The sequence below is a fragment of the Rhipicephalus sanguineus genome, unplaced genomic scaffold (genome assembly GCF_013339695.2).
Source record: "Rhipicephalus sanguineus isolate Rsan-2018 unplaced genomic scaffold, BIME_Rsan_1.4 Seq573, whole genome shotgun sequence".
In the NCBI taxonomy this organism is placed as follows: domain Eukaryota; kingdom Metazoa; phylum Arthropoda; class Arachnida; order Ixodida; family Ixodidae; genus Rhipicephalus; species Rhipicephalus sanguineus.
In genome coordinates, this window is record NW_023615537.1 from 3,904 (window position 1) to 148,082 (window position 144,179).

At 47.0% G+C, this 144,179-nt stretch overlaps 1 non-coding gene across 1 annotated transcript; it reads left to right on the forward strand.

Moving 5' to 3' along the window:
* The first annotated feature begins 87,004 nt into the window (after positions 1-87,004).
* Positions 87,005-87,077, forward strand: Trnar-ucg (transfer RNA arginine (anticodon UCG)). Its single transcript has one exon. It is a non-coding gene; the product is annotated as a tRNA-Arg (tRNA).
* The last annotated feature ends 57,102 nt before the right edge of the window (positions 87,078-144,179 follow it).

Sequence of the window (144,179 nt, forward strand, 5' to 3'; positions counted from 1 at the left end):
GCTTATATGAACACTATTTAGCCTCAAGTTCGCTCCCGGGTGCAGTTAGAGACCGTTATTTATGTTGCCGCGCTACATTGACTGTTCGGAACTATGGGGTTCAACTTATAGTCCTCCAGTTAAACCAACTCCGGAAACAACCACTAGCAGCAGTGAAGTGGGACACGCCGGCGAGCATTCGCCGCCGTGCTGACATTGCGCGAGCGGTTGGCGATGGCGAAACACGTGGAGAGCCGTCAGCGGAAAGGAGCGTGAAGAACAAAACAAGCAAGAAAAATGTGATGTTTACGCAGCTTTCGTTTTGTTAATAATTTACTTTTAAAAGTGTTCACTGCAGTAGCCAGATATGTTTTTCTGGGGGAGGGGAGCCGTTCAACCATACCCTATGTTGTTCGTGCATGCGTTTCTAGTGTGCATGTATATACACATGAAAACTGAAAAGTCTCGGGGGCGGGGGTCGGTTGAACCCCCCCCCCCCCGGACCCCACCCCACCACACCCCACCTGGCCAATACGGGGAATCCCTCCCTTCTGGTCATTTAGCGATCTGGCTATCTGCTCCTGCTCTGCCCTTCTCAGTCATGCCGAAACGACACCCAGGAGTGTGTTGATTCGGCAGCGGACACTTGACTCACCGTGCAGAACACGGGAGAGACCATTTTCTGTGAACCGTGCGGGACAAAGCACATTTGCATGGCTATGTTCAACTAGTGGCGCCTTTGTGCCATCTTAAGCAATACATCATTGTTTTCCTGTCGTAAATAGAGGTCGCGCCCGTCTTCGTTTGAAATTATTTGCATATGTGAAAGTTTATCGTGCCTATATTACGACACTGGAGGCCTAAGACGTTGTTTTGCCTGCCTATTTTGGCGCCTAAAACGAGCTTTTTTAATGCCTAAAATCCGGCCTCTACTGATTACGCTTTCACAGTTAACTACGGCTACTACAAGGGTTTGTTTAATCATTTAACATGAACGTTAGTCGTCGGGATGGAGATGTACCACCAACCATCAAAGCGGGTGCATCCACGTTAAACGGTGCTATAGCTGCCACACATCAGTGTACATTGTGCAAACTCTCTTATATCAATGCCAGTAAACATTCAGTTACTTCTGTAAGGGCACGCATTACTTTCGCGTTGTTCCGATTCCTATGACGGAGGGATCAACTATCTTTTTCTCTTTTTCTTCTGCTTTACTTTTCTTGTGCCTTATATATATATTATATATATATATATATATATATATATATTATATATATATATATATCCGAGAAACGGCGGCGACGGCAAGCATCCGCCGAAAGTGTCCACATAATTGCAATAATATTAGTCCTGGTCTGGGGGATCGAACCATGGACTACGCATTTGCACCATTAGAGGTCATTGCAGGGCGAGGCTCTCAAGATAACGGCGCAATGTAAAAACACTAGCGAATACAAAGTGGAGACTGTATCGCGCCGTATTGGCTGCTGTTATGCCTGTATCACTTGTCTTATCTCGTGTAACATCCGTAAATACAAATACATGTTTTTGTGCAACGAACTGAATGGCTCAAACACTCCCTTATGTTCGTGTCGTTCGGCTGCAGGACGTAAACGGACATGAACCAAGCGCGACCACTGCCCCCGGCAGTCACCAGATCCATGGGGGCCGTGGCGCCCCGGCAGATGTGTTCGTGTTCCCGGAGTTGAGACAGTTTGACCCCAACTGCATTCGCCTTGTAACGAGGGCGCGACCCAGCCACCGCTGTCGCCTGTCTGCTCGGTTTCCTGAAGCTCGTTTGCGAGCACGATTATCAGAAGGTGCGCAAGATTTTTTTTCGTTAGGGTTTGGAGTATTAGCGCACTCCAAACCCTAACGCTAATATAATTAGCGTTAGGGTTTGGAGTGGAGTATTAGCACACTCCAAACCCTAACGCTAATATAATTAGCGTTAGGGTTTGGAGTGTAATACTCCACTCCCTAACGCTATATATATAATGTAACTTGTGCGACCGAATCCGTAGGAATCGAAGTACCAGATGTGAAGCGAATTGAATACTATTCAAATAGTATTCTATCAGCCGGCTGCAAAGTAGCCGGCAGAGTTTTCCTTGTATGTCTTTTTGTTGGCACTTCACAGCCGTTAACTCTCACAGTGATGCATTCCTTATCTCATTCGTTCTCTGAGCGTTGTTTGGCGCGCGAGCGGAGCTCGTCCGCAGTCGAGGCGGCACTCATGTAATGTGAGCGCCTGCAGCATGGAGCGGCCCGCTGCTCTGGGTTTGTCAATCGGCTAATGGCAAGACAAAGCTTACTGCACCATGACACCTCGCTGCGAATGTGTTGTTGCGGAGCTGCTACTTTGTGATTATTTCGCGTACAATTATTGTTAACAACTTTAACCGATTTTCAGCACATAAGAACGGCGCGGCCGCTAGGCTGACTTTGTCACATGTGACGCATTATAACTAGGGGTGTGCGAATATTCGAAAGTTTCGAATATTCGTCGAATATTACATTTGAAATATTCGTATTCGATTCGAAAATCGTGTATTCGAAAAGTTTCGAATATTCGATAACTTCGAATATTCGAAAATTCTAATATGCGATTCGATATCATGTATAAAATAACTCGTCTTCCACATTTCTGATGCGTTCGTATAGCTAAAAACGTTGCCAAGAGGAGCGATAAACATCGTAAATACACGGAGGCACGACATCTGCCTGCGACGAGCGCCCCAATACGTATGATTTATTGCTGGTGCATCTCCGACGTGCAGCACTGTTGGCGATCATGTAACCGTACATTTTCAATATATGCGGCCGTAACGTGCCGCACTACCACTCGTTCACTATGCGGACCACTTCTGAAGAAAGACAGTGACCCATGTGACTGGTGGCGGACTATAGACACCTTCAGATACCCCAGTCTGGCAAAGCTTTGCCCCATGTACCTCCCTATACCAGCCACTTCTGTTCCAAGCGAGCGTGCCTTTTCAGTGGAAGGGGGGGGGGTGTGTCTCTGTTAGAAGGGAGCGCCTGCTGCCTGATCATGTGGACAACTCATATTCTTCATGATAACATCTAGTCATTACTTTCATTGTGCCGTGATATTTGCTTGTTGTGAGTGCATTGTGCTAGCCTGGACATTGTTCTGGAGATAGCAGGGTATGTTGTGTGGCCAGTCAGGCTGTTAATGTTTTTTTTTTTTTTTCAAATAGCTACATGCTAATAAAATCGTTACTGTGGAGGCATTTTTCCTTTGATATTCGATATTCGATTCGATATTCGAAGGTGGATATTCGTATTCGATTCGTATTCGAAAAATTTGATATTCGCACACCCCTAATTATAACCTGTTAGCAACCAAAATAATGCAAAGTTGTTTTACTCAGAACAGTAATGACGTCATTGACTTCAATCAGATGAATTAAAAAAACCAAAAATTACCTTTTTGAGAAAGCTAATGAGGTGTATTTAAAAACATGAAGATTTATAACGCCAACCAACTAGGGCGATAACATTCGTGATGCATCAACCCAATAACAAAGGTGTCAGGACCTCACCTTGAGCGGCGCATCATGACCACGCACCAAAGCAGACTCAGCCGCCTAACACGCAAAGGTGATAGAGAACGTCCAATATTAACGCACCACCTCACTCTTGCATAAACATGCTTAAAGTGGCACATGTGAAAGTACACTAAGGCCAAAAGATCATGAACCCATAAGGAAGCAAGCGCCACCGAAACCAATCAAGCCATCTGAGACAGCCTACTGATGTAGGAAACGAGCAAACCCACCAATCAATCATTATGCCTATATGGTTAGGTAGCGCACTTTCGACGGGGACAAAAGAAACAGAAAGGACACGACACTCGCTTTTGTCCCCGTCGAAAGTGCGCTACCTAACCATATAGGCATAATGATCAGTCACCAACTAGCCCAGCTCTCAACCTTATTGAACCACCAATCAAAAAAACAGGCCAGAAAATATGGGAAAGTCCTAAAGAAAACACCAAAGACAAACTCAACCAAGAAGCCCCGTAAGTTAAAGAAAAAAACAATCTTGAAGACAGCACAAAAAAAGCTTGACCACCAAAGCGCCGCGTCAGGCAAAAAAAAAAGCTAACAAGTCAATAACAACCCTTAAACAACAAGGAGCTGCGTCAGTAAACAGTAAAAAAATTAGGGAGGGGCGAAGCATGTAGGGAAGGGTGTTTGAGCTCCACTAACGTGAAACCTGTGGAGGGGCGAAGCATGCAGTGTGCGCCGGTGTTTGCCATAGCAAAATCACTGCTAATGGGCAATGAGAGATAGAAGAGAGATTAGACACAGAGACCCGCAGTCCGCTTTTAGTTAACGTGCACGCTGCGAATCTTTATTGTTCAACTACGCACAAGAGAAATCTCCCACTGGGACTACATTGCAGGTCTAGATCCAGTGCCTATATACAGGGTGGCCGGTGAACGGTTGTGCAGCGCGAGCAGTCGGTTTTTTTCAATGAATCCGCTAGCAGCGTTGCCTGCGTCAGCGTTCTCTCGCGGACGAGGGCACGTTCTCGTTCCTTGCGAGCTGGTAGTTCAGCGTTCACTGCAGACAGAGCGTTTCCATAGTCAACGCGCGCCGTTCGCTCTCTCTCGCCACACGGCGAGCGCTGAGGTGGTGACTCTCTCTCTTGCGCTCAAGCAAATGGACCGTCACGACAGCAGTCTACGATGCACTCCGACACGCCGAGACCCTAAGGTGCTTCGCCCCTTAAACGTGATATAAACAAAAAGCCGTACCACCATGAGAAACAAAGCTACAAGCGCAACACTGTCATGCCAAGGAATGTAAACCTACAGATAGCCTTCTGCAGATTACCTTCCTGCGTAAAGGCTGCCCTAGATAAATCTTGTTGACATGAAAGGCAAAAAGGGCTTGAAATCCAGGTTTAGCGTCTAAAAGCAGCTAAGTACCCGCCTTCATCGGTCCACAGCGTGTGCGATACCCTTCTGCAGAAGCTCAAGCGCACTCGTAACACCAGCAATAGTGAAATTGAAAGACAGTCAACACTAGCTGTTCCTTATGTCCATTGCAGTTACCATAATCTGAAAAATGTTATATCTAAGTACAACGTGAATGGAGTGTTTCTGCCCCGTGCAAACTTTCGAAAATTTGCTCTCTCGCTTCTAATAGGAGTCGTACGCAGTGCACCAGGCGACATGCCTCTCAGTTTACGGTATGTGCGACCTACGTTGTGTACTGTGTCTCTTTCAGTTGTGATCTAGTGTACATTGGGCAAACAGGTAGATGCTTTAATGAAAGGGCGAGAGAACATAGTTTGACAATCAATAACGTTGGTGGCCACCTTTCTGTGCATTGTAAAAGGTGTGGGTGCATTCTGGAATTCGCGTGCACTGCTTTCCAGCGCTGCTTTCAAGCGCTGCTTTCCAGCACTGCTTTCTGTTCTATCCAGCGTTCACAGGATAGAACAAAAAGAGCAATTGTAGAAGCTTTTCATAATTTCAAGTCCGGTGATAAATGTACCTTCTATCACACTTTGTGACAAGGAAGTCGCTTTCTTAGAAGGTTATCTGTAGGTTTACATTCCTTGGAATGGCAGTATTGCGCTTCTAGCATTGTTTCTCATGGTGGTACGGTTTTTGTATATATCATGTTTTTAACACGAAAGTGTTTTATACCGGGGTCCACCACAGCTCCACTGATGTATTTCCGTCACGAATATGACGTTGTAAAATATAAAGAATAACATATGGCAAAGAAAAAAACTAGAAAAGCTTCCGTCACCGGGAGTCGAACTTACGACCCCTCGCTCCGCAGCGCGCGGCGCGATCGATTAGGCCACAGACGGCTCATTCTTCACCATGCTAACGGCGAGCTATTTCTATACACAATTTGCCGGTGGCAGTACTCAGAGATCGGTGGTACATCAGCGTGTTTTCGTATCACTAGGGAGATGGCGCGAAGGGCTCGAAGAGCGCGCTTGAAAGATCGACGCCCCACGCGTCGCGATGAGTGCGCGCCTCTACAGGGCGTGGTCGCTCGTGCGCGCACTTATCTCGTGATGACGGTGGTTTGTACGTCTTGTGCTCTCACCGCAAGTAGAGTGTACTACCGCAAGTTTGTGTTGAGAGCACGAAGGTCACTTCGCTCACTGCAGCGGCCGCTTTTGCGAAAGGAGCGCGCTGCTCACACAAAAATAAGTTACAACTGTGACAGTTCGCGCTCATCCTGTGTATGTTCGTTCCGTGCGTCCTTTCTGCTTGAGCAGCGCGTTGCAAGTTTCGAGCTGCTTGCCGTTCTTCGCGTGACAATACAATTTGTTGCTGTAGCATTCATTCCTTAGCCTTTGGGGCGAAAGAATGCACAACAAACGCTCAACTACGTCAGTGAAGACACGTTTCACTTGCGTGTTATACCGATTCCTATGACAGAGGGATCAGCCATGTTTTTTTTTTCCTCTTCCAACCATAGTCTCCAAGAAGCTGCTCATATTCGCACACCCTTGGATGCTTTATCATCTCTGGCCCTAACTCAAGTCAGCAGAGAATCGGGCATAACTTAATAAATAATAATATCTGGGGTTTCACGTCCCAAAACAACGATATGATTATGAGAGATGCCGTAGTGGAGGGCTCCGGAAATTTCGACCACCTGGGGTTCTTTAACGTGCACCTAAATCTAAGTGCACGGGTCTCAAAAGTTTTCGCCTTCCATTTCTTTCTTACTCGTTCTCATCACTCGATTTTTTTTTCTTCTCAGAAACATGGACCATTTCTTCATTTATTTGTAAGGTACCTACACCAAGCCGTAAGAAGATCAACAGTCACCATAGTGACAAGAGGTGTTCCTGAGCCCCGTCCGTCGGGACCAATAAAAATGTCTCATTGCAAACCTAAACGCTTTGACAGCATGTGTGGCGTCTTTCTGTGCATTGTGAACGTCGGAGCAAACAGCTAATCGCAATAATATGGACAAAACATCGATATAGTACATTATTGTAAATGTGAGATAAAAGTACTGTTGAAACTCGATCTAACGAAACCCGAAATTACGAATTTCTCGATCTAACAAGACAGTCCCAATCCCAGGGACGTACCCATAGCGTTCAGCGTTGTCATCAACTCGAATTACCGAAGTTAAGGCACCTAATCCAATTTAAATATGTTTTCCGGAAATAAATTATTTAAAAAATGCGGTGTTTTTCTTTCTAGTTTTGACAGACGGGTTTTCTTCGGGCACGTGCTCTAACGTTATCGCGCGAAAACTTCTAGCCGCTCGACCGATGACCCTAGTTTTATTTTGACGAGGCTTCACGCCGCGCCCACGCACGGAACAACGGACTTCACAGTCGGTAGCGCTTTCATGTACCAAATGGCGATACAGGGAGTGGAGGTTTGTTGTCCCTGTATTTGCTACCACAGGACCTGTGGTTGCTTTCGTTATTTGATGGCCTGCTAGCAACTTTCTTGCTCGGCCTGCTCGCGTGATCACTGCATACCTTCTCCCCACCTTTGAATATCGGCAGCATGTCGTATAGCTTCACGTGACCGTATTACCTAGCCTGCATCACCCGGACATGAGAGGCTGCATGTCCGGGCCGCCCTCGTGGACTTTTCACACGCGTAAGCACACGTTATCGCCAAATTCAATGCCGCGATAGCTTTTGGGTGTCACTACCTTACGATTTTAGATTTTCAAGGGTCGAAAAACCTATATTTTACGAAGTTCCCGATTAAACGATATAATTTGAACACTGTCATCACTTCGTTAATTCGTTTTCAACTGTATATGCAATCGCCGATTTCAGCAAATGAGATCGCAGCGGACCATCTTCTGGGTGCTGTCAGTTTATGCATTTGTCTGTGCGAAGTGTATACATGTAATGCATAATGCTGTGTTGAAAATCTAAATGTCGATCTTTGAGATACACATACTCATTGCCTGCGAGCGTTCGGAATGACGCGGGAATAAGAATCTCGTGCTCGCGGCTGACATCTCTCCTTCCTGACAGGTTCTGCGCGCCAGCGAGGAGGATGGGTTGCGGCTGGAGGATGCGTGTGAGCTGCGCGCTCCTACGCCAGCACCTGCGTGAGCTGATGACCACCGATGAGCCACATGCGACCATGGACGACTTCTACCTGCTACTCACTGTCATGCTGTGCAACCTGTCACGCGTGCGCGGGTCCAACCTGAATCGCGAGTGGTTCCAGAACCGAGCTAACGACCTGGTCGCGCTGTTCCCGACCGTTTCGGGGCCACCGCCAGTGCCGCTGTACTGCGAGGCGCAAGCAGACGCCATCCCAACTTTGGCGAGCAGTGGCCCTACACCAGGGCGGCACTCTGCAGCGCCATACTCAAGAACCACTTTGAAGTGCGTACCTTTGTACGGTAGTTAGCTGTATAGCCCGAATGCAGCTTCACAATGTGTCCCCCCCCCCCCCGAAATGTGGCTGCGACTCGAGACTACGCCTGCTGCATAATGCCTTATTCAAGGGTCAATAACTTAGATGTGCCCTACCTTATAATGTGTACTGGATGGTACTCTGGATGTTTACCAACCGGGAATTCCAACTCCGAAAAAACGAGTCGTCATGAAAAATGAGTGACACTTCATCCAAGTCAAATGCTGCACTGTGCATCTGCAAGTGCACTAATCCTAATGGTACCGCAATACCTTTTCATGCTATGAGAGCAAAAAATTTTGCGCTGACAAAACACTGTTTTGGTGAATGCTTCCGAACAAATGAAGAATGAGCAACGTGCGTGTCAGTCTCAAAACATAGACCATGCTCATTAGTGTATTTTGTGCAACGTAATTATTTATTTGCTGTAGTGCAAATAATCATCACTAATAATATCATCAGCACAGTGATAGCGGAAATGATAAATTACATTGCAGTGTAGCACACTGCCTGGGCCCTCTGCCTCATATTGAATTACGAATATCTAAACAATTTTTTGGTCCCTTCAGGATCGATATAAACAGGCTGAACTGTAATTTCACTCGACGAGACAGAAAGGTAGGATAGTAACTGTTCCCGAGTTTGTTGTTTTTTCCCCTTTCTCAATTATCAAGCAAGAGTGTACAGTCAGCTTGTGTCCGCTCTTCGCCGGGGACACCGGCGACACGATTTCCAATCTCTTGTGCGAGTCACAGAAGGACTCTTACTTTCGGAGGGGCGCGGGGGAGGATCAATACATCGACTGAATAAAAAGAATACGATGGCTTAACCATTCCATTAGTCTAAGGCGAATGCTTAAGAGACCCTGGAGTTTATTCCGCTCTTCAGTTGCGACTTCCACTAAATTTTTTTTCTTTGTTTCCAGTATTCGTAAGCGTCTCGGTCTTCGTCAGGTCTTGATTACATCTACAGTTAGCGTACTTCTTCGGCTTACTGGGAGCGCGGTACACACAACAGACGAAGGAAGAACCACAGAACACGAGCGCTCACTAACAACTGGTTAATTCACACATTAGAAGGACACATTTACACACCAAGGTGCGCATGTCAAAAAAGAAAAAGAATTACAGCACGAGCAGCGCGCGGCGCACTTTATCGAGGCACTTGTCTAAGAACAATCAATGTAGTTAAATTCACAGTCATGTAGTGATAATGAACACATTTCCAGGAACGCAGACCATGTATAAGCCATCCTTCATTATCACTACATGACTGTGAATTTAACTACATTGATTGTTCTTAGACTAGTGCCTCGATAAAGTGCGCCGCGCGCTGCTCGTGCTGTAATTCTTTTCTTTTTTGACATGCGCACCTTGGTGTATAAATGTGTCCTAATGTGTGAATAAACCAGTTGTTAGTGAGCACTAGTGTTCTGTGGTTCTTCCTTCGTCTGTTGTTGTACCGCGCTCCCAGTAAGCCGAAGAAGTATGAATTACCAACTAGCCCACCTTTCGATACTTTTACAGTTAGCGTGTCAGAACTAGGCTTGTTTTGCACACGACGGCTAGGAATTCTTTATTGTTTCACCAAATCCAAACCTATGACACCGGCACTCGGAACCAAATATTTTTATTTAGTTCAGATGTTTTCTCTGATACACATGCAACAGCACTACCTTGTGTGTATCTTTTACGTTTTTGTTGTGTGTGCGGGCGAGCTCTGGACGTTTTTGCTCTAGACAAATACGCCGGGAGGCCGTCGAAAATCCTCGGCACAGCGTCCGGCAAAAGTTTCGGAACATCGCGCTGCGTCGTCACACCACCACCTCCGACTAGCCTTGGTGCACGCGACAATGTCACTCTCTCTAAAGTGCTTTTCACAGACACGCACATGCGGGCAGTCAAATGTGAAACCACCGGTTTCTCGACGGGTATGGCGCGGTTCGGCATTTCTCGCCGTTCGCTGTCACTAGGCAGCCAGCACCAACACCTTTTCGTCATTTCCCTTGTATCCTGATCTAATCCTGGGTGCGCAGCAGGCACGCGGCATCCTTTCCGACCTTCAGGCACAACACAATAGGCACCATACAGGACATAAGGTGAAAACTGCGCGCTCACTCGCCAAGATATTTTGCACTGACATCGGCAGCCGCTTCGCTGCCGTCTGCCCGATGCCGATGGATGGATCCCTTTATAATGGGACGGTGTAAGTGTGCAATGTGACAAGACTGGACGCAGCGCCGCACCCGTCTGCCGCTTGCAGCGCACAAAGCTCCCCCATAGAGTTACGGCGAAGCTTCATGACCAGTAAAAGTATTGAAGGACTCTGGTTCTAGCGTGCTCAATAGAGAGAGAGAGAGAGAGAGAGTAATCATCAGGTGCCAATGTTAGTCTAGTGCGGAAGCTCTGTCCCTCAGGACTTGGAAATCGGAAGCATCAACATGGCAAGAACTGTCTTACTGCGCGTCTCAGTGCAGTGAAGCCGTGCGCGTTGCTTTCGCCACAAGACGCAAGACGACATGAATGTCGCTAAGGTGGCAATATCAGCTTGTTGGTCAGTCATGTTGAATTAAGTGGAACTATGGCATAACGGAAAGGGCGCGGACACTGGAAGGAAGGTACGCAGGAACTGATTCGTGCGTCTTCCATTCTTGATTCTGCGTCGCCTTGTTACACCACATTTAATCTCTATTCAATGAAATCACATAGGCAGTACTAAGAAGCCGGTTTTAAGGTAGAAGAGGAGCTGATTACAAGTGATCGAAATAGTCGCGCACGTATTGCTGAAACGTTGGTTTATGTTAACTCCCAAACGGCGAATAAGGCTGAATGAGAACTCTTAGAAGACCACAAAGCGGCTTGCGACCGTCTTGCTCCTGTGTGTCTTCTGGTGTCGCAGCAAACTAGGCCCTATGTTTTCTCCTCCATGAGCAGTGCCAGCGGGGCACACTCACCTATACCTGGTCTTCCCTTCCCAACACCACGCAGGGCCCCATGCAACAAGTGCGGAGTACGTGGCTTCGAGCTGGCGCTTCGCTGGAATGAAACACGTTCAGCTTATACTCGAGTTCCTCAGCGGCCGCAACTCTTGGGTGCTGGACATCATTCCAGAGCTGCGCGCCAAGGGCGACCGACTCCAGGTGTGTACACCAGTCGACAGATGCATGATGCAGTGCCACGTGTGATGTTACACCCCAAATTCAATGTACCAAAAATCCATGCAGCGAACTTCATGACTATAGCCTCCCTCTAGCGCGAGGGGGTACCTTGTCGCGGGTACCTCAATGAATACAATCGTAACATTGTTCAAGAAGTAAATATGACATATTATACGACATATTAAACCTCTTACAATATGCGGCCAGCCTGGGTTAGCGTTGTCTGGAGTCTTTTGCACGTGTTGTAAACTTGACGAACATAGTTTTTGCGGGTAATAACTGCCCTGGTCTGAGCATGCTACCGGATAGAACATAGTTACGATGAATCCCCAACTGAGCCTCATTTATACCGACGTCCAGCTAGTGCGCGCCGTCATCATTTTGTCGCATATAGCATATTATATATATATATAATATATATATATATATATATATATATATGCAATACAACTTCACTTATTAACTGAAAACAAGAGACTCCGTCTTGTTTCGACTTCTTCTTCTAGGTGTAGGCCGCTCGGCTTGCTTCATTCCCCCCAGCATGGTTTACATCCCTCCTGGGATGATACTTGAATATATTTCCAATGGCAGCGGATTCCACGGTGTCATTAGGACCCATGTACCATATGGTCTTCAAGTGTCCTTGTTGACTTGCCGTCTTTATAACGCCCTTGTAGGCGTTATAATGGGCCCTTGTAGGCCGCGTTGAGACTCGGTTCTCTTTCACCAGCACTAAGTCACCGACGTCGAGTTCTGGTAGTGCTGTATTTTGTCGCTTGTCGAAATTTTTTCATTCTTTCATTGTACCTTAATACACTTTTTTTGATCTTGCCGCTTCTTGGAGATGGATGTTCTTGTCTGCAGGCAGATATGTTGGTCTCCCAGTTGCAGCAAACAGAGGAGTACATCCCAGTCCGGTTGTGTATGAATGGTTGTGGTGAGCTACTGCCGCTTCCAGACAACATTTCCAACCACCTTTAAATGGGATACATACTAATGTACTGTTTAACGTCTCTAATCGCCCGTCAGCTAACCCATTTGCGGCAGGATGATAGGGCGCAGTGAACCACAACTTGATGTTACGCTTTTCAGCCCATTCCTGTAGCCGGCGACTTCGGAAGGCAGGTCGACTGTCTGAGACGATTACCTTTACGCTGTCCAACATCTTCCTGCTCAGAAAAGAAATCACGCTGTTAGCGTCTTCTTTGCCCGGTCTTGCTCGATCATCCTGGTGCACTCATCAATGCGCAAGAGGAAAGCTTGTGTCCTCTGAACTCCCTCAGACTTTTTCCGTAGTTCCACAAAGTACAGATGAACTACTTCAAATGACGTGTTAGAATGTGTTGGTATAGCCATTTGCTGCGTTGGTTGTTGAACTTTCACTTTGTAATCTGGCATTTGTGACAGGATGATACGTAATTATTTGTGTCTTGCTTCATGTGAGGCCATGTGAACCTCTTTGTCGATTTCAGGTTCTCCAAAAGCCATCGTGTCCGCCTGATTCGGGGCTGTCATGATACAATCCAGTTTTTTGGAACTAAGGAGTAGGCACGGCAAACTCTTCCATGTTCAGTTTGCTGCAAACCTCAGTTCCTTCCTATATCTTCACTGCATTAACTTCTTCGTCTGGGAGCACAATCGCTAATCGCGACATTGCATCCGCGTCGTTCATGGAGGCTCCGGGGTGTGAGTTACCTCAAAGTCAAATTGCTGAAGTTCACCCACCCAACGGGCAACCTTTCCTTTCAATTCAGCCATCTTTAATATATACGTTAGGGCTTCGTGGTCTGTATAAAGCTTGAACTCGCGCCTTCCAAATCACCTGAGTAGCGGACGCTTTTAAAAAGCCAAGAGTCTTTTTCTGTTGTCGTGTAGTTAATTCGGCTTGTTGAATGTGTAGCGTAGTATCCACTACGCGAAGCTGTTGTTGGTTTTGTGGTCGTGAGGAATCTAGATGATATATAAGACGGCCCCCCATTCCATAGTGAGACGCATCGGTGTTCATTCGAAGGGCAGCGAAAAGCTGGTAAGCACAGCACTGGATCAGAAGAAATTATGCGAACCAATTCTCTGTAGACATCGTCACTTCTTCTGTCAAACAAAGGGAACATCCTTCTGCGTCAATCTTGTGAGGCGGCGACTTTTCAGGGCATAATCTTGAATGAAGGCTCGAAAATGACCCGCCAACGAATACACGAAGGGAGTGACATCGTACAGCTTTGCTAGTTTTGTAATGCGAGTCAACGATTCTCCTTCGTGTTCTTCGTCGTTCCACCTAAACTCTGCCAGAAAGGTGACCTTGGTTTTGAAGAACTCACTCTTTTGAAATTAACTTTTAACTAGCATCAGATAATGCTGTCGTATATAGAGGTGTTCTTCATGGAGCTTTTCACTTTTAGAGAATGATGATGTCGTCTACATAGACGTTGCAAAAGCGTCCAATACTGCGTTCATCATTTTCTGAACCAGCTCGGTGAGTTTTTCCATCCAAAAGGAAGGCGGCATATTAATATATGCCAAATAATGTAATGCTGTGTATTTCTTGGTGTCTTCTTGTAGAGGCACCTGCCAAAGCCCTTGCACAGGTCTATGCGAGAGAAGCAGGTACAGCTCCCGTTTCATCCATGATGGTGTCGATCCTCAGCATTGGAAAGGAATCAGCAGTGTCTGGCTATTTACTGCTCTGTAGTCCGTGCACAGGCGCCAGCTACCGTCTTCCTTTCGAGCAATGGTAATAGGTGAGGCAAATGGAGACACTGACGGGCGAATTACATTGGCATCTAACATCTTTTGAAGTTTTTCCTTCAGCCATGCCTTCTTCTCTCGCATCAGTTATATGATTTTTTCTTCACAACTCTTTTGTCGTAAAGCTGAAAGGGATCCTCGAAATTTGTAGTCGCCGTGGTCCCCTCCAAGCAAACCAGTTCGGGGTTAGTTGGGAATTACACTGCTTTTGTTCGGTATCCGTAGGTGGTCCTCTTTGTGTGCCGGCTCCGCTTTGTCCGCTTCTTTTCAACAGACACTGTATCAACAGACATCTCACCGTCATATCTGGATGAGAATGAGAAAGTCATACGCCACTGCGTCTAAAACTAGTGCAACAACTTCTGCGATTTAGACTGGTACGTCACTTTCAGACGTACCCACTCACAATACTCTTTCTCGCTTCCATAGTTCCACGCACAAGAACAGACCTTCCCCGGAATACATCTTGATTATTAGCATTGCTCTTCTTAAGGATACATACAGACGCCCCCACTGTCTATCAGTGCGCGTATGCGTTGTCCATTGACCTCAGGTCTATATCCAACAAGCTTGGAGAAGTTAAACAAACAGTCTCTTTTGTGTCTTAGGGTCAGATGAGAACCTTCATTATTAGTTTTTTCTAATTTGCGAAAACGCCTTCAGTCATAGACTCCATCTCGGTGGTGTGCAACGACTCGCAGGACTTGCCGCTTGCGAAGACTTTGGTGGTGGGCGCACGAAACTCCCTGTTCCTGACGGTCCTGTCCCTGGAAATCTCGATGCGACTTTTCTGTCTCTCGTCCAATGACAGGCCATATTGGAGTGACTGCCGCAATGTCTCCAGAGTTTTCGGCGCTCTAGCTTGCACCTGTCGTTGCAATTCCCCGAGGTAAGCGTGTATGAGGGGCGTTATAAACGGAAGTCAGTAGAGGTCGGCTCGCAAGTAGGAGCAATCGACGCTTTTCAAAGAAATACTCGATCACGGGTCCAGACCTGTGCTAGCGGTAGAAAATGGCTAGCTAACATCTCAAGCGGGCTCCCACGGAATGATGAGATGAAGCTCTCCTTCCATGTGCTCCATGCATCACATTCATGTCCTATGATAAGCAACGTACACATTTTCGTGCGATGTCGCGTTAAAAACGGAGCATATGTTTCACTAGTGTTGTCGGTGTCCCAGCCGTTTGTTACAGGCGTATTCAAAGAAACTAATCCACGCTCGGATTGCCGACGCAATTCAAACGATTCAGGTTTCACAAGTCGTATGACGGCTTACTCTCAGGCTCAACGCCGATAAAGAGTTTGAATCAATTTTGCTGGGAAAACTTGTTTTCTTGAGCTTGAATCGCTGCAGAACAACGGAGAGGTCTGCATGGGAAGTTGGCTCCGATGCAGCTGGCTTCTCTAGTTTCGATGTCACAAGGCGGTTGAAAAGGGAACTTGAAGGTTTATTTTCACAGACTCTTTTTCCAAGAGTTCGTCGAGCGACATAGACGCCTTCTCGAGAACTATTGAGATGAGCTCACCTGTCGTCACGTCGACGGGAAGATCGACTGGCGGATCTCCAGGGAGCGCGTACTTCGTGAAGACCAGGCTGTCCGTGGCTGGCTGAACGAAAGGTAACCCACATCATGGATCGTCAAAGCCGACTGCGCCAAAATATGTAATAAAACTTCACTTATTAACTGAACACAAGGAACTTCATATTCTCTCGAACTTCTTTATTGTCTTCTCCCCCCTGCCCCTTGTCTCGTTGTCTTGTTTGGACATCTTCTTCTAGGTGTAGGCCGCTCGGCTTGCTTCATATATATAATATATATATGTGCCTGTGTGTGTATGTTTGTGTAATATACGCCGTGATTGCGGCAATGTCTTTATGAATAAGCGTCGGAAAACACCAAAAAGTTATTGCAGCCGCCCGACGCATGCACCAGTTCGGCCTCACGGTGGCGATCGTATCACGATAAGCATGTTCAGCCACCTGCTCGGCAGTGCGTGGGGCGTAAGACTGTTGTAAGCGTGCTGCACACATTTAATAATCAAGGCGACAACCTAAGCGCGCCACGCTGTCGTTCGGCGTACCTTCCTTGAGTGAGACCGCTTCCAGGTGTGCGTCAATTTGTAGAAACGAACGCAGCTTGCTGTTTTGATTTGGCTCAACAACGTCCGCGTCACAATTGCGCTCGATCAGGAGTGGTGCGGGCACCTAGAAACCTCGCTGCAGCGACACTACCACGGCAAACGCACGCGTGCTGTACAGCAAGTGCACGTGTACTGCACACTTGCAATATACGACTACCCAAAGATGTGGCTGCCTCCTTGAGCAGGACCGCTAGTGCAGCGCGTAATGCCCGTCGCATGCAGGAGATACGCCGCCGTCGTGTTTACCGAGGGTCCCTCACAGCCATACCCGTGAACGCTATGAGCAGAGCGACTACGAACACCACCCCCACGGCAAACGAGCGTATATAGGGCACAGCAACCGTACCGGCATTGACGGCATGAGCTTAGTAGGCTACGAGCACTGCAGTTTCTATATGGATAGAAATGCCACCATCTCCAAACTCATCCGCTCAGAGAGCGGGGTTGCACCAAAGTAAGAAAATTTCACCCCCAAATGCAACATCTTCACCAGGTTTTTTGCAATCACTTCAAAGAGTGCAACACCGGTTCAGGACGTATCGCGTTTCCCTATCGCCAAAGCCATCAAATAATGCATTAACGGTGACTACAGTGCCACTGAAATGAGTTCCAGTGACCTTTTGGTTGAAGCCCGTAACTAGCAGCAGAGCAACAGCATCAGATAACTAAATAAAATAGGCGACCATGAAGTATTTGTTACAACACACCGATCATTAAATCATGCCAAGGCCGTCATCTCTGATAACCATTTCCTAAAATGCGCCGATCAAGAAATAACCGAAGCCTTAGCTGATCAAGCAGTGATTTCTGCTCACAACAATCGTGATCAGACGAGAAAGAAAAGAGGTCAGCACAAGACATAGCACTAACGTTTGCGAGCACAACTCTTCCTTCTGCGGTACATGCCGCATACCTACACCTTAATGTCAGACCCTATGACCCGAAAACACCAAGGTGCTTCCGGTGCCAAAGGTACGGGCATGGGTCACAGGCATGCCGAGGAAAACCGACGTGCATGAAGTACGGTCTTACCGAGCACAACAATGAGGAGTGTGCAAATGACTTCCGTTGCATCCCACATGTCTCATATGTATCCTGTCTGGAAAAAAGAAAAACAAAACACATTGATGGCACAAGAGAATCTCATACATCGAAGCGAAAAAACGAGTGGAGTTTGCCGAGAAGGGCTCTTAGAGCCAGGCGTTAGAGAGGTGGGTACCGCAAATGGTGTCAGTGAGCACTCAGTTCCAACTACAGGATCTAGTGTCGGCACTACAGCCCTCACGTAGTGAGTCGGGAAGTGCACAAAGTGCAGCTTCCACTCGAGGCCTGGAAGCCTCTACTGCGGCTGGTACCAGCCAACGTAGCGCAGAGGCCACACTGACCTCACTAACGCTACTGAATGGAAGAATCCGTGCAAAAAAGCCAACACCCTCGCAAATCCTCTCCACCGGGGAGCGTCTTTGCGGTGCTGACTCAATGGAAGTGCGCCCTGCAGACACAGCTCAGTCCGTAGAGATTGACGCTAGCGGCAAGCCTTCCAAACAGCCTGTAGTGCCTCTGATTCTTCCTGGCAGGGCAAAAGGGGTCCGACATCCGGCCAGGAAAAGACACATGGCCAATTTTCGGGGCTTTCTTAGAACAGTAGCGCAAAGAATCACACGGACGGCGACAGGTAAAGACGGGACACAGCGCTGTCTCCCGTCTTTACCTGTCGCCATCGTGTGATTCTTTGCCCTACTGTTCTGAGTTATGCACTACCAACTAGCCCATCAGTCTGTCCTTTTGAGCTGGCTTGGAATGAACAAAAACGCACACAACCCTAATAACCCATCTGTTTTGGTTTTCTATCGTGACATTCATAATACGCTGGAATTATAGGGACCTCATACACAACTTTGGGGACAACAAAGATATTATACAGAACTTTTTACCAGTAGCACTTTCTCTAGAAGAAGCAAATCTACGCCCGAAAAAGAGCAATCTTCAAAGGATTTACGGTTATTCGAAGGGACCGCGAGAACGCCAGCTGACTATCAGGAGGAGTCGCCATAATCGTACAAGGCGGGACTCCTGCCCATGAATCAAATTAAACTACTGCTCTCGAAGATGCAGCTGTTACGGTCTTATCCCACAAAGCCATCTCCCTAGACGTCAGACTCAAGAGTTTTGCAATGTGCACGCCACTTTAGGAGCGAGAAGATGTTAGTGCAGAGTCCGACTTCCTTGCAAAGTTCGCTGTGGAACCAGGTCAACGAGTGAGTGCGAAACAGCGATTTAGCTTAATATTGTGTGTGGTTTGTGCATTTAACACTCGGAGAGAGAGCTGTGAATATCGCTCCGCTAGTCGGACGCGCGACCGTACCGCCGTGAAGTGCTGGTTCGATCACTCGACAGAACGATGGCGAAAACATAAGCAGACGCGATAACTCCGCGCACTACAAAGAATTACCAGTGGACGCTACGCTGCGTTGTGAATTGCCACGGACGTAAAGGGCTGAGTAACAACGTTCAGTTTTAGCGATTGCATCACGGTCGTGACGCAGAAAGGTGAGAGTGGTGGATACGGGCCGTTGAACGTGTTCGGTAAGCGAATTACTCGCATTCTCCACAGCCGGTCGCATGAGGAAATGTGACAGTGTAGCTCTGCTGTTTTTTTTGCGTTGCCCTGACGGACAACACTGGCAACCTTGACTATGAAGCTAAGCAGTCTCTGACTGCGGTGTGCGCGTGTAGGCAGACAGAGGCACGCGCGATAAATATCGAGCACGCCGCTACCTCCCACAATCTGAATTGGTAGTCACCACCACACAGCGCGCACGTACATTTTGAAGGCTCAATGTTCCGGTTTCAACTAGGAATTACTAACACGTGCATCGTATGCAGGTAAATCGCAAAATGCTGGTCGTCACCACCTCCAGGTTTGCTTTGCCTTCGGTTGTATACCCCGCGAAAGTGGACATGCGCGTATCCCTATTTGCAAGAGGACCGTTAACAGAACATTCGGCGATACCTAATAAACAGTCCAACGCACAGGAAGCGAGAGCTGAAAGGGGAATGCAACCGAAAAGGCAAAAATCGCCGGCGCCACTCGTCCCTGATAAAGCGAGCTTTCTGCTACTCATCGTGATACCTAACTAAATTGATTGTGTATGTACTCCATCGCTTTTACATTATGTATATCCCCCAATTTAACGGATTTAACCGCTAGAAAACGGAAGTCGGGGGGGGGGGGGATTGGGGTGGCTTGCCTCAAACTCGATGTCGCGCGATACTCGCTCGTGCTTGCGAGCTGTAGCACTCCGACATAACTGAAACTTCTTTGGCATTGTACCCGCAGATCACTTTGATGTGGTTCTTACTTTGCTGAAGCATGTATAGCCGGATGAAGCTTTCCAGGTCCTTGATTTTCAGGAAACCATGCCTCGACACACGCAAGAGGGGGTTCTATTGTGGCCTATATATATTCACTTGAGGACGGCTTTCTTTGCACTATCCAGTTTGGCGCCAAGGCTGCGATGAGGGCGCTAGTGGCAGTTTTTTTCACAGCGCTGCCTGGGCAAAGTCTGACGTCTATCTGTTCAGTTTATATTTCGCCTCATGAACATGTAATCCTTCGACAACTCGACGACTTAGCAGCACAGCTGACAGAACAGTTCCGTTTAGTCGTGAATGATATGCTCATTGTACACTCTGGGGCAGCGAGAAAACAAACAGAGGGCAACATTGAATATTTTATCCTATCAGCCAACATATGCCTTTTAAACTGGGGTTCAGATACGCATATTTCACGAACATCACGCAAGTTTAGTTGTCTTGATTTAGCTTTTTCCTCGTCATGTGTTTTAATGATTTTAATGGGAGGTCCTCGACCCTCATATGGAAGTGATCATTTCCTACCATCGCCAAACGCCATCCACCTTTCTTACCATAAGCTTTAAACCACGCCGCTGTAAGCTACAAAATTCGGATTGGCCTCTATTTAGTGAGAACACAAAACTCGAAGACGTGCGTGCATCCGAAATGAGCGTAGACAAAATGAACAAAAACCTCACAACAGTCCAATAGCAGCGGCACGAAAAGCTATACCATATCATCGAGCATTGTTTTAAACAATGTAAAACCCCTGGTGGACGCGAGTGCACACGAAGAAACGCAAAATAAGCATGGGGTATCGTGATAATATACCCTACCACTAACGTGATACACTCTAAACAAGCTAAGTGACAGCGCGATAGGTCCGGAGGCAGGGGGAAAGTCATGGCAAAAATATGTCCTCATTACTCAGTCACATCGAAAGTTACGGAGAAATTCAGGGAGATTATTCACCATATACTATTCCTTTACTCCAGCTCCAGGCCATACAGACAACACTATTAGAAAGGGCAGACATATCAGCTGAACACTCTAAGGCATTTCTAAAGTACAAACAGTCCACAGAGAAAGAGATTGCCTATCACAGGGTCATCACGTGAGCCCAACAATGCTCTAAAAACACTTCAAAGAAGCAGAGTACTTTCTTGTGACAAAAAAAAGACAGTTTGTCATGACCGAATTCATTGGTAAATGTTTTTCCACCTCTAATTTGCATCTAGAAAGCTCTACTGGAATTTGTCAACAAAATATGGAACCAAGGCATCCTACCCAATTCATTGGAAAACGCAATCATAATACTTTCTTAAAGTGGTTCCGAAAGCCACCTACATCTTCCGACAGCTACCGACACATCGCCCTCATAAGCTGTTTGGCGAAATCCTAAGAAAGTGTCGTAAATGCAAGGCTACTTCCACTCTTGAAACGTAAAATGTACTTGACATTTACCAATGTGGTTATATTCGCAATGCCCATAGACTGTCGCGCGCCAAGCGGAATTCAGGAGCGTCCTCTCGAGGAGGGTTAGTACGACAAAATGGCACACTACGCAGTCGCTCCCTTTTCGGCTGTGCTACCTCAGTATTAAGGCGTTGGCAAGAAAGGAACACTACGACTTTGCATGTTCCGTGCATCAGTGAACAAACCGGGCCCCCGTGACACGAGAAATCTGATTCGTTCTTGCGAGAAGCGAAGTTTTCGTGAAAATACGTGGCAACTCGCGCTTTCAATGCTAGCCCAAACGTACACATACATGAGCGTGCACACAGGGGGGCAGGGGGGGGGCGGCCGCCCCCCCCCCAATCACCGTAGAGGGGGGCGCAAATCTACCCCATACATTGGCCCTTCTAGTCACCTAAGAAAGGGGGGGGGGCGCAAAATCTGCCCCTACATTGACTTAGTAGGGTTGGGGGGGCGCTGCGATGAACCTTCTCCCCCTCCCCCTGATGGGGAACCCTGCGCACGCCTATGTACACATACTATCAGCTTCGCGAGCTTTCTGTAGCCACGTAGATTAGTTAAATGTTATCGTCTGATATATTCATTGAAGCTAACCCTGTTTTACTTTCATATAGCATTGGTCAGTGTTTCTTGTAGTGCAGTCCCATAACATTGTACGCGGGAGGTCGCCCGGGCTCGCGATGTGCTCTTGTATAACTGAGCGATCTCAAGTTGGGGATACATTAAAGGAGTCATGAAGCACCCCTTGGGCTTGTTGAAAAAAACACATCCTGCGGAAAGCTGACACGGCTATGACTGCCCTGCAAAATATTACAGTCGTGCGCGCCGCGTAAAGGCCACAAGCGGAGCGCGAAGTTGCCGTCCCCTCAGGCGCCCTCTTTTCAGACAGAGGCCGGTTCTCACTGTCGTCGGTGGCGGGGGCGTCTGCACGTTGTCGTCGCGGATCTGCAAGTTTACGTCGAGAGGCATAGCATGCTTATTGGCCGATAGTCATGAGATGCGCTTCTCGCCACGGGTGCCGCCACTTGCCCGCGCCGCACTCCTCGTCTGCTAACTTTACACGGTAGCCGCACTCGCGCATGCGAATCACAGCGGGAGAGCGATCGCGTTTCAGACGCGCGCTGACGTAACTGCTTACCCCCGTGCCATCCCTCCCTGTCTAGCTTCCAGTGCGCTCGTCGGCACGAGAAAAGAGAGAAAGCGCTGAGAGCGTGCGCCAAACCCCGTACTCCGCTCATTCTTGACGGATTCGAGAATTTTTGCGGCAATCGATTCGGGAGGCAGTAACCCCGTTACTGAGGTCATTAGATCATTACTTGGAAAAGTGGTTCATGACCCTTTAAAATAGCCGTCTATTCTTTGTCAGCAAAGCGCTGTTACGAATCGTGCGAGCGACGTTCAATCATTCGAGGACGCTGGTGCTCGACGCCTTTCGTGGAGCGAACGCTTTCCACGCCGTCCTTCGCCAGTGTGTTGCGTTTCATAGCCACCGCTGCGCCGCTTGTTTTTGTACGTTTGTTGATAGGTGGCAGCACACTGCAAGCGATTTGCTTGTTGACCGGTCTGAGAGCAAAATGCTCTCCGCGTCCAGACGTCTCTGGTGACGCGGAGTGGTGACGCGGAGTCATCGAAGTCGTTCGGCGGAGGAAATTCTTCAGATTGCTTTCAGTGGTGTTGGAAGAAACCATCTTGACGATGAGGATTTTTCACTGGACGTGTAAGACCGTGAAGGCACTTAGAGTGACAGCGACGATGAACCATCAGCTGCTAACTCACGAAGAGCGAGTTGCACTTCACGTCCCCTCGTGCGTTAATGTTCTTTCACGCTCGTAAGTCACTTTGATTGTATTTAATGTATAATATCCTTGAGCGAGATCAAAACAAAAGCATAGTACCTCTTGTGCATTGCATGTATCACAATTATTGTGGATATTATGGAGCGCCGCATGCCGCCAACACGCTCGAGTTCTACCAGCGAAGCGAAATGGCTAGAGCGATGGAACGTGCAGTCACGGCCACAATCCACGCCTCTCGGCTAACTTTTTCGACGTTGCGAAAAGCATACGTGTGCATTCTTTTCGATGTTCATGTTTCGATCGCGCTGATCGAACCTGCAACATGCGAGTGAAGTGAATTGCACACGGCTAGAGTCTCAGCATGGCAGTGACACAAGCGCTACTGAATGGGATGTTAAATGCTTTTGTTCCGTTGAAGACGTAACTCCGCGTTCCCGACCGCAAGTAATGACGACGGCGTATTATGTTCGCAAACCATCACCACGTTAAACGTGTGGTGCCGTGCAGCAGCGATGGTGCTGCTCGCTGGCGGCCTACTACTGCCGCAAATCCGTCAGGCAGGCTCGGTACGTACTACCTCGGAGTGCCGTTCAGCTCATACGTCAATTCTAGTTCATGAAGTTTTATGTAGCACACACGGGATTTCGCAAAGCATCGTTATGCACGGTAACGGAGCTGAAATATAACCTTTCACACCGCAGCAAATAATTAGGTGGCGAGTACTTAGCACTTTCTATGGTTTGGGAAATTATTTTAGTCTCATATTCATTTCAGCGCAGCTCATGACTTCATCCGGCAAAAGTGGCACGGGCCGTACGTCCGCACGTCCTACTGCTCCTATGCTAACAAACGAGTTGACCCGCCTCCTGGCGCCATCTTGAAAAGCACGGCGCGCCACCTATAGTTCGTGGGCATTGCGAATATAAAAAGAATTGTTCAACAGACCACCTTGTCCGACTAGAGAACGAAATACGAAATGCTATTCTATGTAAGCAACACTGCCGTAAGTCTTCTTTGACCTGGAAAAGGCATACGACACTACGTGGGTATTTGGCATATTAAGAGATTTGGCAGATTTAGGGATCCGTGAAAAACTGATCGTATGTCTAACCGACTTTGTGTCAAATCAAGCTTTCCCACTCTAGTAACAACGCTTTCGCGTAATTTTTCCTAGAAAGGTGTGTTACAGGGATGCATACTCAGCACAACTCTGTTCGTAGTGAAAACGAACTCGGCAAATAGAATAATACTACGTTCTCTCATGCATTCGTTATATGTCAATGATCTCCAAATCACGTGCCGAGGATCGAACATAGTAACCTGCGAATTACAAGTTCAAATCACAACAAATAAACTGACATAATGGGCAACCGAAAACGGCTTTCGTGCTTCTAGTGAAAAAACCGTTGCTGTGGTTTTAGATGCGAAGCATTCATGGCGGAGTTCAAACAGGTGGTATGTGGTGGTGTGCGGCGTGACCACCCTCACTGCGCATGCGCAAACCCTCTCCACACACCTCCTCTCCACTCCCCTCACTCCCCCCTCCCTCTCCCCGCTCCCCCTTTCTCCTCTCCCTATCCACTGCCCCTATCCACTCATCCTCTCCACTTCCCCCTCCCTCTCCACTCCCACTCTGAAACGCGGGCTCGACATGCTGAACGTTGCTTCGCATCGCCTCATGGTCCCCTTTAACGGGAGATGGTGTGATTTTTTTTTCAAAAAGGGGCTTATACCCGACCCTGTCCTAAGATGCACCAACCTGTCCTGTACCAGTCAAAAAGAACCCAAGTGTTCGGAGGTTATGTTTGACAAGAAGCTAATTTTTTAGCACACAAAAACACGTTGAAATAAAGCGAATAGGAATGTCACGGAACACTGGGGCCCTGACCAGAAAGTCTTCCACTATACCGATTCTTATACGCAGCAAATAGACTACGGTTGGTAGTATAGAATCAGCCACGCAGCCGTACCTTAGCATGCTATAGCCAGGACAGAGGCTACGCTTGGCAACTGGCGCCTACGAGCATCCCCTGCTCCGAGTCTGTACGCCGAAACAAATGAGCCATCCCTAGACAAAGAACACTACACATGGTGACTTACGTGTTCCGAGTTCGTTCATCCCGGGACATATATGCTATAACGTTGTCAAGTACTCTAAACCAAGAATACACTATGCAATTAAACCACAAGGTATCAAACCTCTTATACTTCGGTACGAAGAAAAGTGTCGCGAATGCAATGTCCCAAAAGGCACGTACTGCTGCAGAAAAGCCGTCTAGATTAGTTCCTTAGTGCGACTTCACATGTTTTCAAGATTTTCGACTGACACACCTAAAGAAACAAGATAGCCACACGAGCACATAGTACAAGAGTTCCGCTCATCACAAGGCATGAGCGCCCATAACGAGTTTTACACAGACAGTTCAAAGACGCATAATCGCTTGTGGTGAAGTGTCGCGTCAGGAACATGAGAACGAACTGTGAGAGGCCCTCTATTCGTTTCTGTTTTTACAACTGAATGTTATGCTCTGTTGATGGTGTAGAAAAAGTTGGAACGGGAAAACACAAAATCGGTTCATCTACACAAGCTCCCTAAGTGCTCTCAAACCCTCAACTTAAGATCTGAGCGAGAATCATCGGCGACATCCTATAAACACTTCCACGTGTAAATCTGAGCCACTAAATTTGTTTTTTCTGGGTTTGAAATCACGGTGGGATCCCGGGAACTTAAAAGGCAGACATATGTGCTGCTAAGGGCAGAAAATTATATTAAATATAAGGGTACCTTTCAGGGACGGGATTCAAGCTATTCGCAGAGCTCCGAGTAACAAGTGGCAGAGTCAGAGGAACAAGAACTATACTAAAATTGCACCTAATCACACCCGCACTATGTGAATGGACTCCTGCTATTACTAAGAACGCTTCATTGAGGTGGTATTAGCCAGACTTCGAATAAGGGACACACCTGACACACAATTGTCTACTCACAAAAGAAGCACAACCGATATGTGAAAAATGACACAATCTACTAACACTTATGGGGCGCTCGGCGGCTGTGAGCGCGTAGAAGACAACGATGATCGCATGTGCGCGCGTGTCAGTGGCAGCCGCTTGCAGCGGGCAGTTGCGGCCGAGGCTTGCACCAGTAAAGACGTGTTTCTTTGCGTCTCGGCCTCATGCCTAAGGGTTCAGGGCTGGTTGCAGCCGCAAAACCCTACATCTGGCTCCCAACGGGAAGGACCCCGCCCGGCATGTTCTGCCGGTCAACGTACGCTTTATCCCACCAGCTCCTGACTTCGGCCCCTGCACGGCGATATCGCCTTCGAAGAGCTATGGGCGCTGAAGCGGGCGTTTCTGGATATGGCCGCCTACCTGGTCCTCCTACATCAGCCGGTCGAGACGCTCAGGCGCCTCTGCCTTTCTGGAACAATGCTCCCATGAGCAACAGCGTGTCGTCATCGCCCTTGGCCACCTCGGTGCTTACTCGGCGTCCCGCTGCCCGCACAGGCCATGGAGGGGCCGCTCGTGCGGCGGGGTGCACCGCGGGACGACAAGCGACGCGGTGGCGACGCATCGTCTGCCAACGACGGCGCAGACACCAGGAATGGTGAGGCGATAACGGCGTTGGACGACGCGACTGTTGGGGACACGGCCGGTGACTGCGACGACTTGAAGCAGAGGTCAGAAATCCTGGGACGACGACGATGCGGCGGCTGTGAATAAAGGAAAGACTAGAAATAAGAGGAGTAAACCGGAAGCCAGAACACCGAGACTAACACCAGAAGAATCGAAGTCTGGCATCGACGTGGTCCGAGCTCGTGACCTTGAGAGGGACAAGGCTGCCCTTGAAGCTGAGGTAGATCGCCTCAAGCGCGAGCACGACGTCTACAAAGCCAAGGCAACCACCATAATTAACGAAAGGACCGCCACATTCTGACCTGATGGACAATGTCTGTACTGTCGAAAACAGCTCGAACAGCAGCTGGATGAGTCGCGCCAACATTTCGAAGCCAGACATCCTGTAGTGACAAATCCAGACCTTTGAAGTTCAATCTTCAACCTGAACCGAAAGGTGGCCGAGGACTCGCTGGAGTGCAGTCGCATGGCGAGGCTGCTTGCATGTTCAGCAGCGCCTCAAGGATCAGCAGCAGCAGCAGTGTGCCAAGTTCGCGGAGCAGTTGATGCAGAGGGACACGGAACTGGCAAACATGCGGCGCAGTCACGAAGAAGAGCTCCGCGGCACGCGCGCCTCCAGGACTCCCAGCTGGACGAACTACGGATGCAGGTGGCTGATCTCCGTGCGCAGCTCACCCAGGCCCGCAGAATCGCGACCTAGGGCCAGACAGCGCAGACATTAATTTGGAACTGCACCAGAAGGAGCAGAGTGCAAGAAGAACAGACAGGTCCATAGCTCGAGGAGGCCGATAAGCTTTGTTGGCAAAGGCTCCGAGCTAGAGAAGCAGCTCAGTCTGGCGTCGCACTCTGAGACAATCCTCAGCACAGTCTGAAGAACAGTGAGGCTGAACTTGAGATCATGCAGGAAGAGCTGCAAAGCCGAACCAGGTGCTGGCCTCGGCTGAGATCGAGAACAAGCGCCTGATGGAGGAGCTTGAGGCAAGACAGCAGCAAGCGGATAAACAACAATCCAGGCTGAAAGCGTTGACGCAGCTGCTGGAATCCCGGGAGAGGACGGCAGAACATGTGGATCCGCTCGAGGAGGAACCTGCCGCCCACGTGCGCAATTGCACCAGCGTGTCTGACCCGCAGCGCAACATCAGCGAGGGAGACGTGAGCGCCGGAGGCATATGCAGTCGGAGCTTCGTTGGGGACGTCGCGCTTCCGTGGCTGCCGAGGTCACCGGCTTCAAAGACTCCTACCTGCAGGAGTGGCCGCCACCCGTACGTGAATGGTCTGAAGAGATACAACGGCAACGACATACGACAACCACAACGGCTCATGACTCGCTGGGACCGGTGCTGCACCAGGAGCATCGGCGTTCCGTCATGCTCTCGACCGTGATCATGCTGACGACCGTGATCGTCAACCTGAACGAGTCCGGTGCGCCTCCGTGTTCGGGCGGCGGCAGAGTTGCCTCCGCTGCGTGCGTCAGCAGTTCCCGCGTCCGGCAGCCCTTGAGCGGGCTACCCTTGCGCGGGCTACTTGCACTTGCGCGGGCTACCCTTGTGAAGTGGCCCGCGTACTTCCCGCTCACTTTTTTTCCGAGGGGGCAGTATGGGGGCGCTCGGCGGCTGTGAGCGCGTAGAAGACAACGACGATCGCATGTGCGCTCGTGTCACGTGGCAGCCGCTGGCAGCGGGCAGTTGCGGCCGAGGCTTGCACCAGTAAAGACGTGTCTCTTTGGGTCTCGGCTTCATCTCTAAAGGGTTAGGACTAGATGCAGCTGTGGGCTAGATGCAGCGCTCAGAACCCTACACCTATTGCACATTCTAATTACATTCCCGCATATCGAAAAGCAGAGATAGAAACATGTCAACAAACTGTATATAAAACGCACATGCCTTTACACGCAGGCTTCCTTTCAGGGGCCGGTTAACTTACGGTTCTCGCAAATGTCAAGGATTTTTTAAGTGAAGTAGGCTATATCAAGAGACTTTAAATAATGCAGGTCTTGCGCCTTTACCTTTGACTCATCTAACGCCTTGCTTTTGGCGCAGCGTAGCACAAGTCGCTTTTGCGCCAATGAACCCAAACAAGCAAGCTGTGTGGCAGCAGGGAGTGAAGACGACATAGAGGTGTGCATGCAATTTGTGACATGTACACATCACATCGAAAGCTGTATCGTGCCATGTGTTTAGCATTTTAAGATGCGTATTATGCTCAGTGCGTCATTCCACTTCACGTGATGCATGTCCACAATATTGAGACGGCTGTTGTTTTATCAATTTGAAATCTTTGGCAATTTAATGAATCACTTTGTTGGTACTGAACAGGTACACGGACTCGCCACCTCACTGCGTTGAAAATCCGCTTCGCCGCTTTCACCGCTTCATCTTCGGTGTAAACGAGCCTTTAGCATCTGGAACGACCCAACGGAAGGCGCATCCCGCGATGACCAAGACGCCTGTATGGCATTTAACTTTCCCAAAGTCACAATTTTCCTGATGCGTACAACCGTCCATGTCGGCTTTGCTTCTTGGTCCTAGACAGCGCTTTTATTACACCACCACGAAATATTAAAACGAAGTCTTTGCAGAAAGTGTTCTCCTATTTTCATTCGTTTTGTACCACCGGTACAACGCATTCATATGGTTCGCATATATTTGCACTCTGCAAGCGTGGGCTTTTGGCCCAGTGGGTGAGACACTTTGCATCTCAGCGTGCGACTCTAGGATCTAAACTCGGCACCGCCAAGAAAACTGTTTTACGCCTCTATTTTTTATAGTGATTTGTCTTAAGTGACGAATGAATGGACAGGTTTTTCGTTGAGTCGGCACAGTAATGCTTACGCATAAAAACAGCCATAGGTGACTGCGTACTTATGAAGGCGTAAGCTTTCACGCCGAGCTTGTTACAACATATCATACTGTCGGGCTTGGATAAAGGAAGGTAATTTTGAGGGTTCGTTTCTTTGTTTGACACAGCCTTAATGCAAACTAGCACATAATGAAGCCAAGGAATATATAAGGGACGTTAATTGTGCTGTTTTAAATGTATTGTAGTAATTGAGATATAGATGCGAAGAAAGTAAAGTGGACGAAAAGACAACTTGCCGACAGCAGGGACCGAACGCAAATTTCGGATTACGCGCCCGATGGTCTTACCAATTGAGCTTCGGCGGCCGGCGGTTGTCCCCTCGTCCACTTATCGGGTATTTATGTGCATGCAAACCTGGGAGGGTTAGTCAGCGCCGCTCGTAGCCATGATGGCGAGTGTGGAACACTTTTTTTGCGAGAGGGCGTCGCGTAGCATGTTAACCTTCAACGAGGTTCGGTCCCTGCCGGCGGCAAGTTGTTTTTTCGTCCACTTTACTTGCTTCATATTTGTATCTCAATCACAATAATACACTTCAAACAACGTCCCCTATACCTTCCTTAGCTTCATTATCTGCTGGTTTTCATTAAGATTGCAGGGCTTGGGTGTTGCACATTCTACACACATGTACACACAGCTGTAACGAGAAGCTTCGACTGTTGAGTCAGTTGGTGCGTAATATATATGGAGCCACTAAGCGGACAACAGAGCAGGGAAAAACAGGACAAACGCTCACTTCTAACGGACAGGAGAAACGCACGCGCGCAACTGTTGAGAGTGTCTTTCGTGTCCACATCGTCTTTCCCTGCCCTCACTTCCGCTCAATTCTAGAGCGGCAACTGCTTGTGTGTCTGCGTTGCACTTGCGCCCTGTGTCTCTTCTTTACTGAACAAAATAGGAAAGCCTCTGTAACCCTTGAATAAGCGCTATATCCTACCTTCCTGGGATTCAGGAGTTTCTGCAGGCGTACCAGCGGTTGGGTGCGGACGGCCCCTACATGAAGCTATTGCACCATCCTGAGGCGGTGACAGCGCTGCGCAAGCCTTGGCCTGCACGTGGCAGCTGCATACACTAGCTGTGCTAGAAGATGAGACTGGCTGCAATACAGGGGTGGCCCCGTGACAAGCCGAGGGGAGATCTTCACCACGATAACTAATATCAGCGAATGGGCCTCAGCGCGCCCCAGAGAGAGCCGACCCAAGCAGCAGTGCTGCAGCGCTGTCGAACAGGACGTCTTCAAGGTCACCGTTGACTACGTGGGAGCGGGCGATGCCACCAGGTCCACAATGCCTTACACATTCGCAGCAGGCAAGTGAGGTTCCTCGAATTGGAGGCCTTATATAGGTCAACTTCTTGGCACAGAGCTTCAGTGAAACGCGATATCATGGGTTCTCAAACCGGTTTCCGCGAAACCCAGGGGTTCCGTGAAGGGAATTTTACGGTTCCGCGAGCGGAACCAATGCGACCGGCTCCTGTTTTACCCCCATTAGCACCTAATTTATTTACTTACACGAGAAAATTTGCATTACATATTGCAGTTAACGAAGTCATCGCACGCCGCATCCGCACATCGGGAGTATGCGGGTAGCGAAAGATCCACGTGGTAGCAGCACTAGACCCGTCGTCTAGTGCGTGCCATGAAACTTACGCAATTTGCGGGCCCGCGGTGACAGAGCTCGCGAAGCGCTGGTAATACATGCTCGTGAACGCAGTTCGTAACATGTGCACGGGAATCAATAAGCTAATCCTGCAAGTCAAGATAGAGATGATACTCATGACTGCCAGCGCGAACGGAGCGCGGACGAGAAAAAGAAACGACGACAACACAAGTGCTGTCTAACAACTGAATGTTTTTTAAAAAAACTTTTCCTCCACCAGACTCACTCGGACTCAAACTCATTATATTTTTTCTCAACCGGCTCACTAGGGCTCAGATTCACCAAAATATATTTGACTCGGACTCACGGCTCGATCTTAGTCTGAGCGACTCTGAGTGAGTCGACTCATGAGTCCGTTAGCCTATAATTAGCTTTTTGAACCATAGTGTCAATGCTCTTTAACGCCAATATCTCGCATAATCGGTGCTCTACTTAAAACATTTTGGTCTCGTACCTTCAAATACGAGTTATAAGAGTTTGTAGTTCAGTAAGGACATTTTTATTGAAAAAGATGACTCACACGCGATATTTTTATCAATAACTCGCCGTGAAAGAATTTGCGGAGGGAGGTCAAGGCACTTCAGCCCCCCCCCCCCGCCCCCCTGCCTGCACAACTCACGCCTCTGATCAATAAATATTGAGCTGAAGTATAAACGGTAGCACGTGCAAGTATGTGCGAGTAGACCGGAGTAAAACGTGAGCCGAAATAAGGCTGATAGTAATGCTGAAGGTGAGGTGATAGACCATAGGTGGGAAAAAAATTTGGAGCTTGAGTCATACTAACTCATGAAATTTACCTTGCCCGTAGGGCTTACTCGGACTCACTCACCAAACTTTTCCTCAACCGGACTCACTCGGACTCAGACTCACAAAAACATTACTCACTCGGACTCACTTAGACTCAGACTCAGACTCACGTCTCGACATGTGTCTGAGTGAATCGACTCATGAGCGAGTTTGCCGACCTATGGTCATCGCCAACCCCCACTCCCCCGCTTTTCATTGCCTTCTTGCTCAAGAAAAAGTTAGGGGTTCTGTGGCACTATGGAAAAGCAGTTGGGGTTCCCCAAGGCCAGAAAGATTGAGAACCCCTGCGCTAAATTACAACTTAGAGCTTCGGTATTACACTCGTTTCCACTTCCACTCCTGCCACGTGCCGGCACTTTTTTTCCTGCGTACTATCTTAATCGCGCTTCACTTGGCTGGAAGACATAAATGATCAGACTATGCTCATCTAACTGAAACATAAAGGAGTTTTACAAGCTGAGCATTTTTACCTCCCCACGATTTCACCCATGCCGTCGTTGTGTTCACTTCGCAAAGTTTCACGGGAATCGGAATTCGAAGTGACTCGCAGCATTCACCTGCCGTGGTAACTTATCGGGTACGGTGTCGCTGTGCTAAGCTTGAGGACGCGGTTTCAATTCCCAGCCATGGGAGCCGTATTTAGATGGGGGCGAAGTGCAAGAAACCCGTGCATACTAAAGAATCCCAGGCGGTCAAAATTATGCCAGAATGACGCACTGTGGCGTGCCTTAAAATAACGTTTTTGGTGTGCAAAACACCATAAATTAATCAAAGCATTCTCGGCAATGCATCAAGTACTCTTATCTTTGCACAGTGCCAGGAATGTTTTCGGCCTTGTACGACGCCCACTGCCAGATTGTGTGAAATTTCATTGTGATTTTATATAAACCATGGAGAACTGATCAAGCAAGACTATCGACCAGGAATCGAACTTAAAGGGACACTAAAGGCAAATATTGAGTCGACGTTGATTGTTGAAATAAAGGTCCAGATACCTCTTAGTGCTACTTTTGTGCCAAAGAAGTGCTAATTCTGAAATAAAATCACGTTTTAGTGGTCCGCATCAAGTTAGCGCACTTCAATTCACCCGCCTGAAAGCGGTATTTCTCACGTCACTGCTGCCGTGCCCAACGTTGCCCGCCTTTACTGCGCGGTGGCGTGCACTGGCGGCGTGCGCCATTCGGGCATCCGGCAACATCACATGCATGTGGCGTTTTGTCTAACTTTCTGTCAGAGCGACTTTCACGAGCGCGAAAAACACACGCGGCAGTACGCGATACCAACCTACCACAGAGACGCGACCGCGTGAGCGAAACAGGGTGCCGTAGGGATGGTAAAATCGACGAACGTTTAATCAATTAATCGATTAAAGGTCCACAATTAATCGATTAATCGTCATCGATTTCCTGCTTTTGATTAATCGAATTAATCGATTAAAACTATTCGATTAATCAATTACGGCTCCCCCAACCTCGCCCCTTGGCCGGAGCGCATGACTGCGAGGCACGTCATCCTGAGGCGCAGATGCCGTATACATCGCCTCTCTTTGAGTGCTTTCACTACAACGATTGCTGCGCTAGCAGAACGAGCCCGGAGCTGGCGGCGGCCATACCCCATAGAGAAAGATATGAACTCGCCCTGATCTCCGTCGCGTACGGCGTTCAACGCCAAGCACTCACCAATGCTTCAAGCCCGGGCAGGAGGCGGCTCCACCCCATCGAGGCAGAAATGAACTTGCCCGCTTCTCTCCGGCTCGCAGTCTACTGGCTGCTACTGCCTCATATGTGCTAGCGCATCGTCTTGTTGCTCATTTTGTTCGTGTTCGTTTTTTGCCGCGTTGTTTCATCGTGTTGCCGCATAGACGCATCTCTCCTTACATTTGATAAACGAGTGGTTTTCATCGCCTGTAGTGTCAATCGCAACTTTCTTTTTATTTTATTCAACCCTCATATTTTACTCGTTTCTTGTGTAAGTGCGGCAGTGTAATATGCGTTGCTTATTTCCTGACTGGTTCTTAGTGCCGTTCAGTTTTACTCTTTCGCAAATAAAAAATTTTTACCAATGAATGAGAGAGAGAAAATATATTATAAGGCAGAGAGGGTAACCTGAGCTAGTACGTCCCTGCTGCTCTGCACCTGGGAAAACGCAACGGGGGAAAAAAGAGTGATGAAGTACGATGATGGGGAGAGGCTAAGGTAATCCGTATATACATATTAAGACACGTTTGCTAGCGTAAAGAGGACAAGGACGCTAGCAACCATCTTTTATTATGCTGTATACCAACTAGCCCTACTGTCCGTCTTGTTGGGTATATACTATTTTCATAATTGTTCAGCTAGCTTTCCTGCGATGCAGTTAGCCCAATTAATGGCAGCTAGTCACTTCTTCAAACAGAGTGTTCAAGCGCGGTGTGCTTGCGCTGGGGCGCGGAAAATATAGACTTGGCTCTCTTGACACGAACACGCAAACAGACAACACGTGCAACTACGACCGCGTCGCCACTTGAAGCACGAAAGTTGCTGCCATTAATTGAGAGAAAATGTAGCGCTGGAATGCGCACTCGCGAATTGTGAAAATGGTCTTATAGACCCTTTATGTAATCCGCAACTTTACGCGTCGGCTTACCGAACGTCTAGCATCCAGTGCATCACTATTAAAGAAGTGACCTTGTAACATTTATTCATGAGCACTAGGCGTAACGCCAACAGGCAGAAAAAGAGTGTTCCATACTCGCCGTCATGTTTACTGGCGGCGCTGACTGACGCTTCCACGTTAATGTACATATATACCCTATAAAGTGGGCGGGGGGATGGCCGCCGCGGTAGCTCAGTTGGTAGAGCATCGAACGCGTTATTCGAAGGTCGCAGGTTCAGTCCCTGCCCGCGGCAAGTTATCTTTTCGTCCACTTTTCTTTCTTCCCATTTACCTTACATTTACTACTAATAACATCCCCTATACTTCCTTGGCATTATTGTCTGTTAGTGCTCATTAATAATATGTATAACAAAGAAAAACGAGCCCTTAAAAACACTTCTTTCCTTGTAGCACTTAGTAATACTGTATGGTCGCATATTTAGGGAGAAATACAGCTCTCATCTAGAGGCCCCCGTCCTGCTGTGACAAGAAAGAAGGAAAGTCGCGAAATTTATGTTGTAATGTCTGATACACTAGATAGCGCTCACAGTTCAGGCTGTACGCACGAGTGAAAAGGTGCGAGTGGCGCCGTGTTAAGGCAACGATCAGATGAAACCTGCGGAGTATACTAGCGCTGCTGCTGTTTGTTCTAGCCGGGAGGCAGAAACTCATGTCACTCTATTTCCCGCAGTTGCCTACCGATGGTGTGCTTGAGGCCAGTATGTTTCTGTGTAATCTCCGCATGGCTGACCTCAAGGAAAAGATCGCGTCAGTCCGCAATTATAGCATTATGCAGGGCTTCCACAATATCTAACCGACAAAACGAGAAAAGATGCCATGCTTACGAGAGCGAGCGTCTATTTATTCCTTTTCTCTCGTCTCTCTTTACCTTTCTCGGGATGTGCTCACCCTCCGCCACACTGTATGTTTCAGCTGCGACTTTCCAACCAGATGTGGTCCCCGAACGCGCCTCCGGTTTCGATGAGCTTGAGTAGGCAGGCATCGAGAAAATGCGACCTGCTGCCGAATAGTCCAGGGATGATGGCCACAGATGCTTGAATCCACGACATCAACCAACGACGACGAGCCCCTTGTGTCCAGTGTGCGAAAGTGGGAATTTTCGCACACTGGACACAAGGGGCCCGTCGTCGACACTTTCGAAAGTGGGAATTTTCGATCGTCAGCGCGTCTGATAAAAAGATTTGAGTCCATATCAAACACGAACGATGCGTCTCAAACAAAGAGATATCGTTTGAAAGCACCCACAAAAATGCCGATTAATTGATTAAAACATTCCACCGAAAGCAATTAATCAATTAAAGGCTAAACAGATTAACGAATAATCGATTATAAATTTTAATCGACCATCCTAGGGTGCCGGGCGAAGCGCAGTTCAGCGAAAACAGAACCTTTGAACCACGCGCGCCATTGCCCATGGCAAAGCCAAAGAGGTTCTTTTTTCCATGAATCAAACAGAAACGTACAAGGAGCATTTTATTACGTCCTTGATGCACGGAAGCTTCTTTTTTATTGCAGCTAGTTTTATTACGAGTGATTAATTGTAGTCGAACTCTCTCATGTCATCGGGATCATTTCCAAACGTGTGCCGTTGTGGCGCTCATCGTGTGATACATTTAGCTTAATTTCTCGGTAAGTAGGGCACTGCTGTTGATAATATTGCCGTTTTAGACGTTGTCATACATTGAGCTTTCACTCTCACATAAATTGTTATCTGCCTTTAGTGTCCCTTTAAGTGTTATGGTTGCTCTCCTAAGGGTTACACCACCGTAGCTTATGGCCGTTGTGGGACTTGTTGGTAACCAAGGTGCGCAGCGCGTTCTTACATGCAGCGTTTTGTACTGATGGCTAATCAAAGCCTCTGAAGCCTCTGTTAAGATTACCACAGTACGTGAAATGCACATCTTTATCATGCTGCTGCCGCTGTGAATATTCAGCCACCTAAAAGCATTGCACGTTCTATAGCTCAGCCCGTCGGGTGAATGGGAGATGCCTAATCAGAGGAGTCCAGGGCATATTAGTTCAAGTCCGAGACTGTAGCGATTACTCATAGGACGTCGGAGATATACTTGCCTATAGGCGTGAACACGCAACTGCAGGCGCTCTTCTGTAGTGTGGATCATTTTGACCAGTGGCGTCGCTAACTGAACTGTGACAAAAAGTATGCATCCAGAGGTCGGGTTTCACAGTCACGTACGTGCGTTTAAAATATTTGTCCATCCAATCTGCAGGTGGAGCTGGTACCACGGCAGGACGAAGGCGTACACAGAATTACTAAGTCACAGCAAAGGAAGGGTCGCGGCGGCATGACGAAAGCTCTGGAGTAGTCGTACCGCCGTCTTTTCTAAAACGCTGATGCCACAGTCTACTACTCCCGGGTCCACCGACGTACGCTTGCCCTCCCCTGTGCACCACGTCCGATATTCTCATCGTTCATTGCCGTGGACAATCACTAGTGAGCTGCCTGCCGGCGCCAGATGCAACATTGCGGATGTGCCGCATGGTCCACGGCTAACACAGTGGCAGTGTAAGACAAAGACCGTAATCCTCCTGCGATCAAGGAACTTGTTTTGCTCAGGCCCAAACAGCGCACCTGCTCTTCGGGGTCATCAGAGAAGCTACCACCATGGGGACAATGGCAGGGCCAGAATCATAATAAGATGCTTTGTCCATGTTTTGTGGCATAGAGGACCCGCCTGTTTTCTTGGCATGTTTTTGGTGGCTGATAGTACAGGGTGCGCGCAGCAGTGCCACGGGATCGTAAACCCAGGCACTGTCGCTCGTGCCCTCACTTTCACCTGCCAATGACGAAGACACTGCTTTGTCTTTCCTATGTATTGCCAGAGCGGAAGAATCCCTCCACTCTGGCAGCGCGCTTGCTTGAACGCATCCATGTGGTTCATGGTGCATCATGACGATGGTGGTTCAGGAATTTAAATGTTTACATGCCCTTCAGTGCAGTTATTAAGCTACCACAAGAATAAGGACAATGGTGAAATTTCTTTCTTACTTTAGGCTTCGTACTTGGCGGCATTGTGTAGCAAACCATGCATATTCAAACCATAAATCAGTCGAAGTTCTAAAGGCAGAAAGCAAAAAAATATACATATAATCTGCATAAATGCACAATAGCTGCGAACTGTTTGGAATTCAAATTTTTTTCTAGGGATTTTAAGTTCACGCAAATCTATGCATACACTCTCAGCCAGGTGCTGGATAACGAACTGCATAAAGGCGGTGCGCCCCTACGTCCTGAATAAAATCCTGTTTGTAGGAGGCCCGACGAAAAAAAAAAGCCGTGACTATCCTCAAGCTGCCGCTCTAAACGGGAGTGCACTCCATAAGCGTTTAAGGGAGGATGCGGGGCTTAAAAACGATATTCGAGAAGAATGTGCACTTTCAATTTCAAATTAGAGTTGTTTTGGACTGCTGGTTCAATAAAAAAAATGCTCACCAAGTTTAGTTTTCATCTGTGCAGCAGAAATAAATCGAACACTTTTCACGAGATGGTGGCACTCATTGATGTCGAAAGCGTCTCTGGAACGCCGTTTTCAAGACGCGGCTGCGAAACGGGTAAAAAGCCGAACGCGAGGTGAATGGCCATGTTAGAACTTTTTTTTTTTTGCGCCTTTTAGTCACGGAAGAGCTTCTGCTGGGAGTGCACTATACTCAGCGACAACTTATCTTGACAGTGGAGCGAAGGTACGGAGCCGGGGATTCCGCACACTCTTGGTAGTACGGCAATTGCCGCTGATATCGGTTTGCTCGCTTGCATCGTTAACGCGTTTAGAAAAACATACGCACCACAAATGTGAATGGGAAAAACATTTCGATTGCGCAGCGTACATTTTCGTGTCATATTATGAGTATATATTTGGAGAACTAAAAAGGCGTTTTGCGGCAGTACATTGACCCACTACGTGATGGACGCCATGTTTACTTTGGAAAACGGGCGTGCTGAAAAGGTGGTGCTGTCTAAGAAATGGAAAAAAAAAGGAAGGCATTCTTGCTAAATGAACAATAACTGTATTTTACTACGACTTCCCACAGCTGTTTGGGTCTCATAATAATAAAGCTGCATTTATTTCAGATAGGTGAATGAGAAAATTATCAGTAAACTTAAGTACTATTTTTTGGCACGGTAGCAGGCATGCGCTAGGTTCTGTAGCTTACACAGTGCTGTCAAGAAACGTTGTCGCCGAGTATAGAGGAAAACAAAGTCTTCGTTTTTAGAGTGATGAAAAATCTACGAAAAACGTTATAAAAAAAATAGTGACTGGCATTATCCTGCACTAAAACCGTCAGAAACACCTAATGAGGAATATGTAGTACATTTCAGTATTGGCGTACATGATTTATCATTATGACAGCCATATGTTTTTGTATTCCTGCTAGGGTGCTGAAATTGAATATGTTCTATATTAACAGAAGCTAAGCCATTCCGGAAATTATCATCAAAATTAGTGCAGCAGTTCAAAGTGAAACTCCAGCTCCGCATCCCCCCTCAGAACAGCGCCACGTGACAATTAACTTTACGACGCATTCGCGGGAAGAAAAAATACGGGAGAGAGAACCGCCGCCGCGAAACGCGGAGCTGGCGTGGGTCGCCGTGCACGCTTTCACGGCATCGCCGGTGTCGCCATTTTCCCGTTGCCTTGTGATGGTCGTTTCCGGATTGCTAGGTGGTGGCGGCCATGTGTGCGCGTTTTGTGCTGGCAGCTTGACTGTGTTCTTGACGCTGCACGTGAACGACGTGTTGCGACGCAGTCCCAGTAAAAAAAAAACCATTGACTCCAATTGGAATACAGCGAAACCTCGGTGATACGATCACAGCTCATACGAATTTCAGGGTGATACGAATTTTTCGTTCGTTGGCCTGCAATGTAATGGAGTACGGTTGTTGCGAACCGATTTTCATCCAGCAACGTTTGATACGAACGCACGCTACCGCCCAGGTACGAAGAGGTTCTGTCCGCGATGTCGCGGAAGACGCGCCAAGCATGTGCGAGCGCGGAAACATAATCGTAGGCATGCGTACCGCACCGCCAAATCGTCAGAATCACGGTGTAAGAAAAATCACAGCATATCCACGGGGTGAATGATGATGAGTGGGGCGAAGCTACGGAGGGAATCATCTGTAAACCGTGAAACTCTTCCGTGAAATGCGCCCAGTACATAATATAAAGAGTGTGAAACATCGTGTGTATATTAAACATCAAACTTTTATTGTACTGTTGGTTTACGTGGTCCCTTCATTATCACTTGTGATCGGTGAAATGCAAGGAAGAAGTCCGCTCCCGAGCGAAAGAGCGCCAAGAGCGACCGCATTCCCCGCTCGCCCTGTGCGAATTAAAGGCAAGGCTAGAGGGAAGACAGGACGCGCGTTCCACGACGCGAGGTCGGTAGCATGCCCAACGAAAGCCAACGGAACGCGATCGTGCAAGTGCTCCGGCTTCGCATCGCCTCATGGTTCCATTTAGCGTCCCAAAACCAAACATATTGCTCAAGGTGTGCCTTGCGTTTTTCGTAGAAATAATTTCTTTATCATGTACATTAAGACGAAAAGTTGAAAGCTCACTAGAGTGTATCGCCCGCAAAGTATGTCTTTTAGTGTGATTTAACTCTCGTACGGCAGGGTCCTCGCGCCGTTGCCGGTCCACCTCGCCCGTTGACGATCGGGCGAGGTGGCTAAATACAACTACTACTACTACACTTTAAGAAAAACATCTGGCGTTCTTTCGTTCTGCTTTTACAAAACATCTGCCGTCTTTCGTTGGTTTATTTCATCAATCAACGGCGTTTTGAACAAAATTTTTATTGTTTAATCACGCACAGGAGAAATCTCACCAGGCACTACCTTGGAGGTAAACAATGGCTGCTAATGGCAATGAGAGACAGAAGAAGTCGGCTTTTAGCTAACACTTACACTTCTACTTCTACTAACGTTTCCTACTGGAACATGCCAATGGCTGCTAATGGGGAATGAGAGACAGAAGAATTCGGCTTTTAGTTAACGCGCACGCTGCGAATTTTTTATTGTTCAACAACGCACAGGAGAAATCTCCCACCGGCACCACCTTGGAGGTCAAAGCGTAAGACTTGTTACTCACTACTACGATCACGACGACTACGAGGGACGAACGGGTGCCGCCTTAAGAGCTTCGCCCCTAAAACACTTTTCTTATAGTCAGAATAAACCTTCAGAGACGCGTCACGGCCTCCGAGATTGTGTGCTCGAATCTTTGATGCTCTTATGTGCCTCCGTGTGCCGTCGCATTTAGATTACAGAGGACATTAGCGCCATACTTTCTTTTTTCTAACGCGTCGACGTGGGCTGCTGTCGTTGTACTGTGTTTACACGTGCCTGCCTCGTGCATCAGACATCCTATGAAAGGTGGACGACGACCGAAAGAAGGCAAGGACGGTCTTGGCGAAGGAGTCGGGCCTCACAACCTCAACATGCGCAACCGTGGAGGTCGCACTTGTGCGGGCACGGCCGTAGATCTCCCAAAAAACATCCGCAACACCTCCGCGATAAGAAAATCATAACACAGGACCGTGGTTCTGTAATTTTGTGGCCTTGATCCATCGCGTCAAAGCGCTTTTCTTACTTTCGCTGCAGTGCTCCGTTGTCATGCAAAAAAGCATATTAAAATTTGGAAGGGGCTACTATTGTCGCGGGTGACAACGCACCTGGTTCATTAAATAAATACGCGCGTACGGGCCGTATATTTACGAGTGCTGGTATGATTGCCGACATCTAAAAACTTGACTGACGATCATTCAGGGTTCTTCCTGACGTTGCTGCGGCCCTGTAAAACAATAAATGATAACGTACGCCAGCTTCCTTTTGTCGCATGCTAATTTTTCATGCTTTCTGATGATATGAATTTCGCATGATACGAATATTTTTGGTGGTCCCGTGAAGTTCGTATGACCGAGGTTTCACCATATTCCCATTTGGAACCAAATGGAAAATTTCCAATCGTAAATTAGTACACAACTGGACCAATTGGGCCTATTGTAACACGATCGATTGGTTTCTGTAGGACTGACCAATATGTACCAATTGCTACTCCAACCAGCTGGAGCGACCAATTGGAGCGACCGATTGCACCAATGTACAATAGTAATTGGCAACAAAAGACAAAATTTATGGGATACAACAAAAAGTGACTTTATTGCACACTGACGCTGCAGGTTCTCCAGGAGTCCTCATGGCAGCTCCTTGGCCGCTCTGATAGAAACAGTCAAGGAATAAGAGACAAAATGAATGCGCATGCACTATAATTTGTAGAACACGACAAAAGCTCTCCTATGAAAAAAGTGCAGACAATTTCCTAACAGGGGGCCTCTAAATACTGAAAAAGTAATTGCAGACAATTTCTGTGTGCTTTTGCACAGGAGTAATGTAGGGCATACACTGGAAACTGCATGCACAGGCAAAATAATTTCTGTGCATATGACAATGCGATTAACCAGCTCGCAAACCTTTTGGACACCCTTTCTATGTCACTCAGCTTCTCCACGACGAAGCGGTTCATCTGTTTCAAAGCGCCAGGCATCATTTCAGCAACCAGTCCTTTTTTTTCTCTAGTCGCTCCTTGTAGCATTCTGTCAAACAAAAGTAAAAAATGTGCACACAAGCAGGTAATTTAAAGTTTCACTGGCCAAACTCAGTGAATAAGTATTAGACGTGATGACTTATTTTCACTCACCGCGTATCACCGACACTTTCCATGGCGACAGTGGCGCCTTCCTTGGACGGTCGGGAATCCGTGGACAATGCTTTGCTGCAAAGCGGAAGAAACGAAAAAAGAATGCAGTGGTGCTTATAGAACAAATTAAAATAAGCCATAAAAGATTTCTTAACTGGCAGTTACCTTGCAGAGACCATCCAAGCAAGGCTGCCGGACTCCAAACAGTCGTAAGGAGGTCCTTTACGAACATAGAGCCCTTAGGGTTGCTTTGAATACACCGCCAAGCTGAGGTCAAAATTTTAAGACCACTCCCAATGTCAGCCTGTAAAAAAACACAAATCACAAACTTACAAAAACCCAGCAAGAACTGAATATGCCAGCTTACGAGTTCAACCAAAACTCATAAATTGCAAGTTGCATACTGTGTCGGGTAGCTCCGGCTCCTGTGCAGATTGCTCCTGCGGTGGTACAGTGACACGCGGTGGTGTCTGCGCTGCACCAGATGCCTGTGATACAGCAGATGCCTGTGATGCAGATGCCTGTGATGTGGCTGCACCAAGGAAAATATAAAACACATCAGAACACTGGTTATCTTTTATTGTTCGAGTACACTTCTGGCAAAAGCTATCACTGCTCACTCTTCTACGTTCTTTATGCATATAATTTTTTTACCCTGCGTGCAGTCCAATGAGTCAAGAAGCTTACGCTCTAGCTGCCTATTCCGAGCTCGCAGCTCTTTAAGCTCCACCTCCTATTCCTTAAGAGTCGAGGTGAGGCGGGCCACTTGCTTCTGCTGCGGACAGTCGACTACTTCGTTGAGCGTGTATTTCTGCTTTAGCTTTGTTTTCTTCGATGCGAGTAGGTCCAGCAGCGCACTGCTGGGCGCTTCCCGTTTCTTTCTTTTTTTTTGGCGTCTGCAAAAGAAGGAAATGTCCGCAAATGGATATTAGGTCACTCTTCATTAAGAAATGCTAAAGAGAAATTACCATCTCCGCTATAAGAAAAATGTGTTACCTGAACGCTCTTATCACATTCGTCAGTCTCACTAACGTCAGCGATTTTCTCGACCCTGACCCCCCCCCCCTTTTTTTCTACATTTTTGTTACGAGGTCATCCTCAGACTCTGAAAAAAAAAAATGTTATAATGCCGATACTGTGCCAGCAGCCTGCTGTGGTGCACAGATCATGGAGCATTCTTTAACACACAAAGCCAAATCTGATTTTACAGATATGGCGTTTCAGCACAAAATTAGACGCATTTATATATAGAATTGATAAATATATCACACTTTCAGCAGCGTAGTATGAGCCACTAAACTACCAATATTGTCAGTAGTTGCTTGGGAGGTGTGAGAATAACTTATCAAATATATGTTTGCAGATCCTGGCAAGAAATAGTGATTTGGTGACACTGCAGTGAGCAGCCTGTGGCACATTTCTCAGCTGTACTTGTGGTTACTTAACCGAATAAAATTTCGTAGTGGGAAAGATATTCACAGCTCAACCGCGCACAAAGCACACCTTACGAGATGGCATGCAAATGCAATACTGTGCAGCTGTAGACCACTAATGGGGTGTACAATTGTGTAGGCTGTTTGATTGGGTACTTAGAAAAAGACAGAATATGCTTTCATTATCAAAGTAAGGGTAATATCTTCCTCGATGAGTGGGGCCCTCAGTCCAGGCCTACCTTGCACGGCTCTGTGAGCCGTTTGACACAGCTGTTAGTGCTCCTGGAGGCCTTAGCTGAGCGGTGTTTCAAAAAATTTAACATAACAAAGCTCCCCCAAATGGGAACATGCTATCACTGACTCGTCCTTGCATACATGTACGAACTTGCACCATCATTTATTCTTAAATCGGTTTTGCTTCCAAGTTTCGTTAATTCGAGTTTACTAACGTTGAACCTTATCGGATTTTAGGCAAATGCTTATTTTCTTACTTGTGCTCCTATCGTGCTACTTGATATATGAGCATGAATTATAGGTTAAGAATGGCTTTTATAGTGTTTTTAGTGCCTATAAATGCCTATTTTCGGCGTTTGTGCCTGTATACCTACTAAGTTCCTATAAATGCCTATTTTCAATACAGGCGATAAAGAGCTCTTAACAGCGCAAATGACAGGAGGGGATAGAAGAGAGGAAACAGAGCGCTGAACTGCCAACAATTTATTTCTTGCGAAAGTCTTCGCTTTTATACAGTCACCAGTTCCACCAGTCATGCGCGAAACACAATGATATTGCACAAGTATATCACAACGCCAAGCAAAGGAACAACTTTTCTTTATCGGTGAGCGCGACTGAAGGGGTGCTAACACAATCGTTTTTTAATGAAAAATCTTTTCTGCCTCGATGATTTCGCGTATGGTGCGATCCCTGCATTTGCGACAATGGTGCAATCTGAAAACCTTGGCCTGCACCCACACGTGCTGCAATGAGCAGACAGCCACCCTTGTTTATACCGATCCACATTGTACAGATGTTCCTTCAGCCTCTCATTTAAACAACGACCTGTTTGGCCGACGGCGTATCTTCCACACGACAACGGTAGCTGATACACTACATTACAAATGCAATCTCTAAATTTATTTGCGTGTTTGGTAGTGCACCCGAGGGTGGGTCTGGACGCTTTCTGAGGGGCCGTAAAGACCACGTTTACATTCACTCGCTGCGCCACTTTCTTAAGATTGTGCGCTATCTTGTGCATATACGGAACTACGGCGAAAGCTTGTCTGGCTGTGACAGGTTGGACTAAGTTAGCGTTCTCTTTGGACCGAAGCTTACGCAGCAGGCCTTCCGCCACAGAAACTTGCACATGGTCGGGGTAACCAGCCGATGTCAGCCTTGAAGATTGCTCAACAAAGCTTTCAGTTATCTTGTGTACACAGGATTTTTTCAAAGCATTCATGAAACATGATTTTGCGATACCCCGCTTAACTAGTTTTGAATGCGCGGAGTGAAATGGCAAGACGGGCTTATTTCCACGCGGGTGGTACATCCAACAAGAGCGGCCATTATTTAGGAATAGCTTAACGTCAAGGAACCTGATTTCACGATACTCAGAAAGTTCATGGGTAAGCTCAAAATGCTTAAAACCACTTCTCATCAGATCTGAAACAGCAAGAGCATCAGTCTTGCACGATGCAACATCGCTGTATAAAAATTAAAAAGTCATCCACGTATCTGAAAACGTGCGTCACAGTGTTAGTGAAACCTTCCGAAATGGATCTGTAAAGTTTGGCTAAAAACAGGTCACTGACGATGGGAGCGATGCAAGACCCAATACAGATTCCGGCTTTTTGAAAGTGAGGCTTTCCATCCCATAAGATGTACGTCGACTGAAGGTAAAACCTAAGAAGCTCTAAAAACCCGCTAACGCTCACGCCAGACTGAGTCTGGAAATTAGAGGCACCAAACTCATCTATACATTCTTCAATGCATTGTAACAATGAATCATGCGGAATAGAGTAATACAGGTCCCTGACGTCCACAGAAAAAGCGAATAGTCTTATTCAAACGCGACGGAATGAAATCCTGTAATTCACATGAATTTTTCACGAGAAACGGATCGTTCACTTCTAAGCATTTCAAAGTTTTCTGCAGGTAGAGCGCAACACATTTTTGCCAGGTACCATCTTGAGATACTATTAGCCTAAAAGGCATGTCGACTTTGTGCGTTTTCGCGCTAAAGAAGGCTTCAAGGAAATCTTCCTTGGCATTTGACTTGTCTTATGGACGCTTTCAAGATTTAACCTGCGAAGCAGGCTCTTACCTTTACTTTTGATCTTTTTCACTGAAACTTCATAACAGTCAAAAAGGGCCGAAACCGCGTGGGATGCTCTTTCCAGGTACTTTTTAACGGACATTACGGCAAAGTCGCCCTCTTTATCTGCGGGTAACACATATAAAGATTACTACGCGCTTCACGGGAATATTCGAAACACTTGGCTTACACAGACTCAGGACATCCACGCCGTTCGCTATGCAGCGGTCTTGCTCTTGTGGTGGAGCACGCCGAGAGACTTGTCTCACCCAAGAGGTCGTGCGGGGAACGCTCAGGCTCAACCGCGAACTTCGGTCCCAGAGAGAGCACGTTAGTGACATGCTGGGGCAAGTTCAAGTCTTCCTGATTGTAGATCGGGCATTTCGGCGGTTGCTGTCTCGTAGGCACTAGATTGCGAAGCTGAAGGAGGCGAGTCTTCCAGAGGAATTCGGTAGACGTGGAAATATGCCGCCGAAGTTCTCGCAGGTTCTTCACGACGTTGGCAGGTGTGCTGATGACCTGTACGCGAGCACATATATAAGTACTCATTGTACAGCCGTACTTGTCTCTGCAACTACGCCCTCATGATTTTGCAGACCCTCGACCCGTGTCCTTGTGACGGCGTAAACCCACCGAACAGGCGACGAACTTCTTCTGGAAGCACTTTCTTCCTGATTGTATTAGAAATGTATTGTATTAGAAGTGAAACTTAAGAGACAGTAGGATTGGGCGTGTTGGTACAACATGATAAAGAGTGCTTAACAGCGCAAACAACAGGGGGATAGAAGAGAGGAAACAGAGCGCTGAACTGAAACAACTTATTTCTTGCGAAAGTCTTCGCTTTTATACAATCACCAGTTCCACCAGTCATGCGCGAAACACAATGATATTGCACAAGTACATCACAACGTGTGGGTGCAGGCCAAAGTTTTCAGATTGCACCATTGTCGCAAAATGCAGGGATCGCACCACACGCGAAATTATCCAGACAGAAAAGATTTTTCATTAAAAGATTATTGTGTTAGCGCCCCTTCTGTCGCGTTCACCGATAAAGAAAGTTGTTCCTTGGCTTGGCGTTGTGACGTACTTGTGCAATATCATTGTTTCGCTAGACTGGTGGAATGGTGACTGTATAAAAGCGAAGACTTTCGCAAGAAATAAATTGTTGGCAGTTCAGCGCTCTGTTTCCTCTCTTCTATCCCCTCCTGTCGTTCCTCTCGTCTATCCCCTCCTGCATCTAAGGTTTTCGCATTAATATTGCGTATAGAACGTTAGCAGCCTGTTCGTTAAAAACTTGGCCTTGGATACCAAAGTGGCCTCCACCATGTTACCACATTGTTGTGCGCTAAACAGCTTCGCTGGTCATCCACATCACAGAGTGGAAGACTCCTCCATTTTCTTGCTTTTTATTGCGATAGCAATTGTACAGATTTTTATTGTGATATCAATTATACAGACACTCTCGACGGGTGTTTGCCGTCGCCGTCATGTTCCGTATAAATTCCGAATTGATAACATCACCCCGTGCTTCGTATGTTGTGGACGTCTTGAGGGGCTAGTTGGTTCATACTATGCAGGAAAATTTGCGCTAAACTAGAAAAGGATAACACAAAGAAGGATCTTTTGAAGTGTTCTTCTGTTCTGTTCGATCTTCTGTTCTTCTGTTTCTTCTGATCTTCTGATTCTTCTGTTCTTCGATCTGTTGAAGTGTTCCTTCTTTGTGTTGTCCTTTTCTAGTTTAGCGCAAATTTTCCTGCATCGTATGTTCTACCCGCGAGTAAAAGGTCGCGAGCTCTGGCGATGAACGCGGCTGAAGCGAGATGAAACGAGCCGGCCGTCTCCGTCGCCCAGAGGGCGCATGCTATAGCACCAGCCCACGCGCGGGCCTGCTGTCAATTGCTCATTAAACAGAGAAGAAATGCCCCGCCGTCTTTCGTAAGGAGCATGAAGGGACGCAGGGAAGGGAAGGGGGGCTGCGTTGCTCGAAGGTCGCTGGCGTGCGCGCTATTTCGAGGCATCAGGAGACCGCTCGTGAACTTGCTGTGCTCTCAATACTTGCTTCACGTTTAGAGAACTTACAGCACGAAAAACCGCTTCGGTCCCTGGAGTGGCTATATTCCCTTAAGAGGAGACGTGGGTCTTGAAAAGTGCGTTTTTAATAGTTGAGTGAATGGAATGAAATTTAATACACTTATTCATTTTTTTCTGCAGATTTCAAATCTCTGAGTAGATTTTTAATAGCTGCATTAGAACAAAAGGTATGTTAGTTTCGTCAAACACAAAAGCAAAGTATGCAGCAAGATTGCCAAAAAGCTGGTCTAGCCGATGATGCTATTTATTTTCTTATAATGTTGTTTACCAATGATAATTCTCGATAATGATGAAGTGTATGATGCAAAATTGTTCACTCATATTTGCATCGGTTTATTTTGCATTCGAAGTTCGATGAAAACGATCAAATTAGCATCATCGGCTAGACGAGCTCTCTGGCAGTCTTGTCACATATTTTGTTTTGTGTTTGACAAAGCAAAGTTGCCAAAAAGTACCGTAAGAAATATGCTCTCAAAAATTGCATATGTTTTGTTCTAATGCAGATAATGAAATCTACTTGAAGATTTGGAATCTGCAGACAAAGCGGAATAAGTGCATTAAATTTCATTCAGTTAACACAACTAATAAAAAAATGTTTTTCAAGACCCACGTCTCCCCTTAAACCAGCGTTAGGAGTTGAACGAGATCGGATCCAAAAGAGTTAGCTCCTAGCCTTACTTCGTATAACAATACGATTTCTTGTATCGCATTCATTACTTCGCCCTTAAGCGAAACTGAATTTTTTAAGCGTCAGCTTTTGACTCTGGAAAGCGTGGGGCGGACGTGCAACATTGCGTAGCCCCTTCACAGGGGACCTTCCGATGCCATGGCAGTCAGCGACGGGCCCGCTTCTGTCAGTTGAGCATATTGAAACTGAATTGCGGCTGCTCCGACCAGGAGGCATGCTTTTACTGAGATGACATCTTTAAATAAAGCAAGCAAAAAATTCGAATTGGGACGTGCCCTAGCACCCACGAGCTCGAAAGTTCAGGGCCTTTTTGGGGGTATTTACCGCAAGAGCGATTACAAACCCGGATTGCTGGTGGAATGAATTACGACAAAGCTCTTCTGGGTGAAGATCCACAGATAAAGTAATTTTTCATTCCGCGATGTCCAGAAACAGAAGTGACAGACATTTTAGCGGCACGCGTGTAGTTATTACTGAACATTGCTTTGATTACGTACCGTGCGACGCTTCAAACAAGCTATCAGCAGCGCCTCTGGAACAGACAACGTCCGCCGATGAATCGCCGCCACACTTTCTCGCGACCGATTGGCCTAGACGTCACGAGCTCTCGACAGAGCGCGTTTTGCCGTCGAGCCGACTTGCACAGTAGAGGCTGCGTAGGCACCGTACGTGGCAACGTGGCTCACTCGAGACGCACGTGCGAGCGCTGTTTATTCAGCGTAATAATTCTTGGTCCCTGGTTGTCACTTTGGCGGCCCCAAGGTCAGGCTGCACATGTTTTGACGCGCCGGCGGTGCGATTGCCGGCCATAGACGCCCCCAAACCCGAGACTCTGGTGCAGTTTGGCGCAATTTTCGTCGATATTGTCAGTATGGCGTAGGAAATCCAATTTCGCGCATTTTGGCGCAGGAGTGGAATCACTGCATACTTCCCAGATCTGCATGCTATATTCTTTGGTTGAACCTTGATATGGGAATTATCTAATTTTCTGTCCGTATTTATATACCGTGGTCGTAATAACTGCCGTGCTTACCTTCACAATGAAGGAATATAAACAATTAAGGAATTCTAGCTGCCCCTGACACTTCGCTAAAACGAGGTTGAGTGTATAGCGGCATTTTTTCTGCCAGAATCAGCTTCGCAACAAGGTTTGAGTGTAGTACCGACTAATTCTGCCTAAAAACCTTACTCTGGTGTTTTAAGTGCCAAAACAATGTTCTGATGAAGAATGCCACAGTGCGGAATTGCAGCTTCATTTTGGCCTCTTGGAGGTATCTAACGTGCACTTAAGCGGACAAGAATTCTTGCACTTCAGCATCGTGGCCAGGATAGAAACCGCGAGCTCCACAGCGCAAGGTCCATAGCCACTGTGGTGGGTGTAGTGGCCCGTGGGAACTTATGACTGCCTAAGTGCATTTGTGTGCACATAAACCCCACACTCCTAGCATTCATCAGAACTTTCCAAGCAGCATAAAAACCAAAACTGCACGTCTTATAAGGTGTACAACATTTATTGATAGGAATTTAGGTTATGCTTGACACGGAAAAAGGACTCAGTACAGTTTCTGGGGGGGACCCATGGTGGACTTGATGTGCAAAGAACGAACGTTCTGCCAGTCTCTCTTCAGAAGAGGTACTATGTGGTCGACGGCAAAGTTGATGTTCTCGGCCAGAATATCTGGGCTCATCTTGACGTTCCCAACAGGAACTCCAATGAACGGTGCCTTGCATGTAAAGAAAAGAACGTTTACGTTTAAAGAAGTGTAGAATACGAAGCACTATAAATGGATTGATGAGCATCAAAGAAAAGTGATCGGAGATTCATTACCGAAATGAATTTTACGTTTTTTTTAATTACACACGTGTCTTTTGTGGAATGCAGTATCCTGAACAGTATAACCGACAAGAAACAATTTTGTATGTAAGCCCCAAGAAACCGAGGAAGGAAGTATGAGAAACAGTTAAAACACTCGGAAGAACTGCATAATTTTTTAAAGCTCAAGCAACAGCTACGCTAAGTTGCATGTCATTAGCTACAACATGGATGAATGATGCAAACTTAAATTCTTGGCTATCTGCTGTATACGTAACACCAAGGGGAAAAAGATTGTGTTACTCTTTTAGGTGAGTCCTCACTTGCCGCGTACATGACTCTCTCTAAAGAGACAAGTCAACACTTTTGGGTCTGACGACGAGAGTTTAATAATTTCCGAACAGAGTTAACATCTCTCTTTAAAGAGAATCATATACGCGGCAAGTCAGAACTTAAAAAAAAGGAGTCAAATGCTGAATTTGTTGAAATATCTAGGCAGCTCATTTGAAACCGCAACCTTGCGTACCAAAACTGACTTCCATAGCAAGGCATACTTCGCATCACATTAAATGTCACCGAACGGGCATAGCATAGGCTATGACCAAATCAAACTTACAAAGTTACAAGAAATGACATGCGATTACAACTTAAGCGCAACAACAGAACCCCAAGCACGTGGCGTCCTACACGAATTCACGACGACCACTTGAGACTATACTGCAATGTGCACCATACTTTGCCATGGCAATTGAGAAGCCAAAGAAGGCTTGCTTTCACCTAGACTATTCACATATTCATATTTACGCAGAGAATAAAAGGTTCAGTGATACTTTTCACACTCATTAGGACAGGACACTGCCAGTTACTTCCTCAAATTCTAAAGATTCGTTTGCAGCAGCAAACTTGCACTTTGGAGTAGCTTCATAGAGCTCCACAAGAGTGAAGCACATGCAGATTATGCAAGGGCGTGCTTTGTTTGACTTTGCAGAATACCATCAGGTCACACGCTCGTGAGACAATTGTGCCCTTAAAATACATGAAATAACCATGCGCTTTACAAAAAAATTGGCACCGTCATGTTGACTACAGAGATACTTTTTGCAAGGGACTAATGTTCGTTTATTAGCAATTTTTTAATAACCCGTACTCATTCGATAAGGTCTAAATGCGAAGGTTGTGGAGGACATCGTGGAGTAATCAATGACAGCTTTTAAATGTACCTAGGTCTTGCGTAGTCCGTTCTGAAAAAAAGACGCGCTCACGAAATTTTGCAAATGCCACCACTTTCTAATGCGTGCCCAAATGATCTTAGTGCTTTACGTAAATCTCGTCATCTATTCTGTTGAGCATCTTAAGCACAAGCGAACCAGGGGCATTGTCCTCGGTAGCTCTTTCAGTTCAGTATCACTCGCCTGATTAGTCAGAATCCCACTTTCAAGAAAAAGCGCGATCTTGATTAGTCGTGAGAGGGCACGTAAACTAAAAGTTCAATTCTGAACAATCATGAGATGGCACGCGAGGGCTTTGCTCAGATCCACCTCAGAATAAGGAGCGCAGAAGTGCGACGAAACCTGCTGATGCATCGGGGAAATTTAGGAATGAGACTGCTGATTTGTAATGTGGTAAACCGTGACGATATTTTGCGTTTATGTTGAGACTAATAATAATATCTGGTGCATGGACGTGGCGCATTTAAGCAATTGCTTGCGTGCCTTGTTTTTCGCTAAGAATAGTGCGCACGAAACCTGTATGCTGCTCTCAAGGCTGTATTGGTTACATCTCGACGTCCTCAACTTTTGCACTGTCATCCATTCAAGTAAGCCAGTTCATAAAAGTTACTAATTTCACCTAGTGGTGACGGCACTGCTTACCTCGACAGCCGTTTTGCAACGGGGGCGAGGTGAGAAAACACACGCGTGCTTTACGTGCATGGTGAAGTTTACGTGCATGGTGAAGAACCCCAGCTTCATTGCTACGTAACTTCTCACCGCTTAGAGTACGAGGATAGAACTGTTCTGAATAAATGAATAGATAGCAATGAATAGATATCAACTAGCCCTAGCAGGTACCCTCCTAACCTTAGGTTATCGGAATATGGTATTCCCCGAATCCCGCAATCATAAAACTGTTTAGGCTTATAAAATGTCTGGAATATGTCTGCGAAAATGTCCCCTAATTAAGAGTTCTAGCACGTAAAAACACCCAAGCATAAGAAACACGCATAAGCATACAGTGAACGTTGCTTACGTACTGTGCTATTTTCTCTTAATTTATTGGCGCATTCAGTGGGGTTTTACGTGCCAAAATCACGATATGATTATGAGACACGTCATACTGGAGAGCTCCAGAAATTTCCACCACTTGAGGTTGATTACCGTCCGCTAAATTTAAGTACACGGGCCTCTAGTATTTCGCCTCCATCTAATTGCGACCGCCGCAGCCGAGATCGAACCCACGACTTTCTCGACAGCAGCCGAGCACCATAACCACTGCACCACCACCGCGGCACTGCATTCACTTTGAACCAAACACTTATTATCACTAACCCAGCGCAGTGTAATTATGAACCTACTTTTCTGCAAGTGAACGCATGTTTTACAACATTCCTCACCACTTGCACTGCTATTTTTTGAAAACAACAAGATGTTCACTCCCTTTCAACTCTGCATTCATACCTACAGAGCTACACAGTTGCCAGCTCATTATTCGCTCATCTGGATCATTCAGACTCGCCTCTGCCACTGAGTACGTGTAAAAACGACAAACATCTTGGACAAACAACGGGGCTCTTCAATTTTGCGGACTCGGTATGCGCAAGTTTGGTCGTGAACATTGTTGCTGCAAAGCCAGTTTGTCGCATTTTCAGACACATTTTACAACCAGCATGCCATCCATATCGGCGGGTAGCCCAGGGCATGCCTCCACAGCCTCTCCCACAGCGATGCTTCACCCGAAGGGAATCCTCCATCCTCCTGCGCCTACGAATGGGCTGCATATGGACGGGGGACCAACGCTACCGGCTGGGCTTGGTGCCATCTCCGGCCTGTGCATCTTGCGGTGAGCCGGAGTCTCTCGCGCACCTGCTGCTGGCCTGACCTGCCCATAGCCAGCAGAGATGCCACCTTCAACTGGCTTACCGCACCCTGGGTCTACCATCCGGTAGTCAGGAGGACATGCTCTTCCCACCGCCGCCACCAAGGCCTGCTCTCCAGGGCCTCGTCAAGATCGTGGACTTGACGGGGCTGTCATCCACGCTATGAGACGACTCACCCGACTCCCAGCGGTCAGCTTTGAAGGCACCTCTCCTTTTGAGATGCTCTCCTCCACCACCCGGACGCCTGCCCATCAAGGACAGCCGGCCCACCTGCCGGCGCCCCGTCAGGACCCCTGCTTCTCAGCCGCCCAGAGCCTGATCACCTCTCCCTACTCTCTTTTCTACCACATCTTTTGTCCCTTCTCCCTACCACAAAGGCGTTAAGCCGTGCTCCCGCAAGCTCTGCAGAAGATAGTGCCATCAATTTCGTTAACTGCTCAGCTTTGATGAAGCCGATACATTTTGGCTGCATTATGGGGTGGCAAAAGTTTAATTTGATGAAGTTGAACCGGGACAAAAAGCATGCAGCCGGATTAGAAAACGTGGAGCAACAAATTACGGTTACCATTTATGCGTTGATGAGTAAAAGAAGTCGTACGCAAGAAAATAGCAAAGTAAATCTGTTTACGTGACATCGCTCATGCATCGGTAAGAAAATTCAACTTGCAAAAGAAAAAAACTGCATAGATCATACAGTTTCATACAATGACATGGATCGAATGCGCACAGCCACCGACATCCGTACATTAATGTAGGCTGATTCGCTATCGAAATGATACGCACGTATTCATAGGCGTGCGCAGGGTTGTCCAATGGGGGGGGGGGGTCCTGCGGCGCCCCTCCCCCCTTCTCCCGCGTTGGTCGAGTCCGAAAGAAAAGCTCCGCAATGGATGCAAAAATAAAAAGGATGCGATAACGTGCTCTCATTGGTACCCGGATTTCCGGCGGTAAAGATGGGAAGTAAGCAGTTCTTTCAATGCGTCCTTGGTCGCCATTATCGTAAAAGCTGCGTAGCCATACGCATTAAAAGATGACGTGAAAGGTTGGACTGAGTAAATATATAGGGCAGAACTGGCGCACCCTTTAGATGACTATAGTTGATGACAGCCTAAGAATAAAAAGTAAGCTATACCGCTATACACTTGTAATATGCACGTCCAATTACTGCTGCTATTTTCTGTGACGTAACGGTCAAGGCGAACCAATGGAAAATGCAACATGTTCGCGACGAGGCTGACGAGGCGCCGCTGCACTGAGACCAAGATCCGTCAATCCCATTTTCTGGTGGCGCTTGTTTCTTCCGAAAGAACCTCGTACTGTTATCCGCACGGAGCCAGCATCATCCTCGCCGGTCGTCATTCGATGCAGTAGAAGTTTATGATTGTGCCACGTTTGAAGTACACAGAAGCGCCAGCAGCTCGGAGTGTTAACGTTTATCGTATACCGTCGTTTCGGTAGCAGCAACTTGCAACACGGCATGTGTTTCCTGCATCGCTCGAATACACCAAGCATATCGAATGAGGGTCACCACACCCGCCGATCGTCACCGTGTTCATTCCTGTGCAGTGACTGAAGGTGAGGTCGGAATGTGCGCGTCTGTGTACGATTGACCGCCTGCAAGAGCCATCGCATTAGCGTTGCCACATGTGTATGTGTATTACTTGGAGCTCGCAACGTAGGAATGTTGGTGATCTATTATGATATGCGCTGTGCAGTGATGTAAGTGCAGGCGAAGCGCCAGTGAAAAAAGTGGCCGACATAGCCCGTTACACTGCGAAAGTCAACAAACGAGGGGTGCATAATATGTATGGCGTGCCCATTATAATAAGAGAATTGTGCTCACCCGGTGCCTGTGTGAATATGTGACGTGTGCCGATTAGCGCAGTCGCGTCGCGTTAACGGAATTCAATTCATCGACCAGCCCAGAATGATGTGCTACGTTAAAGTGCCTGTTGCGTAAGCCGTTGTCTCACGTCTGGTACACGAACGCCAAGCATAAAAACGCCGTGCGAGATAAACGTTGCCTGCGAACCACGAAATGATGCGAGCTAAATAATATCGATGTGACACAGGAATTTTCGATTGTGATCGATCGTGATTGGGCGTGATGGTAACTGAAGTGACGCCGCTAAAACTATTATTGGGGGAAAAAAACAAGCTTTTGTTTTAATAGCGTTAATTCTTACTTTTGTCTAACTTGCGTGTTTGCATTTCTTCTGCATTGCCTGCATGTGTTACGCAGTGATAATTTACATTAAACTCCAGCAGACTCATCAAATAAAACATGAAGGGTCCGGGAAAATATGGTGTTTAACAGGATTACCATTTACCGAGAGTTGTACAGAGATACAATACTCAAATATGAAACTAATCATGTATGATGGGAGAAGTGCGCGAGTATCGTGTGTGGTGTGACAGTCGACATGGACAGCGACACGGGAAGAAGCGCAGCGGCAAGACTTACGCGAAGACGACGATGACGAGGGGCTGTGCCACGAGTGGAAAAGAATTGGCGGGCCGAATGACGTAGCTGAAGGTTGGCGCGAGAGGCGTGCGCGTGGTGTGCGAGGCAGTTGCGACAGTAGGGTTCGATCGAGCGGAGGGAGCGTGGAGGCTGGTCGTCAGCGTCACGGTCAGGTGTAGTCCCGAGTGCCTGGCAGAGCTCAAGGGTCGGAGTGGCCTGCTTCGCTTGGCCTAAACTTCGACGGCGGGTCCATGGAGCCAACCGGCAGCTACCGCAGCCACCAGTAACACCGTAGGGTGTAGGGCCGAGTGTTTGGTTGTGGCCCCTTGCCACACCCCTGTCCAACACTGCGCCGATCCTCACCGTCTTGCATGCGTAATCATTCAAACCGCAATTAAACTTTGCAGCGGGATAATTCGGGGCACTGATATGCTAGAATTCTTTCAAGTGGAACTGTGTAGAAACGCGACGGTCTCCAACTTTTCAATAGAAACATGCCCGCTTGCTGCGCTCATTAAAAAGTTAATTATTTAATCTTAGTTAATTGGGCGGCTGACAGCGATAATTATTGTCTCACTTTGTGTAACCCTGAATAAAATACTTATCTGTAAAGGTGGTTTTCACGTTCTCCCAGTGCTGAATTTTAACAAAACCATAAAGCTTAACTTTGAACACCCGGTATATATATATATATATATATATATATATATATATATATATATATATATATATATATATGTGCGCGAGGGGCGCACTTTAAAGGTCATCGCCCCGCTCGTAACGATGCGCGCGCACCTCCGTGCACTTCGCATCAGGCCGTGGTCGCCTGCGCGCACGTATCTCGGAGTGAGGGAAGGGGGGGGGTGTTGTATGTCTTGTGCTTTTACCGCGATCTCCACGCTAAAGTTAGAGCGTACTAAGGTCACTTCGCTCGCTGCAGCTGCCGCGTTTGCGAAACGAGCACGCTGTTCAAACAGAAAATAACTAACAACTATGACAGTTGTTAGTTCGCGCTCGTCCTGTGTGTAGGTGCGTTCGTTCATGCGTCGTTATGTTTGAGCAGCTTGCTTTAGGTGTCAAGCTGTGAACTTGACAGTTCGCGCTCGTCCTGTGCGTCCTTTGCGCTTGAGTGACGCGCTGGAAATTTGAGCTGCTTTCCGTTCCTTCGCGTTCCAGTCTGTTGACTTTGGGACCACCCTCTGTATCTGTACAATCCCAATTGTACCATTAGTTATGTGCAAATAAGAACTTGAACTCATTCCAATTTGTTGCTCGCGCATTCATGCTTCGCCATTTGCGGCGAAACTTACTTTTTTATGGGAAAACAGTTAATGTGACGCACACGCTCGCTGCTCGCCCTCTACCGCCCACCCATGGGTATACTTTTCTCTCCCAACCCCCCCCCCCCCTAGTGTCGCGGTCGTGGGTCCTCGCCTGAGGACAGTTGCTGCGTCATTATCCCCCTCTTCCCTTTTTCCCCAACTCAGAATCTACCGCGTTCATGCGCTCCAGCGCATGGTGAGGGCGGTCCCTGTGTTGCTGCGCGCGATATCAAAAAATGAGCTCCGTTTTTTGCTGAATACTCGAAAAACTGTCAGACCGTGCAAGGGCTCGGCAGTGGTCGATACGAGTCTATATAAGATGAAAATGTGCGACGACGTCGACCCGTAACGACTTCCCAGCGGAAGAAATGCCCCGCAGACGCCACTTGCTGCCCGAATGACCAACGTGGACATGATTACCTGTTTCACGACAAATTACGTCACCAAGTAAAAATGAAGCTAGAGTCCCTCGAGGCGCAGAATACTTTACGAGTGGGTGGGTTAACGTCTCGTAGCGAAGCAGCTTCATGGAACAGCTAGCCACGCCACCGAAGTAGTGAGATTCCGCTCTTTTTTAAACAGTGATTAAGCTGAGGCTCTTTTCTCTTCCTTCAAGAAAAGAGGCGGAAAAGGAAATTGTGTAAGTCCAGGTGTCCACTGGGCGTGGTCACCAGTTAGAAAAGATGCTGGTGCTCTTTCTGTCTCGTATAAAACGTTTTTGCTGCTTTATGCTTCGTATTATTTTCAGCCTGACTGCTTGCACTAGTCTGCAGTGGTGCACCTACAAATGATGGAGGCAGTGATTTACAAAAGTACCAGCGGTAAAAAAAAAGAAAGTCTGGAGAGGTTAGCTGACCTCCAACTAGAACCAATCGGAAGTCAACCTTATTGTGCTGTATTTCAAACTGGCACTGAATGAAACTCGTTTCTTTCAAAGATTCCATAAAACGTAACCGTCCTACTCCCCCGATGTCATCGCGATTTCAACAGTTTCCATTACCCAGTGACTGTACACACAGCGCGAAACGACCGGCCATGGCGGAATAGCCTGTAGGCAGGGTAATGACGGTAAAATATACTACCTCTGTGCACGGGTAAGTGCTTCGATAGCATTTGCCCGTAATGAAGTCACATCTGCAGACGCGAATCTTATCGGGTTCTTCATAACGCGCGCCTTGCAGCGCACCGGCGCTCTTGGGAAAGTCACAATGTACGTTCACAATGCCGGGTAATAACTTTCGGTAAAGAGAACATTTCCACGCTTTGCCCTATATTCGGGGGCTTCGAAAAAGACTGGCATCCCTTGCAGAGTGGCATCTTGAGGCCGAAACTGAGGGGGCTCACAAGTAAGAACATGGCCGCGGGCTGCTACTATAGCGTCAGTAGGTACCCAGGTATGTGGGCGGCGCATACCGGAAGTGACGAATCAGCGCTCGGTGACGTATGTGCAACTGTCTAAATAATATAAAATAATATAATAATGTAATACATTATTATAAATAACAATGAAAACCAATAATATAACCAATATATCCAAATTCGCATGGAGGAGCGGCTTAGCGCGAAGAAAAAACGGCAATAAAAACACTTTCGTGAAACAAAACTGCACTAATTGCGAGCAGCATTTTGGGCAAAGTTGGTAATTCATAATCTCAGAACGAATGCGCAACGAAAAAACACAAACGACAAAGAAGACACACTGTTTGTGCCAGAGCACTGACCGGTCGTGGAGAGTCGGTCAACACCTGCGACCAAGGAAAAGGCCACACCTGCGACCTGCCCCTACCAGTTTGTCCACCATCGGTGGGGTGGGATCCAAACCGACGAGCGGCTCGTACCGGTTTGTCCCCGATCACACAATGGACGGATACTGATTAAGGCCGTGCCGGTCCGTTGTTGGAGGAGACGCCCCCAGACGACTGGTCGAGCTGGCAGGTCTCGTACGCTTATAACCTGCTATAAACGTTGTTACGTTTTGTAAACGTTTTGCCTCCTTGTCCTGATCCTCAGCGGTAGTCCGAGCTTGACGGCTACATCGGCTCGCCAGCCTCCCGGCTTTCATCGACACACAACCCCCATTCCTAACAGTGGGGCAGCGGTGGGATACCACGACCCGTATCTCGGTGCGCACCCGGGCCTACCCTACTTCCTACCACAGCGCTGGGTGTGTTTCTTTGTCGTCGTGTTTTTTCGTTGTGCAGTCGTTGTGATGCACCAATTGCATTCTTTGGTGATATGCGCGATAACATCGTCTGTAATCAAAAGCAACCCTCTAACTTAAAGACCCTTCCCCCCACCCCACGCACCTTAAATAACGTACGACAGCACCACTAATGTGAAACCTGAGGAAGTGCGTAGCACGGACACCCAGCGATTCCCGTTCGTAGAGTTCCCACGGCTCCGATTACCGAAGCGTCGATGACTCCAACGTTTGAGATAAGCATGTAGGGCTTTTCCGGCACGAGTAGAATCTTGCTAGGCAGATCGCAAACTATGTGTGCGACATGTGCGCTACTTTTTTGCTGCGCTTTATCGACTTCCTGCTTGTTACGCAGTTGTGATACGCGTCGTCTGCAGCGAGTCCCGTCAGATTGTTCCCCCATGACGCAGCGACAAAGCGGTCGACGAAGCGCAGGGGAAGGGCATTCACTCGCTCGGCGAGGACGGTGGCGCACTCCCTTGCGTGGCCCCGGAGTCAGCCGCAGGTTTCCGAAACGTTCTTAGCGAGTTTCAGTCATTATTTCGGTTACTTCTTGGTATATTGATGTATTTATAATAATAATTTATTAGCTATTAATATGTTATATTTATTTTAGACCTTGTTCGTTCATCTTGACCCACTGAAAACACGGTCGGTGAGCTAATGCGTGAAGACGGATCTGGCAAAGTGAAAGCACGAAACTTTCATCGTGCTGTGCTCACGATGAAAAAAAAGGCCACAAAAAGGAACAAAGAAAGAACGACAAGTATCAAACAAAGGCAAATGTGGACCCACGCACGGCACATGTCAAGCGGCGCAACACGTCCGACGAAAAGGGGAACGCAGAGACCGGCACGCACGCGCGCCACGGAAGCAACACTTAAAACCATAGAACAAATCATGCCAATGTCCTCTTGACGGCGGCGAGGTTCTTCGTTAGAGATCAACAAAACTTGCAAAAGCTCTTGGTCATTTTGTCAGCCTCCGTCGCTTTCTTCCTTTGTCCTCGTTGTACGAAGAGTAGACGCACGCGAGCAGGAATTCTACCCATCATTTTTCGGCCTTTTAGGTTTCACTTTCGCTGTAGACGCTTATTATCCGCTAGCATAGAGACAGACGACGGCATAGATCGTTGCCCGTCCTGAAGTCGCGTTCAAGCCGCGCCAGCTACTTCAAATAATCGAACGGGCGCTTCTTGACTCAGCACTGGCTACGAGCAATAATAACGAGGTGTTGAATCCGCTAATCGCTGACCAATGTTGTGGCTCTTCCAAGGCAATAGCCGTGGGGAGGGGGGGGGATGCTATCGAACAGGGGACACGACGCGCTCCCCAGAGACATGGAGCACGCCTTTACCTTCCAGAAAAGCATGGTTAGCGAGATCACGTGGTGTCCTAAATCCGCCGCTAGATTAGAAATGCGCCCGCTTACGCATATTCGGTCAATGCGAGATCACGTGACCTGCCGGCAATGGCGCTTATGGCAATTGAAGTAACTTTGTAAAGCCACTTGCGAATCCTTCCCGGTTTTGAACCGAAAGTACCGCTAGACTTATTACTATTTATTTTGAGAAAATATTTACATGAAGCGCCCATAGTAAGTGTTCTTTTAAATTGTGTTGCGATCGTAGGTACTATCGGCGTCAATGAAACCCGAACAGCGGCAAACATTCGCAGTGGTATTGCTCCAGTTATCACTTGGACAGGCGCACGCATCCGGTTCTGCAGCCTTGCATATATGCGAGCCTTCTCAGTGCTAATGATTGCCACTGTTCGGCTTTATTTGACGCCGATAGTACAACACATTCATATGCTTCCCATAAATTCATGCTCTGCAAGCGTGGGTGTATCGCCCCAATGTTTATGGCACTTGTCAATGGACCGTGCGGGACCGGGTTCAAACCCGCCTCGTCAAAAATTTATTCCCGTGACAAGCGAACGCCGCCCGCAGTGTCGATAAGATAGCTCCGCAGTCATACTGTAGTGCAATGTACGAAGCTTGTTACGCGCAACAAGAACACCAACAGCCAGCTTGCAAGTCTTTAACCTGTAGGAGGAGCGTCTGATAGAATCAGTCCTGCCTACCCTGTTGCTGTATGCTATCAAAGTAAAACGGTGTTTCTTTTAACTCTCCTGTATGATGCCGGACAATCAAATTTTTATTATATACATAGAGCTCACTAGCTACCGGGGAAACTGAATAGGAAATAAGCAGTGTACCTCTTCACGTTGAACTTGATTGTGGCCCGGACTTCATCAAGCTTGGCCAGCATCGAATCCTCGTGGGTCAAAAGCGTGGGGAACTTTCGCATCCTGTGCAGACGAGGGCCCAACGAACGTGGAATCCTGTTTATCACCGACTCAGACGCCATGAAGCCACGATTTCTTGACTGCGTAGTGGCGAGAATATAAACAAGGAGTGAGCAACCAACATGATGACCTGCTGGGTGCTTACAGAATTCGATAGCTTCAAGAGTTAATTAAAGTAAGGGAAAATATTTTTTTCCCATGCGACCGATGAACAAATGAATTTTAGCTAGGCTCCTCCACCTAGGTCATATGTTGCCTGTGGCTTAGAATCCGAGCTACTCGCTCAGACTCCGATTTGTCAGTCACGATTACTCCTACAGTCGGCAACAACTTAAGAATACAAAGCTCCGCGCAAAGAACCACAATTCACATCTGCGTACGAGAGTCGTGCTAGGGTGGTTTTCGTTCTACCTGTAAGCACTCTTTCGCTGAATGAATACTACGCATATTAAGAAGTAAAAGTTTGCCGTCCGTATATTACGCTTAGCTGAACAGTGATGTGGGAATCTGAATTTTGGCAGAAATTTTTCGACCGAAACCAAATAACACGACATGTGTCTGTATGGGAAATCAAAGTTAAATACGCGAAAGGTGCTTGACGTTACGGAAATGAGCAAATGCCCTTGCATAGGAAATCCATGCATATTCTGTCTCTGCGGAACAGCCACCGCTGTCGCGGAGCTTACATTCGCTCTTAGGTTGTAACAGGCTATAGTAATATTTGCAGTTTTTTATAAAGTACTTTGGCCACAGCTTGTATGGTTGTTGGACAGGTTCGTTTAGTGCTATCGGTAGAGCTCATTCGCGACTTATAAAGAGCACCGCGCAATGTGTGAAGCGGGAACACAGCAACTGTTAAATTACTGCCATTTGACCAAGAACACCAGAAAGCACCAGCGTGCACGCACCAAGTTTTTTTGCCGGCTTCGCTTTTTTGCTCAAATTCTTCAGGCTTGCAAGGTCAATGCAGTCGAGCTCGTTCTTTGGCCTCAACACAGTGAACGTCATCTCCGAGGACGCATACCTGGAACTTCTTCAGCGGTTTGTGAGGCAGCCTGTTCGGGAAAAGAACACGTTTAGTAGAGTACGTGCCGAAATCGTATACAAGAAGACGGCATGCTCCTTCAAATGTGCCGCAAGTGCATTTATCAACACTCATTTTATGCGTACAGCTCAGAGATGCCCATGTATTCAGCAAGCGTCCTTGTCAGACAGTCATCAATGCTATATGAACACTATAGAACTCTATCCAGCGGCCCTATATAGCGTATCTTCAAGCTAAGCCGCAGCATGATCACTTCAAAAACCTATACTAATCGCACAAAAGCGACAGTCACATCGCTTCAAACGCAGAAGCAGTTTCGGAAAACGAAAACTTCTTGCTTATTATTTCACTCTGCACGTAGCTAAACTATACTGCGGTGGTCACATTGTATGACCCATTGCGTTTTTAGTTCTGCGCGCCTTTTGCTACGCATAATGGAAGTGAGGTGAAAACTCGTTTGGCTAAGCCGCTCCGATCTGTAGCGATTCGCAGGTTCAGTCTTGTAACAGATTATACACTCTACGAATAGAATTTAAATCGGTTGCATGTGATCCTTGGGCGGCTCTACTAGCTCAATGCGTTTTACGCGACTCTATAACTTTAACGACTTTAACGTGACTCTCGCCCGACATTCCGAAGCCGTTTCGAGCACTGGCGTAGGACTGTGGCATAATACTTGACTGCCACGCAGGATTCCTGGGTTCAGTTCCGGCCCGAGTCCTCAAATTATTCATTCCATCCTTTATGGGATTTTTCGCTCACTTACAACGCCGTTCGGGCGCCCTCCGTTTGTCCCATCTCACGGGTAGTTCACAAGTTAAGCCTCTGCGACGCTGAAGCAGCTCAGAGATGTGCGTACCGCCAACTGTAAACGACGTCCAGAAATTGCTCACCGTTTGTATGCTGGAGGATGCATGAGTTTGTGGCTGAGTTGTGTAACGCGTCGCGCCGCGGAGCGAAGGTCCGGTGGTTCGATCCCACGGTTTCGCGCTTTGGAGAAACTTGGAAATTTTCAGGAGCAGTTCCTTTTACATACGCGAAAATTCGCCTGGAGTAACCATATAACTGCTATCACAATAAAACTAAAAAAAAAAACTCGTGCCTTCCAAAGCTGAGCCTCGTACCTTCCAAAGCTGAGCCGAAATGTCACTAACACATCCATATCTTGTCTTTGAAATGACACGCTTCCTGTAGTCTCGCGCCATATTATCACGGCCTCGGCCTAGACTCTCGTTCAGTCTCGCTTCACAGGCCCTGCAACCCGCAAAATGATCAGTCCAACTATGGGAAGCGTATGATCAGGAAGAGAGAAGGTGTGGTGTTTATGATATTTCTACGAAGCTTGGAAGGCAGAGGCAAAGTTTCTTGAACGTTAGCGCCTGTCTTGTGCCTCTCGGCCCATGTAAATATCTATTTCGCGCTTTACTTTTTAAGCCAGTAAAACACTCGATTTCAGAGGTGGAGCCTCGGTTCGAAACCCAGCACCGCCAAGAAAATTATTTTGTTTAGCACATTTATTTATAGCCTTCGCGTTACGTGGAAAAAGGACGACAGGACGAACAGTTTTCTTCTTGAGCTGGCATAAATGCTCGCGCATTAAAAAAAAGAGAAAGAAAAGGCGTCAAATGCAGAATTCGCGTGCTTGAGAACCTGCCCTGCGTCCCGGTGGTTTTGTCTCGTTTGACAACACTCTTTCGTTAAGTCCGTGCTATTCATTCATCTTGTAATCTCCGGCCAGCATGCAGACAAGTTCATTCTAAAAACAGTTGCATCGGATGATCCTTTGGTGAGTCTTTTTCCCAACACAGTAATTGCCGTATGGCTTGCATGTATCGCAGCCTTTCTTGAAAATTCTTCGCTGGCCACTTTCCTATAACAAATGCTATGCCACGCTGAGACGCCGTCCGCGACCTCACAGACTGCAAACTTAGTCAAGGTATACCTAATCTATATACTTTTCGGAGTACGATTCTGGGAACAATATGAGAGTTGAATTTTTGCTTTAACATACACTCTAAGAAAGAATAGAGTATTTGCGGAGTATTCTGCCACAACAATAATCGTCATCTGGCTTTCTCGCGTTTTCTTTCTTGAAAACTTGGCTCTCGTCACTTTCCTTTCGCGAATGTGATGTCACGCTGATAAAAGCGCGCCCCTTGCGGTCGGAAGTGCCGGCACCGCGGTGACACGCGAGGAAAGTACGCGAGGTGGATGACGATTGTTGTTGTGTGGCAGAAATACTCCCCAAATACTCTTAGGGTGTAAAGACGTTTCAGCTCTTGTACTCAGCCTTTGAAAACAGGAAAGTGAAATCCAATCCCTTAACAAGACATAGTACAATTCACCTGTCCGCTACAGGCTCAATTAAGAAGGTGAGAGGGAGCGATAACTCGAAACTCGCCCAGCTTGGCGTACACACAACTTGACACGGGCCACTCTGCCCTACGTCCAGGTCAAACGTTTACCAGGTCGTACGATCCCTCGTGTGCTCAAACAGAAAAGAAACGATTCTTACCCACGTAGACGATTCGCTGCAGCGGGACAACGGTAGAGCAGCCACTCTTTAACGGAGCAGGATTTTTTTTTCACGGAGTGGGCGCCTGTCGGAGTGATATCCTGGTGATATCTTTGTAGCTTTGTGAACAGAAGGCAAGAGAGGTTGCAGCCGTTTTAAAGTTTCCGGGCTTGAACTGTAAGTTAAGCCCGCGGTACGGTTAATCTCTATAACGAAGTCGGTAAAATCGGCAATTCACTCTGTTTAATCGAAACTTCCTTATCTTCAATTCGGCCTTTTTAGCAAACTATATTCGCCAAAAAAATTCTTTTTACATAGGAAATGTCTGAAGGATGTTGAATAATACAGAAGTACAAAAAGGTAATTCAGTAACGTGCGAAAAAAACAAAAAAATATATTTATTCCTGAGATAGATGCGGCAGCCACGGCTTGATGCGCGGCAAAGTCATTTTCACAGCGGCCGAATGACACGCGTGAACTCGAAAGAAATGCACGTGCGACGCACCAGTTAATAATATCTGGGTTTAACGTCCAAAACCACGATATGAGATGAGAGACGCCGTAGTGGAGGGCTCCGGAAATTTCGACCACCTGGGGTTGTTAACGTGTACATAAATGTAAGTACATGACGTGGTACATGTAAGTACATGACAATGTGAATAGCGCAGTTCAAAAACATCTTGGTGTGCACTGTCGTGAGTGGGTGCAAACCTATTTTCGATAGAAGCAAGCTTTATCTCTATGTAAGAGTCAACTCTTGCAAGAAAAATCGAGGCAGCCGACATATCACGTGCTGGTAAGAATTGCGTTAGCTTCCCATCTGTAGCATTGTGTAGAAAAGAGCTGACCATCCTAGATAAAAATGCCAGGGCGATAGCGACACGAGAGAATCTGAGCGCAAATGTGATCTTGTTTTTTGACTGTGCTCAGTACGAATGATTATGTACATGCCAAATAAACGTTTTTGTTGAAAGTCAGAACAGTAACGGTCTACTCAGTGCATCTCTCCGTGCTCGTCGGTATCTGCTCAGTGGTGTTATGCAGGATGGCCCGAGCTTCTCGGGCACACGAGTTTGCTCCGAGCTCGCACTACGGCGGTCATGATAGGAAGACAGTGCGGAGCGCGCGATAGCAGCGTTTATAAAAACTGCTACAAAAAACGAGCATGGCGTCACACACGATGTGCGGCATCTGCGGCGGTTTTCAAAGGAACACCGCGTGCGAACGCGTCACCGCCGCACTCAGTCAGCATTTCAACACCGCGACGTCATCGTGATTGTCGCGCTATCTTTTTGCCAACTGAACATCGCGCCTCCCACACGCGTGTTCGTGGGCGTTTTTCTCTTTCGGGCAAGTCTTTCGTTTCACCTGTAGCATGGAAATTTCCACTCTCGAAGGCAAGAACGGCGCACACGCGGCACTCTCGTGCAGCTCGTTTTGCTTCTCTCGAATATTACGGATAAATAAATAGATAGGTTACTGCTACTTACGTTAAAAGTCTAAATTTTTCTCCAGTAATGAATCGGTAGAAACAATTATCCACCAACATGTGAATAGTAACATTTCTCGCCGCAGATGCCACCAGGGGTGCTTGCTTCATGGCTGTGAGTGGTACGTCGTGAGCGCGGTGAAATTGAATGCGAGACATCGTAGCCACGTAATGATATAACCTTTAGTTCTTCGTGCGTGTGTGCATAGTCTGGTGCGAAATGTATGCTCATAATAAATCATGCCTCGGTGGTGTTGCGGCGTGAGCATTGCTCCTCGGCAAGAGCAAACGCGGTGGGCCGACCCGATCTTCGCCGCGGGCGTCTGTCAATCGAACTGATTGACGCGCGAACTTGGGTACACAATCGTGATTCTGAAAAGGCCCCAGTTCAACTGTGACTGTCAGGTCCGGTGTGCCTGTCAAGCGTTTCATGCGGTGGACGTTAAGTGGTTAAAGGGACACCTTTTTTCGAAGGAGAGTTTACTCTGCCATACAAACCTCCCGTATGCAGAGACGGTTGTGAGCAAGGGTGAAGCTCAGCAAATGCTGATAAGATATTTTTTTTGGTATAAGGTCAATTTTTCCATGGCACACTACCAACAATGACACTAGCTTGACGTAAGGCTACAGTACTAATTCGGATGACTTCAAGCAGCTGTCTGGCTAGTTGTCGTGACGTCGGGCACCAAAACTTCCAAAATGGCCGCTTGTATGTCACCAAAACATTCAAAATGGCCGCTTGTGCGTCATCAACGGAGCCACGGTGTGGAGCGGCCGTGGAAACGTCACATATATTGTGCGAGCGCATGACGAGAAGCTCATACCGCGTTGTGACGTCAGGGTACACTATACGAACCCACACTAACTTTTAAAAACATATTGTAATTACTTTTTTTTTAGGGTGTACTCGTGCTTAGCACTATTTTCTAGGCTCTTGAGAGCCTGGCCTTTCATTTGACGCGAAAAAACGACAACTGAAAATTTTCGTATCAGTACCTATTTAAGCAGAAGCTTCGTTGTGTATGAAATAATTTCGGCAGCTCGCACTATATGTGCAAGGCTGGAACAGTCAGAGGAGCTCGTGATCACCTAGCTTCTTTCAGCTTTTACATGGCTCGTCTACTCAGTCTGCTCGGTCTGCTTCGGAGTGAAGACCTCGTCAGTTTGGTCTGAATTTTGATGGTATTAATTAGCGGTTTAAGTGACATGTTGAATAGCCCTGTCTTAATTGGTAATGCCTATTACGCGACATTAATTACTCAGCTTTAATCGACATGATTTTAATTAGCGTGGCACTAATTAGCGTAATCATGATTAGCGCGATCCTAATTCGCATGATCTTGAGTGAGGTCCTAATTAGTTGATTTAACACACCCCTAATCAGCGTCGCGTTAAATAACATAGTCTTAATTAGTTCTGTATTGGTTTACACGGCTTCATTAGCATGGTCTTAAGACGTGGCTTAATGAGCTTGATTATAGCATGACCCGACTTAGGTATACCGCCCAGCCAATTTGCTAATCAGCCGGGCACATCTGCTCGGGAGTGAGCAGAGCAGACGATGAATAAGAGGACGAAGAGGGCGCGCGCCGGCCGAGCAACGCTCTAGAATGTTCTATCGTGAGCAATATGAGCTCGAACACGCGAGCGTGTGGCGAATAGCCTCAAAACGAGATAACGTGATACGTGCATGGCGCTGCCGAAACCGGGGGGGGGGGGGGGGGAGAGAGAGAGAGAGGCGCTCTTCCGTGACTGTTCGCACACCCGCTTCGCTAGCGTTGCTGCGAAACGACAGCTGACTGCGTGCATCGGCCGCTAGCAATGAAAACGCAAAAAAAAAGACTGCACGAAAAAATAAATAAAAGAGGCGTAGCAAAACGCTCAGCCAAAACACCATAGATATATTACAAGCATGGTCTGTGCATCACGGCAGGCTACATCACAGCCGATATCTCAGCAGTACATAGTCTGATGGGTCATTGGATGTGGCTGTGCGCGTTGATGTGAATTCATATCACCGCCAACAGTCACTGACACGCTACAAGCTACAGTTTTTGCAGCAACGATATTGAGCGGGAGTCTCAACAGCTAGCGGAAGCGCGCCGCCCTTTCCACTTTGTTTTCCGACAGTGGCCGCGGCGAATCAGCTGATGTAGGGTTCGAGGCTATTCGCCTCGCGCGTTCGAGCTCATAGTGCTCACGATAGTACCATGATAGTTACACGCGTGGTATCGACGATTAGCTGCGCCGCGATGTTGTAAGGCACTCGGTCGGAGGTTATCTCAGAGGCCACGGTGCTGATTAGTCTAAATGATACTTGTGTGTGCAGACACTAAACGCCTGAAAAAGAATTTAAAGAGCCTGTACCTCTAAAAACTATTGTTAGTAAAAGTTTCTGACACTTTTCTAGCATGGGTGCACTTCTGCACTCAGTGGAACGACAAACAAATGAAAGAAGATGCCTCTACTATGAAAACACCACTCAACTTTGTCGACCGCCCTTGACGCGACGCCGCGTTCACATAAACCAATGAAAACGCAGCGCGCGCTCACGGATGGATTTGATCTTTCGTACTGTTAGCTCGTTCAAAAGGGGGTGTCGCCAGAGCTCGGAAAGATTCCGATAAACTCGGGCCATCTGCATACCCCTGTTCCCTTCAATATGTTGAACCAGCAAGCCCAAATGGACACAGCTCAGCTGTATTGCACAACGTCTTATGTATACCATACCTTCCTTAGCAGGCTTGGCTAACTTGTCTTCCTAGGAAGCACGGCGCAAATTTACAAAACACCAGGAAATAGGTCTGCAAACAGCGACGCCCCGTCGACGCGTATACGCACTCTTGGTCTTGTAAAACGCCTGGCACGGTAGGAGGGGGATGACGCTACCTTTTGCAGCCGTTGCGGGAGCGCGGCTCAGCTCCGTTGAAAAACGGCTAACCAATGTTTGCTGCCGAAAGCAGCTACAACCACTACGAATACACGCAGCAATATACAATAGCCTTGCTTGCTATTCCTTCTATAAAAGTGTGCTCTCGTACTTTACGGTTAAGAAATATCTTACTCTGATAACGCGCGCGTATAGGATATATCACAGTTGCGTGCACGGTGGTTGCTTGTCAAAGACGCCCCAAGTACGCCCTTTCTCATATATATCGTTCACACCAGGCCCGTAGCCAGGAATTTTTCGTTGGGGGGGGGGGGGGGGGGGGGCACTTACTGAAGGCCTTGACTATTTTAGAAAAACACCTATTTTCATGATTTATTTCGGTAAATCACCCCATCCAACCAAATTTCGGAGGGAGAGATTAGAACCCCCCCCCCTTGGCTACGGCCCTGGTTCGCACATATATATCGCTCTACATTTTGCAGCAGCATGTATCACGGCGCGTAAACGATCATGTGTTGCATTTCAAAGCTGATCCTTCGGTTTAATGGTATCGTTTCGCCTTCGTGCAGTTTCGCTTGAGGCAAAGTATGGCGTCGACAACGAAACGCAATCTCGTCCTATTGGGCAGAACTGCTTCAAGAAAATGCTCAGTACAGTAGGGCGCCGCCGCAGCCCATATGTGCGTTTAAACCTTTCAAGTCCGGTTGACTGCGACGCAGTAGGAACATGCGACGCTCGCTCCGGTGCTCACCTGACGCTGCCTCCAAACGCTTGCCCCTTTTGGCGTTGACTTCTTGAGCGCGACCTGCAGGTCCACTGTCTCGACGAAGTGGCGGGGCTTCTGCTGCGACGCCAGCAACACTTTCTCGATGCAACCGTACAGCGTCTCGGCGCCACTTTAGAGCTGCAATGAACGATGCAGAATGAGTATTGGTACGACTAAACGCGGACTGAGAGCGTGTTCATACAAGAGAGCGGCGGGCACTACTCAAGTATAACCTTTTGAACGCCCACAAAGTTAGCAGAACGACTAGAACACGGAAATACAATTGTGCAACGTACACTCGCACACCTAAAAATCGATTAACACGCAAACTACAGCGGTAAACATTAGCGGAACGAAATATCTTTAAGGGCAACATACTTGAAGCTTGGTAGTCGGCGTTGGCGACGGGCGAGGTCGTCGGATTATCCATACTGTGGGCGAAGTGGAATGGCACGAACAGGCAGCAGAATAGTTCGCAGTGAGCAGCCCACCGCCAGAGCGCTGCTACGGCCGGAAAACCGACCGGCTTGGCTTGAGGGGAAACGCACGAAGACGCGTGCGTGGCATGCGCACACTGCGCATGCCAGGCTACGGGCCCGGTTCTCACCTATAGCTTTCAAGGCAGTTGAATCTCGGCACTTTCATTCTGCCGGGAACAAGCATGCCGATGCGCTGTAAAGGCATCTAATCAACAAAAGTGGCGTCATCTTACAATCAGTGTCGCAGTCTCTTTTAAACTTCGACGCTCCGCCCTTCGCCATTCCATCGGTCCTGCCGGGCTTACCTTTTACGCGGCCTCGACGCTTGGTCATAGGACGGCGCGCGCGTTTTATTGTTTATTGGCCTGCAATGCATTCTCTACGGGTATTCTTATTGCGATAGCACTGATGGACACTTCAGGCGCATTTTTACCGTCCCCGCCATCATGCTCCGTGTAAAGTCCAAATCAATAACATCGATCCTGCGCGCCGTATATGTACTACGTGCGAGTGGAAGCGCGCGAGCGCTGCCAACGAACGCCGCTTAACCCTTTGACACGCTATGTGCACAGTCGTGTACACCTCTTGTTTTCGTTGTTTCATTGGTAGTGTCTAAGAAAGCGACAGATGCATTGAGCTTTGGATGAATTGAACGTCCTGCATAATAAATTTGTCTTCATTTAACTTCATTTTGCAGTGTACTGTTGCATTAGATTACATTGCTGAAGGCACTACCATGGTCGACGTGCCGCTTCCCGCGAGCCACGTCTGAAGTATAATTTCTCTTTTTTTTTTTTTGCTCAAGACTGACATGACCGAAAAATAATTCCCATTATTTCTAGCCTCAGATTTGATTTATTCATCCAAAAACAAGACATGAACGACTTCAGAATAAGTAGATTTTTAATTGCAATTTGAGTGGGAATAATTACTGCAGCCCACATATTAGCGTATTATAACGTTTTTTTTTTTCTTTTGCAATCGAATATCGAGTGCTTTCAAATAACGTTGAATCGATTTGACTCATTCACAGACAGTTCTTCCATAGGCGGCGTCTGAAAGATTTAAATAGAGATGAAGCTAACCGGCAATCTGCGTTGCGCGAAAGGCGCATGGATGTTAGCGGGAGGAGGGGTGGCTACGCGGGCCGGCGTGAAATCCGTACTTTGACCGAACGGCCGTGGTCGCCGCAGTCGCGCCCGCAGTCGCGCCCGCCGTGTCCCGTATCTTTGGAGGGGATCAGCAGACGTATCATAGCTTTGTAACGTGTTGTGCTGTCATCACCAACTTTGTGTTGCAGCCATAGAAGGCCCCGAAGTTCACTGCGCTCGCTGCAGTGGCCGCGATTTCTACAGGAGTGAAATGTTAGCCTTAATTCGTATAACAGTCTAATTTGTTGCAATCGCATCATTGCTTCGCCGCTGCGGCGAAAGTGTGACTTTTTTTTTCTGAAGAAAGCGACGTCACTTACAGCCCAATAAAAAGATAGTTCACCACTTGGTAGTTGCGATAATTGGCTTGCGAGTGCGCAACACAACGTGTTATCACTTCATTGACTTTACGTGCAATCTGCAGCGCTTTGAAGGAAATCTGAAAACCTTAAAATATTCAATCATAATTCGCGGCTGAAAGTGTATTTTCAGTTGCGTTTCACATAAACTATTTTATCTCTCGAAATAGTGGCGATGTGCTTGCCAGCGGAGCTCCTAGGCACTGGCGATAGATTTCATAAGTGTATACGTGAACGTCGTCTGTGCTTGGTGGGAAGACAATATGGAAGCGGTGTCAAAGGTTCCTTAATACAGCACAGTAGTAAGGCGCTCTTTGACCATCTGTAGTGCTGTGAAAGAAAAAATCGAATGAAATGACCATCGATAATAATAATAATAAATGATGGGGTTCGACGTCCCAAAACCACGATATGATTATGAAGACGCCGTAGCGGGCTGCCCGGAAATTTCGACCACCTGCGGTCCTTAATGTCACCTAAATAAGCACACGGGCGAGCGCCGGTCACGAACGCGGCTGAAGCAGAGGATGAAACGAGCAGGCTATCTCCGTCGCACGAAGAGCGCATGCGATAACACGCCCGGGTGAGGCCTGTCATCGATGGCTCCTGAAGCAGCGAGGAAACGCCCCGCCCGTCTTTAGTCGGGCGAAGGGGCATGAAATGGTGCCGGTTGGGTGGGGAGGAGCGTCTCTCGAGCAGCAACTGCGAACTTTGAATATGAGTGCGCGGTCACCAGCGCTGTTTCGACAGGCATCAATAGATGGTTCGTATACCCTTGTGGTACGTGCTGTGTCCTCTCACCGCTTACTTCGCGTTGAGACGACAGAACGCACAAAAACTGCTTCACTTTCTGGAGCGGTCGTATTCGCTCATACCGGCCTCTTGTAGAGTTACACGGGATCGGATACAATAGTGTTAGCTGCTAGCCTTATTTTGTATAACATTCCTATCGCATTCATTGCTTCGCCATTGCGGCGAAATTGCTATTTTTTTTTTTCATCATCGCCATAATTCGTGTCCTGATAGCGCTACACAGGGAAAACATAGTGATGGGAGCCGATCCTACTTTTCATCAGATAACGCTTTCCCAAGAAAAAAAATCAGTTTCACCGCAAGGGCAAGCAATGAATCCGATAGAAACTACAATTTGTAATGTTATATGAAGTAAACTGGCAGCTAGCTCTTGTGGATCCAGTCTCGCGTAACTCTACAAAACGCTGGTGTAGAGAATACGGCCGCTCAGGGAGACATGCGTACCGTATTTACTCGAATCTAGGCCGGCCACGATTCGAAGCCGACCCCCGAAATTCGCAAGGCCAGAAAAGAAAACTTAATCATTGTACTCGAATCTAAGCCGACCCCCCCCCCCCCCACTTTCGCACATCGTTTTTTCAACAAAAAACATCGGCTGAGATTCGAGTAAATACGGTATTTCGCACAGTTTCTTGGCGTTGAGAGCGCAGCACGTAGAAGGACATACGAGCCGTACGCTGATGCCTGCCGAGATAGCGCGCGCGCCAACGATCGCGGCGCTATCTCTGTAACTCTTAGAATCATAGTTCACAGTTGCTGCGCGAGTGACCCCCCCCCTCCGCGTCCTTCATGCTCGTTCAAGACGGGCGGGCGTTTCTCTCTGCTTGAGCAGCATTCGAGGGCAGGTCTAACACCCGGGGCGGGGGGATGTTATCGAATGGGCACTACGAGCGACGGAGATGGTCCGGCTCGTTTGATCTCTGCTTCAGCCGCGTCCATCGCCCCTTCTCGAGCTTTTCCCGTGAGTAGAACATACGATGCGCTGGAGGATGTTATTAATTCGGACTTTATGAGGAACATGACGGCGACGCCGACGGCAAAAAAAAAACCCGTCGAGAGTGTTCATATAATTGCTATTGCAATAGAACACTCACGACGGAAACCTGCTTAACGCCATGCCAAGACTTTGCTAACTTGACATTACAGCTATTAATAAATTCAATTTGTTCAAAATCAGTCATGAGATCTTACGTGGCGAATTGACAATACGCCGATATGGTATGCCGCAGCAGGAGATTCCGGGTTAATTCTCAGCGCCAGGTGTTTTGAACGCGCAAGGAATGCAGCAGGAATTTTAGAGCGATAGCGCTATACTTCTCCCGGTACAAGCTCAGAAAACGCCCGCGTACATGCGTTTGACCTTCAAGCTCAGCCAAGGTCAACGCCGGCGAGAGACCTTCAACAAACATTAGTGCGGCGCGTTAACGAAAACGAACAGCGGCTCAAGGTGGGTCTTTCGTGCCGTCATTTTCATTGCGTGTTCGCGCCGAGAGCGCCGACTGCGCCGTGTAGCGTCTGCGTTGTAGTGCTACACGTTGGCTCTCTTGTCGTGGCGTGTAGCCGAAGCGTGTAGACTCCTCGCCGTCCTTGCTTATACCAAGAGGTGCAATGAGGTTAAGTCACTGCAAACCTATGGTTTCGTCCTTTCCTCGCAGGGTTTCATTAGCACATAGAACGTACGACGAGCGGGGCGGTGTTATCACACTTGACATAATACGGAACCTCACGGCGACGGCAAAAAATGTGCTTGTAGTGTCAATATAATTGCTATCACAATGAAAGGCTAAGGGCCTGGGTAAAAAAAATGGCGGGCCGTCCTGTCCTTGAGAGTCGATGTAAGCATAAAATTACTACAGCAAAGCAGGTTGCTTGTAGATTATAGTAGGCACAACCTTAGGCGCCACGCTACCTAGTGCGCCTCACGCAACGTGGCAGCATCTCTCGAAGGACACGGTAATCCGCACCGCGATGCCGATGCCTCAGCGATTAGCGCCGGCTTCGCGCTGCCGCTGGCGTTTATAAGATCACTGGCGCGGAGCTCGGGTTTAAAAACAAGTGTGCGGTGCCCTGTATCCACCTTTCGAGCATCGCTGTTGGAAATTGCAAATATACTTCAGCGTACTAGAAGTTCAGTGATATTGTGAACAAACACTGAGAAGGATTCGTCAGCAATATTTTTTTCTATCTTGTTTGGGCCCGTAAGTACGGTATGCGAGGGGTTAGCGGCCAGAGACCACATTTTTTTAAACTCTTGGCGGAGTGCCAGTATGCTCTCATTTTTTGGTAGCAACGGTGCCCGGATATCTCTTTTGAGCGCCCGGGATAACGGCGCTGGCTTTGGCTAGAGGTAACTTGAAGGCCGCCGACAAAGGGAGCTAAAAACATTTCATGCTTAATAAGCGGTCAGCATGGCGAGCTATGGCCGTCCTAACAGCGCCATCGGCATCGACGACGTGTCAGTATTGACCTACCCCATTGGAGCCGGCGGTGAAGGGACGGCGCGTTCGTGCGAACTTTATTTGTGCGCCGTGTCGTAATGTTTTTGAAGACAGTGAAGACAGGGCACGATGTGCGATCTCTGACAAAAAACATGGGCCGACCGCGAAGGAAATGCTGTCTAACACAGCGTCTCACTAAAGGCTCGTTCACACCGGCGACTAGCAACGGTCGCGTGACTAAGTCAGTCGCAAAGCGACTGGTCGCAAATGGTCGCAAATGGCCGTTTTGGTCGCAAGGCGACTGCTGTGGCTCAGTCGCTCGCTGCTCGATTTTTCAGTCGCGCGACTGTAGTCGCAAACATCTGAGCCAATCACATGCGCAGGAACAGGACGTCACCTTGTTTTACGGGGCAATGGCAATACGAGCTAGGATGCGAGCAGATGCTAATTCTGTATGGCGACGGTTATAAGTCGCACGCAGGTGTGAACATCGATCGCTTTGAGTCGCTTTTTGACTACCAGTCGCAAATGGTCGCGCGACCGGTTCTAGTCGCAGGTGTGAATGAGCCTTAAGTCGCATCACTTCAACCGCGCCATTTTCTCACATTCTACCAGCACACTTTAGCTCTAGCAATTTTGTGAAGTAGGACAGCACCTACTACGCCATTATTCGTCTTTCTGCAGATAAGTGAGGTACCCGCTGCACATCTGCAAGGTATTATGTGTTGATGCTGCATGTAGTTGACGATTAAGAATTGTGGCTGAGCACTTTGCAGTGGGTGGGATGCATTAAACTACACACTCGTGGCGGAATTAGCATTCTGTGATGACTGGTTATTTTTGTACTCTTCTGCCACACTCTGTTACATAGGTTAACGCGATTCCTTGCCCGACATGACGCTTGTATAGGGTATTTTTGCAAATGAGCTCCATGCACCAGCCTGGCTCTGTAGCAGAATACTTAACTGCAACGCTTAGGACCTGGTTCAAATGCCATTCGGTCCCCAGGTTTATTTTTGTCATTTTATTTTTTCATGTCTATCGGTTACGCCACTGACGGCGACGGCGACGCCGCTCAACGCAGGAGCGGGCGTCTAAGACCTGCGCTCTAAAAAGGAAAACAGAAACGGTGATTCTCCCGTGACAGCTCTCCAACGTTCAATGGGTGTAGCTTTTAACAACTGCAAATGAATTTAATGTCTGACGCGGCAGTCAAGTCATTCAGACTATTTTGGTGTTCCTTCTTTGACAGCGGGTTTTTCTTTCAAAAAACAAAAAAACACGAGAGGTTGAAAGAAACGAGTGGTGTCATCATCCAGAAGGTATTGACCCTGCATATAAGATTATGAAACGGGACAGGACACCTGAGGCAAATAGCGCTGAACTTTTGCAATGTGTGATCAATTTTTGCTATAGAACTTTATGCATATAGGTTCCATATTATTGCCCCCTTCCCGGTATGAAGAGGAGTACGATACTAGCGGTGAGAAACGAAGTAATCAAAACAACAAATAATAATCATAAAGTGAGCATATATTTTCCGTTATATGTAAGAGAAATGCATTAGCATTGTGTGAACGGTAGTAGGGAGGTAGAGGGACATCTGTTTAGCCTCGCAGATTACTTTCAGTTTTTCGCTTTAGAGTGTCTTCGACATGTCGCCCCTTTTCCGTCCACATGCCCCCATTAGCAGGTGACTGCACCACCGCTTGACGCCGTCTTCAGAACGACTCAGCGCAGCCTAATGAATGATGACGTGGGTGCGAATTAAAACGCTCTTGATTCGTTCGCTGCCGGCTTCAGAACAATTTTTCCACGTTGAGCAAGCAGACGACGACATGGGAGAGCGCGTGGGCGCGATGCCCACTCTTGTCTCGTTCGCTGCCCTCCAATGCCACCTGTGAATTTTCACAACGAAACTTTATGTGACTAACATCCCTGGATTTCTTCGCGTCCGAAGAAATCGACGGAAAACCATTCCACGCATTGAACCTCCGTTGGAATTACGCATGCAAGACTAAACGATTTTGCTGAGCTCTTTAGATGCTTGGCTAATTGCGAAACAAAACCCGCCACGGTGGTCTAGTGGTTATGGCGCTCGACTGCGCTGACCCGAAGGTCGCGGGAATGGAACCGCGGTCGCGGCGGCCGCATTTCGATAGAGGCGAAATGCTCGAGGCCTTTGTAGCTAGATTTAGGTGCGCGTTCAAGAACGCCAGACGGTCAAAATTTGCGGAGCCCTCCACTACGGCGTCTCTCATAATCATATCGCCGTTTTGGGACGTTAAATCCCAAGAATTTTTATTAAAACGCAGCATATTTTCGAGGAAAGGGTTAACATTGGCTGAGTGTCGTTGGCGTTACCTTTGTATAAATCAGCCATTGCATTCAAGGTTACACCCAAAAACCAGGAGCACAAAGATGCGCATCTAATAGTGTATCTGTACTCAAATGTACCAAACGAACGCGGCGAGTGTTTCTCATGCGGAGAACAAAGCGCCTAGCAACTGAATTCATTCGTATTGTGATAGCGCCATGGGCAGATCACACGTAGTTTCCATTCCCGTTGAGCAGCGTGAATACAATGATGCAGTGCATTTATACGATTCACACTGGACGTGCCACGCTAGACAAAGACAAGAAAGCGGCACCACGAGCGCCAACTCTCAAATGGTTTGTTTTGAGACAAATGATCACCTAAGTGCTACACCGTCGCAAACACCTGGTGATAAAACTTAACAAAATGTGTTATCACGTTCACATTGACATACTCAACCGAAACAAATGTAAAAGAAGTTTAATGGGCTCTACGACGAATGCTGCGCGGGAAGGCAAATTCGTTGTCCCGTAACGTTTTGGACGACTGCCTAACATACTTATCACCCAAGTTCCTTATATGGAAGGCCTCTATCACTTCTCTGATGATTTTTGTTGGTCTGTTGACAAAATGCGTGTGTCCACTAAAGAAGAGAACAGTATCAATCGGCAAGATAGTAGTGCATTTAGTATGAACCATTACGAACTCGACCACTTCTCAGTTGTTTTGCTTCAGTGCACTTAACCCATATATGCCCAAACTCAGAAAAAATGACAAAACAAATATTTGTTTTTCACAAAACGTGTACTTCTACCCTCAAAAGAAAGCACAAGTTTTTATTTACTGCCAGGTAAACGCAACACTGTTTTTCAAGCCGTCCTATACATTAGGGGTGCTATGTGCGGGTGTGGTAAGCCTTGAAACATTTCACGTGCACACCGACATTGCACTTCTTCCTCTCCATGACGTCTTTCACACAAAGCACGCGTTTGCCCGGAAAAAGCGGTCGGCACGTGGCAGCATGAAAAGCAAGCAATGTCTAGGCTTGCACACGTTGAGAATGAGGCCTGCTTGATGCGCTGTAGGTGGCGTTAGTCATCAACTAAAGAAATAGCGATATTATAATGCATCAAAGAAGCGTCCTATATGTAGGACACTGGGCATATGTGGGTTAATGACAACGATCACAAGGTAACGGTTTCTTGTCGTCCTACTTCCAGCGTTGATTCCCGCACACCGCAACATATTCGGACAGAAAAAAATTGATCCAACTGTACATAGGGGTTTACGTTTAAGGAGAATTAGGTGAATATATTTTACTGGATCAGGAGTGTCGAGAATGGCAAAGAAGCACGCCCACGCCAATTACGGAATCGTTCACCTCAAGATCCCTTCCTCCGTTCAACACAGTCAAGTCAAGGCTTCCACATTACTTTCATCGACACCTAGAGACAGTCCATAATCGACCTCACCTCAACACCGTATTACCCATAGCCGCATGTGCCGCCTTGGTTTGACCACTATCCCATATTGTGGTAACTATACGTTGCGTTACAAGCAGTGGAACACATTTTGTAAGAATGTCCGGGATGCATGGAATAAATAACTTGTCTCCACTGTAGATTGCGTTCAACTTCCCAAGTACCACTAATCACGGGAAAATACTTGGAGCTTAGAATATGTCTCCTTAGAATAACAGAAAGTTGAGCCAGTTGGAAGACTATGGAGGGGTTTATTGGCAGTTCAAAGACGCTATGCTTATCAACGGCGAGGCAGGGTGGGCACAGTCCAGCGAGACAGCAGCGATCAGAAGCGCGAGCAGAGCGAGTCGATCCCTGGCGATGCTGTTGGGTGGAGGCGCGTCTTCACAAGATATCATGTTAACGGGACTGTCTACCGTCCTTCATCGCTTTTCTGTTTTGTACCGCAATAGAAAGCGTACCGTCTGAAGTGTCCAACCATGCAGCAGTTTCTCTGGAAAGTGAGGAGAAATTTTTAAAACATAATTTTTTTATCTGCGTTCGGTCTTCTTCCGTTGGCGTGAAACATGCCCACAACACTGGTTGGTGGACGCGATGACGATTGTAGTGCCGGTAAAAATTAAAACCGAAAGCACATGTGATTTCTGTAGGATTACTTTATTTTCGCTGAACACTATTGTAATGAATGTAACAGTCGTTTTCAGCTAGCTAGCGGTTAAACGAAGCCTTATTATACGATTACAGAACACTTGTTTTGCTGTAATCGCAGTCTATGCGTTTATTTTAGCACTACTGCCGCAATCCAAGCTAAGTCGATTCATCAAAAAAAAAAAAGACGATAAATGCACGCCTTCACAGCGCAGCACATGTGAGACATCCTAACAACAATACAGCGGCACAGTACGACCAGCGCGGAGGGCCGCATGGCATAGCGCATGAGTTGAAGCAGACGAAATCGAAGACGGCGCCGCAAGCAGCGCCACCGGGCGCTTTTTGGATGCGTGAGAAAAAAAAAACAAAAAATTACTCTCTGACGCAACCGAAAGCTGCCTCAAGTGAGTAAAATACAATTTCAAGTTATACGTGTTTGTTTTTAAGCAAAATGAGTCTACCTGCGAGGATTTCTTGTCCTACCAGTAGATTGACCACATCGCTGTTGGGTGACGCCAGCGGTCATTCTTTCACAGTTTCAACATCAAATTAAAAATAATTCCTTTTTTATGGGGCAAAAGCATGCTCGTCGCCGCCGATGTGACGAACGATCTTCTCATTTTCACCACAATCAGAAAAATTTTTCCGAGTGGTAGACAGTCCCTTTAAAGAGACTGGGCGTGGAAACACGGGTACAAGGGAGAAGTCGTGACATCACAAACGCCGACTAACAAATCAAAAAGTCGTACAACGGCAAAGAATAATATCTGGGGTTTTACGTCCCAAAACCACGATATGATTATGAGAGACGCCGTAGTGGAGGGCTCCGCAAATTTCGACCATCTGGTGTTCTTTTACGTGCACCTAAATCAAGTACACGGGCCTCTACCATTTCGCCTCCATCGAAATGCGACCGCCGCGGCCGGGATCGAACCCGCGACTTTTGGGGTCAGCAGCCGAGCACCGTAACCGCTACACCACCGCGGCGGACAACGGCAAAGAAGGTGTGCACATTATTTTCCGCCGTTGTGCGCCTTTTTCAGTTGTTAGTCGGCGTTTGTGGTGTCTTGGCTTCTCTCTGTGCCCGCGTTTGCATGCCTACTCTTTTAAGGTGTACGTCTCCTTGTTTACAGCAATGTCAAGTTTTAACATGATTGCCATGTTCCTCGAAGACATAAACTTAATTGATAAGGCACAAACTGGCTTAAATCACGACCGTTATGTCTAATATCTCATCTGATTATACTCCGACCACATATTTTCTGTATTCTTTTTTTTTCTCTTTCTTTCCTGCCCTCTCCTTCTTCCCTCAATCCGCCTCCCTTTACAGATTAGCATGTAGGCGACTTTATATGCCAGCACAATTGTTTGTGCTTCAAAAAAGAACTTTCTCAACGTTTAATAGCCTCGCTGTCAATCATATCATATGGTTTATTGTTCAGTGGGAAAAGGCTACGTCACATTAGTCCACCAGATGAGATAAAAACAGCTTCGCTGACCACAATTCATTCCTTGGCATTCGCCGTCCCTATTCAAATATGCAAAAACAAAAAACAAATATCACCTATGTCCGCACCTTAGTAACTTGTCCGCGTGGCCTAATGGATAAGGCGTGACTTCGGATCAGAAGATTGCAGGTTCGAGTCCTGTCGCGGACGGTATTTTTTTGTCTGTATTGTGCGTGTTGTTTTTTTTTTTATTATTTATGCAGATTTATGACGACGTATGAAACGAATGGACACGTTGGAGGACACATCTAGCGTGTAAAGAAAAGCAATAAAAACAAAAATGGTGGTTTGCGCGTGAGGGACTGAAATCTTCACTCAGAGTAGCTTTCAGTCATTTTGACTTCCTTTAATCTGTTTAAATGTAACACGTTACCCTGTTACGTGTGAGCGAATGCCTTATTTTATTAATATCGCAGATGTTTCTTCTCCTACAGCGTTCTTTATTTCGCTTGTCCCTGTACCACCCACCCCCCTTTCTTTCTTTTTTTCTTTTGTTCAACAAGAAACGCGAGGAGGGATGCGTTTAGTTACTGAACATCGCGTAGTTTCAGCGGTAATAGTGCGGTCCCTGGAGTATACTGGCTAGTCTGCCGTCTCCGCTCTCCGCCGCGGCCGCTCGGCGATGCCTGCGCCGGTGGTGCTGCGGGCAATCGGAGTTCCTTGAGCAGACGCCCTCCCGCGACTCCCACATACGGGCGAGCTGGCGCACCCGTTTACAACCGCGATTTCACGTTGGCTTACCTTTTCACGTCGAAGGTCTGCGGTGAATTTCCTTTTATTACAAAAGGTGACATTCTGTACGCAGAAGTAATGGTGCTTTATGGCTCCGGCTTGGGCGCCCACCTTCTTATTTTCTGGTCGCCATCCAGCCTGGACTAGGAATGAACCCATCTGTTTCTGCTTTCTCACGTAAAGCCGCTGTACATTGATGGTCGTTTTTTTTTTTTTTTTTTTTTTTTGAGGGACACTTTAGGCTCTTTCTCGTGATCTAGCTGTCTTATCTTTTCTTGTACATGTCTATTCTTTAATGAAGACAAGTGGTGTCGCTTCCCGCTTGCGAAAGGGAAACCTATTCCGGAACCTAAACGTGAAAAGCAAAACAAAAAAAAGGCGGAAAGCAGTGCGAGTCCATCATGTTTTTTCACTTCAGGCAACGTAAAAGATTGCAATAACTTGTACTACACTGAGAGAAGTGAGCTGCCCCTATACCTCATGAAAAGCAAAAGTAGCAAAGAAAAGAAATAAGCTCTATGCTGTATGCCTGAGCGCAAACAAAGATATGCCGTTTGCCTGCAATTGTCGCATCGGCACAGCCGGAGCGCGGCTCGCAGAATCGGCGTGCATACTCTCAACTCCAACGCTTACGCAACGCTTGCCTTAACCACTCAGACGTCTAAATTTAGTTGTGGCGTTGCAATTGCGCACGAGTCTACAACGAACGCGCCCATCGGCTCGTCTGTCCACCTATCCGAATGCCCTTCCTCAGCGTCCGAGGTGAAAACGCAGGGGACGCACGCATCTGCAGCTTTGAACCGAACAGAGCACGGAGTAAGCCATGCATGGCTTACTCCGTGCAACCTGTGGTTGAATTCCTCTAAAATGCTTACATTTTGTATGTGTATTATACGCGCACACGTAGAAACGTACGCACGAACATCCACAAAGGGGAGTCGTCAGAACATCCCCCCCCCCCCCCGCTCCGCTCCTCGAAACAAGTTTCTTGCCACGTTGGGGTGAAAGAAATAAAATATACTGAAAAAGAAAATGTACAATATGAGAATATAAAACGTGTTCTATCGGTTTGGAGCAAACGCCTGCTAGTGCTATTGGACGATATTCTTTGATCAATGTTGGCTCAACCTTTAACAGCAAAGCTGTTTAGCAAATCATTCCTTGTGGATCGATCGCAGAAAACTATCATCATATTAATGGGTATGTACCACTGTGCGGCTACATGAGAACGAGTACAGAAAGAGAGAGATAAAGAAAGAAACAAATAAAGAAAGAGAAAGATTCTTGCCGAAAAAAATTCTTCACGAGGCGGCATTCGAACCCGCGCACCCTCGATCCGATGGCGAGCATCCCAACCACTCGGCTATCCAGGCACGCTCGCCGAGCATAGCATAGCCTTGTATAGTATAGTGTAGCAAAGGGGTGGAAAGGGGAGCGAGCATGAGGGGAAGAGGTGTGATGGTGAGGAGGAGGGAAAAGAGGAGGCGAGAGAGTAAAGCGTAGCACAGAAAGAATGAGAAAGATAGGATTAGATAGAAAAAATGCGGAAGAAAAAGAGACAGAGATAACATCCACGAAAGAGAGAGAAAGAAGTAGAGAGAGAAAAAAGATAGAACGAAAGAGGAAGCAAACATCGAGTCGTCTAGCGACCAGACACTGCTCCACCTCGCCAAGCCGCGCATGCGCAGTAGCTAAGCCACGCCCACCACGGAGACATCGCGCGCAACCTCAGCTCATATGTGCATAGCCTGGCTGCGTACTCTCGGGGAGGAAGCCGCGCATCTCGAAGCTAGACGTGTCGGTCGACGGGGAGTACTAGCGGCGACGGGTCTGTGCTTCGCTGTGGAAAGCTTTGCGTGACTTAGTGCAAACTGACCGCAATTTTTTTTCCTAAGCGTAAGTGACCTTGCCCGTTTTGAAACCAATGGGTATCCAATGACAGTAAACTATACCGTTCGTTTCATTCAGTAGCGGTTAACCGCTTTTTTAAGTGCGGAGCACTTTAGGGGCCTCGCCTGTCGTATGCTATGGTATGCTGCCAACGTATGCTTTCGTCGCTTGGCGTAACGCAGGCAAAACCATGTATAAAAATAGAAAAAAAAAGGAAGCAAGCGAGAAATAGAAAGGGAGAAAGAGAAAGGGAAAAAATTGGAAGAAATATAGAAGAGCAAGATAAAGAAATCGATAAAGAGAGCAAGAAGTAAACAGCAACAAAGAGAGAAAAAAGGAAAAAAAAACGGAAAAAGAGAAAAAGGAAGAGAGGAGGAAAGAAAGAGAAAACCGACGGGAAACAAGGAAGGCTGCCCAGCTGCGCACTTCCTTCAGGCTTGGCACCCCAGTGCGAAGTTGCCTTAATCTTTAATATTTGGTCGTACTTACGTGAAACACTCCGTATAGTCGTTCACTTTGATTGTTTATTACGGAACTACCTTATATCTGACTTACATATACTCGTTTTCCTTTTTTAGGACACCGTAGAGTTTTCCTATTGTTACAAATCAGCAGTTAAGGAGAGATAGAAGTAGCAATAGTGTGAATAGCAGTAATATTCTGCGACGCTTTGTGCCCTACAATACGTCTGAGACGATTCTGGGCGGCACAAGTTCGCAAAAGAAAAAAAAATGTTCGTTAGTGAATGTGTCGCTAGTGAATGCTTTACGCCAGGTAATAAGTAGATTATGAAAAACCATTGCAGTTTTATGTCCTCAATCAGTTGAGCGCTTACTATATGTAGTTGATCGTCTTCACGCGATGCGTCACAAACGACATCGCTACCAACGTTGTTGCTGCTCTAGCACCTGTCGATTGATGCAGCGTTACAAAAACGGTAATACGCTTGGGCACAATGTAATACTGTACTGTGGTCATCGCGCGGAGGCTTGTTAATGGCGTTGTTGTCAATGACAACGCGCGGAGGCTTGTTAATGGAGCAGCGCACCTGTCAATTACAAGAGTGTCAAGCAGAAACAGCGCAGCGGTTCAAGAGCTGTCATGTGAAGCAGCCAAACAAATCACAATAGTCATTTCGAAATGACACTAATATACCTTGAACGAGAAAGACAAACGTTGTGATACAAACAGGTATTTCGTTAAAATTAAACAAAGTTGGTCGCACTTAAGAAATTTTCAAGTAAACACTTTTGTAAGTAGGCATTTGCTGCTTCAGTATATACATATAAAAGCAAATTTGCACATGTATCGAAGTATCTTAAGGTACATTGGTAAGTATCGTATCGGATACAGTAACTCCGTAAGTATCTTGTAATCTCTATCTCAAATACTTCTTGCCCGAGTATCTTGTATCGTATCGCGATACAATTTCAAAGTATCTTGCCCAGCCCTAGCCATTCAGCTCCAAGTACCACTAATCTCGGGAAAATACTTGGAGCTTTGAATATGTCCCTTAGAATAACACAGAGTTGAGCCAGTTGGAAGACTGTGAAGAGGATTTTGGCGGTTCAAAGACGCTATGCTTATCAACGGCGAGGCAGGGTGGCACAGTCCGGCGAGACAGCAGCGACCAGAAGCGCGAGCAGAGCGAGTCGATCGTTGGCGATGCTGCTGGATGGAGGCGCGTCTTCACAAGATATTCATGTTAAAGAGACTGGCGTGCAACACGGACACAAGAGAGAAGTCACGACACCAGAAACGCCGACTAACAACTCAAAAAGTCGTACAAAGGCAAAGAAGGTGTGCACTTATTTCCGCCGTTGTGCGCCTTTTTCAGTTGTTAGTCGGCGTTGGTGTCTTGGCTTCTCTCTTGTGCCCGCGTTTGCATGCCTACTTTTTAAGGTGTATGTCTCCTTGTTTACAGCAATGTGAAGTTTTTAAATTGATTGCCATGTTCCTCGAAGAATTCACTGAATTGATAAGGTACCAAACAACTTAAATCGGCGTCACGTTTAGTATCTCATCTGATTATACCCCGACCACATTTTCTGTATTCTTCTTTTCCTTTTTTCCTGCCTTCGCCTTTTCCCTCAATCCGCTTCCCTTTACAGATAGCATGTCTCGACTTATATATGCCAGCACAATTGTTTGTGCTTCAAAAGAACTTTCTCAACGTTAATAGTCTCGCTGTCAATCATTTCATAGTTTATTGCTCGTGGGAAAATGCTACGTCACTAGTCCACCAGATGAGATAAAAACAGCTTCGCTGACCACAGCATTCCTCGGTATTCGCCGTCCCTATTCGAATATGCAAAAAAAAAAATCAACAACAAAGATCCCCTATGTCAGCACCCATACATCTTGTCCGCGTGGCCTAATGGATAAGGCGTCTGACTTCGGATCAGAAGATTGCAGGTTCGAGTCCTGTCGCGGACGATATCTTTTTTTTTTTTTGTCTCTATTGTTCGTGTTTTTTTATGCAGATTTATGACGACGTATGAAAACGGATGGACACGTTGGAGGAACATCTAGCGTCTAAAGAAAGCATAAAAACAAAAATTGTGATTTGTGCGTGAGGACTGAAATCTCACTCAGCGTAGCTTTACTCATTTGATATGCTTTAATCTGTTTAAATGTAACAACCTTACCCTGTTACGTGTCAGCGATGCTTCTTTCATTAATATCGCTGCTATTTGTTCTCCTACAGCGTTCTTTATTTGCTTGTCCCTGTACACCACACCTTTCTTTTGTTTTTTGTCAACAGAATGTCAACAAGAAACGAGCGGGAGCGACCATTTAGTTACTGAACTTCTGCGCACTTTCCGCGGTGATAGTACTGTCCCTGGAATATACTGGCTACTCTGCCGTCTCCGCTCTCCGCCGCGGCTGCTCGGTGGTGCATGCGGCGGTGGCGCTGCGGGCAATCGAGTTCCTTAGCAGACGCCCCTCCCGCGACTCCCACATACGGGCGAGCTCGCGCGCCGTTTACAACCGCGATTTCCGTTGGCTTACATTTCCGCGAAGGTCTGCGGTGAATTTCCTTTATTAAAAAGGTGACATTCTGTACGCAAAGTAAGGATTTATGGCTCCGGCTTGGGCGCCCACCGTCTCATTTCTGGTCGGCTTCCGCCTGACTAGAATGACCCATCTGTTTTCTGCTTTCTCACGTAAAGCGCGTTCATTGACGTCGCTTTTCACCGGACACTTTAGGTTCTTTCTCGGTGATCTAGCTTCTGATCTTTTTCTTATCATGGATATCTTTATGAAGACATTGTGCTCGGTCCCCGCTTGCGAAAGGGAACCTATTCCGGACCTAAAACGTGAAGCCAAGAAAAAGAAAGGCGGAAAGCGTGCGAGTCCATCATTTTTTCAGTTCAGGCAACGAAAAGATTTGGAATAACTTGTACTACACTGAGAGAAGTGAGCTGCCCCTATGCCTCAAGAAAGGCAAAAGTAGCAAAGAAAATAATAAGCAGCGCGAACAAGTGCCTGGGCGCGCAGGGACAAGTGACATTGAACGACACATCTAGTTGAGCGTTTTTTTTTTTTTTTGTGCGCGAATGTGCCTTCATGAGCACACGAAACAGTGATAAAGGAAACAAAGCATTTGCAGTAGTACAATATCATTTCTTTCTATGTTGTGTACGACTGCAAAGATCGTAATTACCGTCTACTGTTTTTTTGCAATGCACACTTCGCGTCTATTTCGCGCTCATTCCTGCATGCGCACGCCCCACCCAAGAGACAAAATACTGTCTGTTCTTTTATTTTTTATTATATCTTAACACTTTACGTAATTTTTTCTCTCTGTTTCTCTTTCTGTCTTTCAGTCTCCAATCCCCTTCCCACCGCACAGCGATTTGCATACGCTAGCTAAATTCTCTGCTTTTCAACAGAGTCCCTCTCTCTCTCGCCTGCCTGCAACAGTGTTATTGGAGACAGAACCTATGTAGATTCAAGGGAGGAGGCAAAATACGAAATACAACGCAAATCATGAGAGCCAATCTACTTTTATTGCGATAGCAATTATATGGACAGTCTCGGCTGATTTTTGCCGTCACCGTCGCCACCGTCATGCACCGTATATGTATATGTCTATATATAGATAATTAAAAGCCACAAAGAAAAGTAACTCAGCAAAACTTTCCGACGCGCGGAATCGAACGGGCGACCTCTCGCTTTGCATCGCGCGGCGTTAGACGGTTAGGCCACCAACAGTTCCGTCTTTCGGCCTGCTAACGGCGAGCTATTATATACACCATTTCCTTCAGCATGCTTTCTTAGTCACCACATAGATGGCGCGATGTGCGTGGCGCGCTTTAAAGATCGTCGCCCCGCTCCTGCGAACGCCGTTGCTCTTCTCCTACAGGGCATGGTCGCCTTCGTGCGCTTATCTCAAGGAAAGAAGGGGGCGACCGGGGGGGTGAAGCGGGGGGTTGTATGTCTTGTGCTTTCCCCGCGATGTCCGCGCTGAAGTCACAGAGCGTACGAAGGTCACTTCGCTCGCTGCAGCGGCCGCGTTTCCGAAAGGAGCGCGCTGTTCAAACAGAAAGAAGTAACAACTGTGACAGTTCGCGCTCGTCCAGTGTGTACCTGTTCATTCGTTTCGTGCGTCCTGCTTTATGTTGAGCAGTGCGCTTCAAGTGTCGAGCTGTGACGAATGATAGTTCGCGCTCATCCTGTGTGCGTTCTTTTCGTGCGTCCTTTGGGCTCGAGCGACGCGCTGGCAATTTCGAGCTGCTTTCCGTTCTTCGCGTTACATTCCAATTTATTGATATCGTATTTATTGCTTCGCCGTTGCGACGAAACTGTGATTTTTTAAATGCGAAGCATTTCTTAGCGAACTTCTGCGATTTTGAGCGTATCTATCTATCTATCTATCTATCTATCTATCTATCTATCTATCTATCTATCTATCTATCTATCTATCTATCTACTATCTATCTATCTATCTATCTATCTAGCCGCCTACGACTTCGTGCTCTCTGGCCGTTTCGTTAATCGGATGTATACCAAAATTGGTGTGTCAACATGGCCTTATTACGAACATAAATTACAGGTCATATCATGAAAATCATGACACGCATGTCATGAGCAGCATGACTTACTTCCATGGCCTTTGGGCTCTAGCGGCCGTTCCGTTAATTTCATATGTACCAAAATTGGTACGGCGCGACAAGGGTTCATGACGAACATAAGACAGGTCCTAACATGCAAATCATGACGCGCATGTCATGTGCAGCATGATTTACATGACATGGTCTCGGCGCGCTCGCGGCCGTTTAAATGAAGGTAATATACGAAAACCGGTATGACGAGACATTTCTGTATGACGAACATAACTGACACGTGGTAACATAAAAATCATGACATGCATGTCATGCACGACATGATTTACATGCCACGCTCATGGCGCACTCGCGGCCGTTTCTTTAGATTGATATACACCAAAATTGGTATTGTGCGATGTGACTGTATGAAGAACATGATAACAGGTGGTAGCATGAAAACCATGACATCCATGACATGTAGGTCATGATTTACATGCCACACTCATGGTGCATTCGCGGCCGTTTCACTTGCATGATATACACCAAAATTGGTACTGCGCGACACGACTGTATGACGAACGTGAGAGGTGGTAACATGAAAATCATGACATGCAAGTCATGTACGACCTGATTTACATGCCACGCTCGTGGTGCGCTAGTGGCCGTTTCGCTTGCTTGATATACACCAAAATTAGTATTGCGCGACGGGACTGCATGATGAACGTAAATGAGAGATGGTAACATGGAAATCATGACGTGCAGGTCATGTACGACATGATTTACAAGCCACACTCAGGATACATTCGCGGCCGTTTTCCTAGCTTGATATATACCAAAATTGGTATTGCGCGACGCGACTGTATGATGACGTGAATAATGGGTGCTAACATGAAAACCGTGACATGCATTACATGTACGACATGATTTACATGTCATGCTTATGGTGCACTCGTGGTCGTTTCGCTAGCTTGATATACGCCAAAATTAGTATTGCGCGATGTGACTGTATGAAGAACATGAATAGCACGTGGTAACATGAAAACCATGACATGCATGCCACGTATGTCATGATTTACATGCCACGCTCATGGTGCATTCGCGGCCGTTCCGATAGCTTGATATACACCAAAGCTGGCATTGCGCGATGTGACTGTATGATGAACATTAGTGACAGGTGGTAACATGAAAAACCATGATATGCATGTAATGTATGGCACGATTTACATGCTCTACTCATGGTGCACTCGCGGCCATTTCGCTCGTTTGATATACACCAAAATTGGTATTGCGCGATGTGACTGTATGACGAACTTAAATGAGAGGTCTTAACATGCGAATCGTGTTAGGCATGTCATCTACGGTATGATTTACATGTCACTGTCATGGTGCGCTTTCGGTCGTTTTGTTAACTGGATAATACCAAAATTGGTATGGCATGACAGGAGTGCGTGATGAACATAAACGCAGGTCATGCATTGTATATACCAGAATATGCGTTTCAATGACATGGTGTATACTAGATTGTGCATGCATGCGTGCATGGCAAACATGCGATATGTGGTGGACTAATGTTTTCATTTGGCTCAAGACAAACAAGGCGATGTATGCAGCTCTTTGCTGGCTGCTTCGCATTACATCGATTCCCAGTGCGTGGGATCTGCCGGATTTTTTATTTTATAGTTTCGAACCTCGCTGCAAGTAGTCTTTAACGGAAAAGATCCCATACATCGGTTCTTCGCTGGCACATGTTTGTGATAGCATTTTGTGCCAAGCTGCTGCTGTGAATGTCTCAGTCAGCGGCAGGAACATTTTATTTGTCGCGTCATTATACTGTCTGACAGTAAACAGACCTAATAATCATTCGAGCGAAATGTTATGAACTTCGCTTATTGTGGAAAAATAAAAAAAAATCTTTTGATCTCTGTAATGAATATACTCTGTCAGAATGAGAATAGCATTGCGTTTTCTTTTCTCCGTAGCACATCGAGAACCAACCTTTGTGATTCAGATATTTAGCGCAGTAAATGTATTTAAAATAATGTTTTCATTCTCAAAATTGTTTACGTGTGGGAAAACTGATCATACTAATGATTGGTACCTTTGTGTCAACACATTAGCAATATTTATATTATAATGGCAGCCTTGTGATAACAGTAACTACTAAATACAAAAAAAGTCAGAATCTGTCACCATTTGGTTTTGCTTCGAGTAAACGCGTCCTTTTAAATGAGTGGCTGGATGCGCCACTCATCTTAGTGTGATTGCGACAGTGTCCCTAAGAGAATGACTTTGAATGCAATGTTCGGTCGTATCAAGCCGTTCCAGCTCTGCCCACACGAACCCAACGAAAATGAGTAGCTCATGCGGGTGCAGAAAATTAAAAGACAAGACACGATGCGCCACCGATTCCTACTATTTATATGTTTTTATTATAGTTCAGAGTAATTAATCGCTTTGTGGTCGCTGTGGTAGACCGTGATTGGTTCCGCGACCATTTTCAGCAAGACGAATTTGTTCCTTTCGTCGAGCATTGTATTCACGCTGTTCTTCTGGCGTCTTTTTCCGCGGTCTACCCATGGCAGTCTTAGAATGAACTGAATGAGTTGCTAGACGGGTCTCCTTTTATACATGAAAGCGGGAAACACACACGGGTAAAGGAAGGGCCGGTTGACGTCATTCGAAGCCCTCGTGTGAACTGCAAAGCAGCTGCAACCTAATCTTTACACGGAACGCGTGGGAGGGTGTTTCCATTGTTTACAGGTGCCTTGTCATCCAGAATGTGGCTTGGATGCTTGTTTTGTGGTTTTCTTTATTGAAGCGAATATTGAGCTCTATGCTGTATGCCCGAGTGCAAACAAAGATATGCCGTTTGCCTGCAATTGTTAAAGGGCCCCTAAACCCCCAAGAGGTTGAAATTTAGTTGGGCGTTGCAGTTGCGCACGAGTCTACAGCGAACGCGTTCATCTGCTCGTCTGTCCACCTATCCAAATGCCCTTCCTCAGCATCCGAGGTAAAAACGCCGGGGACGCACGTATCTGCTAGCAGGAGCACGCGAGCGTAAGCGTCTGCTGGTGGTTTAGGGGCCTGGTGTTTTGTTTTTAGCCCACGGAGACGAAACCGTTCCGGGCTAAAGATATACAGCTTGGCTGTAGAACTGTATGGGCCGATCCCGAAGGCCGTGCAGTCTAACAGAGAGCCTCACAGACGACTTCAACTACGATATATGCTTACATACTAGCAGCAATCTTTAGCACTAACTAATGTTGTTTAACATTGGCGCATTCGATGTTGTCGAACAACGTTATGTAAATAAATGCAGGTGCAGAGATTGAGGTTATCTTCCAATATTAATTTGCAATTTTCTTTGCAAATGACACCGTCTCTCCTGGCTACGCCCTTGGTGAGGACGATGTCATCGTTACAATATGAACTGATGGCTGAAGAAAAGGTGAAAGGCCGTGATGATATCCATATACAGGGTGCCCCAGCTAACCCTAGCCAGAGTTTAAAAATATGCCGACGCACTCTATGACGACGCGACCAAATGGATGTCGCTGATGCTGACTGCTGCATGGAGTAAGCCATGCATGGAGCTTGGCCTGTGATTGAATTCCTCCAAATGCTTACATTTTGTATGTGTATTTACGCACACACATCCCCAAAGGGGAGTCGTCAGAAACTCCCCCCCCCCCCCCCTCCGCTCCTCGAAACAAGTTTCTTGCCACGCCCCTGTTGGTGTGAAAAAATGAAATATACTGAAAAAGAAAATGTACAATATGAGAATATAAAGCGTGTTCTATCGATTTGGAGCAAACGCCTGCTAGTGATATTGGACGATATTTTTTCATCAGTGTTGGTTCAACCTTTAACAGCGAAGCTGTTTAGCAAATCGTTCCTTGTGAATCGATCGCAGAAAACTATCATGATATTAACGGGTATGTACCACTGTGCGGCTACATGAGAACGAGTACAGAGAGAGAGAGAGAAAGAAAGAAAGAAAGAAGAAGAAGAAAGAAAGAAAGAAAGAAAGAAAGAAAGAGAAAAATTCTTGCCTATAAAATTCTTCACGAGGCGGGATTCGAACCCGCGCACCCTCGATCCGATGGCGAGCATCCCAACCACTCGGCTATCCAAGCACGCTAGCCGAGCATAGTATAGCCTTGTATATATAGTGTAGCAAAGGGGTGGGAAAGTGGAGCGAGTACAAGGAGGAGAGATGTGATGGTGAGGAGGAGGGAAAACGGAGAGTAGAGAGAAAAGCGTAGCACAGAAAGAATTAGAACATAGGAATAGATAGAAAAAATGCAGAAAGACAAAGAACAGAGATAACGTCCACGAAAGAGCGAGAAAGAAGTACAGAGAGAAAAAAGATAGAACGAAAGAGGAAGCAAACATCAGTCGTCTTTAGCGACCAGACACCGCACCACCTGGCCAAGCCGCGCATGCGCAGTAGCTAAGCCACGCCCACCGACGGAGACATCGCGCGCAACCTCCGCTCTATTGTGCATAGCCTGACTGCGTACTCTCGAGGAGGAAGCCGCGCATCTCGAAGCTAGACGTGTCGGTCAACGGGGAGTACTAGCGGCGACGGGTCTGTGCTTCGCTGTGGAAAGCTTTGCGTGACTTAGTGCAAACTGACCGCAATTTTTTTTTCCTGAGCGTAAGTGACCTCAACTACGGCGTTCTCACAATCATATCGTGGTTTGACGTCTAAGACCCCAACACTATTTCGGAAGTGACTGCTGAAGTGGGTGCCAATATAATGCTAGTAATGTGCTTAGTACTTTCCATTATTTTAGAGTTTGTCATCGACCCCGGCGGGGGATGTTAGTTTCAGAGAATAAGACTCGAAATGCCTGGCCAGTCGAAAGCGATTTCTTTCATCGGTGGATGGTCTTCTTGGGGCAGGGGAGGCAACGTGTCAGTTGCTTCATGGATAAATGCTGAAAAGAAAGCAGTGTAAAGTCCATGCGCAACGTAATGCGCATTAAAAACGACCTTGATCGTCACACAACGATTAAGCGCTAGAACGTGTGGGTCTCGTAGAAATGCAGACATTCTTTGGGTTATTTCGTTTCACATCAAGTAAAGTTGAAGTTAAATATGATCGTTTAGCATCAGCAGTGAACGCGAGGAAAAGCTTTTCAATGGCGCGATGAGCTTCCCATGCCCGTGTTGTGCCCGCTAGTTTTGCGTACCGGAATTGATTTTTTAGCTCGTTTTAATGTTGCGTTAAACGAAGGGGAATGATGTCGCTCTGTGCCAGTTTTGTTAAAAATAAAGACTTCTATTGAGTTGTGTAGGTTCTGTTTTAAAAAGAACTATTTAGTATTAACGCTGCGTTCAGAAAAATTATGTAGAAACCAGTAAGAAAAAGTAGGAAGCTTCACGTTGATAGGTGCTTAATTGCATTTGTCGTAAAGTACTAGTGCTTTCTTTTTTCTTTTTAGCTTTTGGTACCATACTGTATAACGACACATGCATCACAACATGGTCGCTTAAACCTGTAAGGAATGACAGAGACGATGAACTATCAAGATGGGATACAGCAGAAGGTGAAGGGTATTCGCCAAATCTGCGGTCACTCTTGTAGGTGCTGAAACTAGTTGTGTTAGTCCAAACGTTAGGCATGTGTCAACGAAATGAGCTTCCTCATTGTCGCTTTTATATCTTGCGAAGCTTTTGAAAATGCGTAGCTTTTCAATCCAGCCAATAAATTTAATGCGTTACGTGACTGTGAATAATATGTTTCAGATCCATTTGGTTCTTTGTTTTCTTTGCCGTTTTTGCATAAAAACAAAAAGCGAGAGGTGGAAAGAGAGAGACATAACTATTTTTGTCCTTGCTGGGGTCAAGGAAGGCGGGGGCCGGGAGACTAGCCCTACCCGATCCCCCTTCCTCAGGCGGTGGCCAGATCTTGGGTCTTGGCGGCGTCTTCGGCCAGCCGGACTGCCCCGAGTTGGTCATCCGGGCAAGCGCTGAGCAGCATAGCCTCCCACTGATCGGGTGTGGTTATCTTAAACTTAGGGTTCTTCCTGTGTTTGATGGTGTGTGTCGCTGCGGGACATGCCCAGATAATGTGGTCGAGGTTGGCGCGAGCCACCCCGCAAGCTTTGCATTGTGGTGGTAAACGTCCGGGTATATGTGACTGTACAGCGTGGGTGTAGGGAATGTTCGTGTCTGTAATAATCGCCATGTTATCGACTGGTGCTTATTTAGCGACTTGTCAGGGGGTGGCTACTTCAATTTTGCCCTACGGTAAATGCATAACAATTTCACCATACATGACCATTCTTTCTTTCACGTGGCCGCACCAGGACTCGACTTCTTCGACCTCAGCCTGCTGGGCTCGTCGGCAGGGTAGCTGCTCTGATGACGGGTGACACGCACGGAGGACGATTTCTCGGGCAGCGTCGTGAGCGGCTGCGTTCCCGCCAAGGCCCGAATGGCCCGGAGCCCAGATTAAATGAACTTGGCGGCGACTAGGTGGGGATGTGCTTGCGAGTATGCGGTGCGGCCAATTTTTGGGTACTGAACGTTTTGCATAGCTTCCACAGTATTGCCTATCAGTATGAAGAGGACCAGGGTACACACAGCGAGTCGTCAAAACAAGAATAAATTTTAATAATCAAGAAGTGAATATTGACGTTGCGGTAAATGAGAGAGGAATGCACTAGCATTGCGTAAAAAATATCAGGGAGGTATAGGGACATACTTTTATCTTCGTAGATTACTTTGAGTTGTAGGCTACAGACAGTTTTGACCCGTATCTGCCCTCTCCGTCAGGCCCCATCCGCAGTTGCCTGCACCGCATCTCGATGGCGGTTTACCAATTACCCAATGACAAAGAATGACATCGAGGACGTGGATTAGCGCACTCTCGACTCGTTCGCTGCCGGCTTCCAAAGAATTTGTTCAAGTTCAGTAAGCAGACGACGACGCCCTTCAATTCCAGTCGTGAATTTTTACAGTGAAACTATGTGTGAGTCGGATCTCTGGATTCTTTCGCGTCCGTCAACATCGACGGAAAACCACTCCACGCTTTGAGCCTCCATTGGAGCCACTCATGCAAGATTAAATTATTTTGCTGATTCGTTTAAATTCTCGGCAAACTATAAAACAAGAAAATCATACTACCGTAGAAATCGTTAACTTTCTCTTAATACCCTTGCCGTTGTTATGACAGAAATAAGCCATACACATAGGGGGTTCCATTCTAAAACCAGGAACAGAGAGATTCGCGTCTGACATTATGTGTGCACTCAAATGTAACAAACGCATGCGGCGAGTGCTTCCCATGCGGGGAAGAATCCGCCTAACAGCTGATTTAATTTGGGTTGTGATAGCCCTATGGGCAGGCCATGCATATAAAACCCGAAGAGCGGCGTGAGCATGATGGTTATGTGCATTTATTTTAATCCATGACAAGGTCACTGCTTGTGGCCGTACTATACTTTGTGCCGCAGATGCCTGGATATTGCGACATATACGGAAACGAAAAAGCGGGTCTCGCTGCCGATAGAGGTTTACATTAGGAAAATCAGGCGAATGCACGTTACTAAATGAGACGCGTTATCAATGGCAAGGAAGTCGTTTATTTAATCTTTCACTTCGTGATCGCTTTCTCTGTTCAGCAGACCCTGACCTAAAATCATGGCTTCCACATTCCACGACTCCTAGAGGCAGCCTACCGTCAACGCCGCATTCACAAACAGCTATATGTTGCCCCTTCGTTTGACCACGAAGCAATATTTCGGTAACTGTCTTGCGTTAGAAGCAGTAGAACATATTTCACTAGAACACCCGGGATACAAAGAACAAAGAATTTGTATTCACAGTAATATTCTGAACTTCCCAAGTGCCACAACATATCAGAAAAATACTTGTCGATGTGTTTTCCGTTTCAGCAACGTCAAGTATTAATATTTCTTTTCATGTTCCGTTCATTGACTGGTGTTTTAATAAAGTTCGCTCACTCTCTCTCTCTCTCTCGAAGAGAATAACCGTAAATCGACAAGCTCTAAGCCAGCCAACATTACTACCCTTACACTTATCTCACTTTTACATACGATGACCATATATTTTCTTTTTTTTCTCCTTTCCTGCCTTCCTGTTCCCAGAGCCCTTCTGTCCAAAACCTTTCCCTTTAGAGAGTTGCTTGAAGGCTCCTTTATACAGGCACCCTGCACTCGCCAGGAGCCTCCACTATCTCGCATCGTGCAACGTAAGAGTTGTTACTTCAGCTGAGACCCAATCCGACGTACTACATTAAGATTTTTTTTTTGCGCAGTGTGAAGTAACCGCCGCTTAGCTGCCGTATATAGTCACAAAGGCCAAGCAGGTACTACGGCTGGGTCAGATGGCATATCACCAGGGCTCCGTGTTTTCGATTTTATCCGAAAATATCCGATAGACATTCGCCGGTAAAATTTTTGACAATTCGGATTTATTCGATAAACTCCGATTTCAAGGGCCAATATGACCTGGACCAACACCAACTCGCCCAACTTTTATTATGCTGGTTCCGTTCTTTATCAAAAGGGCAATTGTTCTAAGTGCTCATTGATACATCTTATGGTTTGACCGATTTAAAGTTTACCACGAGTAGCTGTGTTAGGCGACGTAGCTGTATTGTGCTCCGACTCAGCTTCCTACATGCAGAAACTTCACAAGCACTTGCAACTCTCCAACCCCGAATTCAAGGCGCTTCACTTCGAAGATCCGTGCCACCTACTCAACAACGCTCTGGAGGACGGAATCAGGGCGAGCTCGTTTAACGTAGTTCAAGATTTTGTTGTGCACTTTCCTGCCCTGTTGAAGTCGTCGCGGGAGCTGCGCCGTAAGTTTGGTCTTGTGTGCTTGGCCAGGGGCATGTACTTGAAGTCGCTGAAAACCCATGTCCGTCGAGGTGGCTCTTTTTATGAAGCTCTAGAAGATATTTTGGACTACTGGCGCGCCATTTTGTCTTTCTTGGGAAGCGACAAAGCCAAGGGGACGAAGCGTTAGAAGCTCAAGAGTCTTCTTTCATCGCCTGAAGCTGTACAAGACTTGCTCGTTAGGATGAGGCTTCTAAAGACTAATTCGTGTGCCGTGCTCTCAATCATTAAAGAACTTGAGGCAGAGAGTACCCTGGCACACCAAGTTTATCCCATACTGGGAGTTCGTTTGCACGCACTTATCAGTCAATGGCGTAATCCAACCGAGGTCTTCGCATCAGATGTGACAAGTCTGTTCGACCTCCTTGACGAGAATGACCGCTTAACGACTGTCGCAGACATTCACAATACTACGCTGCTGTCGCTGAAAAGTACAGACAGACATCTGAGAGGAACCTGTGCGATCAACTCCAGTACAGCAAAGAATCGTTTTGGTACTGTGTTCAAGTTGTGAATCCAAATGTGAAGCTTGAGCTGCCCTACGCGTTCCAAACCTATGCGCCTATTTTTCAGTTAGTGCTTCTTGAACTACATGAGCCAGCTCCTGAGTGGTTTTGCGAACTATCAGTGCTATGAAATATGTAACATTGTTAAACCCCTGTCGTTTTGGAGGCTTCACAATGTCCAGTGGCCAGTGCTTTCTCGCTGCGCGCTGCGTCTTCTGGCGCTTCCTGTTTCTAGCGCTAACATTGAAAGGGCATTTTCAAAGCTGAGAGTCGTCAATCGAAAGGAACGCGCTTCGATCACTGACAGCAACCTCGCAAAGTATGCTTGCGTGTTTTAAGCTTTAAGCTAAGATTGCCATACGCACAAATACAGGTGTTTCGTGTTCAAGTATTTCGCTTGTGCATATATGTTTTTGTGCATTCAAACCTTCTAGAAAAAATAAAATGTGCTTCGTGCGTTTTGATGTTTTACTATTCAGATATGAATTGATCTAAAATTTAAGGGTTTCAAGAATACTGCAAAACTCCGAATTTCGGAGAATTGGGAATATACGAGAAACAAACTCCGATAAACGCCGAATTTCCGCCAAAAATATAAACTACGATAAACACCCGCCGATTTTCAAGAAATATAAACACCGAAAACACGGAGCCCTACGTGTCACCGAGAGTTTTAAAACACTGTTCGGAGGCAGTAGCAGGCTACCTTATGTTATACATAAAAATTTCTAGATACGGGCAAGCTTGCTGACGACTGGAAGGTAGCTAATGTGGTGCCTGTTTTCTAGAGTGGCTCTAAATCAGAGGTATCCAATTACAGTCCTCTTTCTCTGACGCCGATTTGTTGTAAACTACTTGAACATGTCCTACATTCCACCTTAATGAATCATCTAACTTCAATTGCATTTTTTTTAATCCTAATCAACACGAGTTTAGACAGGGTTTTTCGTGTACAAACCAATTAATTGAATTCTATCATGATATAGTATCAGTCTTAGATGACAAAGGACAGATTGATTGTGTATTTGGATTTCTGAAAGGCATTCGATACGGTATCACACTCGATTCTATTACAAAAATTGCAGAATTTGAACACTGATCAAACCATTTGTCGATAAATTACGGACTATTTAACATCAAGAAAACAGAAGGTAGTTTTAGGTGGATCATGTTCACGTTTAGTTTCGGTGACATCAGGGGTACCCCAGGGCTCCGTACTGGGCCCACTTCCGAGTCTTCCTTGTGTTCATAAGTGATATTTCAGATGTCATTAAGTGTCCTATTAGAATGTTGCTGATGATTGCGTTTTGTATACTGACTTGACCGACCAAGCGGATTCCACCCAATTTCAGATGACCTCAATCATGCGGAGGTGCGATGGAAAAATAATGACACGGTACTGAACAATAATAAGTGCGTTCACGTCAGCTTTACTAAACGGTAAATAGGTTCATGAATCAGTACATCTTAAAGAGCTACTGACACAAAAATTTTGGCCTCACGCTTTTGGCTGCAATATGTTGCTGGGGGCCTGTTAGTGATAACACGGCACATCGTTTGCTGCAGCGCGCGACAGATAATTACAGGCTCCTCATTACCGACCAGCGTCAGTTTCGGTTTCAAAAACGACAAGCCTCCGGGTGCAATTATCACCACCCTAGTGGATGCAGCGCTCTATTACGTCAGCACACAGAACTGTGACGCGCTTCCGCACGGTTCGCGAGCAGCCGCCTAGAAGTAGGCTGCTGGAGCAAACGCGGCAAAAAAACATGGCGGCTATGATCATCATAACTTGTAGCGTGGTCACGCGAGGGAAGCGGGGGTCCCCGAGGGTGCCCTTTGAGGGTGTCAGTAGCGCGAGGATGTCGATCGCTCACGCAAACTTCAAAATTCATTAAAATAACTTCCAAGCTATATTCGCTGTTGGTATTTTGCAGATGATATACGCATGTTCACCGGAATCGATCCCACAGGCTATCTCGGCCGCGAAATATTGTGTCAGAACCCCTTTAAATAATCAAGTTATTAGGAAAGAAGACAAATACAAGTATTTGGGTGTTATGTTTTCTCAGGATGGGGGATGGTTTGAATACATCAGCACTGTTGTCAGCAGAGCTGGAAAAGCCCTTGGCTCTTTACAACGAAATCTTGAAAGTGTAACTAGAGAGGTTAATCAGGCCAGTACCATGCCTACATTAGACCCATACTGGGATAATGCCTGTCCTGTGCGGGATTCGTTTCAAAAGGTACATGTTCATGCACTTCAGCGCGTTCAGTCAATCGCAGCATGATGTTCTGGGGAAATATGACCGATCTGAAAGATCCCGAGATATGAAGAGAGACTTCAATTGGCAATCTTTGTAAGATCGAATACGTAATCTAAGACTAAAACTATTTTACTTAATGTATAACAACAAAACAGGGAATAATGCTTCAAATTACTTTAAAAAACGCATTATCAGTCTTCTCGTCATTACCACAAATTTAAAGTACGGCCATACACCCCGGACAGATTATTAAGCATTTTTTTTCTTCAAGCGATTGCTGAATGGAATATGTTACCAGCCGATTTAGTTGGTCGCAAGACTGCGGATTCATTCTATGAAGGTCTGTACCCCCGGAAATAATGCCTAAAATGCGCCGCGGGTAATGTTTCAAATAAAAAAAAAAGCTCAACAAGCGGTACCTGTCCGAACATATATAGGTGATTTTTGTGGGCGGTCAAGCAGTGACTGTACGCATAAGAATGTGTGAGATTGGAAGGTTACTTCAGCTACCACACAGGTTTGATTGCACTCTGCTTTTTGAACATATACACAATGTCTCACTGTAGGATATTTTGCGCTCGAGTTGGATCAGTATTGTCATGCTTGATATCTGACTGATTTGTTCTCACGATAGATCCTTATGCAAAATTATGGGACTGAGAAGAAAACATATATGGATACAACGGCAATTCGACCGAATTATATGCTCTTTTCAATGTGTTATTGAAAAGCATTGAAAGGGGAAGTCATTTCATCAATTTAAATTTAAATGGCTTCAAAAGAACCTTTTGTGAGAACAATTCAGTCAAGTGGCAGGCATGACATTGCTGGCCCAATTCGAGATGCAAAAAAGTACGTTGAAGTGTAACACTATGTAAATGTTACGTAGAGCATCATTAGAGCTAACGTGTAGGTTGGCTGTAAACGTAGAGTGCAATCAAAACAAAAAGATATCTAACAGTAGCTGAAGTTACCCCTAAAAGTAAAACATTTTAGGGGTTACATTCGGTTTTAGAAAATAAAGGGCTGCAGCGTAACCTCTACAATATAAACATTTACAAGGGTTACAATGTAACTTATTTTCCATGAGTTCCTTATATCTGTATCAGTTACACTGCACCCTTGTAATGTATCGGTTTCAAAGTAACGGATAAATGTGATTTTGTGCACCACTAAGGGTTACAAAGTTTAGAGTGAGTGCTCTGTCTCTGTATTGAATTTCATGCAAATGCCCGTACCCAGCAATTCCGGACAGCGCTTTTAGTTCGCCGTTTTTCACACCACGTGGAGTACGGACCTAAAATTCAAAATTTGCGCGATGGACGCCGACAGCGTAGTGGACACAAAGACAGACGACGATATCGGCTTTCACCACCACGCGCGAACCGGCAATCGCCGACCGATAACAGCAAGGCATACGACGAGCGGGCCACTGCTCAACTGTGAGTCGGCAGTTTTGTTGCAAAGCTGCTCGGGCCTTCAAGACGACAGAATCTGGAAAAAACGTCCTGCCTTTCATCCACCGTGCGTTCATCTCATCTCCGGCCCCTTCAATATTTTTGGTCCAATTGTACTGCCGTTGGCCTCCCCTGGTTCATTTTAAAGTTGGCGAGAACGCCTTTTGCCGCTGCAGTGTTTTGAATCGCAGAACCTAATTTCGGGAAGTAATACCATCTTAAATTATGATGCTGGTCGCGTGTTTCGGAATATGCATACTCGGGCTTGATTTTCTTCATTTTTTTTTGCGTCTAGATGTTTATAAACCCATTATACTGCACAATTCGGTGAAAGCCCCAAGCCGTGTGTTACAGTCGCTGACAGAGGCTTCGCTTTTTAGTGATTAATAAGCGGCAGAGCCAAAGCACAAGTTTATTTAGAAACTTATTAATGTTCAGTAACCTTCGTTGAAGTATTTTAATGAGGGCGCCCTATAATTTCAACCGTGTTCCTTTCCTTTCTCAAACTCATAATAAAATACACCCTAAATAACTTACGTTCCTACGCACAGTACACAATTTAGCCCATCCTCGCCTTTCTTCTCAGTGTTTCTGAAAACGAAACCAAATTCAATAAACTGACGAAACCTACCTCAATGCCTCAGTGGATATCTGCTGGTCTGCAGATTTGTACGAAGTTGAGGATTGAAACCAAGCTATTGCGGCCTGTTTGTAGCAGGAAAAAAAACGAAAACGAACACGCGTTCCTTTAGGTGCACGACGAAGTACGTGAACAGTTCCTTCACCAAAACCATTGAAAACTTTTATTACATTTCGAAAGTTTTCTGTTGGTTATGTAAACAAGGGAACTGCAAGCGTCTCGAAGTGCGTTGGGTCTTGTTCTCTCTGATGAATGTTTGTTTAGCGTGAGGAAAATGCGTGTTCTTTGCAAGACGTTGTTTCGATTACACCAAAAGTTGTAGACGCCATCTAGGTAAGATTTAAAGAATAAGCTTTTTGTAAATCAGTTAATTATAGGAAGAGTTGCAAGATTTTGAATTGTCCTGTCACCGCATTTCCTGAAGATCAGCACCACTGACATCTCGGGCATTTTGTGTCTTTGCCTCGGCAAGAGTCCGCAAGCGGAGTTTTTCCCCACTTTCTCGTGAATACACTCACGTGATCAGTCCCGCATTTTTATTGCTATTTTGCATCGCGGCACCATTCTAGTAGCGGCACTGACCGTCTCAAATGAGGGAGTTAACTGGAGTTGTGTGTCATAGAGTGTGGCTCTAAAATCGGGACGTATGCGTCCCGCTGTCGCACAAAGGGTTAAATAATACGCCCGTACCATCCCTTAACGCCCATCGCAGTCACCGATAGCCTCTTCAATCGACCTCGTTGCATCGAGCGGCCTTTGATAATTCGTTCAACTTAGATTTGGGGGCACTATAGAAGCGCTGCGCGTTTTGCGGCATTCACATGGTACTTTTTTTTTATTCGTGCGCTTCAAAGAAGGCTGGGGAAAAAATTAATCAGGGGAGTTATCTTAGGATAGATTTAAAAATCCTGTATTTCGACGAAGCGCTACAACTTCTGCATTGAAGACTTTCGCTAGAGTTACTATTTAAAAGTTTAGTACGCAATCTTTGTTAATTACTCAGCTTGGCTGACTGGAACGAATATTCTGACATGCTCTATATGGCACAGGACAATGCTGTGTCCATTCGAAACGCGTATCTATTTTTGTTTTTGTTTTCATTCTTGTCAGTACCCTTTGTCGTGTCAGTACCCTTTTAACCCTTTGAGGGTTTTTGCCGTACATGTACGGCATCACCTAACAGGCACCAAAGGGTTTTCGTCGTACATGTAAGGCATTGCTTGTATGTTCAAAACGTGCGCCTTTTTCGATCATTTCTCTTGCTTGGCATGTGCTGCCACACTTCGGGAATATGTGGAATTTTTTCATGCGCCGATGTCTCTCCGTTGTTGTTTTTTTTTTCTTTGTTGCTTTCCGAAGCGGCACGGCGGCTTTTACTTGCGCATCAGAACGCGCGCAGGCGGTGCGGCTGGTTTCTGTTTCGTCCTTCTGGTGGTTATCGCTTCTCGCACCCGCAAAGCTGATGGATGTCTGGTTTCTAATCTCTCAAAGGGAGACCGCTTGTGACTCTCTCATTTACTGCTTCCCGGGGCGCGATTACATCTGTTTCCATACGGCGCTAAATTACACAAACGACGCCGCCGTGGTTGCGTTTCCTGTTTTGGAGAACACGAACATTTTTTACCGGAAAAGTACTGTGGTGTGCTTATTTTTGTATATCTGTGAGCTATGTTTAATACAATGGATAATTTTTATTTACAAAAAAATCGCATAAGTGTTTTTTTTTAGGATTTTGCTTCCTGTTACTACGAAAAACCTTCTGTACGTAACAACAAAAATTATTTTTTTGTCACTTTACGGTCACGCAAAAAATTTTTAGACAAATTTTTTCTTAAATAGAATCGTCTGAAGAATGCATTTCAACAATAAAAAAGATTACACATTTTTGGACTGCATTTCGCGAAAAATTCGACCCTCAAAGGGTTAAAGACCCTGTATACGTAGAACACGGCTAGTACGATAGTAAGGCACGCAGTAGTGAGAGACTCCGGATTATCTTTTACCACCTGTGGTTCATTAACGTGCCCCCGATTCGGATTACACGGGTGTCCTTGCATTTAACCCGCACCTCAGTACATCCGCCACTCCCGTTAATTGAACCCACGTTCTCGAGCTTAGAAGCGCTGCACCTCTGCCTCTAAAAATCTAGTACTACGGCTGGTTGAATCAGACAATGAATTGTGTGTTCGCGTGAAAGTATGCCTAAACGCACCAGCACATCACTGGCCGGGTAGCAGATCCAGAAGTGAAGCAGGGAGAACTTCGCGGCCGCCATCCATTTCGCAGTATCGTCATTTCAGGAAGCATTATTAGACCACATTATTATTTCTCTCACACTCACGATTAGAGCAAGAACACACAATGTTCACCCAAGCTATAGACTGTCGGCGCGCCTATCGTAGGGGCTGCGGGTTTGGTTACGTCACAACTGATATGAGTGAACACTGGCGGCCAGCATGCGATAAGGACAGGCCGGACGCTATCGTAGTCATCCGTTGCACCTGACCCGAAGCCTCCATCAAAGATGGCTCCCTCCTGCAAGCGATGAAAATGCTGGTCCATACCTAACAACAAACGTGACAGCGTGGCAGGCACGCGCCGTGAACAGAAAAAAGACCGATAAGGGTAATAAATCGGAAAAAAAATCCACGAGCCACCGACATTTTCTTGCATGCTAGCAGTGAGCGTACGTTACACCCGTGTTACGTGAAGGATATTTTATATAAGCCTTTTTTTTCACTCCAGAGAGCGTTAACACAGCTTATACGTCGAATCAATAGACAACGCTTCAAAAGATAGAAAACTAACGGCCACATACAAATTATTCTGAAATGCTGAAAAGAAAGGCTGTGGAATAAACAGACGACATTGTAACAGTTTTAAAAAGCGCTTAACTTTTATTCGCAGGAACGTGGCGAGTAAAAACAAGATAAAGCACGCCAAGAGGCGCAGAATTGACAAGTCGCCAGGAATGTTTACTTTACATACATTCTTAACGTATCACATAGTTTAAACGATAAGACTATTAAAGGCTTGAGTGAAACTGCCAGATCTCTACCAGTACTCGAAGTTCGCCATTGGCCCAAGCGCGTATACCGGCTGTTGCAAGGCAGGAAGCGAACCTTCCGGCAAAGTATTCGGCGGAAGCTCCAAAGGCAGTCGTTGGCCGCCTCCTCCGCGACGCTGTGTCGTGCGCTCTGTCTCGGCGTTTCCGGCCACGACGTCGACCATCTCCCTCAGGCCCGTCGGTTGTCCTGCCGTCGCCCTGTCGTGCCCGCCTTCTCCGCTGCTGAAAGGCGGTGCCAAGATCCTCCGCATCGGATTCACCGCCTCCCATACAGCGAAAGCTCGGTAGTGGAAGCGCGCAGTACGAAATGCCCAGACGGTAGCCTGTAGCCAGAGGCCCGCGAGAGTTACCAAGCTAGCCGCCTCCATAACGCGGCCTTCGTGAGCGTACTTGAAGGCGCTCTGGCGCACAGGAAGCAGCTGAGCGCGACCAACAGCGTCAGGATCGCGAAGCACAACACGTCTCCCAGAACTATCAGCTGCGAGTGGCCGTGCCACACCGAATGGAAGAACTGACGCAAGCAAGTGGGTTGCGCAGCCGTGGGAAAGCGGTGGTGGCAAAGCTCGCAGTGGTCCACGTTTCGCGCATTGAGCCAACGTTTCCAGGCAGGAGACGTGAAGGAGGCCCATGGTGCCCGAACACCTGCACAGGGACATAAGCGATTCCGTCTGGTCTCCCTCGTGGCAAATGCGGCACATGGGTCCACTACTCGTCGTAACGTTGAGGCAGCCGGCGGGTGTATTGGGAGCACTACCAGAACACTCCAGGCCGCTCTCGAAGGTGCTCGTCGCATCCGTGCTTATCGCACAAGGTAGCATGAGGTCCGTGGCGGAACAATAACATTCTTTGCTCCTTTTCTTCCTTGTGTTCAGGGCTCGAATCGAGGAAGACAGAAATCCCTTGGGTGTGCACGATGGCGAAGACCCGAGGTCGAAGGACAGCTCCGGGCAGGCACCACGACGCTTGGGAGGCGGTGAAGTAGAGGACACGACGACTGCGCAGCGTGGCAGTCCTTATCGAGTATCGAACATCGTCCTTGCGAAAGCTCCTCCTGCGATGCGCGCGGCTGTGCGGTATCCGGATGGCAATTTCACACAGCCGTGAGCAGTGGGACTTCGTCCCAGATGGGGCGGAGACAGCGCTCGGTTGCGTGGGCGCGTCTTCGATAAGAGCACGGTACCCGTCGTTAGGCATAGCTGTGCCTCTGTTGGTGAAAGCTAGTACGCTAGTCGCCAACTTCCCGGTGGAAACCGATAACAAGGTATGTGAACTGGTAGCGTAACTTCCACACAAGCCTATGTGTCAAGTAGTTGGCGGCCCGTTGCCACCGTCGCCATCTAAGTATCGCGGGGACAACTAACAGCAAGCAAAAAATAAAATTAAAATATGACGTCACAGCCAGAAGCGGTAGCGGCGCCGCGCATTTTTTTTATTGCTGACCTTTTACATGCTTTTGATTTCGTTGGTAACAACTTTATTAATGGTCCTGCAGAACTTTGGCTGTCCAGCATGCTTTTGATAAATACACGATTTTATTGCGTCTTTATGGCTCGCCAATTGCGGAGAAAGGAAGATCAACGAGAAAGATTGGCAAGCTTGTTTTATTAGCCAAATATGTCCACGTCTGTGTATAGCGCGCGAGCAGCCGGCCTTGCTCTGCGGGGCGACACCTTGAGGCAGTTGCGGGCTATGACGTGGAGCCAGGCCCGTAGCCAGGGGGGGGGGGTGGACAGGCCCGTAGCCAGGGGGGACAAGCCCCCCCCCCTAATTTTGGTGACGTAGGTGTTTTTACCAAAATAAATAATGAAAGTAGGTGTTTTTCTCAAATAGTCAAGGTTTTCAGCAAGTCCCCCCCCCCCCCCCAAAAAAAAAAAAGTTCCTGGCTACGGCCTGGCTACGGGCCTGCTAGGAGCATGCGCGGCCTTATGGACATGCAGACCTGCTTTGCACGAGTGTTCAACGTTGAAAGTGTGCTTGTTTAACCGAAGATGCACACTCCCTCAGGGCGCTTTCGGCACCTTTATTTATTTATTTATTTAAATACTGTCAACCCTCTCCTGAGGATCATTACAGGGAGGTACAACACTTGGTACAATAAGTAGGTACATAATTATACAACTTACAATAAAATTTTCAAACTGAGATACATTTATACAACATTAGAAGTACTCTCTTACAACCAACAAAAACAAAAAACATTTCAAATCACATAACAATAAAGAACAATCGGGATCATTTTTATGACAAATCACAAAATGTAGATCAAGTGAGTGCATAAATTTGTGAACATCATTTGTATGTACTACGTCACCCGGTAATACATTCCACGCCTCAATCGTTTCAGGGAAGAATGAATGCTGGTACATTTTCGTTCGTGCAAAGTATGGCTGCAGCACTCGCCCATGATTTGCCCTCTCGCTTCGTTTCCCAGGTAGCTGTATATGTAGTCATTTCTATTAATTTTAAAATCACCCTCCAATATTTGAAAAAGAAACTTTAATCTATGTTAAGTCTGCGTTTTTCAAGTATCTCTAGATTACAAAATTTTAGCATTTCTGTGACTGAATCAGTCTTCCTATATTTGAGCATATAAAGCGAGCCGCAAGGCCGCTGTATTCTTTCTAGTTACTTACCAAGACTTTCTAGTGGGGACTCCAGACAATACTAGCATATTCAAGTATTGGTCGTATAAATGTTTTAAAAGCAAGAAGTTTCACGCTCATACTTGCGCCCTGCAGTTTTTTTTTTGAGAAAGTATAACTTCTGTGAAGCTTTAGAACAAACAGTATCAAATATGTGTATGCCACTTTAAGTTTTGCGTAATTGTGAGACCGAGATACTAAATGCGCCCACTCTCAACAAGCTGTGATACCGATGTAATATTCGAATGGAATAGTCGCTTCCTTCCGAGAAATATGGGTAACGGTTGATTTGGTGTAATTATTTCCATTCCCGAACTTGACACCACAAGTGTAATTTCTGCAGGCATTGGGCAATGTTCGATTGGTCATTCCTACTAATCACTCGCGCGTATATTAAACAATCATCAGCAAACAGCTTGAGCTTTACAGGAGGTTGTACAATGTCTGCGATGTCGTTGACATATATCAAAATAACAAGGGCCCGAGGACCGAGCCTTGTGGTACACAGAAAACACTTCCAATAGACTAGACACAGAGTCGTCAATTTTCACAATTTGATGCCTGCCATTTAAGTACGCTTAATCCAGCTAAGTACAAGTTGACTGAGTCCGCACAGCGAAGCCTATTTAGTAATCTATCGTGAGGCACTTTATCGAAGGCCTTAGCGAAATCTATGCAGATGACATCAATTTGTTCATGCAAGTCTAACGCTGTCGCAAAGTCATGGATTGTTTCAATAAGCTGTGTTGTAGTTGAGACTTTACTCCTAAAGCCATGCTGATAAGGATAAAAGAAATTTTTATTTTCCAGAAACGTGACGATATGCTTGACTATAACGTGTTCTAATATTTTGCAGCAAACTGACGTAAGTGAAACCGGGCGGTAATTATTAGCGGATAACCGATCGCCACCCTTAAACACAGGGACAACTACAGCTCTGCGCCAGTCACATGGGACTGAACTAGTACTAAGGGACTTTTGAAAAATAATTTGTAAGTAGTAAGACATCCACTCGCATAACGCTTGCAAGAAGGGAGTGGGTATTTCATCAGGTCCGCATGCTTATTTAGGATCAAGAGACAATAAGCTTTTAATATTCCTTCTCGACAAATAATAATATCTCCCATCGGTTCAGAAAAGTGACATACTGCACCCTCGGTTTCAGTTCCGCATACGCGTCTTGTAAATACTGACTGAAAAAAAGTATTAAGACAATCTGCAATATCAGCATTCTGCGTCACAATTTCATTTCCCCGTTTCAGCTCCTCAATTTTATCGCGCCTATCAGACATATAAAGCCAAAACTTGCTGGGCGAATGTTTAATAAATGCACTCAGCTTGTGACTAAAAAAAATCCCGCTTAGATTCTATCAGGTCTTTCTTCAGCTCCCTTTCGTACACGTGCTATTTCCTCGACGTCACGGTTTCTTTTTCTACGCAGTCTTTTTTAGCTTTCGCTTTTTATGAATAATGCCTCGCGTTATCCACGGATTGCGCTTTTTTAGTCTTCGGCGCTCTACTAGGAATGAATTTGTCGAAGCAATGTTTAACGATACCCTTGAAACGCTGCCACAATTCTTCAGCTGTTTCGAGCTCGGATATGTGCTGAAATTGACTAAACGAATATCCCAACACGTCAAGGGTGGAAGTGTCATCTGCATTCGCGTAGTCCTTTACTTGTACAGTCTGATAAGTTCTAGCCGTGAAACACTCAGTGGAACAGTGACAAAGACTAATCTGTGATCAGAAATGCCCTCCTCAACACATATCTCGTAATTGAATATTTTGTTTGAAAGGAACACCAGGTCCAACACTGACTGAGATGAAGGTGTTATTCTAGTATATTCATTCACTATTTGTATTAAGTTGTGAGCGATCGTAATTTCCCAACATCTTTTTCACCACTTTCAATCTCGACCTGACCAGGCAGGAAGCGTCCCAGTTAATATGAGGCAGATTGAAGTCTCCAGTCCATATGAGCTGGTGTTCCCGTTACATGAGTGCAAAGAAAATTATTCAATTCATCAAGGTACTCTGGAACTGTAGCGGGTGGTCTGTACACGACACCGATAAGGTAGACTACCTTGATTTCAAAAGATGACGCGTTGCGACTGATGCCACGCGCCTCGATAGCACTTTGCGACTGAGTCAGGCGCGTGTCATCAGCTTAACTACGTGCTTAACGCCAATTGAAAATTTGCGTCTTGTGATGAGCGCCGCGTGATACCAGCAATGCTGGGAATAGATTACGCCTCTCTCGCATGGAGTGTTTGGATACAGTGACGATGATTCGATAATTCGGCGATACGCAACATTTGCTGCTGCGTGAAGCCGATCGTTCCTAGTTGTGTGCAGCACATCGCCAACTAAGCGGACGCCATCACTGCTGGGGCGCTTGCTGTACCGTACGCACGAGTTTGTCGTGAAACTGTTCGTGATGCCCACTCCGTTCCTGACCTCACACGCGCGCGGCGATGGCGAGCTGCTCTCGTTCGTTGAAGGCAACACGTCTATGCGGCGCACCTAATGGTCTCGCACAAAGAGGCAGCATGAACGGCGACGCGGCGCGTTCGGGTTATACGCATACTACTGCGCTAGGCCACATGCACTACTGAGCAGTTAGCTGAAGATGCTTACCAGAAGGGTGGCAGCGATTAAGCCGCACTGGGCACTGGCGTGTTTGCCGCCTGCCGCCATCACGCCTCTGCGCATTTCCGGTGCTATGCGTAAAGACGTCGCCGCACCGTCCGCACTGCGGCGTTAGCGCCGTTGCAGTGGCTCCTTTAGATTTTTTATATGCTTCACCCCATTACAATTTGGCATTGCGGCAAGCTGCCTTTCGGACTATGCTACGGTCGCGAACGGATTGACTCACGAAAGCGCTGGTTCGAACCTACAAGATGATATATATACGCGGCAGAGGTGGGAGCTTTAATGCCGTTTCGGACCTGAAATTTGGGCAGAAAATCCGAAAAAATCGGACGCCGAAGAGTTTCGGCGTCCGAAATTACGTCTATGGGGCATGTTATAGGCACTCCGGACTCGAAGGGATCGCGCCTTGTCCCCCACATCAGTTGGGCCTGCACAGAAGTTCAAGGAGGAGGGGAGGTTGCGGAAATAGCATCTTTTTCTTTCGCATGTAAAGTGTTTTCGACACCACATTGGTTGCACCAATCATGTAAACAAGTACAATTCGGCCCCTGCATTGCCTCATTCTTGATAAGACAACTTGGGAACACCACCCTCTAGCGCTTCACCAACCTAGCCAAAAGAAACGCTTTCATGATGCCATCTCAAAAGAATATCCTTAGGGATCATCTGCAACTTTTTTTCGGAAATTTTGCTTCGAAGTATTAAAAAAATATTGCGACAGATATTGAAAACTATTTCGAAAATATTCGATTCGATTCGCACTCATTTTAATATTTGAATTCGCTTCGCACTTAAATTTTTCAATATTCGCACAGCTCTAATGCAAATTTAATGCTTAAACATCTCCGTATTGGATCAAGAGGGGATACCTATCTGACACAATGGTACAACTCTTAATTAAGAATATCTGTAAATCACCTGCTCTTCTTAATTATCCTTTTAGGGGCAGACCACATTTTTAACGACACGAATGCTTGTGGTCGAAGTGTGACGTTATGATGCATGCAAGCTCTAAGCCAACTCCAAAGGACATTGTTCTGTGTTTTTCCTTGCGATGAGGGAAACGTACATCTCTTGCCACGGACACCGCAACTGTCGTGCTCTAAGCAGACATGTACCAGAATTATTCCAAAGCTCCAGCGTGTGCATTCAGGAAAGGGCAGGCCATATGACATCCTCCGTTAAATACGGAGATACACTCAAAGTGGCAGAAGTTCGCTTAGAAATGGAAGTTCACCAAGAAATGCTTAGAACGTGGCTTTCACCTTCGAGTTGTCTTAGGCAAGCTCATGAGGGCGCAACCTTTTACCCGCAGTGTATTGTCACATGGTCGCTGTCGGCGTGTTCAAGATGAAACTCTTTATTTGGGCGAACCTGTGCCCGGGAAATGAAACTCAAACTACAGCAATACACGCTGTACACTAAGGTCGCAGGATCGCACCCCGGCCGCGGCAGCTGCTTTTTCAATAGAGGCGAAATGTTGAGGCTCGTGTACCTAGATTTAGGTGCACGTGAACCCCAGGTGGTCGAAATTTCCGGAGCCCTCACCTATGGCGCCTCCCATAATCATATCGTGGTTTTGGGACGTTAAACCCCACATATTATATATATTATTATATTATATTATTATATTATTATTATTATTATATTATATATTATTATTATTTATTATTATTATTATTATTATTATTACACGCTGTACACTGATCGCGGCGAACAGAGCGTCGGCCGTCGATAATCTGATCTGCGGATAGGCGCACCGGCATTTATACATCTGGCATCGAACATTCGAGTTCTATCATTGGTGGTTGCGCTAGTTCCAGAACAACTCAACTGTTCGCGTTTTGCGCGCTCAGGCCTATCAGAAGATTCAAAAATAATCTGGAAGCTTCCCAGACATTCGGGCGAGGTTTGCGAAAGGCAGTGGCTATACGTGTAACGGATCGGTTACATAGAATGCAAAAAGGAGTGCACGTGGCAGTATTATATGAGTAACGCTTCAAACCGTTCAGGCACGGCTCCCTTGTTTCGGGACGCTATAGCTACTGTTCCTAGTTTCCGTGCAGTAATGAAAAGACAGGCAACGAACTCTCGGCTGATGGTATACGAAGCAACATTGTCACCCGATGGTCCTTTATTTACTTCTCAGCGAAATATTTTACTACACACGACCGCATTCGTGAAGGCGGTTCTCTGCTAGCCCAATCTTTAGGACGTGGGGGATTTCGGAAGCAATTTCGAAATACAGTCTGCTGTAGTAATGCTTGCAGCAGGCCCGTAGCCGGGGGGGGGGGGGGGGGGGAGGGGGAGCTAGGGGCCAGCCCGTGTAATTTGGGAAGTAGGTGTTTTTACCAAAAATAAATAATACAAATAAGTGTTTTTCTCAAAAAGTCAGGGTTTTCAGCAAGTGCCCCCCGCCCCGAAAAAAATTCCTAGCTAAGGGCCTGGCTTACAGCCAATATCTAATTTATGCATGAATTTGAGTGGATGACTCAATTTGTTTTGATGAACGTATGTAGCAGGAATGAGTGTACAATTATTACCTGACAATATTTTTCTCATGAAATACGTAATCGGTTATTCTAAAAAGAATTTATATATTTGCTTTAAACGTCAACAGCCTTAGCCTCAAATAATGCAATATTGCGCACTTATTGACACTCGATCATGACATTTAGTACGACGTAGCGAGCCAAGGAAAGAAGGAGGATAGGTGTCAAGAGGACCGCAAATTTTGTGAGGGAATAGACGCGTGTTAAGGATACCTTAGCCGAAATCACGAAGAAACAGCCATGTAGCGAGACGGCAAGACAACCGCTGGTCGTTACGGGACAAGGCAAGTTCGCGAAGAGGAAGCAGAAAGTTAGGTGGGCAGATGAGATTAATTTGACGGGTATAAAGTGGCAGCAGCAAGCACAGGCGCGAGTTAATTGGAGAAACATGGGAGGGGCCTTTGCCCTGAGGTGGGCGTAGAACAAGCTGATGATGATGAGTATGAGGGAGTGAAACGCATCTGTATTAGCTGTGCTGCAACCTTCCTGCTGACTCTGTATTCGCCTGTCAACCATTCCTGAAATTTGAACGATGCATTTTTTTCGTGATTCCTTTATAATCCTGCAAGTTACGCACCGATACCTTTTTATCGAACCGACGCACTGATTGTGCGCGTAGATTCAGTGCCAAGGATGAGAAGGTTTATCGGAGCGAGACAGTCTTCTGTGGCCAGTGGACATGCGCATTCTTCTGGCTATTTCTATCTCCTTCTGGCGATCGCAGTCACTCCAAGGTCAAATTATATCGGTCGCGAAACTTGAAACTAAAAGTGGTCGAAAACCTATTGCCAGGGACATCAACGCACACCGTACGATTGAAGCGCGACTAGGCGGGGAGGGGACAAATAACGAAAACCAAAACACGGCCGCCTGGATCGGGGCGCGCGGTGGCCGCGCACCGATGATCCAGGCGGCCGTGAACAAGAACTCAATGGAATTTTTATTGCGATAGCAATTATATGGACAGTCTCGACTGATTTTTGCCGTCGCCGTCGTCAGGCACCGTATATATATATATATATATATATATATATATATATAGAGAGGAGAGAGAGAGAGAGAGAGAGAGAGGAAAGCCACAAAGAAAAATAATTCAGAAATACTTTCCGACGCGCGGAATCGAACGGGCGACCTCTCGCTCCGAAACGCGCGGCGTTAGAGGGCTGAGCCACGGAGAGTAGCATCTTTCAGCATGCTAACGGCGAGCTATTATATACACCATTTACTTCAGCGTGCTTTCTTACTCACAGCGAGATGGTGCGATGTGCGCGCTTAAAGGTCGTCGCCCTACAGGGTCGTGTGGCGTCGCTCACTCTGTCCACCGAATATATATATATATATATATATATATATATATATATATATATATATATATATATATATCTATATATATATATGTGTGTGTGGGTGTGTGTGTGTGTGTGTGGTGTGTGTGTGTGGTGTGTGTGTGTGTGTGTGTGTGTGTGTGTGGTGTGTGTGTGTGTGTGTGTGTGTGTGTGTGTGTGTGTGTGTGTGTGTTGCCACGATATATATATTGCCACAAGTTATTCGATTATTCGACACCCTTTGAATAAGCACGCCCCTTCCTCCTTTTATAAACTCCGCCACACAACTGGCACGCAAAGCGCGCAATACAACGCCTGGTTGCGCGTGCCACGACACACGGGCTGAAGATGAAGACTGGCGGCTCGTGAATGAGCGGCACGCGACTACATGTGTGAAGAAGAAGTAGACGAGGTTCTGACTAGCTAGCGGGGAACATCTCTGCAAAAAGTTGTGTGTCTTGAGTTGACGGGCACAGGTTCGCCCTAATAAATAGTTATTTTAGCAGCAGGCGCTGCATTTGTTGGTTCCATATATATATCTTTTTTTTTATTTGAGGTGATTTTTTTATATTCATAGAGCTGATCAGATGACTTGCTTTTCAAAACTGTCTGTTTCAAATCGAGAAAGAATGTGCACAAACAGATTGTGCAGGCTTGGCCGCCCTATACCGCGACAACACATCTGTGTTAAACAACATTTTGGAAATATTACCGTGAAGTTCAAAAGTACATCCGAATTTACCCTGATCATCTGGCATTGCATTAGCAAACTGCAGTCTTAGTTTGGCGTTGTAGATACGATGAGTGTGAAGAACCTGCTATTACTCTAGTACCTTAAATTCTCACTTATAAACAAAACTAGTGGCTGACAAAGCAAGGTACTTCGCAGAAGTCTTCAGGATAAGCCGAGTGCCAATTTATTTACTGTTAGAGCCCTCTAATATAAAGTCTTTCTTAAGAAGAAGACCCAGTTCAGTCAATTATTATTTAAGCAAACCACGTTGAGCTGGTTGTGTATAAGATTTTAAATGACTACAAATTTATACTAGGTGTCGTTCCTTGCCATCCTACTTTTCCCAGCTTGGGTGGGGGGTGGTGGAAAAGCGGTGAAGTGGCCCTTTACTCCTCCCCACCGGTTCCTCCAAATAGCCTACGTAAACTGTGTAAGCTCCAATGTTCCTTGAAAAAATGTGGGCAATTATAACGTTAAACTACCCCGCATTGTTTCCTTCCGTAAAGGTTGTTAGCTGTTAATGATTGGCCGAAATTTTCTCGGTCATGCTCACAGCACATGCTCGTAATACGACGCACCAAATTACGCGTATGTGATCCACCGCGTAATTACCGCGTACGCATGACTGCGTAAAAAATAATAATGAACTATTTTCAATACGGCGTATTGTTTGTCATTTCTCATTTGTCAAAAGTTTTCAATGTGCCATAAAATCGCCTCCTTGTTACGCGACGTCACAAGTCTGCGAAAACTCGCGGCGTTAAAATGAAGTGTGCACAATAAGCAGCACATTACTGTGCTGAACAATAACTCTTTTTTTTTTTCGGAATAGCCAGACAGTGTCTCTTTCTGAACGTAATTTCAGAAGGCTGCCCGCCAATCACATTGGCAGCGGTCGCTTATAGCAGCGGGCGAGATGGATTCATATGTGTATAATAGATACTTTCAGTGTAGTATAACGATGCTGAGCTGTTTTTGCGCGTGTACAACTCTCTGCGAACTCATCGCTGCTGACAAAGAGGTAGAGAGAGAATAAACATTATTAGGAACAGACACAATCTTTTGCAGGTAGACAGCCTTCTTAGTCCAGAAATCCGTCGACGCTGATCATCTCCCTGGTAAGGTAGTTCAAGTAACGGGGTAAACTTTAAAGCTGGGCTTCTCAATGTGCTCGAGTCCACTGCCTCGTTACAAGCCGCTGTGATCGCTGCAGGTTACCACATGATAAGCCAAGTGAAGCAGGCTAATCGGGGACTAAAGTGGGAATCTATTTTAGCTGTCCTCGCTAGGCACAACTAAAAATACTGGGCACTTCTGCACACTCATCAAATCACAGCAGCTTGAATATGGAGCAGTGGTGATGCTATTCATTTTCAAGGAAAGAAACTGAATTTCCTGAAAAAGAGAGCGTTTGATCGGGCTATAAAACGTTTACTGGCTCCCGCCCATATTTCGTCACGGATTACTTAAATTTCAGGCCAGGCGGAACAAAAGAAAATCATGACAGATTTCTGTAATGTTATAGAGCCCCTGCTGAGCGATATATCGCTCAGCAGGGGCTCTATAGCCTCCTCTGCAATGCTTGAGCGCCGGGCGCGCAAGCGTGGAATAGGCAGCCCGCACCGCAGGTAGCCTACAGTGCGCGGTCACGACACACGGAGGACAGTCGTCACAGCAGAATCGTAGGACAAATTTCATTACACCATTACGTTATTGCTGCGTTCAAGTAAAACTTTGCCTGACTTGTTAGTTTCCCAGTCTGCAGCCGACAATAACCACTGTAGAAAGTGGCGGGGATCCGCCCCCTGTTAGGAATGGGGTTTTCGTGTCGACGAAAGCCGGGAGGCTGGCGAGCCGATGTTGCCGAAGACCGGACTTCTCGCTGAGTAGCAGAGCAAGGAGGCAAAACCTTATGAAACAGTAACAACGTTTATAGCAGGTATAGCAGGTCATAGCAAGTTATCGCAGTTTATACCAAGTCGGCTGGGGAGTCTCTCCTAACAACGGACCAGGCCGGTCTTAAATAAGGTCCAGTCCATTGTGATGTGACCCTCCTTTTGGCCGCAGCAGTTGAGCAGCCTTTCCATCGTCCTCAGGAATGCTGCTTTCCGTAGCTGGGTAGCTTGGAAGAACGACTGGCGTCAGTTGACGGGGCCGGCTCTGCGAAGACGCCGTTTTCCGGGATTGCAGACAAAGCATGCAGGGGTTGATCCCTGCTTCCAGGTAGCAGGAGTTGGCCCTTTTCTTGGTCGCAGGGCAGACGCTGACCGCGATGCCGGGGACTTCCAACGAAGTGCACGTGTTTATTCGCTTCCCCGTTCGGTCAGGTGCTCTGGCACAACACCCCAACATTTCTCAGTGGGGGGCTAGAGCCCCCCTTGCCCCTCCCCCCCCCCCCCCCCCTAGATACGCCTATGGTGGTCGCCTTCGTGCGCTTATCTCAAGGAAAGAAGGGGGCGGGCGGGGGGTGGAGCGGGGACCTGTATGTCTTGTGCTTTCCCCGCGATGTCCGCGCTGAAGTCACGAGCGTACGACGGTCACTTCGCTCGCTACAGCGACCGCGTTTGCGAAAGGATCGCACTGTTCAAACAGAAATAAGTAACAACTGCGACATTTAGTTCGCGCTCGTCCTGTGTGTGCCTGTTCTTTCGTTTCGTGCGTCCTGGTTTATGTTTCAGCAGTGCGTATCGAGCTGTGGCGCATAATAGTTCGCGCTCGTCCCGTCTGCGTTCTTTTCGTGCGTCCTTTGGGCTCGAGCGACGCGCTGGCAATTTCGAGCTGCTTTGCGTTCTTCGCGTTACATTCCAATTTATTGCTATCGCATTCATTGCTTCACCGTTGCGGCGAAACTGTGACATTTTTTCGAATATTCCTAATTTTATATATGCCAAAGTAAACTAGAACTTTACTTTAAGGTTTATCTGACACTTTGCTAAATAGTTGATGCTTTTTTTTTGGGGGGGGGGGGTGTCGAGAGCCATAAATGGGGGGGGGGGGGGCGTATGCAGGCAGTCTGCTATGTGGGTTTTTGTTTAGTTTGGCGCATTGCCGGGTCAACGAGGCATCGCTCAGTTTTGCGCGGTGGTTTGGTGCGTATCTTCCGAAAGGTATTTATTTGCTTATGTGTTGTTTACTCGCATGACACTTCAGAGAAGCTGAACTAGCTCACAGAATGTGCAGATAACCACTCCTGTAACTGTAGACTGTTGTCTCTGGCGCACGTCCGGCGTGCCCTCGCTTTTCGTGACGGTGAATGCGGCACGCTAAGCGAAGAAACGATGCACTGTAAGGTTGCCAAAGTGATACTTTCAGGGCTGCTGTCTCGCTCCAGTGGTTTTCCTCGATTGGGAAACGCGAAATGTTGTGCTCGTGAGCCGTTGTGTCAACATTTCTTCATCTACAAGTATTTTGGCGTTTATTGCAAGTACACTACTAGGCTAATAAAACAAGCTTGCTTCCCCAGTCTTTTTTGCTTCATCTTGCTTTTCTCTCGCACACGCAATTGGCGAGCCATAAAGACGCAATAAAATCGCGTAGTTATCAAAAGCATGTAAAAGGTAAGCAATTAAAAAAATCAATTTCGCGCCATGTAGTGCAAATGCGCGACGTCGCTACCGCTTCAGTTGTGACGTCATATTTTATATTTTATTTTTTGCTTGCTGTTAGTTGTCCCCGCGATACGTAGATGGCGTCGGTGGCAACGAACCGCCAACGACATGACACATGGGTTTGTATGGAAGTTACGCTACCAGTTTACACGTACATTGGTCACTCTGCACACTACACATTCTTCGTAACGCTTTGTCACTTCATTGACAGGATAAGAATATTGTCCTGCGCAGGGTGTACCTTAACTTGGTTGACTCATGGAATGATACGACCAAGCGCGGCCGAGAAAGCCTTTCATATATGTTTGTCTCCCCCCCCCCCCCCCCCAATATTATCTGTTTAAACGTTCAAAACGCAGCTTTGCATCTCCTTTGTGTGCTGAAGGACATATATTCAACTTTGGCGCACTCTTAAAACGCATCATCCTTACTCAGGGCGCACGGTCTCTGGCGAGACAACACTAGTTAGCGGAATCTCTTCAATCGAATTATAACATAGCACTGTCGCTGCGGCTATGCACAGAGATTAGTTGATCGCATTTGCTATCGAAAACGCTTTCTCGTCACCAGCCAGCGCTTCTGTCTAGCACACGTTAAACTGAAGCCAGCCCTGCACAAGAAACACAGGTATACCTCAGAACTCGCGTGAAAGGTGCACGGTGTGCCCGCAGCGTTCGTGCCCGTAGGAAGTCGTTGCTGAACTTTAGCCTATTTCCTATCTGGAATGACGTCGGCCGACTTGGACTTGTTGTGCGTTCACCTTTCGAGCTTGTCAGCGGATGCGCTGTATTCCCTGGTCGAACGAATTGGCTTTGAACTTCCCAAAGTGAGAGGAAGGACGTTGGCAGACGCTGTCAGCGCTATTCGCATCTACCTCGAAGGTATAGCGGTCCTGAAGAGGCGCCTGTATTGCATGGCTCAGATTTACTGCTGGCTAATTCCAGTAGGTGCGATATGACCGTGGAAACTCTACTGGAGCAGACACTACAAACAGCCTGTGAACTGGGTCTTACTCATTAATTATATGAGGCGCAGAGGCGAAGAATGTGCTGCACGAAGAAGAATTGGGGGGCCTGGCACACCTCTTTGCTGGTCGCCGTCGAGGGCCGGGCATACCACGAGCTTCACTGCTTCAGCGCCTGGGATGCGCTTCCGTGCGTAGCAATCTACGAACCACCGGAAGGACCTACGGCACTCATCAGATGTGCACTACGTGAGACGCTTTGGGAAGCCAATGGCGGCAGTCACGCTCATCAGTACCTGCGCTCGGCGCACGCGGCGGCACTTCGACTGTTACGAGCAGTGTTGTAGGCGTTACTGAAAAAAAGTAACTAAATACGTTACCCGTTACACCATAAAAAAAGGAACGCGTTACCGCCCTACGTTACCTACAAAAAAATGTAACGCGTTACCGTTACCGTTACCGAAATAAAGTAACGGACGTTACCTCTGCCGTTACTCCGCAATCATAAATTATAATCGATGTGTCTTTGCTGCACGAACCCACAATAGCAATAATTTAAATCTGGAGTTTGTTTCACATAAAACTTCTAACCCAAACAACGAATATACCCCAAATTCTGATCTAATGAGTATTACTTGCACAAATGTATCGGACCTCAGCAATGGTATAGGGGCTTAAAGTTGCCTTTAGAGTTACGTGTGATGGCTTCTGCCTCTTGACACATGGTGAAGCCGTTTTTGTCAATGTGACATTATACAGATATGAGAGTCAATCATCAACGCTATTCGCAAAGAAAGCATCAATGAAATCTCAAGAAATTTACAATAATTCTGATGGTGTGCTTCTGCTAGCAAAATAAATGCGCGAATTTTGTAGTAATAAAGAAATGCTTAAAAGGGCTAGTTACGTCAAAAAATATCTGTGCATAAACATTTTTGTTCACTTTAACCTGTATATTTACCGCAAAAATTGCGAGCGTTTATGTGAGGGTGTTCAAGATCAGCCTCACTCGCTCAGGAGTTCAATAACTAGAAATTTCGCTGCAGCTGCAGATAGAAAAAGCAAAATTTATTTTTTAAAACAAAGTTGATAGGCCTTATCAACTTTGTAGCTACTATAAAACGTCGCATATTTAGACATTTTTCAAAAACAGTTTCCTTAGCTCTACAAGTTTCAAACAATGTTACTTTAATCTTTGTTGCGCATACATTTCATACACAAAATATCTTCTTTGTAACGATAATATTTCTGTTTACAACGTCGTGAACTTTCGAGAACGACAGGTAATGAAATTGGTCCCTCCGGATTGAATGTGTTTGACATTTTTCCCTCGTAAATTATGCAGTTATAAGGAAATTAAGTTCCTTTTCGGGCTACTGGCATGGGACATGCATAAAATAAAATACTCAATTAAACTTAAAATGTTTGTTTTTCGGATCCGTGTCGATCTCTCGTGGAATCACCCGTTTGCAATAACCACGATTAGTACACTAACTGCGGTAATGTCTGCCGTGTAGCTACCTGTAACCGTGGTTAGCCGTAACCGGTATTAAGGTAGTGAGTAAAAAAAAAGATTTTTTGCGTTATAAGAAAAAGTTCTACGTTTCGCGTCCCTCGCACTCTTTTTCAGGGTCTTCTTCCAGCCGGGGGTCACACCAATTCTCCACATTAAGGCAGACTCTTGATCGGCAGCGCACCTGTGACCGGTTGACGTTACCGGCTGTCGCCTGGATCGGCCAGAATTCCACAGAAAGCCGCTTAAGTCGACGACGTGGGAGTTGTCGAATTCGATGCGGTGGTCGTTTACCATGCTATGCTCAGCGAGTGTACTCCTTTGTCACGCCAACTTGCGGGCATCATTTTTATGTTGTCGCAGCCTTCCGGGGGAGTTCTTTGTTTCCCCCACGTACAAAATTTCACGACCAGCACGTGGTATGGAGTAAACCAGCCCCTGCGCTTTCTCTTCGGCCGGCCTGTCATTTGGGCACGAAAAGGCGCAGGTGCCAGCAATCCACCTGCTACATCCACTTCCACGAAGCATGTCCGTACAGTTTCTCATGGCGAATTATGCGGCTTTCATCAAGTTTTGTGTGGCGATGGCCAAAACCTCCACACAAGGAGTCGGCGCGTCTTAAGAAATTGGTCCCAACAATTTCCACAAAAAAAGAAAAGGGATTCCGCCCGCGCTTTCTTGGTCAATGCCTGGCAGGCCGACAGCAGTCCGACGCTGCAACAAAAGAATTTGTCGGGGCGAGCTCTGAGAAGACTGCACCCCCAGGATGAAAAAGTAACGAGTAACGTGACACCACACGTTACCGAAAAATGTTAACGTAAGTACGTTACCCGTTACAGTTTCTAAATTGTAACGAGTACGTTACTAAGTTACCGAAAAAAGTAACGCGTTACCGGTAACGCCGTTACTTGTAACGCGTTACCGCCAACACTGGTTACGAGAACGCTTGGGTGCGTCATCCACGGTCGACACATCCACTTTTACGCCACCTACCAAAGATCATACCCGGTAAGAAAGTTTTTAAATGAAGAATACATTTCATCGGTAGAATACGGTTATTCTATGTATGAGACTGTACCCTTTTGATCGGGAAGTGGCTCGCGCCACCTGGGCAGGATGTTCAGGGGAGGGCGGAAGGTTGAAGAGATGAAAAATCTTCGAGCACAGGGTGTCGCTGGAGCCAACTTTTCGACAAGTGGTCTTGTCGTCTTCAAGGCAGCAACTGCCCTGAAGAAGACAAGAACACTTGTCAATGCCGCCTCGACGGAGAGGAGACCACTTGCTGAAACGTTGGCTCCAGCGCCACCTGGTGTTTAAGGATTTTCCATTTCCTCTAGCCGTAACTAGTATATATAGTGAAGTACTAACTCGATGTAGTGAAAGGCTAAGTTTCACATCTGCCTTAATTTCAGCCACCACTCGGACAACATCCTCGTAGCTATTTCTGCCTGCTTAATCTACATCTTGCTTCCATTGTCCCTAAACTCCAACGCCCTTCTTCAATTAGCATCCGAATACTGCGAATACTGATTCCCGATTTGGAAAAAGAACAGGTTGTCGTTCACGCACTTTACGCGTGTAGATGTAAAGGGGTGCCCCCTCCCCCTGGCAAGGTGCCCCCCTCACCCTGGGGGAGGGGGGGCACCTTGCGGTGGTTGCGGGATGACACGTGGGTTGCCCAGGAGCATGGGCAGCCTAATAAGCTCGCAGACCTGATATGCAAGAGTGGCAACGTTTAAAAATGCCCCTGTTTAGCTAAATTTGCACTCGGCCACGGGGCGCTTACGGCATCTTGATGCAAAAGAATGACGCGCTTGGCCTGATAACACGCGCCCGAATCTTTCAGAACAAACGATGCGCGCTTTGTGACTGTTTCGAAATACACGGCCGCATGAAAAGGTGATAACCTCGGGTAATCGCATATTACGCACAGCCGACAAAACAAAGGCGCTAACCAACATCATTTCTTGTTTGAAGCAATTGGCGCCGATCTGCATGTCAATCAGGCCGCGTAGGCTTCAGGGCACACCGTCAGTCCACAACTGCCGCAAAGTGCTCCCCCCGCAGTACAAAGCCGGCTGCTCGAACACTCTATACAGATGTGGACGGGGCAGCACAGAAGTGAGCCCTTGTGTGCGGTAAAAATATTTTATAGTGCAGAAACGTTTACTTCCCATTTGATGCTATGGGCATTTGTGTCTACCGGTGACAAGCGTCAAACCTTGCATTACGAAAGCCAATAACGCAAAGAGATTAAACCTTCAGTGTACGAATCATTTATTTCGAAAGCCGATCGGGCAAAAATATTAGAGTAGATCCCACTTATACGTTGACTCCGGAATGCGAAAGCCTATTATCCGCGTTCGTTCGAGTACTTTTAGAGCGATGGCTCTACTCCTCCAGCTACAAACCCAAAAGCGAGCTTGCGTGTGCTTTTGACGTTGAAGTTCAGCCAACGTCAACTTCCTCCTCGCACGTGCATCATCATAGCAACGGACATGCGCAGTGTCGGCTTGTTCTCTCCTGCGCACCCTCTCTGTCGGTCGATGAGAGCCGCGAGCCGGCGGACTTCCGCGCGCCTCGAGACCTCAAATCTTGTCACGTGACTCCCGCACCGGCACTGCGAATAGAAATGCGGACAGCTTGCCGCTGTTTGCCGCCCTGGAGCGCCGATGCGCGGAAAGCCTTCGCGGCATGTCTTTCTCTCGGCATTCGCTGCTATCGCTCAAGGTTTGTTGAAACATGTTCAATCCACGTTATTTTTAGCTGTGCCTGCCAACCTTTCGTTGAGTTCTCGAACTCGTGTAGTGACGTCATTCAGCACACATTACGTCGGTTTAAAAATGAACTCGTTTTGTGTTTCACGCTTGAGTAACATTGGCTGTGCACAATGCAATTTTTACCTTTTTAACACGAAAGTGTTTTGCCGGGGTCCACCAAGACTTCAGCGACGTATTTCCGTCACGGAAATGACGTCCAAATATGCACATAATCGGATGGCAAAGAAAAACTTCAAAAATTGTTCCACCACGGGAGTCGAATTCACGCCCTCTCGGTCCGCAACAACGGATGCTGGGCACGCTAACCACTGCGCCACCGTCACACATTCTGGAGTCTTACAACACGCCTTTTATATCTCACACTTTCCTCTCACAGTACTCTTGGCCGGCGGGGTGGTGTCGCCGTCTGGGAGCGGTAAAGTGAAGTAATGCATCATGACCGTGGCCTTCGCCATTAGCTCCTGCAAGGCGTCGTTGCTACGCGTCCGTCCCATTCGGCGCGTTTCCAATAGAAGTGCTATTTTGTGAACGCCTTAACACACCGCGGGTGGCGACCTTCTCCCAAACCGCGGCTTCGCTCTTATCATTTATCCATAATAAAGATAGCTTTGCGACGCCGTCTGCCTCGCCTGGCTGTAACACCGCCCGAGAAAAATCGCGTCCGTCTAGAGGGGAGACATAACGCGCGTTGCGTTTCTCGCTAGTCCGGCCATGGTGTTCGTTTACTCTTTAACATGCCGCGGGATGGCGATCTTAGGCGACGCTCTTCTGGCTGTCACACCGCGCTTTCTCTTATTCCAGCTCCCACAAAGGTTTGTTTAATCGTTGAGCATGGACGTTAGTCGTCGGGATGGAGATGTGCCACCAAACGTCAACGTGGGTGCATCTACGTTAAACGGTGCTGTATCTGCCAAACACCAATAGACATTGAGCAAGCTCTTATATCAATGTACAGTACACATTCAACTACTTCTCTAACGACACGTTTTATTTCGTGTTATACCGATTCCTATGACGTAGGGATCAACCATGTTTCTTTGTTTTCCAGCATCAGGGAGAAGTGAGGTTACATCAAGTGACGACCAAGAAGTTGGATTCTGGGAACAAGTAGTGTCAAAAAGATACCTCCAGGCGTCAAATATCAAATTTCCTTAACGCTCGACAATAAGAACTGTCGCTGCAGCGCCAATGCTGTGGAAAGTACTGGTCGTGGTAGTACCTCCTCTGTTTCTTCAAAAGCTGTGATGGAAATGCCGAACGAGTTGCATTGAAGCTGTGCATGAGACTGCCTGTCATCATTTCTGATTCTTTGCATTGCATCCGTGCAACAAAACGTGAGTCCTTTATTCAGTGCTGTATGACGTGGTCTAAAGTGTGTGGCCGAAATCTAACAATGCGTGTGCCATCAGCGAAGTACGAAGAAAACACAAGCCGTATGCGTGTTGAATCTAAAAAAATACGATGCCTTATCCACTAGCAAAATGTTTCAATACTATCCTGGTTCCTGAAGCTTCAAGTGGGATTGGGTATTGCTTGTACTCCCTTTTTCCTGAACACTCGTCACTCGCGTAAAATTTTCTAGATTGTCTCCACTAAAACCATTATCTCTGCAGGGTTCACATAAGTACCATGTGGGCAGGCCGAGATTATGTCTTAGCAATCTATTATCTTCAATGCGATTTACAGAAAATAAATGTTAACATGACTGAAACCTGCTTATGTTACTGCGGATTAACGATACAATAAGGTATGTAAGTAGATATACCACCGACCGCAAAATTGAAGAGCTGTGCAGAAAAAAAATATAGGAAAAAGAATAATATCTAGGGTTTTCCTTCCCAAAACCATATGATGATGATGGACGCCAAAGTGGAGGGCTCCAGAAATTTCTACCATCTGGTGTCAAGGTGCACTGACATCGTACGTACACGGGCCTCGAGCATTTCGCCTCGATTGAAATGTGACCGTCGCGGCCGGGGTCGAACCCGTGACATTCGGGTCAGCAGCCGAGTACCGTAACCGCTACAATACCACGGCGAACACAAAATATATACAGAAGTTTTCCTTTCTTTTTTAGTGTACTCGAAGCTTTCCTAATTCCGCATGGCTTATAAGTGGCACGAGCAACAAGCGTCGCGCTTGTTCTCTTCCAAGTACTTCCGGTCGAGTACTTCCAGTTTTCCAGATATACAAAAACTTTCTTCTGGAAATATATAGATAGTTACAGAATCGTTGGTTCTGGTTCACTTTAAAGGGATACTAAAAAAAATGGGGAAAATGACGATAACGTCGAAATTCTACTCGGAAAACGCGACTGCTCTGATAAATAGTTTATTTCACGTATTTTGAACAGTTGGCTGTTTGGTGGATTGTCAGCGCGCGGCGCTGCACGCCAGCGCGAGCCGTGACGTCACATTCACCGCGGCGCATGCAAGGTACACGTATTCCTGTCCTCTTTCCTTTCTCCACCTCTCTATATCATCTGATTCTCCCTCTTCCACAAAGGCGCTGAGGCGTTCCGCCATTTAGGGGCTCTGCCCGAGCCAGGAGCATCGTTCGCTGCCGGTGCTTTCGTAGTGGTTTTGGGAACCGTAGAGGGAGCTGAGCGGGTTGAGAGACGCGGGCGACGGTTGGCATTGTTGGCCTGTCCGTTTCCGGTGTATGAAACGTCACCCATGGCCTCCGAGATTTCGCGCAGGCGGCCTTCTCTTGGCCGTCCCAATCGTCGCGCTCCCCAGCAAAAAGTGTAATGCGCCTCGCGCGCCCGGCTGCCGCGAGAGGGCGCGTTAACCGAGGAATGCGGCAGCAGTGGAGACCGCGCAGAAGTAGAGCGCACGGCATACCAGCGTGCACATCGGATTTTTTCATGTACAAGAAGAATCTTCTGAATGCACTGAAGTATTTTTTTCTGTTCCTGCCCGAAGTGAATGTTCTGTCTATAGATTTCAGCACTCATCTTTTATCTTGGCTGTAAATCTTGGCAGCAAAAATTTTGGTCAGTATCTCTTTAAGGTTATATTAATACATATGATATCGGAGGCTAACACTCTTTAACATAAGGGCCACTCATATGCCAGAATAAGTAATGAAATTAATTGGATGAGTTCATTGAAATAGACGGTTTTTCTGAGCATCTGGGATCGTGCGGCACCTGGTGGAGCAGGTATCAACCACGCGCTTCTTTCTACGTGGCCTCTGAGATCATCTTGTGCGGATCTTGAAACACGAAGTTAACCTAAGGAGTACACTGGGGCACACAAATGCATCAAAGGCATCCACAACACATAAAAACTTGGAGGGCGCTTGAGCTTCGCCTTCAAGAGTAGAACGCGATAGCGTAATCGGGCCCTGTGCGCATAGCCTTCTCAATTTCTAGCCTGGTCCGCGAAAGGCAACGTTAGCAGGAGGTTTTTGTTTTCTTTTTCAACTGCTGTTGGAGACTTTCTTTTTCCACTGCTGTGTAGGATCGCGGAACAACCCTCGCCCTCACCCACAGCGGCGGTGATGACAAGCAGCGACGAGCACCACTGCGCGTGGGTTCATGTGCGAATGCTTCCTAATTAAGCCAGCACAGACAGCGGCCGGGGGGAGTGCTCGTGTGCGCGGCGTGCGGTCCGCTGGGGCCAGGGATAGCGGCACCGGCGTGGAAGCGGTTCGCGGAAGTGATTCTTGGAAGTTCTTCTGTTGTTTTCACGCCGCCGTAACGTCATAAAGTTTGGACTAATAAATGTTATTGCGTTTCCCCGCCGTCTACGAACGCTTTCTTTTTGGAGTATACAACGAACCCCCACAGCTGTTAGAGACTTTTTTTTTCAACTGGCGTTATAGACTTTTCTTCCCGACTGCTGTTGGAAAAGAACGCTGGAAGGAGTCCGCGCCGACGAAGGGGAAGCTGCATCGGTGTCGTTTGAGTCCCGAACTCCACTCGAGGAGGCACACCACGGGTGTCTCCGGGGGACCAGAGAGCGAAATCTGAGCGCGTGTGTGCGCGTCATGGCCGTTTGCTGGTATACGCTGTTTACACAAAGTGCAGTAGTTTTGCTACGAAGCGGGATTCACCCGACCTCGTAAACTCGTGTTAGGATCGGTTACCTTCGGCTTGCCTGATTGGTCGAGTAAGCCGATTGCCAATTGGGGAAAACAGTGGTTCCCCCGAGGTCCGCGTCCCCGTGAATGCTGCAAAACCTCATTTAAGCAGCGACTCGGGTAATTTTTTGCGTAAACGGGCTGGGGATCCACAGCGCATCCCATCACCGGAGACCATGGGTCATGCAAGCCGACGGAGTGTGCCATCATTTCCATTTTGTATTCGTTGCCCTGTGCGTTTGGTAAATTCAAGTAGTGTTAGATAATAAGTCTCCAATGAGTGCTCTCCGAAATGATACATGTTGACTCATCGCTTGCCTGTGTGGAGTTACCCCAACATCTTCGTTACCTGGTCTTCGATGCTCTAGCTTTAAACAACCCCGACGTTTCGCTGCACTGGTTTCAGTTCTCGGTGGACGCCTCAATCGTGCCGCAAGGAAACGAACGTCCGGGCGCGTAACATTGGCAGTTCAAACTATCCTAGAATGCCTACTGCAAGTACAGTTGCGAAGTGCCAACTACACCGTAATTATTCCTTTTGCGAATCAGCGAAGGGCCCATACGCGGCCATACGGAACACACGAACCTACGCAGCTGCATTTGTTGCAGGGGCTGGGCAGTATCGCGATAATCGCAGTAGTATCTTAGAGGTACTTATGATTACAGAACGGATTTTAAGCAAATGCCTATTTCGTTCCTTGCGTTCCTATCGCCCCATTTTGATATGAGCATGAATGAGAGGTTAAGAAGGGCTTTTATGTTGTTTACCGCTGCGCTGCATGGACGCGAGCGGATGGCGAATGCGAAACCGTGGGAGTGAGGTGAAACCGAAGAATGCAACCGTGGGAAAAGAGAGCGAAAGAGCAAAATATAGAAAGATGTGATGAGCACACAGCTTTTGTTTTTCTTAATTACTTCTTGAGGTGTTCACCGACAGGGAGAAATTTACCTACGTGATTAGGCGGCCAATACCAGGCAAACCCTCCCTTCTGGTCTTCTAGCGGCCGACTACCTGTCCTGTGCTGCCATCCAGCCGTGCCAAAAAGAAAGAGACCCGCGAGTGCGTTGGTTCAACAGTGGACACTTGACTCACCTAGTTACAGAACAACTTGGAGGACGCTTGAGCTTGGCCATTCAAGAGCAGCAGACGCGATAGCGTAACGGGGCCCCGTGCGCATCGCCTTCAACCGTGCCGCAAGGAGAGGAACGTTTGCGCGCGTAACATTGGCCGTTTCAAACTATTAGAATGTCTACTGTATGTACAGTTGCTAAGCGCACTACGCCACAATTTTCCTTTTGCAATTTGGCGAAGACCCATTACGCGTCCGTAAGGTGCCACGCGCACCTGCACATTTTGTAATGGGTTGGCAGCTTCAAACCACCCACTCGTTGCGAAATTCACTTGTTTTGGCGCTGGTGCGATTCTGCCACGCAAATTACATGCGTTAAGGAGATTCCACCACTACATCACATTCTTACAGCGTTTTAACACCGGAACTGTTTAAGCTCGCCGTAATTTGTCGTCGGAAACTGAAACGATCGTCATCATGAACCAGCACGCTCTCTTCGTCCGCTTCTTGATCGCCGCCGTCTCTTCATCTTCTGCTTCGCTCCCCAGAACCGTGAGGCGATTTCTGCGGCGCGGGATACAACAACTTGATGGGCGAGGAACGAGTACAGAGAAGAAAGAAGGAAAAGGAAGCGAGAAGTCTTGGCCAAAAAAAAATCTTGGCATGGCGGGATTCAAGCCCGCGTTCCGAAGGCGAGTATTGTAACTATCGGCGATGCAGGCACGCTAGCAGAGTAACTTAGCCTTGTATGATAGCAAGGAAAGGGGAAGTGAGGGTGATGAGATATATGATGGTGAAGAGAGGAGAGAAAGCAGGAGGGAAGAGAGTAAAAGGATAGCATAGAAAAGGAGAAAGAAACAGAGAGAAAGTCGAAAAAAAACAGAAATAATAAAGAAAGAGAGAGAGCAAGGAATAGAGAGAGAGGAAAAAAAGATATAAAGAGGAAGCAAGAAAGCGAGAGAAAGAAAAGGAAGAGAAAGAGAAGAGCAAGAAAGAGAGAGAGAGGTGAGGTGAGAGTAGATATGAGGGTGAGGAGGTGGAACAGGAGGACGGGAGAGAGTAAAGCTAGCATAGACAGAATGAGCAAGAGAGAAATAGAGAGAAACGAATGTAAAAAGAGAAATAAAAAGTGAGAGTGAGAATCAAAGAAAGAGAGACAGAGAAAAGGAGATTGAAAGAGTAAGCGAGAAAGAGAGAGGGAGAGAGAGAGAAAAAGAAAGAAGGGAAAGGAATAGGAAGCAACATAGAAAGGCAGAAAATCGATAGATAGAGAGAAACAAACAGAAAAAAAAGAAAAAACAAACGAAAAGAGAAAAAGAAAGAGAGGAAGAAAGAAAGAGACAACTTTAGAGAAACAAGGAAGGCGCCCAGCTCCGCACTTCCTTCAGGCTTGGCACCTCTAGTGTGCGGCTGCCTTAATTTTTTTTTTTTTTACGAAGCAGTTTCAAGCACTGGCGTGGCTGCGTGGTAGAACGCCTGCTTCCCCACGCAGAAGGCCTGGGTTCGATTCTAGCCCCACCAAACATTTTTATTACTTGATTATTCCCACTATCTCGATTTTTCGCTCACGAGCAACGACACCGACACCGTAGTTTCGGCGAAACAGCTCTTTAAAACTATCGCGTAAATAAATGGAGAGACCATATTCTACGCACGTGTGGCGGAAAAGGACAATTGCACGGCTGTGTTCAACAGTACGCGCATTGTGCCATCATAAAACAATAATTTTTTAGGGGCGAAGCACCTTAGGCTCTCGGCTTGTCGGCGTGTCATGTCGTCGTCACGGTCCCATATAAACGGGTATGCGCCACAAAAATTGAGAAGTCCCGCTCTAGCCCACCGGTCCATACTATGCATCATCATCAGCCTGTCTACGCCCACTGCAGGGCAAAGACCTCTCCCATGTTCCGCCAATCAACACGGTCCTGTGCTTTCTGCTGCCACGTTATACCCCAAACTTCTAATCTCATCTACCTACCTAATTTTCGTCTCCCCCTCATGCGTTTGCCATCTCTTGCAATCCAGTCAGTACCTTAATGACCACCGGTTGTCCTGCCGACGTGCTACGTGCGGCCCATATCCATTTCTTCTTCTGATTACAACTATGATATTTAAACCCCCGTTAAGGGTGGCCATGCCTGCTCACCAGAGCAGGATTGGCCACCCTGGTGTAGTACTTGGCCACTACTCCCACATGAATACACCAAATACTAGCATATTCTGAGTTAAAGGTTCGTCGCTACTGCCTAAAACATAATGTTTGGCTTAGCAGCGGTGTCAAAATCCCCGACACAAATTACCAAGGCGCTCAAGTTTCTTTTCTAAAACCAGAGACACAAACATGGATCTTACGGTAAAGTCATCTATTTGAAACACCACTTCTTGAAACATATATCTGCAAAGTGATGGTGTTTACTCGCCACCGGTCCACTAAAAATGAAGGTAACAGTCAGCCGAACAAACAGCCGACGACGTTAGTTAAGCTGAAACACCCTCCCTACATGCCGTAGGGAACTGAAACGGGGCATGTAGGGAAGAAGAAGAATAAGAAAAAGAAGTACCTCAGAGTAAGCTGCATTCTGACGCAGTTTTCCGAAGCGTTAGTGGAGCTGAAACACACTTCCCTACATGCCCGGTTTAAGGTTTGACACTAGTGCCTCATAGAAGAAATCTCGCTCAAAACAATGGGGCGAATTACCTCGGTCAGGCCATTCTTCTTCTCCTTCTGTCGCTCATTGTACATTAGCAGTGATTTTGCTCTGGTAAACACCGGCGCACACTGCATGCTTCGCCTCCCAGGTTTCATGTTAGTGGAACTGAAGCACACTCCCTACATGCTTCGCCCCTCCCGTTTTTTTTTCTTTTTGCTTTCCGGTTAGATACAGGTCGCGCAGTCTTTTGTTTAGAAATTGTTTCCATTTATGTAAAAAAAAACTTGTGCCTACGTTTACGACGTTGGAGGCCTAAAACGTGTTTGGGTGCCTATTTTTAGCGCTAAGACGTTCTTTTGCCAGGACTATTTCTGGCGCCTAAACGCGTTTTTTTTTAGTGCCTAAAAATCCGGCGTACTTATGAGTATATGCATTTCTGTATCGAGTTACGCTTGAAAAAATGTATTTATATATCAGTAGTGAAATACATAATAGTATGTTTTTGTATCGCGATACTGTACAGGAGATGGGTATCTCGTAAATTTTTTTTTTTTTTTGGAAATCATCTGACGTTTTCCAAACTGTATGAGGAAGGACATGTTTTCTAAGGTGCGCCGCCTGTAGGCAACACAGGAAGGGCAGTGGTAGGTTCCCCAAACGCACAGGATGGCCCAACGTCCGAGAGGAAAGTTTCGTACTACATAACCCGAGAAGAGATTCTCATCTTGCAGGGCTTTACGTCCATTAAAGCCGGTAGTTATTCGTTATAACTTGAACTTGCGTTCATCTGTAGCGGTTAGAGAGGCTTTTCTCGCTACGTCTTGTGTTGAGGCCGAACCGACGCTGTCTAGAAGGCAGCCTATTTAAGAAGCTGCTGTTCCTTAAGTGCAATTAATGCAACCTGTTGGTATTTCTCTGCCAAAATATATTGCGTGCAAAATAAACGATATACTTTTTTCTTCATTCGCTGGGCTCTAAGTGGTTCGAGAGAGATGCTTGACTAGCAAGTTTCATTGCGCGCAGCATTATTAACAATATTTACGATATGCGTATTAATAAAGTCTTGTGCAGCATCAGCACCCCCGAAATAAAAATATATTATTTTCGTATCTCTATTCTTGTATCTGTATTAGGGGGACTTTTTTCGTCTTTTTGCAAAAGCATCTCCGAAATATCCCGGTACGTAAAGACAAATGTATCTTACTATCAGTATTTTAGGCTCCGCAAGTATAGCGAGATCTGTATTCCGGAATACTTTTTGTGTATCTCTGCCGCCATGGTTTTAGGGGGAGAGTCTATTTGCACCTCAACAGCTCGGGGTCGTGATCCACGTATAACGTCACATATGACGTCATTGGTTAAAGCGATCGGCTTCAGCTGGCTAGTCTTATTGGACTTGTCAAGCGACTCTGAAGTCACGTGATAAAAAAAAGGCGCGTCAGAGAGACCATGGCGCGTTTGTTGCATCATGAACACTGGTACCATCATCGTTCGCGTGCACGAGTTCAAGTTATATCTTGTGATCGTCGTCCGCGCTGGTGCTCTGGGCGGATTAAAGAGCCCGGCGGAAGCCCGCGTAATCGAAGCACTCCGCTGTGCCGCTAATGGATGTCATGTGTCGTTGCGTAGCGTATAAGGGTAACGAATGCTGTCGAGGGGAGTGCCAAGTGTGTTGTGTCACAGGTGTATGTAGGGAGCCTACGTGAACGGCCGATCATGTAGGCTCCCAGTTGTGGCGCTATGACGCCAGGGCACGCGATGCGTGCCGCAAGGAACAGGTATGTTGATGGCATTTGCTGTACCGCTGTAGCGTATGCTCGAAGGAATCTACTGAAGTCTACACGGTGTACAGCCCAAGTCTCCCGATGGCCATTTGGATGAGCTCGCGGTGTTAATAGATAGCCGCTTCTCATTTTCTGATGTAACCAGGTGAGCAGTCGACTGTTAAATTTCATCTGCAACCTACAGGGTCAAGTGAAATTATAAGGTCTCGTTTTTCTGTTAGACACAATATTAATGGAAGATAGTGAAATGAGAACTTACTGAGGTCAAGAAACTTGTCTAAAACGCCGGAATGGCACGCCAGCACTCACTGGTGCCGTGTATACCGATAACTAGCTGACAGCCCACACTTAAAACCTAACGGCTGTAACCATGTAATCAGAAAACTCGTCAGTGCAGTCCGGAGCGCGCTTTCGGTGCTTTGGAGAATGTGCTGACCACTGACCTGTACTGTACTACTTACGTACCCGACGGCAACGCACCGACTGCCCTGGCCCGCCTAGGTGATCTAGGGGTTTATGGCGCTCGGCTGGTGATCCGAAGGTCGCGGGACAGAACTCCGCGGCGGTAGCATTTTCGATGGAGGTAGATATGTTGAGACCGTGTGGAGATTCAGGTGCACGTAAAAAAACCCAGGGGTCTAAAGTACCCGCAGCCCTCCACTACGGCGTCCTCATAATTTATCTGCTCTTGGTACTTTAAACCCCAACAAATTATTCTTTGGTCAAGTTGCGACGGGTATGAAGAGGTGTAACAGAAAACAGGGTACCATGGCGAAATGTAGCAAAATAATGAAGCAGAAGACCGTAAGCGAATTTAGCGGGTCTCATTCTAGCTGCTCCAGTTCTTGATCTGTCTTCAACGACCAACGCCAGGAGATGCGACCGTACGATGTTCATCGCTTAGCGATGACGAAACTATCATACTACCATAATCAAGCCGCGAAACGAACTACGCAGGTGGATGACGACCACAGAAGTAAGATAACTTCAATTCGGGCACGCGAACCATGATGGCAACAAACGTGCTTCCTTTTTTTAGATGCGAAGTATCTTATGGCGGAGTTCAATCCGGTGGTGGTGGTGTGCGGCGTGACCAACTTACTGCGCATGCGCATACCTCTCCACTCCACCTCTTCCTTTCCCTACCACTCCCCTTTCCATCGTCCTCTGAAACGCGGGCAGACATGCTGAAATTCTCTCATGCGCAACGCCGCGATGAGCACCAGCGGCATGCGCGTCCCTCCCCTCTCTTTTCCTACACTGCCCCCCTCTCTTACGCCTGCGACTGCGTTCCCGCTAGCCCTGGAGAATAACGGCCAGGCTAGAAGGAAGACAAGACGCGTAGCGTTCCTCTTCGCGTTCCACGACGCGAGGTCGGTTAGCATGCAAAGACGCCAACGGAACGCGATCGTGCAAGTGTTCCGGCTTCGCATCGCCTCATGGTCCCCTTTAGCGGGAATGGTAATTTTTTTACACGTGGCATCAGAGTCGCTTGACAAGACGTAGTCACAATAAACATAGCCAGTGAAGCCGATCGCTTTAACCAATGACGTCATATGTGACGTTGCAACTTGGGTCACGTGACCCGAGATGTGGAGGTGCAAATAGACTCTCCCGGTAGTGTGTGGCTAGAACAGGGAAGTGCCCGGAACGAGCTTCGAAAAGTGAAGCCCAAACAGGGTCAATCCGCTTGTAGCGCTGCGAGCGGTAGTCTGTAATGTGTCGTCGTTTAAGAGATGCCGCGGCTCCGCAAAATGGGTTTGCAGGGGTCGAATGCCCGCTTCCCATTCAAAGGCCCGGGTTCGAATCGCAAACTGCAGAAGGTGGGTTTTTATTTTAGTCACCTTTTGTAGACTGTATGTTTCCTTTATTTTTAAAACTAGCTTAAGTTGATTACGTTCTGGTTCAAAAAGTAACGCAGAATGTGAAATAATATAGAAGAAATTGAGAGCGAGCGCGGTGATTGCAGCGCTACCACCCGGGATGACAAAAGCGTAAAGTATGGCCTCGGAGATTTTCGCGAAGAGAGCTCGAAACAAGATTTCACGTTTTACGTCTTTTTAGCAATGCGTAGCAACAGAAGCTAGTTTAAGAAAGTAAAAAAACAACACAGCCATAAGGGGACACTACGAATAAAACCCGCCCTCTACAGCTGCGATTCGAACCCGGGCTTTTGAGCGGAAGCGGGAATTGTACCCCTGCACCACTTTCGCGAAGCCGCGCGCAAACTCTTTAAACGACGACACTTGTAGACTACCGTCGCAGAGCTACAAGCGGATTGACCCAGTTTGGGCGTCACTTTCTATACATTGGTGTGCGGCCGTTCCGGAGCACTTCCCGTTCTAGTTCATCGACTCACGGTTTACTGATGCTTTTGCTGCTAATGATGATAAATATGTCCAAGCGCTTGTTAGGGGCGGCCTTAAAGGGGCCTGCAACACTTTTTGAGCAGGGTCAAAAAGCGCTGCCAATCGGTAGTCGAGGCGCCCGAGAACACGCGAGCCAAAATTATAGCGAAGCGAGCGGCCTGGAATTTACAATAAATTCTCAGTCAGCAGAAAAGCTCCCTCTTCTCTCGACAAATGATGTATTAGTCCGCAAAATATGACGCGATTGTCGGCAGTTCCACCATGGCTGATGTATAATCAGATAACACTCATTCAGGCGTAGGCAAGGGGGGGGGGGGGCCGGGCCCCCCCCCCCCCCCGAAATTTTTCCAGCCCTCTATATTTCCAGGCAACTTTTTTTTTTTTGCCATGGAAAGACTGTCTTTCGAACAATTAGGCCTGGGCCCCCCCCCCCCCCCCCGAAACAAAAATCCTGGCTACGTGCCTGCCCTCATTATTACCTTAATTGTTAATTTTGAGTTCAATAAGTAGATAATATGTATGTTTATATTGTGTTATGCCGTTAAAACACCGAACAAACATTAATATTAGCACTTCCGGTCTCACCGACAGCTCGTCTGCTCGTAGTAGCGTGGTTGCGTTTTCTTCACCATGCGCAGTGCCGAAATCGTGAATATTTCTGTGCTTTTGACCATCGCCGGTTGCCGTCGAGAGTGGCAGCCGTTCGAGTGTTGCCTCTCAGCTGGAAACTGCATCGTCGGCACGTTCTCACGACCGACCGAGGCAGCGGTGCAGCATTTCTCCGATAACGATGCGGCGCCGGCTAGCTTAGGATACCTGTGTTCGCTGTATGGCGAGAGTCCCGTTCGCTGTCTGTTCAGTATGTCATCGAGCCGTACCTCGGCGTATCCTCCCCGTAGTCTCAGGTTCCCGAGAAACCGCGACACAGCAACCAAGCAGACTCACATTTTCACGATAGCTGCAGACAGCCGGGGCATGGGTCCGCGCCGGCCCGATGCCCCACGATCCTTTCTTCTAGTCTTGTTCTTGTTGTCAGCCCGCACTCGCTGTGCGCCCGCATTCGAAGAGCAAACAGCATCTGAAGTACCGCCCTGGGAGAAGGGTGCACGCAGCTTTGCCGTGTTGAATACGATTCGAGCGCGAGCAGTGCGACGAGGCGGTGTATCGGAGTGTGGGTCGAAACCCATCTCAGCTGTCATTCGTTCCAAACGCGCACGCAAGTTTGCGTCCATGGTTGGCAGAGCGATGAAAACGCTACGGCAGTTCGAGGTGCACACCCAACATTACCAAACCGACTCGCAGTTTTCAAGCACGCGCGATACACGGTGCCATGGGCTCCGCCGCTCGACCGCTCGACGACGACCGCGCGAGCCGACCGGAAGTGGCGCCACAGACCACGTGGTTGCGCCGAGACGCCAGAGAGAAAAAAATGAAAAAAATGCCGCCGGCGCTGACGTCGCCTCCTCGCACCTCCGCCCTCCCTCCCTCCCTTCACGCCGCGCGCAGCTTTCCGCGCGCTCGCTGCGTTGAATTGAGGAGAAAGCTGCGTAACGTGATCTCTATAATTTGGTAACACCACTTAGACTTGACGGATTCGAAAAATTTTGCGGCATATGACTCGTGAAGAGTCATACGTCAATAATGAGACTATTCCAATATAACTAAAAAGGTGTTGCAGGGCCCCTTTAAATACCCGCTCGGTTGTGCAATTCACATGTTTTAACGCCTGGCGTGACTCTACGCTTCTGCCACGCAATATTACATGGGTCAAGAAGACTCCTCCCACTACCAACATTCACAGAGAGTGTTTTTTTTTCCAAAGCAGAACCTGCTTGCCACGCAGAAGGCCTGCGTTCGATTCTCACTCGAACCGAACATTATTATTATTTATTTTATTTGCATCTCTCTCGATTTTTCGCTCACAACCAACGACGCTGACACCGATGCCGACAGTGGAATTTCTGCGAAAGGAGCTCTTTAAAGGGGTGGTGCCATCAAGTTTCGATGCTATCTATAACAAGCCTGTTGTGGGTTTCCTTAATATGCAAGGACGCCCCACACGAAGAGTCGGACACAGCAAACGTTTAGAATATATTTTAATTCACTTCCAAAGTGTACCTAAATGCCCATTCTCCCGATCGAGACCCATCGCTAGCGCGCCAACACTGACGTCACACCAGATCTGCTGTAGTGACGTGAGTAACCTCCGGACCTCCGCCACCTCTGCAACGTACGTACCGGCAAAGCATCGCTTGCTGCATCACTCGCCGAGTTTCTATCGCTTCCTATATAGTTGCATGTCCAGGAACTCGGGACATCGACAACTAGCGCATCTTTGTGTTGGCTGCTAAGTGGCAGCGTCACTCAATGGAACCGACCTTTAAACATTTATTGTAGTGTAACGCTTCAATATACGCTTAAATCACTTCGTCCATATAATATGGAGTCATTATGCCACAGTGCGAGAAGTTTTGCTTTATTCCCATTAACTTCCTGGGTTCGAGATCCACTTTTATGTGCTATGTGAAACTCCATAGGAGATAATTTAAAAATTTATATAAAAAACAATGCACCCTCACCTGCTTAAATCACTGAAGGGACCCAATCTCGATGATTCAATATTCGTACTTGTGAAGTTTTGGCGGATGTCGCCGAAGTTTCTGAGGTTCGACAGGAACTTTTGTCTGAGGTGCATCGCAGCGAAACCACCTTATGGGGTGCATACGCTTCGTAGTGTTTACAGTTGCCCTAAAACAGGTGAAAATGTAAGTGTTTTTATATAAGCTTGTTTTTCTTGAAGCTGCTGAAAATATGGAGGGTATGAATACTGTGGAGGTCTTAAGTCATAGGCGGAGAGTTCGGGGGGCAGGGGGGCTTGCCCCCCCCCCCCCCCCCCCGGACTGTGGCAGCTTTTCACAGGAGGCTGTTTATGCCCGCTTATTTTTCATTTCAGCCATTTAAAGTACGGCACATGAGCCAGTGACAAGTCAAACATTCAATGGAAAAATGCCCCTCAACGGATTTTTACGTGCAGAATTGTTGTGCTGATGAACAACTGAAGCGACGACTTAAGCTACGACAAATTAAAAATTCACCGGCGATTACGATACTGCCTAATTCGCTGAGCGCAGCCTTGTGTTCGGGCAACGCCAGCTTTGTTCGGAGTTTTGACTATCCGCAGTTGTAGCAATGTAACATTCGTTACATATTGCCACAGAAACTGCCAGCGCTCGAGTGCTACGCACACTATATACTGTGCATTGCAGCTGTCACGAACCAAGTGAAATGCCCACAGCCCCGTTACGACAAGCGAAGCCAGCCACAGTGCACGTGCCAGCCCTGCATGCGCACGAGCTCCGACCGAGGGGCCAGCGCGCGACAGAGGAAGAAAGCGAGGTTAGAGGCAGTATTGGCGGCGAGGAGTTACGGAGTCGCCCTCTATCGGACGCGCCTCGATTGCGTGCTAGGCAGGATGCCGCCGGCGCTCGCCCCATAGGTTTTGCTGTCGGCGCTCTACAAAATCACCTCGCGGAAGCCCTCCGGGACATTTCTGCAGGTACTTTCGAAAATAAATATGTTCTTTCTCCTGTCAAAAGAACAATTTTCGACGAACAGAAAGCACAAGATAGTCCACAGTCGCTGTCTCTCTGCAGAAAACCGAGCACCCGCTTGACGCGGTCACCGCGTTGGAGACCCCCGAACCGGCTTCTTGCGTGAAAGGTAGTCACTCGCTGAGTGCAAGATATGTGAAATATCTAGTTAGAGTAGACTGCCCGTATAACCAAACGGAGCATATCAGAAAGAGCCTCAAGCCAGCGATCGCACGAGTTCGCGACGACTGACGGTGCCTCTGCATGTATGAGCGTCGGCGTACTGATGGTTTCGCTTTTGCTACGTATCCCTCTCTTTGTTGCTCTCCTTGATAAGGCTCCGACCGTGTTCGTATGCAGCGAATAGGCCTGCGCAGACGGCTGAGAGAGCCACCGCAATGAAAATGGAAAGTTAAACGCACGATATTATTTTCCAAGAAGCCCAAAACCACGGTAATGTGTATGGTGTCTAGCTAAATGTGGCCGCAATCATGATGCGTCAGTTTTCCGGAAGACTGCCGCCTCGCTACACGCTGCACGGTTGTAAAACATCGAAGAGCGGGGGATGAGGAAACATGACGCACCAATTTTATACGTCGGTTTCTTATCAAGGAGAGCGAGGAAAGGAGAGATGCATCCCCCCTCCCCCCACGCATACGCTCGACGCCAGCGTGCGCCAAGGCGTGATTGCGATCGCAGCGCCCCGATAACAGCGAGCCGCTGCTCCGCGGCCGGGCGTTGCGGCCTGGGAACTTTTGACCACCCCTGTACGTCCACAAGCAAACGACGCGTAGCTTATGAAGGCGAAAGCCAGATGCCTCTTCAAACGGGAACATTGACCGTCGCGGCGCCAGACTAGTGACGCAAAAGTAATCGTCACGTGATGAGGTCAACATATGACGTCATCATGACGTCACAGACCTCATAAATTTGCAACTTCATTATGACATCACGATGACGTAACATAACGTGATGTCACATGATGACGTATTCACACGACCTGGTCCCTTTGCATTGCCTTCGTGATCGGTGATGGCGTTATCATATGACGTCATCATGACGTCACAGATCGCCAAAATATGTAGCCTCATTATGACGTTACATAACGTGACGTCACATGATGACGTATTCAACGTCATGGTTTCTTTGCATTGCATTCGTGATCGGTCACGGAGGCCGTGCAAAACCGCGTTCGGTGCAGAACGCTTTTGGAGGGGAGCGCGGGAGAATCAATACATCGACTGACAAGAAGAAAAAGATGGCTTTCGCCCTCTAGTAATCTTTGGCGAATGCATAAGGGACCCTGTGAGTTTTTTAATTCAACGTATCTAAACAATGACTTGCGCATCTGCAGCCGATTTTGTGGACGCTGAACACGGGGCCGACGATCAAAAGGTCGCACGGGAGGGTTCTGAGATGGTATCGCACGTGGTAAAACGTAGCGCCTTTTCCATCCTGTGGCAGATAGGCATCATTTGCCGGTGGGAAGCGCGCGTAAGCCATCGTCTCAGTGCGCGCTGTCGGCTACTCACCGAACATCGCAGGCCCGACCCAGTAACGAAAGTCTTCGTCGCGGAAGTGCTTGTTGCACACAAGACTCGTAGCCAATGGCTACTTGCCGGTTCTTAGCTTTACAACCCATGCTTCACGCAGTTTCTTGTCCCGCGGTTACCGATGCAGGCTGACACTGGGCTCCGTTTCGTAAGCCCGGCACTGCGCCACCGAGCGGTAGAGCCCCATGTTCGTCGGCTTTGGAGGCAGCCACTCTATTAAAGTTGTCTCAATTGAGCAGAAAATGCGAGAAAACTTCCGTATTTGAACAGACCGCAGCGCATGTGGTTCTTGAAACTCGTTTTCAAAGCACGCGGCAGCGCTCCACAAGCAGCCGACGCGGCCGCTGAGACCACGTGATCCTGCCAAGCACGTCACGCCGACGGTGGCGCCGGCGTTTCCAGTGGTGGGCCTCGAGGCCAATCCCGTGATATCGACAAACTCCGCGTTCGCTCTCTTTCGTCGTCGTTCGCGCTATCGGTTACGCCGCCGACGCCAACGGCGATGCCGCTCAACGCAGGAACGGACGCCTAAGAGCTGCGCTCTAATTGTCTTGAACCCCGTAGTGAATGGTTTTGAGAACACAAAAATGATACTGAGAATACAAAGCAATCCCGACACAGTGAGTCAGTGAACGCTTTCGCACAAACTTACTCGCCAATAAAAAAAAAACGGGTAATTTCTTGGTTGCCTACATATTGGTACCCTTCGACATGCCTGCTTATAAATGCCGAGAAAAGATTGTACGCAGTTTTGATTTATCAGTAAAGGGTTTTACTAAAAGTTCGACCACTAATGAGCAACTCCATTACTCGTCCAGATTCATAACCGAAGCTTCGCACAAGGTGTAGTGGTAGCAAATGGTATTTGCTACCATCTCAGAATTACTTTCGGCCATCTTGAATTGAACTCACCGGCATATAATTAAAGCTTCCCGTCATAGCGTTAGCCTACTGTCTCCTGTGTGGCGCATGTTTTAACAAAGTAAAGTCTAACCCCACGCATTGCGTGAATCGATTTTACGCGACGCAGTCAACGACGCGACCTTTTTCGCTTCGAGCCAAGCGAGTTACGAGGTGGATCGATGTCTTTGTGTAAATTGAAAAATAAATCTAGGGTCTTCCACTTACAGATCTTCATTATGATATCGCGGGCACCTAAGAGACTAAAGTTACATTAATTCTTTAATGTGGAAGTTGGACTCCTCTCTCTCTCACTCTCTCTCTCTCTCTCTCTCTCTATATATATATATATATTATATATCTATATAATAATATATATATATAGGGGAGAGTGAGAGAGAATGGAAGAGCAAGTCGGGCCCCCGCCCCCTCCGTGAAATGAAAACTCTCCGCCTATGTCTTAAGTTTAATTAGCAATGAGAAGTCTTAGGTTAATTAGAGCAGATGGTCAGAATGAGAATAGCTCCTCGTAATCCAAAGTAAGTCAGAATTGACAAGATATATGATACGGATACGAATTTTGCTCCACTGCGTGTAAGTAATCAAGGGTACTAATGAATTTAACAATTTGCTTAAGACTATTGGTGAAAGCGGTTAGTATAGAAGGACATGTATATTATATATATATATTAGATATCTTATTGCAATGCACGCCATTAATATAGATGGCTGTCGCATGCAAGTAACTAGCAGAGATACTGTTATAGCTAATTAGTAATCAAGGTATAAGGAGATATGGTAATTGTACTCTGTCATTATTAATACTTACACCTTGAGGTAATAGAAAAGGGGTAAATAAGAATCAACTAATCGGAGGATTGCGTTGTAATCTATCACATGGA